The 144,179-nt window shown below is 43.3% G+C and overlaps 1 protein-coding gene across 3 annotated transcripts; it reads left to right on the forward strand.

Annotated features, from left to right (window-relative positions):
• Positions 1-8,131: 8,131 nt before the first annotated feature.
• Positions 8,132-68,353, forward strand: LOC115179195 (E3 ubiquitin-protein ligase Midline-1). Of its 3 annotated transcripts, none has more exons than XM_029740564.1 (10): positions 8,132-8,313; positions 37,580-38,354; positions 57,372-57,467; positions 60,313-60,420; positions 61,487-61,635; positions 61,783-61,910; positions 62,742-62,885; positions 65,561-65,722; positions 65,978-66,185; positions 66,468-68,353. In XM_029740564.1, the coding sequence occupies exons 2-10, from the start codon at positions 37,641-37,643 to the stop codon at positions 66,814-66,816; spliced, it is 2,058 nt and encodes a 685-aa protein (XP_029596424.1). In that variant the 5' UTR covers positions 8,132-8,313; positions 37,580-37,640; the 3' UTR covers positions 66,817-68,353. The 3 variants fall into 3 exon arrangements, with proteins under 3 accessions (XP_029596424.1, XP_029596423.1, XP_029596425.1); XM_029740563.1 differs by lacking the exon at positions 8,132-8,313 and adding an exon at positions 27,394-27,691; XM_029740565.1 differs by lacking the exon at positions 8,132-8,313 and adding an exon at positions 35,500-35,566.
• Positions 68,354-144,179: the final 75,826 nt, after the last annotated feature.

Below are 144,179 nucleotides of genomic sequence, written 5' to 3' on the forward strand. Positions count from 1 at the left end.
CCCTGGATTGCGGACCTCTGCCTGCCCTGACCCTGAGCCTGCCTGCCGTTCTGTACCTTACTGACTCTGCCTGCCCTTGACCTGTCTTTTGCCTGCCCCCTGTTTGGTCAATAAACATCTGTGATTCGAACTGTCTGCATCTGGGTCTTATCCTGAGTTGTGATACTATGTCTCCCCACTCTCTCTCCACCTCCCTCTCTCTCTCTCTCAGCAGAGAAACAACTGCGCATTCTATCTAGCATTAATCTCCCATTGAAAGGTCCTGGTTGCCCATCAGCATGCATGCTAACTTGAAGTTGACATTCCAAGACTTTAGTCCCAGGACATTGTCTGTCTGAGACGATTTGCCAACCAATGACCTTTCAAAGGTTAGAAACCACGAGCCAGTGGACTACAGATTAGCCTACAGTTAAGTAAATGTTCCCTCTGGAATCATCACCACGAAACACTGATATAAGACCACTGGGAGAGACACACTGACTATTATTAACTATATCCGTGTTGTTGTGACGAGTGTAGAAGCATTATCTCAGGTATGATGTTTATCCATAGTACGACAGTGGACAATGTGTGGTGCGGTAGTGGTCCGTCCATAGGCTGCAGATGTAGGATCTTAATTTGAGCCAGCTTGCTACAGCAGGAAAAAAATCCTTCAGCAACAGAAATTGTGAATTATTATGTGGATTATAATTCATGGACATTTTTGTAGGGGTTGATACATTTTTCGTAAGAGAAAAATCAAGTCTGCAATTTCAAATGGGAAATTACAAACTTCAGAATTATTTCTAAATGGTTGGTAGGCTAGTGGTTAGAGCGTTGGGCAAGTAACCAAAAGGTTGCTGGATCAAATCCCCGAGTTGACAAATTAAAAAGTTGTTCTGCTCCTGAGCAAGGCAGGGTGGCAAAGATGTGGATGTTGATTATGGCAGCCCCCTGCACCTCTCTAATTCAGCAGTGTTGGGTTAAATGTAAAAGACACATCTCAGTTGAAGGCATACAGGTAGGTATCCCGCTTTCCCTAAACCTCAAATGTGACTCACCACCTGGATTTGGTCTTATGTAGCAAAATGTGAAATGGTGTTTTTAACATTGGATAAAAGTAGAGACTCAGAGCTACAAAATGGTATATCATACACTACATTTGAGGAACAATGGGAAAGTAATTCTGCTTTGAAAGTTGATCAACTTGTAAACTCACTTTTGAGAAAATGGCCTTTGAATGTTTTGGTGTCTAGTGAAGAGCTCTTCTTTGTCTACACCCATTCAGCATCTTTCACACCCTCTTAAGCTTTAGTCCTACCCATCTCGGAGCACTCTCGGAGTGCACACTTGACGCTCTGGCAGATTATTTGTTTACTACTGGATAACATGAAAACAGCCTAACCAGCTCTGCTGGCAACAATTTCAGTATGCTTTTTTGCAGACATTTACTAACACCGGCCATATTCAACGGGTGTTGTACACACATCACGTAACGTTAACTTACAAGCCAGCCAGTTAACGTTAGCAAGTTAAAGAACAATGAACAAAGTGCAAACAATGCCACAGTGCTGGGAGGTAACCAACTAGGTTCAATGTTAAAAAGGTTCAATGTTAAAAGCAAACAGCCCTGTGAAATGAATAATAACGTCCACTAGGGAGCCAGCCAGCTAATGTTAGCTAGCTAGCTAACAGTACACTTTAGCTTAAGACATATAGCTAGCTAGCTAGCTAGGTAAACAACAAACTTAGCTAGGTAAACAATATTTAAGATCACACACATCACGTAATGTTAGCTAACGAGCCAGCCAGCTAACATTAGCTAGTTAAACAACAATGAACAAAGTGCCAACCAGGTTCAATGTTAGCTTGCTAACATTAGGCTCTAACTAGAAAAGCAAACATCTCTGGGAAACAAATAATAACGTCAGCTAGGGAGTCAGCCAGCTAACGTTAGCTAGCTGGCATACAGTACAGTTTAGCTTGAAATGAAACCACTTTCTGTCAAAATTAGAAGCATGTAATATCTGAAAATGTATCTAGCTTACACTGGACTATCTTACCTGTATACATCATCATGCATGATGGACGCGTCTCCCTCCCTGTCAGGAATGCCATACCACGGTTGCCCTTAGTTTGAAGATGTAATCTGGAGACAGGTGTTTTCTCTATCTCTTTAGCTGTCATACTCTTATTCCACTGATTTCAAAACTTGATCTCCCAGAAAGTGGGAGAGCAACACTTATGTAGCTCCACTACACAATACATTTTTTTAAAAGCCGCATTCGACAGGATTACTAACACAAACTGACAAGCTCAAATAGACAGAAGCCTTCAAAATGGCAGACCATTCCTCTCTCCTCTCTCGGCATGTCCAGCCCACTCATTATCCCAGCCAATCATGGATAGTGGAAAGGTTGCTCACTTTTTCTGTGGCTTAACCAACAAGGCTAGTAACTTAACAATTGTATTCGTATTTACAGATGGCATACAAGTTTGTTATTACGGCACATGAAAGTTCACATGTTCGAGAAGGCATTTCTGCCCCCAAAAAATGTTGATAAAAAAAAAAGTTTTACGTTCAATCGGCTCTCCTGTGAAGTCGTGACATGCGACATATGCCTAGTTTTCTGAATCGGGTCACAAATACACTACACATTTTAAATGTTTAAATGTTTTAAAAGTTCTCTTGCAACAGGATGATCAAATGAGGACCCCACATCTGTCCATGTGTGTCAGTAATCTGATGGACAGTCCTCCACCAGTCTACTACTCCAATCAGAGGTATAATAAAATATTGTTGCAAAGCGTGTAGTAGTGGTCCAAGCACACGCAGGGTGTGTTACAGTACAGTGACGTTACTACCGAGCTTGATGTGTAGTAGTGGTGTTACGGATGGCTCTGTGGTTGTGTGCGGCACACATGGGCCCAATAAAGACATGGAATTAGAAATTACACAAATCCTCTCCAGGGATGGAAAAGGAAGATCAGAGGGCCTGGATAGCACATCTCTTTAATGCACCATTGCCCTTAACCACACAGTTGTTTCCCAGTGTGTGTGTGTGTGTCCAAGTGTGTGTCCAAAATGTGAAATCCAAGTGTTATCCATTATTCCCAAAAAGTTGCACCTGTCAAATGTTGCAATTTGCAGTATAATATAAAATGACATAGCATACCATAGTTAAGTATTCTCGGTTCAATCTGTGTCCTCGCCATAATCGTCCCATAAATTAATTGGTATGATGGAAATATACAGTCATAACCTAGTTTTCACTAATGCCTGTAGCTACAATGGTTAACATACTTATTATATACGTTATCCCAAGGGTGGACTATTATCATGTTGCTCATATGAAGGTTACACAGCAGGGTCATGTTAATTAGACACCAAACAGAAGAAAAATGGATGGAAACAGGGACAGTCTACCTGAATGTGTCCAAAAAGTAACGTTTGTTTTCATGAATACAACCCAGTAGAATACAACCCATCCACATGTCTGATGGTTTCTCTTCTCCAGATTATTGCACTCGCTAGCTAATTAACCCCAATATGCAGTGAAGTGGCACATGGGAGACGGAGGCCATCTGCAATCTATTCAGTCAAAATATAATCCTGAGAAATCTAACTGCGTGGTGAGCTGTCTTGGAAGAGATACAGTATCATTAGCTATCACTATGACAGCATTTCAAGAAGTCCAAGAAGACCTTGGTGTTATTAACACTCAATCTCTTGCATACAAATTCCCATCGCACAGAGCTTAAACTTTACGAGTTTGTGAACTTGTGAAAGAGGTGTTTATTTTATACTTAGCAAATGAAAATTACAGTGGCGGATTTGAGTCCAAAAAAAAGAAAAGCTAATCCTTTTGGGCTTGGGGGAGTACTGAGCTAGCTGAACTGTGGAGGAACAAAGAGCAAAAGGAATCACTCATTAATTGTGTTGGTTTTGTTCTTGGCCTTCTGGAACAGGCAGTGAATGTAATTAAATTAACATGCCCCCCAAAGAAGCAAATAGCGAGAAATCGCTTGTAGAACACAGTGAGCGAGCGGTGGCTCCTAAACTGAATCCAAGTGAAACTATGCTCTGAGGACGCTTCAGGGTCCTGGAGGGTCTGCTTAATGCGTAGATAACATTTTAATATATACTTCTGTCTGGACCAACACAGCAAAGTTCAGAGCACAATCTGCAGCCATTGTGATATGTACAGTCGCCTTCTCCTGAGAGTCACTGCAGTACTTATTGGTTTAGTTCACTTCTTTTACGTGACACCCTGTTTGCATTCATTTAACTAGGCAAGTCAGTTAAGAACAAATTCTTATTTACAATGACGGCCTACACCGGCCAAACCCTAACCCGGTTTGATGGAGGCTATATGGCTAACACATCCATCCCATCCACCCCCCGCCATCCACACCCCACCCGGTCTCCCGCCCTCCGAACCCCTCAGGGGCAGCTGAGAAAAATGAATAATTTTTCCAGGTCACTTCCCATGGTTGCTCCTTGCATCACAGCTGACTTGGCCTACTTTAATTACAAAGTCGACTGGGGGTCAAGGGAATGGAAGGTTGCTGAGAGTCGCAGTGACATGAGGCGGTAAGTGGTCATGGCATGCTTCTTCCCCATCCTCGCCCACACACTGAAGCCTGGAGGCATCGCCTGGCGGGCTAGGAGGCTCGGAGGAGATGCAGTCCTACATACGATACTGGAGAGCCTGCAGCAAGGCATGCTGCACTGACTAAATGGGCAGAGACTGACGGAGTTCAACGCTGGCTTCCATCTTGGCACATGGCTCTGTTGGGATGTACTGTACAGTATCTCACTGTACAGTTCATGGCCACTGACATTGGTGACTGGGTCGTTGGTTAGCATTGTTCTACGATCTTGTGATGTATGTTGTATAAAAGGCATTGGTGTCTCCTCAATTCTCTCTCAATATTCAGCTAAATTGATAAGCATCTTTCCATTTAACTTGCAATACCGTAGTTAACGATCACACTAGCAGTTTTCTTTCTCCTGCTTCATAGCTCTAACAATCTAACACTCATTTAAGTGACAGACACAATACTCATGATGAAGAATATTCTTTCCAAGCCAACAAAATAATACAGTATATAATTCACCAATTTATGGTGTAAATGTATGTAGTCTCAGGGAAAATATTGTTTGGATTATTTCAAATCCCATTTCTTTGGTGCCCAGTTAATAAAGATACACCCTCAGGGACAGTATTTAGCTGGATGGATTGTGTATTGTCCTATACAAGCCATCTCCATCTTTGATTCTGACCCATATTACATAAGAGCCTCTTGGATTGAGGAGGATGGAGGGGAGGATGGTGAAGATGGTCCACAGTTATGAAGGCTTGTGTTGCTCCACATGCAGAAATCGTGTTATGTATACTGTGACACAAAGCATTAATGTCCTGAGCAGGCAGTATTTGTTCAATGGCTTGTAGGTAACAGCATTGCCCGTGGACACTTTTCCCCAACCATTCCTCTGACACAGACTTGACCCTGGGACTTGTGCTGGAGAGTCATGCTTTAAACTTGACCCCACCACAGACCTGTACCAAAGCAAGCTGTATTACAGTGAACCTGTCACATCCACTTGTATACAAACCACTGCAAATTCACTGGAGGGATGCTATTCTCTCTTTAGAGTTTAGACCTGCCTCTGTTACTTTTGCTCTGACTCTTGGCCCTGGATTTTGTGTTTTTGGCACCACTGTGTATTACTGATGTAGCTCTGAGGGACCATCATTCCTCTGCCCAGGAGAAGACTGCTGCACGGTGTCCATATTAGGACAGCCTCATTCTCAGCAGGACTACTTCTACTTCTGCTGTAATATAGATAAGAACAGCATGTTGTTGATACTAGCTTAAAAAGGCTTTGCAGATAAGGATTGACGACCTAAATGTTCCTTTGTCCCTGCCCACCACTCTAAGATTAGCGACCCCAGTATACGTGTACTATCTTGTCCTTTGCTGTTACTTCATTTAGGAACTTCATGAGAAGTTACTTAATTTAGGATTCAACTTTCACTGTTTCATGCCAGCAAATCCATAGGTGGTGAACCTCCATTCCCCCCAGTTTAACCATAACTGATCTATAGGTGGTGAACCTCCATTCCCCCCAGTTTAACCATAACTGATCTATAGGTGGTGAACCTCCATTCCCCCCAGTTTAACCATAACTGATCTATAGGTGGTGAACCTCCATTCCCCCCAGTTTAACCATAACTGATCTATAGGTGGTGAACCTCCATTCCCCCCAGTTTAACCATAACTGATCTATAGGTGGTGAACCTCCATTCCCCCCAGTTTAACCATAACTGATCTATAGGTGGTGAACCTTCATTCCCCACAGTTTAACCATAACTGATCTATAGGTGGTGAACCTCCATTCTCCCCAGTTTAACCATAACTGATCTATAGGTGGTGAACCTCCATTCCCCCCAGTTTAACCATAACTGATCTATAGGTGGTGAACCTTCATTCCCCCCAGTTTAACCATAACTGATCTATAGGTGGTGAACCTCCATTCCCCCCAGTTTAACCATAACTGATCTATAGGTGGTGAACCTCCATTCCCCCCAGTTTAACCATAACAGATCTATAGGTGGTGAACCTCCATTCCCCCCAGTTTAACCATAACTGATCTATAGGTGGTGAACCTCCATTCCCCCCAGTTTAACCATAACTGATCTTGGTTTTGTCTCTTTGAAGAGCTTTTGTCCAGCTATATTCAATGATCTCTTTTCTCTAACCAGAGCTCGCTTATGCTGCTTGTTTAGCATTAGAGCAATGCAATCACTGTCCCGATGGTAAACTTAGTGAGTCGTCTTTGTCTAGCTAGCCTCTAGAGTACTTCTCAACTGATCCAGCTATCAGATTCCATGTTGCATCCCTACTGTGTAAACCCTATTATGAAAATAACTGTTTTATGTTGGGTGGGCCTATTCTGTTAGCTTTGTTGGGATAAGATTAAACCAACTGTAATCTAACTGAACACATTGTTGGACTATCTCTCATGTGTCTGCACGTGTGGGTGGAGGGATACTAGCGAAATCAGGTCCATGTCCTGCCTAGCCTTTGGGGAAATTGGGCTGTCTAGTTGCAGCTTCACTATGTTCCTGAGCTTGTAAGAGGTTTGCACTGCTGGCACCGCTAAGGGTAACTCAAATCCCCAGCCTGTGTTATCAGGGGGTACAAAATATTATTGCTTTTCACAGATGTCTAAAGCGGTCATTTTGGATCTCGCTCCAGAACTACAGGACATTAAGCTGAAGCTCTGGTGGGTAATGTTGAACCCCGATTGTCAATCAAACTGCAGGCATGCTGGGGCGGAGCGCACCTCATACTTGTAATTCCTAAATCCTGCAATCTGCTGCAAAAATATTTTGGCCTAGTTTTACCCAGAGGCAATAGCATGTTTTCCAAGTCAGTGGGTGACGCTACAGAGAGCTTGATTATCATCAGGAACAATAAGGGAAAGAAAACCCCAGCTGATCCCTCTGCCTTCAAGGACTGTCTGGAATACCCCATGATACACACACTTCAAGTTGAGGGAGTTTACACTTTATATTCAGGTATAGTTAAGTTTACACTTTACAAAAACATATATTTTAAAAAGGTTTACTGTTTATTATAACAGTTCGCAGTTAAGAGTAGTTTTATAAGTAGGTTTATAAGAAGCACATGATAAATGTTCAGAGTTAACAAGTGTTTTAAAAAGGATCAAGCCCATGTAGGAAAGAGCTGGTGCACTGTGTCCACCATGTTTATAAGAAAGAGTGATATAGATAGCAGGACAAACCATTGGCGCTAAGTCTGCTAAGTGTCAAGACAATCAGTAGCATATCCCCCCTGAGGTTTCCCGCTCTTTTGTGTCCCAGTCTGAAGTCAACAAATGGGACAGTCGGAAGAGGGAAGGTGGGGGAGAGTAGTGGAGGAGCAGGCAGCTCAACTCTCAATGTTCCGCATAATGGGAATGAGAGGTCCAAACCACATGATAAAGCACTCAAAGCACTGGTCTCTCCAACCTGCTTCACGCTCTCCTGAGCAACTCGACAAGTGCGAGTCAGGGGGAAGGGGGAAGGGAGGAGGAGAAGGAGAGGAGGGGGAGAACAACAGAGAGAAAGAGTCACTGAGGAGGCTTGATCACTCATGTTGTGTTTTGAGTGCCCGTTGGATACGTGGCTCCGTCTCTCTCTCTCTCTTTCTCTCTCTCTCTCTCTCTTTCTCTCTCTATCGTGCCGTGCTTCATTGTTTTCCCAGGTTGGTCATCCTATGCTTGTCTGTTCTCGTTTGGAGGATCACGAAAGAGTCTTGAATGTAAGTACTTCTTCATTTGTTCAGGGCCATCCTTGTGGGCTATTGGAGTTTGTTTGGTCAAACACGGGGAGTTGTGTTTCGGGGGCTCCATGTGCTTGGGCATGGGAGGCGCCTGCACGTGTACGTTGTTGTTATTCTGTCTGTGGCTTCCATTCTTCGGGTCTGACATTGGCTGGGATAGACTTCTGGAGCACGGCATTGAGATGTACTTCAAATTGATTCAGATTCAGTAAGACAAAGTAAATAAAAGTGCAAATACTTTGATGTAACTATATGCAAATTTATGTCCAAAAACAACTTTGAAATTGACTGATTGGACTGTATACATTAGAGACTACAAATACCATAGATTCAATAATAAATAAACCTATTACTTTGCTGATTCATTTTGCAGTACAGTTATTGAGAACATTATAACACGTTCATTTCAATGGAAAATTTGATGTCCTACTATTGTGGCTGAAACAGGTAGGCAATTGCTTTGCATGTTGAAACAAACATCCAAGTGATGTTAGCTTTCATGCAGAGGACATTTTTCAGATTAATTCGTATTGGGACCATAATTCCAGTCTTGCCTGACTGATGTCTAATATAATGACCCAAGTCTTTGTTTCGTTGGGATAAGGCTTTGGCCTATTTGTATTCTCACAGGCAGCAGCCAGAAGGACTCTGAAAAGGGCAAATACTCTTGGAGCAATCATATATTGTGCCTTTTTCAAGAGATTTATCTTCAGAGGTTTGCCAGAATCAGGGTTTGTGTAAATACCACTTGAATGACATGCTCATTGCTGAATTGTATAACAATCTAATACAAGAATGTACAGCGCTCAAGGACAAATGGTTTTAATTTTGCACTCATCTGCAAGACCATGTTGTCAGGCTTTTTCTGAACCCCTGCAACTGAGCTGGGATAAATTTAGTCTTACATTTTTTGTTGGCGCGAAATACGAAAAACCTTAAAAATGCTATAATTTCAATTTCTCAAAAATATGACCATTTTACACCATTTGAAAGATAAGACTCTCCTTTATCTAACCACATTGTCCGATTTCAAAAAGGCTTTACAACGAAAGCAAAACATTAGATTATGTCAGGAGAGTACCCAGCCAGAAATAATCACACACCCATTTTTCAAGCTAGCATATATGTCACAAAAACCAAAACCACAGCTAAATGCAGCACTAACCTTTGATGATCTTCATCAGATGACACTCCTAGGACATTATGTTATACAATACATGCATGTTTTGTTCAATCAAGTTCATATTTATATCAAAAACCAGCTTTTTACATTAGCATGTTTTGTTCAGAACTAGCATACCCACCGAAAACTTCCGGTGAATTTACTAAATTACTCACGATAAACGTTGACAAAAAACATAACAATTATTTTAAGAATTATAGATACAGAACTCCTTTATGCAATCGCGGTGTCCGATTTTAAAATAGCTTTTCGGTGAAAGCACATTTTGCAATATTCTGAGTAGATAGCCCGGCCATCACGGCTAGCTAATTTGACACCCACCAAGTTTGGCAATCACCAAACTCAGATTTACTATAAGAAAACTTGGATTACCATTGCTGTTCTTCATCATAATGCACTCCCAGGAATTCTACTTCAACAACAAATGTTGTTTTGGTTCGAAATAATCCATAGTTATATCCAAATAGCTCCGTTTTGTTTGTGCGTTCAGGTAACTATCCGAAAGTTGACGCGCCGGCACGTTTCGTGACAAAAAAAATCAAAATATTCCATTACCGTACTTCGAAGCATGTCAAACGCTGTTTAAAATCAATTTTTATGGGATTTTTCTCGTAAAATAGCGATAATATTCCAACCGGGCGACGACGTATTCGTTCAAAGAGAGAAAGAAAAACATGGAGTCGTCACATGCACGCGCACACCAGAAGGACCACTTTCCAAAACCCCTGCTGTTTTTCACCCAGAGACTGCAGAGCTATCATTCCACTTTCTGGCGCCTTCCTAGAGCCAATGAAAGCCTTAGAAAATGTCACGTTACAGCAGAGATCCTGTATTTTTGATAAAGAGGCTAAAGAAGGACAAGAAATGGTCAGACAGGGCACTTCCCGTATAGAATCTTCTCAGGTTTTGGCCTGCCATATGAGTTCTGTTATACTCACAGACACCATTCAAACAGTTTTAGAAACTTTAGAATGTTTTCTATCCAAATCTACAAATTATATTCATATTCTAGTTTCTGGGCAGGAGTAGTAACCAGATTAAATCGGGTACGTTTTTTATCCGGCCGTGAAAATACTGCCCCCTATCCCAAACAGGTTAAGTCATTTAGCAGACAATCTTATCCAAAGCAACTTACTGTACAGGAGCAATTAAGGTTAAGTGCCTTGCTCAAGGGCACATCATCAGACTTTTCACCTATTTGGCTTGGGGATTCAAACCAGCGATCTTTTGGTTACTGGCCCAACGCTCTAAACCCCTAGGCTACCTAACAACAAAGGAACACAGAGACACACAATTCTGACCTAACTTCTGGTCTTTTTTGGTCAATTATAGATGAAAGATTTACCCATTTTGAATGTTATATTGTTTTTGTGCATCTCTGAGCGATGTACTATCAATTCCCGGGGTCATTTCATGTTTTCATGTGTATCTGAGTTTTTGGCGTTCAAGCAGGCAGAAATCCTGCCGGTATGACGTAGCACTGTGATAAAGTCGCTCTCACTAGACTGGAAGTGTCACGCACTGACCATAGAGAGCCCTTGGTTCTCTATGGTGTAGTAGGTCAGGGCGTGACTAGGGGGTGTTCTAGTTCAATATTTCTATGCTGGTGTTTTGTATGGTTCCCAATTAGAGGCAGCTGGTAATCGTTGCCTCTTATTGGGGATCATATTTAGGTAGCCATTTCTCCAACTTGTGTTTGTGGGATATTGTTTGGTTTTGTGCTTGCACCACGCAGTCACGTTTTGTTGCTTGTTATTTGTTTTGTTGAAGAAGTTTCACTTTAAATAAATATGTGGAACTCAACACACGCTGAGCCTTGGTCCGTCTCTTACAACAATCATGACAGAATATCCCACCAAAAGAGGACCAAGCAGCGTGTGCACGAGGTAAAGGAGTTTTGGACATGGGAAGAAGTCATGGGAGGACACGAGACCCTTCCTTGGTGGGAGTCGTAAAGAGGCATGGAAGGACAGCGACGACGCCGGGGACCGCGGCCACACAAGCCAAATATTTTTTTTTGGGGGGGGGGGCACATGAAGCTGGCGGCTGACCAGAGGGAAGAGCCAGAGACCGTCAGGGAGGCGATAGAGAAGTGGTCGGTCGACCCAAGGACAGAGCCAGAGCCCGCCTGGGAGTCGATGGAGCAATGTGAGGAGGGATATTGGAGAATGATGTTGGCGAGGAGTAGGCTGCAGTGCAGGCGTGCTGAAGAGCGTGTCATCAGTCCGGTGCCATCTGTGCCGGCTCCACGCACCAGGCCACCAGTGCGCCTCCCCAGCCCGGTATGTCCTGTGCTGGTTCCTCGCACTCACCCTGAAGAGCGGGTCATCAGTCCGGTGCCATCTGTGCCAGCTCTCCGCACTCGTCCTGAAGAGCCAGAGACCATCAGGGAGGCGATGGAGAAGTTGGGAGAGAGAGAGATGTTGTACAGGTGTGTTCTGCATAACATTCGACCTGAAGAACCTGTCAGCAGTCTGGTGAGTCCTGTGCCAGCTCCCCGCACCATCCCTGAAGTGCGTGTCAACAGTCCGGTGCCACCTGTGCCGGCTCCATGCATCAGGACTCCAGTGCGCCTTCCCAGTCCGGTACGTCCTGTGCCAGCTCCCCGCACCCACCCTGAAGTGTGTGTCACCAGTCCGGTGCCACGTGTGCCGGCTCCACGCACCAGGCTTCCAGAGCGCCTTCCCAGTCCGGTACGTCCTGTGCCAGCTCCCCGCACTTTCCCTGAAGTGCGTGTCACCAGTCCGGTGCCACCTGTACCGGCTCCACGCACTAGGCCTCCAGTGTGCCGCTCCGGCCTGGAGCTTCCAGTGACGGTCAACGGCCCGGAGCTTCCAGTGACGGTCAACGGTCCGGAGCTTCCAGTGACGGTCCACGGCCCGGAGCTTCCTGCGCCGGTGCCATGGCCGGAGCCTTCTTCTGCGCTGGTGCCCAGTCCAGGCACGGCGTCCAGTCCCGCTCCATGGCTGGAGCCTTCCTCTGCGCCGGTGCCCAGTCCAGGCACGGCGTCCAGTCCAGCTCCAAGGCCTGAGTCTTCCTCTGCGCCGGTGCCCAGTCCAGGCACGATGTCCAGTCCTGCTCCATGGCAGGAGACTTCCTCTGCGCCGGTGCCCAGTCCAGGCGCGGCCTCCAGTCCCGCTCCATGGCAGGAGCCTTCCTCTGCGCCGGTGCCCAGTCCAGGCACGGCGTCCAGTCCTGCTCCATGGCAGGAGCCTTCCTCTGCGCCGGTGCCCAGTCCAGGCACGGCGTCCAGTCCCACTCCAAGGCCGGAGCCTTCCTCTGCGCTGGTGCCCAGTCCAGGCACGGCGGCCAACCCAGCTCCATGGCCGGAGCCTTCCTCTGCGCCGGTGCCCAGTCCAGGCACGGCGTTCAACCCAGCTCCATGGCCGGAGCCCTCCTCTGTGCCAGTGCCCAGTCCAGGCACGGCACCCAGTACCGCTCCAAGGACGGAGCCTTCCTCTGCACCGATGCCCAGTCCAGGCACGCCGTTCAGCCCGGCGCCATGGCCGGATCCGGGGTCTGGGCATTGGCGGCAACCCGCACCGGAGCTGCCACCGACACTAGTCACCCCCCCTACCCTCCCTATTTGGTTTCAGGTTTTGCGGCCGGAGTCCGCACCTTTGGGGGGGGTACTTTAAAGTTTCACTTTAAATAAATATGTGGAACTCAACACACGCTGCGCCTTGGTCCGTCTCTTACAACAACCATGACAGGAAGTTAATAGGAATATGACTTTTAGACCGTGAAAACATCTATCATACATGTCAGATTTCAATACTGGCTGATGTCATAACTCGGGAGGATGTCTTCTCTCGAATGAGCCATTGATCATATTTTTGCGATATTCCCACATTGAGAAATGTGTAATTGAACAGGAGGCCCACATAATATCTCCTATTTGTCTGCCTCTTCAGTCCAGGGCGCATTGCATGGTTCTGTTGTGAATGTCAGACTCCATTCTGCGAGGCACATTTATCTGCAGGCTGAACATGGTGAGATTGTAGACTCTTAAATAGACAGCAGATTGTTTAAGTGGTTTTACAGCTAACTAGCTACTCACATAATGATATTAACTTTGGTATTATCGTATGTAGCTATGTTTGCAGTCCAGCCCATAGAGAGCGCATTGCATTGTGGGTTTTGTAGTCAACTTGAGCTGGGCCAAATTTCCACGATTTTCATGTTGCTACCAACTGTATTATGAAGAAAAAACGTGTTAGTGTTATTTAACACTATAAATTATAGGAATTAGTTGTTTGGGTGGATTTTTCCTTTAGGGCTGAAGCACTTTGAAACTCCCAGGATACTTTATTCATCAAGGCCTAATTGTAAATTCCACATAGAACTACAAATGAATCATAAATGTCACCTTGACCCTTTTCCACTTGGTTGTCATTATATGTAGGATGCTTTTATCGAGTATTTTGATTCAGTGCAACTCAATGACATTTGAAGTGAGTTTCAGTCAAGACAGCTGATGAGTAACCCACACAGTGTACATACATTTAAACAATAAGGCCCGGTGTATGGCAGGTGAGGTGTATGGCCAATATACCACGGCTAAGGGCTGTTCTTATGTGCGCCTGGATACAGCCCTTAGCCGTGGTATATTGGCCATATACCACAAACCCCAGAGATGCCTTATTGCTATTATAAACTGCTTACCAATGTAATTAGAGCAGGGCTAGTCCCACCCAGTTTATTAACATCAATAATACACATGCTTGGTAGGTATACAGAGTGCACATCAAATAAAGAGTCCGAATTGGTGGCTACAACCTCAGTTTTAATATTCAGTATTGGTGTTTTTCTGTGTGGCTGCTCTCTACTTTTCACACGGTTCTGCCCTGGGTCCATTGTTATAGCACGGCAGAATGTGTCCTAACATAAATATTGGATGACAAGATAAGTGTATTAGTGCAGGGGCCTGCTTCCTCCTTCCACCCCCTCATCTAAACATATAACACCATCAGCTAGTCCCAAGGGAGTGATAAGATACAATATGAAATATTTCTTAACACTTCGAGGTCAGGAAGGTAATATGCTCTTGGGAAACCGATGAAAGGTAGGATAGCTGTCTGGAACTCTTTATTTACTTGTGAAAAGATGTACTTTCTTATTCAGACTTCTCAGTTGACCTCGAGCTAATGTTTGTCCTCTGAGAGAAACTGTGAAATGGGACTGCTTGGGCTCAGACATATAGATGTAGTGTAACGGCCGTCAAAGGGAGTAGACCAAGGCGCAGCGGGTTGAGTGCTCATTTTAACGTTTATTTTAATAAACTTGAACACGTAACAAAAACAAGAAAACGAATGACAGCTGAACAGTTTTGCAGGCTAACCCTAGCAGTGCAAAACAACTTCCCACAAATCCCATGACAAAAACACCCCTCTTAAATAAGACCTTCAATTTGAAGCAATGAAGAGCAGCTGCTTCCAATTGAAGGTCAACCCCATCAACTAAACATAGAAATAGAAAGACTAGACCATAGAAATATACTAACTGAACATTAACCAAAACCCCGGAACACTCTAAACAAACACCCCTCTACATAAACACATATCCCAACAAACCCCGAACCACATAAAACAAACACCCCCAGCCACGTCCTGACCAAACTACAATAACAAATAACCCCTTTACTGGTCAGAACATGACAGTACCGCCCCCCCAAAGGTGCAGACCCTGGATGCACCTAAACAAAAAACACAAAAATACCCCCCCCCCCCAAAAAAATAATCCCAAACTAAAGGGAGGGTGGCCACCGTCACCGACGGTTCTTGTGCTACACCCCCCCTCCCCATCCCACCTACTATGGAGGTGGATCAGGCTCCGGCCTTTCTCCCCAACCTAACCTGTCCACCCCCGCTAAATACCCATTAAATATTACCCCTCCCGAAGTCTCTGGGCTATGGCACATCGCTGAAGACCTCCTCGGGCTGATGTGCATTGCTGGAGACCTCAGGCTGATGCGCGTCGCTGGAGACCTCGGGCTGAAGGGCGACTCTGGCTGCGCCGACTCCGGACTGTAGCGCGATTCTCGCTGCGCCGACTCCGGACTGTGGGCCATCTCTCTCGGCTCCGAACTGTGGGCCGTCTCTCTCGGCTCCGGACTGTGGGCCGTCTCTCTCGGCTCCGGACTGTGGGCCGTCTCTCTCGGCTCCGGACTGTGGGCCGTCTCTCTCGGCTCCGGACTGTGGGCCGTCTCTCTCGGCTCCGGACTGTGGGCCGTCTCTCTCGGCTCCGGACTGTGGGCCATCTCTCTCGGCTCCGGATTGTGGGCCGTCTCTCTCGGCTCCGGACTGTGGGCCGTCTCTCTCGGCTCCGGACTGTGGGCCGTCTCTCTCGGCTCGGGACTGTGGGCCGTCTCTGCTGGCTCCGAACTGTGGGCCGTCTCTGCTGGCTCCGAACTGTGGGCTGTCTCTGCTGGCTCCAAACTGTGGGCCGTCTCTCTACGGGGCACTGTCGCCGGAAGCTCTGGACGGGGCACTGTCGTTGGACGCTCTGGACGGGGCACTGTTGCCGGAAGTGCTGGACGAGGCACTGTCGTTGGAAGCTCTGGACGAGGCACTGTTGCCGGAAGCTCTAGACGGGGACTGCGCACTGAAGGCCTGATGCGTGGGGCTGGCTTAGGAAGCGCCAGCCTATTTACACTCACCACAGGGCTAGTGCGAGGAGCAGGACGAGCTGGACTGGGCTGACGCACTGGAGGCCTTGTGCGTGGGGCTGGTAGTGGAGGTACCAGACTGGTGACATGCACCCCAAGGCTAGTGCGAGGAGCGGGAACAGGACGTACTAGACTGGGCTGACGCACTGGAGGCCTGGTGCGTGGTGCTGGCTTTGGACATGCCAGACTGGAGACACGCACCTCAGGGCTAGTGCGAGGAGCGGGAACTGGATACACCAGGAGATGGGTAAGCACTGGAGGTCTGGAGCGCACCTCCTGCACAACCCATCCTGGCTGGATGGTAATAGCAGCCCTGCACAAGCGGAGTGCTGGCACAGGGCGAACTGGGCTGTGCAGAGGCCTGATGGTTGCCGTGCGTAGAGCAGGCGTAGGGTAGCCTGGGCCTAGGAGGCGCACCGGTGGCCAGATGAGCTGCGCAGGCATTCTCCTCCAGGCTGGATGCCCACTCTAGCACGGCACTTGCGAGGGGCAAGTGCCGTGCTAGAGTGGGCATCCAGCCTGGAGGAGAATGCCTGCGCAGCGCATCTGGCCACCGGTGCGCCTCCTAGGCCCAGGCTACCCTACGCCTGCTCTACGCACGGCAACCATCAGGACTGTGCGTGTGCATGGGCGAGATTGTGCGCACTTCCGCATACTCCGACTCCACTCTCCACTCCATATGCTCCCCATAATAAGCATGGGGAGTTAGCTTAGGGCTCACCCTTGGCCCAGCCAAACTACCCGTGTGCCCCCCCCAAAACATTTCTTGGGGGTGCCTCTTGTACTTGCCCCTCGGCGCGTATAATGCCTCATAGCATTGTCGCTCTGCCTTGGCTGCCTCTATTTCCTCCGGTGGACGACGGTATTCACCAGCCTGGTGCCATGGTCCAGCCCCGTCCAGAATTTCCTCCCATGTCCATGATTCCCCATAGTCCATATAGTTCCTCTGCTGCTCCTTCCCCCGCTGCTTGGTCCTTTGGTGGTGGGAAGTTCTGTAACGGTCGTCGTATGGAGTAGACCAAGGCGCAGCGGGTTGAGTGCTCATTTTAACGTTTATTTTAATAAACTTGAACACGTAACAAAAACAAGAAAACGAATGACAGCTAAACAGTTTTGCAGGCTAACCCTAGCAGTGCAAAACAACTTCCCACAAATCCCATGACAAAAACACCCCTCCTAAATAAGACCTTCAATTAGAAGCAATGAAGAGCAGCTGCTTCCAATTGAAGGTCAACCCCATCAACTAAACATAGAAATAGAAAGACTAGACTAGAACATAGAAATATACTAACTGAACATTAACCAAAACCCCGGAACACTCTAAACAAACACCCCTCTACATAAACACATATCCCAACAAACCCCGAACCACATAAAACAAACACCCCCTGCCACGTCCTGACCAAACTGCAATAACAAATAACCCCTTTACTGGTCAGAACGTGACATGTAGGACCTTAATTTGATTGCTGTTTTGTTGCTGAGAATTTCCTGCATAGCAGGAAATTCTAACTTGTAGTGTATTCAAGGTTTAAAAAGGCTTCTAAACTTTGCAATTTCCACTTTAAAATGTCAAACTTGATTTGCCCTAATGTATCAAATGTATCAACCCCTACAAAAACGTCCATTAATTATAATCTACATGATAATTCACATTTCCTGTTGCTGCAGGAATAATTTCCTACTGTAGCAAACTGACTCAAATTGAAATTCTACATTTGTATTTATAGATTTGAATAGCTTCAGTCTGCCCTTCGCTTCAGAAAATTCCTGATTCTAGTTGACACACAGAGTTGAGGCAGTCGTGACAAAGTCAGGGAGTGACAGTTCTGGACCTGAGGCATGGAACAGAGCTGTGGTTGATCACACTGCTGAGACCGTTAACATAGAAACACAGAGAAAGTGATGCTGTTATACAAAGGCTTTGTCTTTGTATACTTGACAAATAAATTCCATCAGCAAGTCATGGCCATCCCCCAAACAGTAAAAACAAAATGGAGAATGTATTCATATTACTTTGGTGGGATCAGTTTCAGTTCAAATGACAACATGGTCTCATTAAATGTCAAAATGGTGATATTTAACCTCTGTACCCAAGCTGACCTATTTGTAAAATAAATGATACAGATATTCCCTTACATACGACTGCTATATGTTGTTAGTCAAAGCCTACAAGGGAAGATGCCACACTGGTTCGCAGTTGTCAACAAGGCAAAGGCAAGTTCACATCGGACCACAGTAATTAGACTAAAGAGGGACTGTCCCTCTTTAGTCTAATTACTGTGGTCCGGTTTTAATAAACCAACTCCCTTGTTGCCATGGTAGAAACACCACCGTTTCCAAGCAAGGCCTTGGCATGGGCGACCAGCAGTGTCTCAGATCTATTCATGGCCAGCCAGTCTCCCAAATTCCTGCTGAAAATCTATCCTCTCCCCCTGCTGTGGCTTCCAGTGTCTGGCAGCCATTCTCTGGCTCCTCCACATCACACAGTTTCCCACTTGAGTAAAGAATGCTGGAGTTTTCAATAGAACTAAAAGTGGTTTGTTTGTGAGGGCCTTTCTCTTCTACACTGTGGGGTTACTGGACTGTGTGAAGGGTGGTTTGTGTTCCGCGTGACCAGACATGACACTAGAACGTACCTCTTGGCAAAGACAGACTAGAGAAAACCAAGCAAATCCAATTTACTGTGGTGGAGGGTGGATATTTAGTTCTATTCTTCCACCCGCACCTACTCATTAAAGTTTGTAGGCTTGGGAAAGATGCAGTGGCCACCCTTTTCCAGATCTATGCTGAGGACAGTAGCAGAGGACAGTCGTAGTATGTTTACCTCTGTGATGGCGTTGTGCAAAATTGTCTTTAGCTTCAATGTCATGGCTATTAAACCAGCTATGCTCCTGCCACAAACAAAATGGTCAGTGACTTTACCCTGAGGCCGGTTTCACATCACTATCTAATGAAAGTGCGATGTCAGTCTTTGGGTATACAGGGACATGATAGGAAGCTGCTGTGGAGGTTTGTTGACTAGAACACGTTTGACACCTTCAATATATAGCAGAAACAACCTGAGAGATCTTAGAGCAGAAACTGATAACTGCAAATATATTTTGGTGTGAACGTCTTTACTTAGACCCAGGGCAAATCATTGACCTCAGACAGTACCCGTATTAGCCTAATCAAAGTATCTGAGTTGACTTTACAAGGGCCTAACGCCATCATGTAGGGTTATTGTTTCTCAAGTGCACACTTGATTTGAACTGGTTGATTTTAGGCTTTGTGCCAACATGATTTTAGAAAATGTTGCATTGACAAAAGGCGCAGATGGAGTCTGTGTACACAGCTGTCGGCGTTAACTGGATATTCAATTGGATGATGTTTTCAGTCAATGGCGCTGCATTTATACAACAGAGCAATAGATTTTTTTTCAAGCTACAGTAGGCTAGACGATAGCCCAGGATAAAAGAGAGGAGAAGCGAGTACAGAAAGAACAGTATTGATTGTCTCCTAGCCTTTAGAAAACATATGTTTACTTAAAAGGAAAGAAGACAATCAATGTATTTCCCTATTTCATCTTGCCACTAGGGTGAAACTACAGCAAGGTTACACATTTATTCTTACCTGAACTCGAGCACTGAAACATCATCTTAGATAACCTTCTCCATGTTTTTTGCTGCTGACAATCTGCTGTGCTTTGTAATTATTCGTTGTGTTTGTGGACCCATTTGACCCAGTCTATGGAGGGAGACCATCACAGTACATTGAAATGCAAGGTGTGTGTACACACAGCTAAGCCGTGTTTAATCTCATTAATGCAGAGAGGCCACTATTGGTCCTGGGGAAATGTAATTTTGTTATCAATTTCCCCTAATCTCCACTGTGATAGAACAGGCTCAAGGGGACAATAATATTAAATGCAAGGGCTTTGGTGGGCAGTCCTGGCATATTAGATATATCATTTCCCTGAAGGGCCTAACACCCAAGTTAATTGTCAAATAAATGGTCAATTAGTAAACCATTTAGAATTCATATGGGACGGGTTACCTTAACAAGGTATATTTATGAAATTCAGCTAACACTATACATTAGGCTGCTCTTATACCCGTGTAGTAACACTGCAATTGCCCTAGTAACAACATTGCGGTAATGATGATCTTAACGCATACAGTATTTCAGCATTAGTACACCGATAGAAGATCCACTTATTGTTAAACGTCACAAGAGTGTCACAAGTGCAACTTAATGTAATGTGTTAACACACATCTAGTCCATGGAAGGGTGACACTGTGCTGACTTGATCATGCTTTCACGCCACTCGTTCCACACTATCGACTATGGACACACCCTGTTGTCTCCACAGCTCGATGCAGCAACCACTCAATGTTGTTTTCCATCCACACAATCCATTTGGACTAATTTGATATCCATCCTGTGCATGAACACACGCTGAGAGGAAGTGTCAAGGTTGCATTGCATGGCCACCAATCAGAAAGCATCTTTCTTCGTTAGCGGATAACAAGTTGTGAGACAACAAAGCCACGGTGTGCCAAGGGAAGTGATGTGAAATCAGTATGTGGCCTATGGTGAATTCTGTAACGTGTTTCAAGAACAAAACATCACATTCTGTCTTGATAGAGGCCTACAATGCAACGTTTGATGGACAAAGGCTATGCTATAGGTGGTTTATTGATTTAGTTTTTCGATGTAAAAAGAATACAGATAAAGTGCTTAGTTTGCCTTTAGTCTGAGTCCGAATCTGTTAAAGGCCCAGTGCAGTCAAAAATTTGATTTTTCTTCATTTTATATATATTTCCACACTATGAGGTTGGAGTAATACTGTGAAATTATGAACATTATGATAATGTCCTTTTAGTTTAAGAGCTGTTTGAAAAGACCACCTGAAATTTTAGCCTGTTTTGGTGGAATGGAGTTTTGGCCTGCCTGGCGACATCAACAGGTGGTAAATTAGTTTACACACTCTTAGAAAAAAGGGTTTTGAAAGGGTTCTTCAGCTGTCCCCATAGGAAAACCCTTTTTGGTTCCAGGTAGAACTCGTTTGGGTTCCATGTAGAACCCTCTGTGGAAAGGGTTGTACATGGAACTCAAAAGGATTCTACCTGGAACCAAAAAGGGTTATTCAAAGGGTTATCCTATGGGGACAGCCGAAAAACCTTAGGTTTTAGAGAATAGATCAATGAAAAGGGAGTTCCCCTCCCTACTCAGACCACACCTAGATAGTCCTAGCTAAGTTATTGCTTGAGTAATTGCTCTTTGCTAAGAGGCTTTTTTTTGTTTCTTTTTGACCATTTTAATGAGAAATATCATGTTAAGGTACTTAATTGTTACCCAGAAATGATTTGATATTGAGATAAAAACGGCTGCATTAGACCTTTCAGACTTAACTGTTCAGGGTTAAAACTATTTCAGGTGAAAGAAACCCATTGTTTGACTTCCCATTGAGATCCTTAGAACTTTTTGTTTAGTTTGGACCCTATTCAGAACTTTTGGAATGCAGAATTTAAGGAAAATTAGTCATTCGAGATTTTGATAGGATCCACGACTATAGCCTGGCTCGAGGGCGTATCAATGGATCACGCGACCTAATGGTCGCTCATCACCATTTTTAATTCCTCTGCCATAGCTACCCCATGTCCGCTCATGTAAAATGCATGACTCTGATGAATGTTCCTACGCCTTCATCTCTTAGCCCCATTATGCATTTCTCTGCCGTCTCTCCCATCTCTCTGTCTTTGATGCCTAAAGATGATACATAACTTTCGTATTAGTGAAGAGCGAAGTGAGATATTCCAGTTCTGAGCTAGCCGAGGGTATAGACCTCTTGTTCTCTGTTTTGAAGGAGAGATAAATCACGTCTATCCCTAACGGGCCGTCACATTACACACTGCATTACTTCTAGCTCCACTGTTAGGGGAACAGCGAGGTTAGAGTGACTGAGTTATTCATGACTTATTCATGAACTTGCATTTGTATACACCTGGATATTTTTGTGTGGGATGTTGCTTGCGAGGGCGTATGGTATAGGTGGTAGCCCGCCTGGGAACTTAGTCTTCTCCCATCCATATTCGTCCTCTTTGACTTATTCTTTGAAGTCATTATAACAATGTTCTAAATTATTATAAGACGTGTTATAACTGTCTTATAAACTGTGTTGTATCGTATACGTTCAGATTGGCTGAACAAACGCCCAGTGCTCACTCCTCCACACTGGATATGAGTGATGCGTTCATTAGATATCCTTTCTCTTTTTAATTATTTCATCTCTAATAACTTCAAGCGTCACAGCTTACATGGGCACTCGACAAATAGTGCCTACGTACGATGCGTGTTAAAAAAGGATTAGCTGGCTGTCGTAATGGGTTTGGCACATCACAGTTCTGCTGTAATCATAGTAAGTCATAGTAAATACATGAAACATATACAGTATTTATGTCACTAGATTGAGGATGCAGAGGATTATAGCACATCACACTATGACAGGGTCCAAAACCTTATTTCACTCAATATGTCCTTGCCGGAGTCTAGCTAGTGTCAGTGATGGCGAGAGCGGAGAGGACGTGTTTGACAGTTTGAGTTCTCTTTGTAATACTGTTCCTACTGTGAGCAAATGGTGATGCTGTGTGACATGCCAGTGTTGAAGTGTGTGTGTGTGTCTCTCTGTGTGTGTGTGTGTGTGTGTGTGTGTGTGTGTGTGTGTGTGTGTGTGTGTGTGTGTGTGTGTGTGTGCATGCATGCTTGTACCCATATGTGTGTGTGTCTGTGCACACGCATCTGTGTGTGTGTGTGTGAACTGGATTTCCCTTGTGTGACAGAGAACGACAGCTGAGTTCAGTGCCGGGCGAGGGGCGTGTGTGTGTGTGTGTGTGTGTGTGTGTGTGTGTGTGTGTGTGTGTGTGTGTTTGCCAACACTTCCAGCATCCCCGCAAACTATTTTCACTGTGCAATGCACTGTTCACCGCTGGATTTGATTTAGCATCAGGACGTCTACTGAACCATAAATTCATGATGCTAAAGATATTGATGTTGTATTTCCATTCATCTCTTGTAGGCTATCTCACTGGTTTGTATCCATTGGCAGAGAGGAGAATGCAGTCATCACTGGTTATAGTCATTATTGACCACTTAATTCATCCCTGAGCGGTCATTTCATTCAGTTTGTGTCCAATTATTGGTTATTGCCTAGCAACCACAGCCGACTCATAGGAAGTCCTTGAACAACATAACACAGCAAACAGAGAATGTCTGGTCCTTTCAGCTGATAAATGTTCTTTCTCTCTGTGTCTTCTTGAACCACACAGCCAGGCATATCTGTGGAACTTGGTGATTAGATCTAAAATATTGGGCCATCCCGGGAAGCATTTTCTAGGTGCCTGTGTTGAGATGCCAAATGCAAACACTGGCCGTATATCACTACAAAGAGTAAAAAATGCTCTTTAAAGGCCCATCTGAACTCAGTTAAAGGGGCGAAAGTCACCAAGTGAAGAAATGTGTTTGGGATTTGCCTTGAGGCCATGACGCCTTAGAGCGTGATTCCCCCGAGGCAGACGCGTAATTGTATTAAAGTGCCCTCCCCTTTCTGAGTGCTTTGTCAACAAAGCTATGCAGAGAGGTTTAGATTTCCACTCAGCTTTATTAAACTACCACTAACATGTGTAGGAGCTCCCCTGTCAGACCATACCAGTTCATTGCAGGAGGGAGTCGAGATAGATGTGAGTGGTAAAGATGTTATGACCAGGGAGGAAGATGAGAGATGTTGATAAGAAGGGAATGTGTGTGTGTGTGTTATCCATAGCGGCAGTGCCCTCTAAATAATCTGGTAACAGCCCTGGTCAGGTTTATCCGTTTAATGTGCTCACTTAGAGAAAAGAGGCCATCTCCTGAACATTCCAAGCATTCCACCATGTTAAAACCAAGGCTCCCAAAACACGTCCTAGACAGAAATGTAGAGAAACCCCAAACAGCAGCTTGTGCTAATCATGTTTGTCAGTTTCAACCAATATAATCGCCCACATCCGGATGAAAGAGCTGGCATTTGTACTTCGTACACTATGACTTTGCACTAAGGATTCCACAGTCATTGTGTAGGTTGACGATATTGCTTCCCTCTACTAATTCGATTGCAGTTCTTCCAGGAAGAACAGAGAAAAGAATAGAAACACAGCATCAATGAATAAAGTCCTTTACATTGGAGGACGCAAGGTGCAACCTTGTTATAAATGACCTTTTTGACTTGTATAAGAGTCTCTTGAACACTGAGGAGGCTGAAGAACGCTGAGCTCCGCCTGTGTGCTGAGTGGCGTGCATTGTGTTATTACAGCCGAGCCGGGGGCTTTCCAGCCAGGCTCTGTGACTGGAGGTCTATCGTGGGCTTAATTAAAGAAAGAGTCTCTACTGTGGGTATTCATGTGCTTTCTGAAGAGGCCTCTCCACCCAACAGCACATCCCAAAGCAGCAGCAGAAGCAGCAGCAGCAGCAGCTCTCCAAAGGTTGCAAAGAGAACTGGGTTTTTGTTTGATTTTCTTTTTACTCTAAGGGAAATGGAGGATATCATCTTACTCTGGAGATGGCCACTTATTTACTGAGGCTATTCTGGCGAAGTGTTTTTCCCAAAGTTAGAGAAACCTCTCTCCTGCTCAAACCTGCTACATAGTCTTTGTCTTAAAACGTACAATATATTTGTTTTTGCATTTGTGTAGACCATACATCATGTTTCATCAAATGTGCTTAGCTGATATACTGTAAAAGCACATTTTGTGATGATACAAGAACTGATCAGTCTATAATTTTAATGGTAGGTTAATTTGAACAGTGAGAGACAGAATAACAACAAAAAATCCAGAAAAACGCATGTCAAAAATGTTAGAAATTGATTTTCCTTTTAATGAGGGAAATAAGTATTTGATCCCCTCTCAATCAGAAAGATTTCTGGCTCCCAGGTGTCTTTTGTACAGGTAACGAGCTGAGATTAGGAGCACACTCTTAAAGGGAGTGCTCCTAATCTCAGCTTGTTACCTGTATAAAAGACACCTGTCCACAGAAGCAATCAATCAGTCAGCTTCCAAACTCTCCACCATGGCCAAGACCAAAGAGCTCTTCAAGGATGTCAGGGACAAGATTGTCGACCTACACAAGGCTGGAATGTGCTACAAGACCATTGCCAAGCAGCTTGGTGAGAAGGTGACAACAGTTGGTGCGATTATTCACAAATGGAAGAAACACAAGAGAACTGTCAATCTCCCTCAGCCTGGGGCTCCATGCAAGATCTCACCTCGTGGAGTTGCAATGATCATGAGAATGGTGAGGAATCAGCCCAGAACTACACGGGAGGATCTTGTCAATGATCTCAAGGCAGCTGGGACCATAGTCACCAAGAAAACAATTGGTAACACACTACGCCATGAAGGACTGAAATCCTGCAGCGCCCGCAAGGTCCCCCTGCTCAAGAAAGCACATATACATGCCCGTCTGAAGTTTGCCAATGAACATCTGAATGATTCAGAGGACAACTGGGTGAAAGTGTTGTGGTCAGATGAGACCAAAATGGAGCTCTTTGGCATCAACTCAACTCGCCGTGTTTGGAGGAGGAGGAATGCTGCCTATGACCCCAAGAACATCATCCCCACCGTCAAACATGGAGGTGGAAACATTATGCTTTGGTGGTGTTTTTCTGCTAAGGGGACAGGACAACTTCACCGCATCAAAGGGACAATGGACAGGGCCATGTACCGTCAAATCTTGGGTGAGAACCTCCTTCTCTCAGCCAGGGCATTGAAAATGGGTCGTGGATGGGTATTCCAGCATGACAATGACCCAAAACACATGGCCACGGCAACAAAGGAGTGGCTCAAGAAGAAGCACATTAAGGTCCTGGAGTGGCCTAGCCAGTCTCCAGACCTTAATCCCATAGAAAATCTGTGGAGGGAGCTGAAGGTTCGAGTTGCCAAACGTCAGCCTCGAAACCTTAAGGACTTGGAGAAGATCTGCAAAGAGGAGTGGGACAAAATCCCTCCTGAGATGTGTGCAAACCTGGTGGCCAACTACAAAAAATGTCTGACCTCTGTGATCGCCAACAAGGTTTTTGCCACCAAGTACTAAGTCATGTTTTGCCGAGGGGTCAAATACTTATTTCCCTCATTAAAATGCAAAAAAAAAATTTACATTTTTGACATGCGTTTTTCTGGATTTTTTTGTTGTTATTCTGTCTCTCACTGTTCAAATAAACCTACAATTAAAATTATAAACTGATAATTTCTTTGTAAGTGGGCAAATGTACAAAATCAGCAGGGGATCAAATACTTTTTTCCCTCACTGTAACCTTAGATGGAAATAGATTTTCTTGTCTTTCTCAAAAGTACATTTTTAAACTGTGCCTTACACATCCGGTTCCAACTCTAAAAATAAGTGCCAGAATCTATGCCACGGTCAGGGTGCTTAACTAGCCAAGCGCCCTGATTCATTCCATTCAGCCAAGGTCTTAAACTTCAACTCTTTCTGACTAATACAAGCATATTACATTCTTCTTCCAAACACGTTTGATTTGAAATGCACAGATTCTAGACGGGAGGTGGCAGATTTGAACTTTTCAAGTGACTATGGGGAATGTGACCCAAGATAAGGTCAGTGAGTCACTCAATATAATGTAGAAGTTGAGGGAGAAGGAACGCCCTACGTGTCTCCAGAAGTAAATGACTGGGGACAGAATCTTTAATCTAACCTTCTTTCATTTGGGGAGAGAAAACAGCATGCTACAATTAACTTTTGCTAGTGTGTGTGTGTATGAATGTGTGTGTGTGTGTTTGAGAGAGAGAGAGAGAGAGAGAGACAGAGAAAGAGAGAGAAAGAAAGAGAGCGAGAAAGAGAGAGAGCGAGATACCAAGAGAGATACCAAGAGAGAGACGAAGAGAGACAGAGAACTTTGGCAAGATTGCAACGAGCGTGAAAATTATAAGTGGGACAATACCAGGAAGGAGAGAAGATTATAAACCAGGATTGGTGATCGACACATTTTCATTTCAGATGCTATAATCCCACAACAGGCATACTGTACTGTACCAACTGACTGCACAGCATGGGCTGTCCCTGCTCTCGCTACAGTACCTCCCGATTGGCTCATCTAAAGCAGGGCCGCCCACTAAGCTATTTGAATACAGAGTGGAGGGGGAGGGGGAAGTGAGGGGGAGGCGGAGCGGTGAGCTAGATTCCCTCCTCCTGCCTGCGTGTTCTCACTGGGCTGGGGAGAGGAGCGGCTTTAGGGTGCGAGGAAATATGCCACGAGAGGCAATGTGACAGCCAGAGACAGACGCACACTGACACAAAGTTCCCGCAGTCGGACTGGAGTATAGCAGGTCTACTACTGCTGCAGCTGGTCTGTTGTAACGGAGAATGAAGGGCCTCTTCTGACCTGACGGTTCAGCAGCTCAGTTCAGCTCTCTCATTTCTTCTTCCTCTCTTATTTCACTTTGTTTATGGACAATGGGATTTTAACCATGTGGCAGGTAAGGTGGACTGTGATTGATTGTGTGGAAATGTTGTTGTGTGGTCCCTGAGGCTATGGGGTCTCTGGTTACTTAAAGCAGGGGTCATCAGAAGTTCTCTCCAAAGCTCTATACATTTAGTGATGATGATATCACAGAGAGAGCTGAGTTCTAATCATCACTAACTGGGATCACAGTTATAGAGCTGATGATAGTATGACCATGAGGTTAAATAGGCAACATTTCCAGATGGGACTACCACCATATACTTGTGAGAGGTAGTTACTTTAGTGAATATTCTACTGTATCAATATAACCTATTAATCATCAGAATTTGAGTATGATGCACTTTACTTCAGCATCTGTGTTCTTGTGTTTATGAGACTAGAATAGGTTTGCTGTTTGGGGTTATAACATAAGTAGTTGTTGTAGTGCTTTGCATATTCAGATGAGGGGACAGTGATATGTAAAATATTTTTAATAGCAGGAATACAGTGGGACTCCTGAGGGTGCGCGTCATGATTGGATCAGTGCAGGGAGCGATGCCTCTGTTCGCTCCCACAATCGTTTTCGTGTGACCTAATTTTGGGACGCTGACGAGCTTTTGTCCTCTTAGCAGACTTTATGTGAGTGGGTGAGAGATATCGGTGGGGTGTTCGCAAAGTTAGTGTGGTGTGAGAAACCTGAACTGTTGGGCTTTTTAAAAGAAATCATGGAAGAGAATTTCACACACTGACTATGCGGGCGGCATGGGTGGGGAGGCAATTGGGAGGATGGCATGTGTGCGTGTGTGCGTTTGTTTATGCCATGCATTTCGGAGTTCCTCCAAATCCTCTCAGCATACTGCCGTCAACATGGTGTGATACTGATCACACAGAGTAGGAGGGAAGCAGAGGTCACATCTGCCCATTCAGCGACATGTCCTTTCCAGCCAAACACGCGTTTGACAACGGTCTGCTGAGGACTCCTGAACCCTAAGCACAAACCTATCATGGTCACTTCCCTTCACTTACTGTATTGTGGGTCAAAGGCACAGAGATGCCCCTCTAACCTTCTCTCCCCTGGTTCCAGATCTATTTGTCCATGTTTGGCATGACAATGACCATATGAGTTGACAGACAGCACAAACATATCTTGGATCAGGCTTTGCATTTATTGTCTTTGATCATGAAGGGAGAGCTGTGATTTCAAGATATGGTTGATGCTTTGTCAACCTGTTATATAAAGCGGTCCACAGTCGACTTGGTCAGTGGAGACGACTGCTTGAGGACCATAGTCTGATAAGCTCTCGTGGGGCCACTTTGACCTGCCATAGGACATGACAGACTGTGGGAATGAGTCACTGTGACTTGCTCTGTTTGTCACTGGGCATAAATATAGCAACAACAGCATTGTCTGTTTGTCTCTGCTTTCCGTGTCTTTGATGTTCTTCTGGTCATGTTGAGTGTCTTGTTGATATAAGGTAATTAGATGGATGGTGACTTAGCTGTTATCTTTGAGTTAGTAGTGGCACATTTTCAGTTTATTACAGTTGTGCTGTTTGCTAATTGCAATCTGGGTATCTCCCAGCTGGAAAGGAACCACAGACAGTTTTTTTTCTTCTTTTCTGCACCTATGCTTATGCGTTGTTTGATTATTTGGTCCAATAGACGCATTAACAATATGTCCATGGTAACTTCTTCTGCAATGAGCCTTTGACAACGAGAGACTTGTTTGGGATTTTGGCTCTGCCTCTTCGATCAGGGAAGTTGTGTGGACAGGAACACAGTTTTTCAGTTTCCAGCGATCAGTCATAGTCATTCGGCACAGTGGAGCGAGAACAATTCAAATAGGAAAAGTGTGACTTTAGTTTGGTGGTTGCCATTTTGGGGGAAATGATGGAATGTGTAGTGATGAGAGTCGTCTCTCTCAAGATCCAGAGAAGCAGATGCTCAAATGTATAAGGATGTGTCCTTCTGCACGTCTGCATTGTTGCCACCAGAGAGCATTCTTTCTTGAAACGTTTTACAAAGTCACTTTGACGATCATTTTTGTGTATAAATTGAAGATATTTTTTAAATGTATATATATATTTTTTTATTATTATTATATATATATATTTTTTTAGGGGTGGTTCAGCTTAATATTGCAGAAAGATTGTTGTTTCCATCAATGTAATTGTCTGCACCATTTCCAATCCCCCATATCTTTTTTTGGTAAATATATATATCCATATATATACACGTACATACCCATACATATGCATATGCATAAGTAAACATTCATACATATACACATATATACATATATACATACATACATACATACATACATACATACATACATACATACATACATACATACATATACTTTTTGTGGAATATACCTTTATTATTCCCCGGAAACCCTACCAAATTGAAGATTTTGACAGTCCTCCCATTCATATCACAAGAATGGACAAACAACACTATTAAAACAGGCAAGAGAATAGACAGGCTTGTGCATTGTGCATGGTACATTGCCCAGAAAACCCTGAAGAAGAAGGCCCTGCATGCTGAAACATTGGTTGTTATACCCATTAAATGTTTGGGAGCATAATTAGTGTGCAACTTTCTTTCTTTTTATAGTTTACCCTCTGGGTATGTGTCAGCTTATGTCTTTTACTACAGAAAACTCAATAAAAGGTCTAGTATTTGAAGTGTGAATCATAAACAGATATCACTTACACATAGGCTGCTTAAACACCTCCCATAGTGGTTTCATAGAGCTTCTAACTTGATCCATGTGTAGGGTGTTATGTATGCTGTTATGACCTTATATGATTGTTTACCAGGTCAGTTCAAGCATGCCAAGAATAACCTGGGGTCAGCCTCTTGGAGTGTAACTGATGGAGCAACCAATGACCTGTAGTCTAACTGACATGTCAGGATGAGGGCCCCCAATCCCATGACTGTGTCTGCAGTCTATAGCGACACCTTCTGCTGGTAGAAAAGGGTATCAGTATGACTTGATGATGCGTGTCAGAGAGAAGATAACCACACACACACACACACACACACACCCACACCCACACCCACACCCACACCCACACCCACACACACACACACACACACACACACACACACACACACACACAGTTGCACACACACACAGTTCAAAACACACACACAGGCACACGCACACACAGGCGCACACACACACACACAGGCACACACACACACACACACACACACACACACACACACACACACACACACACACACACACACACACACACACACACACACACACACACACACACAGGTGTATGCACACACTCACACAAACGAGTGCACCCACACACACACCTTTATTACATTCCCACCTCTGACCTCTATGTCTGTTAAACTCAGTACCGTAAGCTTCCTAGCTCCATATAACATTCCATAGACGCCAGGTAAAGTTTTCCCACTCTCTCCGCCCGGCACTGGGTCTTTGACTCTGCCAGAACTGGCTGATGAGTGGAGAGGCATATGTCACCCCTGACCCCTCTCTCTTCCACTGTCACTGACTGACACTTAGCCATGTCTGTGGAAACTAAAGCTGGGTCTTGAACAGTATCACAGAATCACATCAACAGTCTCAGCTATTCTGAACGGGAGACAATCACACACATTTAATACACTGTCATGTAAACATGCACACATACTTGCATAGTCGCTTCATAAGACATCTCTCTCGTCATCTGTCTTGGGATGTAAGGGAGTGGAGCGAGGGAGAGGGGAACGATCCTATACAGTATGATACATTATGGATAAAGGATTTGTGTACTGTTTACATCACACAGGTCATATAAGATGTCTCCACCGTAAACTGGATAGACTCCCACTTTCTACACAAACTCATAACCTCACATATGTGACTCGTTTCAGGAAATGAGGCGTATGTCGTGGGTCACTACTTCACGGGAGAGCCATTTTTTATGCAGACTTGCTGTGCAAACATGCACTCACACTTAAGCATGCAGGCACGCAGGCTCGCGCACAGGCACACGCAACGCACACACACACACACACACACACACACACACACACACACACACACACACACACACACACACACACACACACACACATATGCTTGCTTGCTCGCACACACACGCATACAGTACACACATGCGTCATTGAAACTTTTCCATCTGGCCCTGTCAGCTTTATAAACACTATTATATAAACACATTCTTCCATTCTTCCCCAATCTGTCCCCAACACAAATGTAATTTTTAATAATTTTTTAATTTTTATTATTCCATATCTGGGTCAGTTAGGAAGGGGGAGCCAGATGAGGATCATAGCCAGAGAGACCCCCTGAGTCAGATGTGCCAATTTAGGGTTCCAGGTCCCCCCCAATCGCCCGGCTCGCACCCCAGCCTCAAACACAGCGTCCAATCCCATTAGTCGTGACTGACCCGATCTTCAACATGAAAGTCTCTGATTGGTCACAGACACACTGGCAGGAGCGGATTATGGATAAACAGGCAGGGTGTCTGGGGCCGAAACAAAGACAGGCAGGCCGAGAGTGAGGGGGGCAAGAGGCTAAATGCTAACGCTAATGAGTTTGACGGACGGTCTGGGGCGGTCATTAGAGGTGATTAGGGGGGCACTGCATGCGACGGTCATGGGGAGAAGGGGAGAGAGAGAGAGAGAGACACTGGGTAACAATACACTCTATAACTGGTGTCAGAACAGTGGAGGGACTGGGGCTGTGGAACTGTAGCTGTGACAAATCCGTTTTTATGCCAAGACCAGAGGGTCCAATTGCCATTTAGTAGTGGATATTTTCACACTCTCAACAATGACTTTGGAAATATGCCTACAGTATATATTGACAACAAAAGCAGACATCAGGGGCATGAAGACCAGGCACCAAATGTTATTCTATGGTTCAAAGGGTGGTGTCAATTTCATACTCAATAAAAAATCTACAACTTCAGGTAAATTGTATGGGGGGGTCAGCTCCTGAAAGAAACTTTAGGGTCAGGGGTTAATCTCAGATGCTCCAATTTTGTGGGTCTGAAAGAGAATGTTATTACTCTTCACATCCAATCCTCTAATCTGCCTTTAGGTTATTAAACGTGTTTCGAGAGAAGCAAAAAAAAATTCAAAAGTCCTAGGTAGCTACAACAATGTTTTGTTATTTTTGGCCCTGGTTAGGAAACTATAGATTATGTCCTGATATATGAGCTATGGACATGTGAGCGTTGATTCTTGTTAGATACTGTATAGGGATTATAAAACCATAATTATTCATTTGGATTTTTTTGTCCCTTTTTTCAACTCCAAAATAATGCAACCATTTTTTTTACCATGAACAATTGCAAAATAAAACTGATATTTGAAGTATGTATCTCACATCTAATCCCCAAAAATTACGCGAGATGTAGAAGAGACATGTTTGTATTTACGCTACCTATAAATGGTTCATACTTTTGCCCTAAAAGTATGAACCATCTCCTTTCGTGCATCTCCTCTCGTTTTTCACCCGTCTCAGTTCATTTGGAAATGAAAGTGCATATGCATACACACACTGATTATGTTAGGTAGGTCAATGCCTTTGACCTAGTTTGAGCGTTGCGCTCAGTGGGATGCCACAGTCGCTCACGTCAAGCCACCGGATAGACAATATTCCCCTCCATTTTGTTACAGCAGCTTTCTGCTGGTTAAATTTTTGAATTTAAATTTTATTTTAAGTTTCAGTTGTTCTGGGATAACAAGCGTGGGATTATAAAATGGTATCCACTGTATGGGATCTCCCTTTTTTGATAGTCCCATTGTACCGAACTGAAAGGGAATCTTGACCACATATTATTGAATAAGGGGTGTTTTGTTTGGCTACTCTAGCTACAAACATTCAGTAGGAGACTTAAACTTACTATGATAGCATAAGGGCTATTTTTATATCCAATTTCAATATACTGTAACTTGAAGGTGTTAACCAATCTCCAATTGAATACTTTTCCTTTTTGTCTCAGAGCATCTGATCTTTGCACCCTTATACATCATATTGTCTTGCCCTTTCATCTTTTCATCCACTCTTCATGAAGTGACTGTTTTTAGAAACTGGAGAGAAAAAGGATCTGTTTAAAATTTAACAGATCAAAGATAGTGAAAAAGCCACAACCTCTAGCAACTGAGTTGAATTAAAGATACAACCAGTGCCTCCACACACAGACAAGATATCCAGCGAGGCACAAGGGGATATGCATAGTGCTCTAAATCAGGGGTTCTTATACGTTTTTCAGCCTGGGACCCAAATGAGAAATTCAATGTTTTTCTGGGACCTAAGCTCATGAAAAGGGCCTTAACCGAGCAAAACATTTTAGTGTCCCCCCTCTTGAAGGCAGAGAGAAAATGTTTTGTTTTAAAGTTAATTTCCTGCAATTCTACACATTGTGCCATGGGCATAGAGAAAATGTTGCTGTTTCAAAGCAATTTTTATGCAAATATACACATTATGCCATGGGGCAGAAAGAATATGTTGCAATTTCATAACACATTTTGCCATGGGGAAGATATATATATATATATATATATACATATTTTTTTGCAGTTTTACAGCTAATTTCATGCAATTCTACACATTATGCCATGTTAATATGATATTAGAGTGAGGGGGAATATCAAAATCAAAGTGGGACCCGTGGAGTTCAGGGCCCCATGGGACCATGGCCTGCATCAGTATTTTGCCACGATAACAACTTTAGATAGCTGGCTAGACTAACTTACCAATCAAAAAATTGTTAGCTGATAAGGCGAATTGAGTGACTGACATAACAAGAGAAAAACTGCTGGTGCACAACCAAATTTAGAAATTGCACCATGTATTGTACTATTGTAACTCTCAACAGTAAGTTCACCCCCCCCCTCATACTTTAAAAAAGGCTACTCTAAATGTTACTTGGGACCATATAACTTACTCACAGTTCAGGCAAATTTAGCTGAAAGTGATAAAGTTTCCTTACCGGTAAATACATTTTTTTTGTCGTTAATGGTTAGGTTTCAACTTGGTATGAAGATTTGTGTAGCCTCGTCTTCATTGGCCATGTTTTAGTCTGGCTATGGCCTAGCTGGCTGTCAGTGTGAGTCTACATTCTTTGTACCTGTCCCCACCTGGCTTCAATTGCCAAGCCAGCAACATTTAACTTTCTAAACCAAACCTGCCTAAGGCACCATGTTAGTTACAACAGAAAGGGTTAATGCCATGACCGTTAGCAAATGGAAAATACTGTAATTCAACGTGCGACTCTCTCTCACTCTGCATATCAGCACACTAACATAACTCCACATAGTATTTGATTGATCTTAAAGGTTCAGACTCAGTTCAACTACTAACCCTGCCGATTTTAATTGGACCACAGCTATAAATGAGCAGAAGGGAGAGAGAAGAATACCCTCTCCCTCACCCCCTCTCTGCCCCTCTCTTCTCTTCTCTCCCTCCTTCCCTCCCACACCTCCACTGTGAGGTCCGACAGATTGCAGTGTCACTTTTTGTGTGTGAAGTGGGATTGTCCACAGAGCTAACCGCTCGAGTGAACCGCTCTCTCTCGCTAACTTTCCTGGAATTGTCGGGACAACTCTGTCCTTTCCTGTTGTGCTTCTGTGGCTCCTGTGAAACTCCTGTGAAACGCTGGTCGGCAGCTACACTAGACGACTTTGCGTATTCAGTGTGTGCGTGAGGAGGATAAGGGATAAGCAGGCAGCAGAGTGATGCCTGCTGTGGACCGGTGTTCCACCCCGCTGTGTCTCCATGCTCAGGGTTCTGTCCTCTGAGCTCCCTGCTGCCTGTGTTTCTGATTCGGGCTCTTCAGCTTCTGTAGCATCATCCTCCTCCTCAGTAGAGATGTCTGCAATGCTGAGTGCACGGGAGCGAGATCCATCGGTGGGTACTGAGTGGGTAGGCTAAGAGGGGATCCGTGTGCTAAAGAAGGGCAAAGACCATGGCAAAGTCTGACGGGGGCTCCACTTCAAATCACTTCAAATTTTATTGGTCACATACATGTGTTTAGCAGATGTTATTGCGGGTGTAGCGAAATGCTTGTGTTTCTAGCTCCAACAGTGCAGTAATATCTAACAGTAATATCTAACAATTTCACAACATATACCAATACACACAAATCTAAGTAGAGGAATGGAATTAAGAATATATAAATATATGGACGAGCAATATCAGAGCGGCATAGACTAAGATACAGTGGATAGTATAGAATACAGTATATACATATGAGATGAGTAATGCAAAATATGTAAACATTATTCAAGTGACTATTCTATTCCATTGTATTCTATTTATTCAAGTTATTACTTGCTTTGGACTTTTACCAGAGGAATCTATTCAGCTGTTGCATGGTATATCTGGTGTTATTAGGTTGAGAGCAGACACTTTGACATGCAGTCGCACACTTTAATGGTGTACACTGAAGTCAAGGGACCGTACACTGAAGTCAAGTGATTTTCTTCGCCGAGTTCAGCGAAACGATTGGGTCACTGCAGTTGTCTCTGATAGCCAAGTCATTGTTAGTACGGTGCGCGCTACATTGATTTATTCAGTTCGGTATCCGGTCAATTCATCTAGGCATGTTTGGTGTACGTGTTTTTAAAACGGATGACTTATTACACAATGTACGATCCTTAATAAGGAATGTGTGTTGTCACTACAGCGTCTGTCCGATGACCGATGGTTTAAGCATTCTGCAGTTGACATCCAGTGGACTCCATGTCCCCGATCAGAGGAATTCAGAGACCATTCAATGCTAAATAAGACGTGTTGTGTCTGTCACAGTTCCAGGGGGTAGGGGAGTGGCGTTGCTTAGCAGTCTATTCCTACTTGGAACTAGGTCAGAGAGATGTATAGTACTGTACATGCTGGACACACGAGTACAGAAAACAGTGACATCTGTTGAAAATACTACACTTGGGGACATCCCTGGAAAAACGGCTTTATTAGAGGAAGGATTATTCTTTGACTTTGAAGGATTATTCACTTATTGACAATAGACTTTGAAGAAGGGTTCAAATTGAACCGTTCGATTAAATCAGGTCAGCATTACCATGGTCACGTACAATCACGTAATGGTTCTGGGTAGCTGTAAAATCAGTATATTTCCAGGTAGACAGGTCCTGTTTCCTGTGCTCTGCTCAGCATCAGTTTATTGAAAATCATTTGCCCCTTGCTGTACTCGGCCAACCTGAAGTCTGAGGGTACATTTTCACTGCCGCAGGATTGAGAGAATGGCATGGCGTCGGGAGAGTATTGGCACACGCCACCTCAGACAATGGCATGAGTGTTTAGCTGACCTGTCTAGACAGCGTTATGGGTTTCAGTTCTCTGTTCTGATGAGTGATTATCTGCATTCAGCATCAATTGTGGATTAGATAACCCACCTGGAAGCCTACAAAAATGATATACACATGTATATTGCCAAATGTATTGTGTAATGTATTGAGTTGTGTAACCAGGTTTTCGATAGAAGTAAAAAACATCCCTCCTTATTGGTTTTGACAAGGGCTCTGAGTCACCATCAGTCAGTGTTTTACAACTTGCCATTACTGAGACAGATGTTTTAACATAAATTGTACTTCTGTCCTCTGTTTATTAACATTAGACAATTAAGACAAATAAATAAAGGAAACATAGAATAACAGAAGAGACTTTTGCTTTGTTATTTCTATGACCTCAACATTTTATTTAGCATAGCATCCACCCATATATTGTGGACATTTTAAACAATACAAGCTCTGATAGCTCAACACTCCACTTTTTGGATGAATTCATTTATCGCTTCATTTCCATTGAAGTACTACATCTGATGACAATGGAAATGATCAGCTAACTTTAGATAACCATTCACGTGTATTTATCTGAACGGTTAAGTCTTTCTGTCCACCTCTCCAGATAGCTGAGCAGTTAACCTGGATTTCGCTGACACGCCCGCGCCTGAGTTCCACCTGAGAGGATGGATGCGCTGGAGTCAGAGCTGACTTGCCCAATCTGCCTCGAGCTCTTTGAGGACCCACTGCTCCTGCCCTGTGCCCACAGCCTGTGCTTCGGCTGCGCCCATCGCATCCTGGTATCCCACTGCGCCTCCAACGAGCCCGTCCAGTCCATCGGAGCATTCCAGTGCCCCACCTGCCGCTATGTCATCTCTCTCAGTCCTCAGCGTGGCCTAGAAGGACTGAAACGCAACGTCACCCTCCAGAACATCATCGCCCGCGTCCAGAGGGCCACCTCCTCCGGCCCCCTGGCCCTGCTGCCCCAGAGCGGGCCCAACTCCCCTAGCGAGGACGCTGGGCGATTTGCCCTTGCCCTGGTCCCCGCCTCCACCGCCATGACCAGCCCCGGGACGCCGCCCAGCCACGTGCAGTGCCAGTTCTGCGAGCAGGACCCGCCGCAGAATGCTGTCAAGACGTGCGTGACGTGCGAGGTGTCATACTGTGACGAGTGCCTGCGCGCCACGCACCCCAACAAGAAGCCCTTCACGGGCCACCGTCTGATTGAGCCCATGCCAGACTGCCACCTGCGGGGGCTGCAGTGCCTGGAGCACGAGGAGGAAAAAGTGAACATGTATTGCGTCACCGACGAACAGCTCATCTGCTCGCTGTGCAAACTGGTGGGTAGACACCGAGACCACCAGGTGGCGGCCTTGAGCGACCGCTTCGAGAAACTCAAGGTAAGGGATGACTTTTTGAATGTATGCATGAACCTGGTCGCTATGCTCTGCTGGTGGACATGTTGTTTTGAGGAGGGGCGGCATCAGAACTGCTGTGGATAATGTGTGTGACGGGGTAAAGAATTAAAAGCGAGAAGTGAGGAGCTGTGGAAAGCTGTGTGTGAAGTGAAAAGAGTGAGAAAGTGAGATGCCCGATTGTGCACTCGCCATCGTAGGTGTGACTTTGTAAGTGTAATGTTGTGGTGAAGAAATACAGCTACTATATTTTGTTTTGAGTGCACTATAATCCTCACTAACTATGTAGCCTAGATTTCCAACAAAAAATGATGTTATCATATTTTGTTTCATCATTAGCGGAGCGTCTTAATCATACAATTAGTACAAGTACTGCACCGCCCCAAAATGCCAAGATGGTCTCTCTGCATCTCTCCTGTGCAGTCAGTGTGAAAATAGGGGCTCATAAGTGATGAGGAAGATGGCTGCATTCAGAAGGTTGAGGTTAAACAGTGGTAATCGCTCCATTTGGTGAGGGTTGGTTTAATTGAGTGTGACTGGTAGGTCGTGTTAGAGGCTGTTAGGGAGGGCCCACTGGGAGATGGCCTGTTATTACCCCCTCTCTCAGGGGGGAGCTGAAGCACACTCAGGGGGGCTGTCGGATGGGGGCCTGCTGCCATGTGAAGAAGGGTGTCTGTTAGGGCATTGTGGTCCCCAGAACTGTGGTGTTTGATGGATGTGTCCTATATGGATTCTGCAGAACAAATTAAGACCAGAGTTTGATTTGTGAGAAGGCCATGTGTGATCACTGATTTTCAGTTTGGCATCTTTTGCAATCTGGTCCATCTCTCCTGTGTATGTTAAGTGGTCTAGAAAAGTGTTCTGATTACAGAAGTAACACATGAAGTCCAAATATAACTATTATCAATGCTTAATTTGTAAATCGGGAGGTTCTCAAACAAAAAGTGAGCACGAGAGGGGGGTGACCTGTGAGGCTCTGAGGTACCGGAATGCATGATAAAAAACTGCTTTATAATAAAGCATTGCAAACATATCATCGTATTTGCCTAGTGGCATAGAGCAGTAGAGTAGAGGCACTTGCAGAAGTTGCACAAATGGCGACATCATTTGTTGCCTATGGTCTGGGAAGAATGTGTCCTTTTATAAAAGCATTTCATACAATTCTACGTCATTTTAAGTGACTGGTGACTTTAGCAGAATCTTTTTTAATACAGCACAAATTATAGAAATTACAGTCTACTTTGACACTGACAAACTGATAATCTGAGATCAATAAAAACGACCTTGTCTTGAATCCATCAATAGCCTAGGCATAGATGTGTGGAGACACGCAAAGGCTGCATTTATACAGGCAGCACAATTCTGATCTTTTTTTTCTTCTTCGCTAATTGGTCTTTGACCAATTAGATCAGCTCTGGAAAAGATCTGATGTGATTGGTCAAAAGACCAATTAGTGGAAAAAATATCAGAATTGGGCTGCCTGTCTAAACTGCCATTTTGTACAGTATGAGGAAGAAATTAAAATCCTAGAAAAGCTTTCCAGTTTCACTGACTCACCCAATGATCCACAGCTCACTCACCAGTCATGGACAATGCGCTGGTGTCAACAGCCTCTCTCTCTCTGTTTTACTTTGTAAAACAATGCTGTTCACTGAACAGGCCTATTTGGAAGTTGATCAAATATTTTGGTATCCTACAGACATATCAGAGTCTTCTCTTTTCAGCAGTAGCTATTTGCTTTCCAACCTATGTTTTCCTGTGATTGTATTTGAAATATTGCGAAAGGTCTGTTTTGGCCGCATGACATTCACTGGCAGATTTGCCGCACGTTCCTGAGGCCAATCCTTGTGTTATTTTAAATAAGCTATTGATCCTCTGTGGCTAAATTATAGACATATTCCTGGTGTAATATTCTGAATTATTTCATTTATTTCAGAACAGACAGCAGCAATTCTAATTTAGTGCAGCGCTGGAGAGGTGATAGTTGCAGGCTCATGTCTATCAGAGCAAGAGAGACGGGGAGATATAGATATAGATATAGACGTAGAAAATGAATATCATTCTAGTTCTGTGAGTGATTCAACGGCCTCCAGGCTACAATGTTGCGCGAACCATAAACCCGGGCCGGGTTTACCTTTTCACATTACCTTTTTTTAGGGGGCAGATCTCTTTGATTTGTATTTTTACATTGTAAACAGTGTAAATAATGTTTCATGCCAGGAGAGGTAGGCTACCGGATCCTGGCAAAACTTAAAGGTGCCGGATCCTATTCCGGCAGGATCTGGGCCAAATTAAACACTGACTATTATGTTCAGTGTGTATTACAAACAGTGAAAAAAAAATGTCATGCCACGAGAGGTAGGCTACCGGATCCTTGCAAAACTGAGTGGTGTTGGATTCTTTTTTCAGTTTTTCAGAGAGATGAACCATTGATGGAGCGTTTTTTTATTCTACACTACAGTGTCTTTCTGCCTCACTTCCATATTATGTATGCATTATTACAGACAGATGCATTCATATTAAGGTCAGTGGATCTCCCAATTAGTACACTGAATAATTTCATAGTGGTATACATGCATTTCTCATGGATCTTCTGCGCTTAAAAGGCATTGCACATTGCACAAATGAGCATACCAGAGGATACACAATCATGTAAGAATGCAAGGGCCGGTCCTTACCATTCTGCTGCCCCTAGGTGAGTCTAAAAAATGCTGCCCCTCTCAAAACTAGAATGGGTACCTAGGTGCATGACTACAGACTTGCTTTGGGGCTTTGGGGTTCTTGGTTATAAAATGGAGATAATTCCTGATGCAGTGACAACGCAATACCACGTGTGCACTGCAATTGCAAAATAAACACATTTCTACCTACTGTAGAGGAAGAACATGCTGATGTATGTCCAGTGAAGTGGATTTTTTTGGGGGGGTAATATTCTCAGTGTTGAGAATCCTTTACATTTTCCTATTTGTCTCCAGTAACAATTAAGCAACAGAATACAAACATTTGCTTCCATTTGGAGTCGAATGAACACAACCCAGGATTGGCTTACGATTGGTTAATACTCTCACTCTGTGACAGACCTGCATCAAAAGGCCTCGTGCTGTAGTCTAATCTCTCTCACTTCACCTTTTGAGGGATTTAAAGATGCGTAGCGTCATGAAAACACTCCTGTAAGGGTAGGCGAAGCTCGAATGTAGGTCACTACTACCAGAACCTTTTGCACCACACCATGTAAAATTCATGCAGTATTGATTTGACTTTTAATTACTCTTGAAAGAAAACGTTAAGGATCATTAAACGTGTACTCATATTAGGCGGAGCTACCGAACGATCGAAGGGAAATTACTGTCCTATGATTGCAGTATTTTCAGTGGTGGCAGTGGGCCTCTGTGAAGGGGCTAGGTCATTGTGGCTACACCCTTTCCTTTTGGGAGATAAAATTACCATTTCACGGAAACGTACAGAGAGAGGAAATGGTTCAAAATAGCATCAGAGGTCCATGGATCTGGGTCATAGAGGAAGCTCTGATCTAACAATGCAGAATCATGATAAACTTGTAGTAGCTAAGCAAAGACCTTTGACTGTCCTCTGTCTTCCTCCCCTCCCCAATGGCACAGCTCCTGGCTTGGCCATAACTCTTCACTTTACTCAGCCCCACTACAACTTCTTCCTCCACGCCCTGGAGTAATCGAGTCATACTGTTACACGGTCATGACCCTTTCTTTGCCTCTGATCTATGACCGGCCATGCAGATGACTTTGTGTCTCAAGGGTCTAGGCCAAGGGACGGACCACAGACAACACAAGCATTGACTGTTTCGGAAGTGTTATCATGTACAGTACGTTATGCAGCATTATGGCTTGCATTTTGCACAACTGGCAGAGTAGTGTCAGGAGAAACGTTACTTTTATCATGAACACTGCAAATAGATGGTAAATAGTGATATAAATGATTTGCATACATTTGATGTCAACAAAACGAATGGCACAAAATCACATGGAATTAATGCAGATGTACTTCATGGATGGATCCTGCAACTTTCCCACATGGTGTGCACATGAAGGAGTCCATTAAGGGACAGTAAATAGCTGAAAGCTGCTTGCCTTTCTTCGTAAACAAAATCACTGAGTTTATATCAGACAGAAACAGCTTGGGAAAATGAAACAGGAGAAATGGAGAACTGATGGAGATGAAGAGAAAGTTGACGCAGATAAAGTGTGGAGAACGTAATGGCACACAAACAAACAAACTAACACTGAGACAAGATACACAAGCAATACAAACACATTAAGAATAAAGCAAGATGTGAGAAGATGATGTACAGTACATCAGAGAAGTTGATATACAGTCTATGGCTGTTACAACATTATGTATCCTCTGCTCAACAACCAACAAGATCTTATGGTCTCACTTCAGTATTCAACGTTTGCACAGGGGGGACAAACATCAAAACTCAACAGCTGCGTTTAGGCATTAATTCCGACTGGTTAAGGTAAGGGTTAAGGTTTGGGATAGGGTTAAACCCTGTGAGACCCAAGCATAGGCCTGAACCTTACCGAAACATAGCATAGGCCTAAACCTGATTATGGTTTAGGGTTGGGTTTTTTTTATGGAAAAGTTGCAAAAATTCCCCATTGGTCATCAATGGTAGGAAGAATTTGTGTGAAGAAAACCTGGGGGTCCTGGGGGTATGATCTTTGACCCTCTGTAACCTTCTCACTCATCATTACTAATGATTCATTCAGGATGATCCGTAATCATGTTAGCGTCCACATTTATGTAGAATTGTTTAGAAACATGTTCTATTCTCATTTACAATGTGAGTGACTCCAAAATGACACAAAACATTAATTACCATATCATTCTATTGGGCATAAAATAATCAGAAACTCAACCAAAACGAACTGCAAATGCATCCGATACGTTTGTAGAGTCACACGCTTGATGTAGTCATTGCGTGCTAGGAATATGGGAGCAAATACTAAACTTTTGATTATTTTATTAATAAGAATCTTTAGGGGAGTCAATCATTTTGACACCTACCTTTTTGAGTAAAAAAAATACGACTTGTTAAACAAAATCTCTTTCTCTGAGCAATTGGTTTAGTATAAAATAATATAATTTCCCTTTCTTTTGCATACAGTTTAGCTCAGTATTTTTATTATTTATTTCATACAGTCATTATTGCTCATCTTTATCAAGGATGTTAATAATTTCGGGCACAGTACATCTAAAATGAAGTTATATTGTCTGAAATAGCAAAATGCATCAACTTGATGTAAGGCGTGTATATGAGAGGCGAAGTCAAGTGCAGGAGAGCGGAGTATAATAAACAGGCACACTTTAATACCGGTTAACATATGACAGCAACTAACACATACTAGTGCCAAAAACACGGTCTAAAACAAAAGTGAAGCGCCTGACAAATATCCACGTGTAACCGATGTGAAATGGCTAGTTAGTTAGCGGTGGTGCGCGCTAATAGCGTTTTAATCAGTGACGTCACTCGCTCTGAGACTTGAAGTAGGGTTTCCCCTTGCGTTGCAAGGGCCGCGGCTTTTGTGGCACGATGGGTAACGATGCTTCGTGGGGTGTCAGTTGTTGATGTGTGCAAGGGTCCCTGGTTCGAGCCCGGGTTGTGGCGAAGAGAGGGACGGAACCTACACTGTTACATTGATGCTGTTGACCCGGATCATTGGTTGCTGCGGAAAAGGTCAAAAGGGGGGTGAGTGTAACCGATGTGAAATGGCTAGTAAGTTAGCGGTGGTGCGCGCTAATAGCATTTCAATCAGTGACGTCACTTGCTCTGAGACTTGAAGAAGGGTTTCCCCTTGCCGCGTTGCAAGGGCCGCGGCTTTTGTGGCGCGATGGGTAACGATGCTTCGTGGGGTGTCAGTTGTTGATGTGTGCAAGGGTCCCTGGTTCGAGCCCGGGTTGGGGCGAAGAGAGGGACGGAACCTACACTGTTACACATGTAACAATAAACAATCACTCAAAAATACAACATGGGGAACAGAGGGTTAAATAATAAACAAGTAATTGGTTAAGTGAAGCCAGGTGTGATAAGACAAAGACAGAAATAATGGAAAATGAAAAGTGGATGGGCTGGCTAGAAAGCCGGTGACGTCGACCGCCGAACGCCGCCCAAACAAGGAGAGGGACTGACTTCGGCGGAAGTCATGACACTTGATCTATCTACAAAACTATTTTTGAAAGGATTGACTATTTTGTGGATTTTCTATGTATGAAGAACATCTAACTTACTTTAAATAATACTTGGTTGTCCTTTCTGCTTTAACTTGAAGAGTTAACCTCCTGTCTTACCTCTTTACCATAAAATAAATGATCATCAATGGCAGTTCTGACCTTACAAATTAATTTTTTTAAAGATGTACATTTTTATTATTTTGATATGTAAAGGCAACATCGAAGTTACTCTTATATGGTTGTCTATCTTTTACTTGTCTATCAACGTATGAAGAGTTTCATTCCAAAACACTATATATCATCTCATTCTCAGATAAAAAAGTAATACTGCTAGGCTTTGCACTGTCACATGTGGCACACATGCTGGAAGTTAGTCCCACAGTGCCCTCGGCAGGGAAATTCTGTAACATATTGTTTTTATAAAGAACTGTACGAAATATACATTTGTGACATCAATATTTATTATCCAGAGCAACTTACACTTAGTGCATTCATGTTGAGATACCTTGGTGAGACAACCATACACGACAGTCAAATACACACGATATGAACATTCCATTCCAGTTTAACAATGGATATATGCAATTGAAGTCGGAAATTTACATGCACCTTAGCCAAATACATTTAAACTCAGTTTTTCACAATTCCTGACATTTAATCCCTGTTTTAGGTCAGTTAGGATCACCACTTTATTTTAAGAATGTGAAATGTCAGAATAATAGTAGAGAGAATTATTTATTTCAGCTTTTATTTATTTCATCACATTCCCAGTGGGTCAGAAGTTTACATACACACAATTAGTATTTGGTAGCATTGCCTTTAAATTGTTTAACTTGGGTCAAACATTTCAGGTATTCTTCCACAAGCTCCCCACAATAAGTTGGGTGAATTTTGACCCATTCCTCTTGACAGAGCTGGTGTAACTGAGTCAGGTTTGTAGGCCTCCATGCTCGCACACGCTTTTTCAGTTCTACCCACAAATTGTCCATAGGATTGAGGTCAGGGCTTTGTGATGGCCACTCCAATACCTTGACTGTGTTGTCCTTAAGCTATTTTGCCACAACTTTGGAAGTATGCTTGGGGTCATTGTCCATTTGGAAGACCCATAACTTCCTGACTGATGTCTTGAGATGTTGCTTCAATAGATCCACATAATTGTCCTCCTCATGATGCCATCTATTTTGCGAAGTGCACCAGTCCCTCCTGCAGCAAAGCACCCCCACAACATGATGCTGCCACCCCGTGCTTCACGGTTGGGATGGTGTTCTTCGGTTTGAAAGCCTCTCCCTTTTTCCTCCAAACATATTGATGGTCATTAAGGACAAACAGTTCTATTTTGTTTCATCAGACCAGAGGACATTTCTCCAAAAGGTATGATCTTTGTCACCATGTGCAGTTGCAAACCGTAGTCTGCCGTTTTTATGGCAGTTTTGGAGCAGTGGCTTCTTCCTTGCTGAGCGGCCTTTCAGGTTTTGACGATAAAGGACTTGTTTTACTGTGGATATAGATACTTTTGTACCTGTTTCCTTCAGAATCTTCACAAGGACCTTTGCTGTTGTTCTGGGATTGATTTGCACTTTTTGCATCAAATTATGTTCATCTCTAGGAGACAGAACGCGTCTCCTTCCTGAGCAGTATGACGGCTGCGTGGTCCCATGGTGTTTATACCTGCATACTATTGTTTGTACAGATGAACGTGGTACATTCTGTAACGAGGGTCGTCTAATGGGGACCAAGACACGGCGTGTGACGTGCTCATATACTGCTCAAAAAAATAAAGGGAACACTTAAACAACACATCCTAGATCTGAATGAAATAAATAATCTTATTAACTACTTTTTTATTTACATAGTTGAATGTGCTGACAACAAAATCACACAAAAATAATCAATGGAAATCCAATTTATCAACCCATGGAGGTCTGGATTTGGAGTCACACTCAAAATTAAAGTGGAAAACCACACTACAGGCTGATCCAACTTTGATGTAATGTCCTTAAAACAAGTCAAAATGAGGCTCAGTAGTGTGTGTGGACTCCACGTGCCTGTATGACCTCCCTACAACGCCTGGGCATGCTCCTGATGAGGTGGCGGACAGTCTGTGGTGCAACGTGGCGTTGGTGGATGGAGCGAGACATGATGTCCCAGATGTGCTCAATTGGATTCAGGTCTGGGGAACGGGTGGGCCAGACCATAGCATCAATGCCTTCCTCTTGCAGGAACTGCTGACACAGTCCAGCCACATGAGGTCTAGCATTGTCTTGCATTAGGAGGAACCCAGGGCCAACTGCACCAGCATATGGTCTCATAAGGGGTCTGAGGATCTCATCTCGGTACCTAATAGCAGTCAGGCTACCTCTGGCGAGCACATGGAGGGCTGTGCGGCCCCCCAAAGAAATGCCACCCCACACCATGACTCACCCACCGCCAAACCGGTCATGCTGGAGGATGTTGCAGGCAGCAGAACATTCTCCACGGCGTCTCCAGACTCTGTCACGTCTGTCACGTGCTCAGTGTGAACCTGCTTTCATCTGTGAAGAGCACAGGGCGCCAGTGGCGAATTTGCCAATCTTGGTGTTCTCTGGCAAATGCCAAACGTCCTGCACGGTGTTGGGCTGTAAGCACAACCCCCACCTGTGGACGTCGGCCCTCATACCACCGTCATGGAGTCTGTTTCTGACCGTTTGAGCAGACACATGCACATTTGTGGCCTGCTGGAGGTCGTTTTGCAGGGCTCTGGCAGTGCTCCTCCTGCTCCTCCTTGCACAAAGGCGGAGGTAGCGGTCCTGCTGCTGGGTTGTTGCCCTCCTACGGCCTCCTCCACGTCTCCTGATGTACTGGCCTGTCTCCTGGTAGCGCCTCCATGCTCTGGACACTATGCTGACAGACACAGCAAACCTTCTTGCCACAGCTCGCATTGATGTGCCATCCTGGATTAGCTGCACTACCTGAGCAACTTGTGTGGGTTGTAGACTCTGTCTCATGCTACCACTAGAGTGAAAGCACCGCCAGCATTCAAAGTGACTAAAACATCAGCCAGGAAGCATAGGAACTGAGAAGTGGTCTGCGGTCCCCACCTGCAGAACCACTCCTTTATTGGGGGTGTCTTGCTAATTGCCTATAATTTCCACCTGTTGTCTATTCCATTTGCACAACAGCATGGGGGGCCAGTACGAGAAAGAAAAAAATGTTTTTATGAAATGTATGCATTCACTACTGTAAGTCGCTCTGGATAAGAGCGTCTGCTAAATGACTAAAATGTAAATGTAAATGTAATGTGAAATTTATTGTCAATCAGTGTTGCTTCCTAAGTGGACAGTTTGATTTCACAGAAGTGTGATTGACTTGGAGTTACATTGTGTTTTTTAAGTGTTCCCTTTATTTTTTTGAGCAGTGTATTTACTTTTATTTAACTCAAAATCAAACAAACAACAAAACGACCGTAAACAGTCCCGTCAGGTGCAACATACACAAAACAGGAAACAACCACCCACAAAACACAGGAAAAAACATCCCTACTAAATAGGACCTTTAATTAGAGGCAACGAGGAACAGCTGCCTTCAATTGAAGGTCAACCCAAGAAACTTAAACATAGAAATATACTAACATAGAAGATAAACCAAAAACCCGAAACACATAAAACAAACACCCCCTGCCACGCCCTGACCAAACTATAATAACAAATAACCCCCTTTACTGGTCAGGACGTGACACATTCAGGTGTTTGGAAATTGCTCCCAACAATGAACCAGGCTTGTGCAGGTCTACAATTTTTTTTCTGAGGTCTTGGCTGATTTCTTTTGATGTCAAGCAAAGAGGCACTGAGTTTGAAGGTAGGCCTTGAAATACATCCAATTGATTCAAATGATGTCAATTAGCTTATCAGAAGCATCATTTTCTGGAATTTTCCAAGCTGTTTAAAGTCACAGTCAACTTAGTGTATGTAAAGTTCTGACCCACTGTAATTGTGATACAGTGAATTATAAATAATCTGTCTCTAAACAATTGTTGGAAAAATTACTTGTGTCATGCACAAAGTAGATGTCCTAACTGACTTGCCAAAGCTATAGTTTGTTAATAAGAAATTTGTGGAGTGGTTGAAAAACGAGTTTTAATGAATCCAACCTAAGTGTATGTAAACTTCCGACTTCAACTGTAGCTTTTAGACATCTAAAATCTATGAATTAAACATCTGAGAACAGCAAAATGTTGCAGACATGAAGTGTCCCATAATTAACTAATCACTTATAATGATAACACACAAATGCAAGAAATATGTGTATATAGCGTTTTGGAACGAAACTCTTCATGTGAATGTGGCCCTTTGTCTCAGTTTTGCAACCCTTTAACCCCAATCATTTTTCCAACAATTACAAAACTTATTCGAGGTCTGGTTCAAAATTATTATATACATTACCAGTCAAAAGTTTGGACACACCTACTCATTCAAGTGTTTTTGTTTATTTTGTCGTGTCTGGACTATCATTAAATGTGAAGACTGTATATAATCAAATCAATTCTCTAGGTTTAATTATTATGTGATTAAACTAATCATGTAAACATTAATTAACTAGGAAGTTTGGGCACTACGGGAAAATGTAAGAGTTAGAGTTATAATTTCCCGAATTTAACTCTTCAGATATTTTAATATCTGATCCATTGGTCTTCTATTAATGATTTATTATTATTATCAGTTCTCATTCCAAACATTGTAAAATTCTTGGTTATCTGCACGAACCCTATTTTCCATAATGAATTAGAAATATACAAATTGGCTTAATTATTTATTTACTTTCTAACTAAATTATCACACAGAATGACATAATAAACAAACAGTAGATATTGGTTACTAACAATGATAGAACAGTCCCTAGTGGGCTAAGCCGATATGATGGCTTGGTAGACAAAGGAAAGGGGTGGGGACTGAGAAAGAGCTGGAAAGACAAAATGGATTCAATACTCACAGTGGATAATTGCTAATACTTTGCACATGAACGGCCGCTCATTCTGAAAGAAATTGTAATGTTGTTGTCTCTCTGTTGAAAACAGTCTATATTCCTGTAGAGTTCATAAGAGTCTCTGGTTAACTTTCCCAGATGTCACAATGTCTTTTGTGGTTGTAGATGGTTAGGATGGTTACTTCAGAGTACCATTTGGAAATGTTCTCATAGAATAGATGCTTCGGTAGTTGTCAGTATTCTCGTACTAGGTTTACGTAATTTCTAGCTGCAGACTCGTAGTTCGTGCCAACTTGAATTGCCTCCTTCTTCTGTAGTGATCAACAGTCTCAGAGTTTAACCATTTCCAGTAGTGTAGCCAAAACTACAGCTGTATGGTCTCCGTGGCTTATAGAATTGTAGCCATTCCAACGTGGGGGCGTCATCCTGGCATTCTCTGACTTAATGTATATTTTGTAGGATAGTGTTTTATTCTCTTGTGGAAGAAGGGGCAGTTCTATTACGCCTAATGTGATGTCTGGGCTCACGGGGGTGTGGCCACTGACTAGTTAATCCTTATATGAAAATCCATACTCTCATTTAGAAGGTTAACATCACATTACATCTTTTCACAAATAGTTTCATGTTTAATCACATATGTTTCAACATATTTAGATGTATACTTGACAGCTGGGAAATGTACACTTTAAGAGATACAGTTATGTGTGTTTCCTGTCATTCATGAGATTACCAAATGAAACACACTCGTCATGACTGTCCTTTAAGTGTCCACGGACCATTCCCACATTCTCAAAAGTAGAAATATTGTTTAGTTCTCCCATTTTGGAGATTAGGAGTTTTGAACTAAGATAATCTCTTTGTTCTGGTAGACTCTCTCCCTTAATAATGCAGGGCAGTTTCTACCAGGTATTTATGACCTGGCGGAATGTCATAAAACTTGTGGTGGGGAGAGTAAAAGAGGGGGGAGACACAATATACACCCCCAAAGGGCCACATTGTGACAATTTTTACTATTTTCTACATTGTAGAATAATAGTGAAGACATTACAACTATGAAATAACACATACAGTATCATGTAGTAACCAAAAAACTGTTAAACAAATATTTAAATGTTTTATTCTTCAAAGTAGCCACCCTTTGCATTGATGACAGTTTTGCACACTCTTGGCATTCTGTCATCCAACTCATCCAAAACCATTTCAAATGGGTTGAGGTCTGGTGATGCACCACTCCATCACTCTCCTTCTTGGTCAAATAGCCCTTACACCGCCTGGAATTGTGTTCTGGGTCATTGTCCTGTTGAAAAACAAATGATAGTCCCATTAAGTGCAAACCAGATGGGATGGCATATCGCTGCAGAATGCTGTGGTAGCCATGCTGGTAAAGTGTGCCTTGAATTCTAAATAAATCACAGACAATGTCACCAGCAAAGCACCCCCACACCATCACACCTCTTCCTCCATGCTTCACGGTGGGAACCACACATGCGGAGATCATCCGTTCACCTACACTGTGTCTTACAAAGACATGGCAGTTGGAACCAAAAATCTCAAATTTGTACTCATCAGACTAAAGGACACATTTCGACCGGTCTAATGTCCATTGCTCGTGTTTCTTGGCCCAAGCAAGTCTCTTCTAATTATTGGTGTCCTTTAGTACTGGTTTCTTTGCAGCAATTCAACCATGAAGGACTGATTTACGCAGTCTCCTCTGAACAGTTGATGTTGAGATGTGTCTGTTACTTGAACTCTGTGAAGTATTTAATTGGGCTGCAATCTGAGGTGCAGTTAACTCCAATTAACTTTTCTCTGCAGCAGAGGTAACTCTGGGTCTTCCTTTCCTGTGGCGGTCCTCATGAGCTCCAGTTTCATTATAGTGCTTGATGGTTTTAGCTACTGCACTTGCAGAACCTTTCAAAGTTGATATTTTTCTGATCGACTGACCTTCATTGTCACGGCTGTCGAAAGGAGCAGACCAAAGTGCAGCGTGGTTGTAGTTCCACATTTTATTAAATCCGTTAAACTTTGCAAAACATAAATAACTGAATTGACAAAAACAACAAACCGTGACGCAGAGAGAAACAAAAACTACTCAAAATATAATAACCCACAAAAACCCAGGAAGAAAAACCCCTACCTCTGGGGTATGTTTCGTCCCACCTACGTAACAGCCACTTCAATCCAGTGGCGCGATTTTTGAATCGTTAGAAATGCTATAACTTCAATTTCTCAAACATATGACTATTTCACAGCTATTTAAAGACAAGAATCTCGTTAATCTAACCCCACTGTCCGATTTCAAAAAGGCTTTACAACAAAAGCAAAACATTAGATTATGTTAGCAGAGTACCCAGCCAGAAAAAATCTGACACCCATTTTTCAAGCTAGCATATCATGTCACATAAACCCAAACCACAGCTAAATGCAGCACTAACCTTTTATAATCTTCATCAGATGACACACCTAGGACATTGTGTTATACAATACATGCATGTCTGTTCAATCAAGTTCATATTTATATCAAAAACCAGCTTTTTACATTAGCATGTGACGTTCAGAAAAAGCATAACCACCGCAAACTTCCGGTGAATTTACTAACAGTTTGCTAAATTACTCACGATAAACGTTCACAAAAAGCATAACAATTATTTTAAGAATTATAGATACATTACCCCTCTATGCACTCGATATGTCCGATTTTAAAATAGCTTTTCGGATGAAGCACATTTTGCAATAATCTAAGTACATAGCCCGGCATTACAGGGCTAGCTATTTAGATACCCACCCAGTTCAGCCTCCACCAAAATCACATTTCCTATAAGAAAAATGTTCTTACCTTGCTTGTTCTTCATCAGAATACACTGCCAGGACTTCTACTTCAATAACAAATGTTGGTTTGGTCCCAAATAATCCATCGTTATATTCCAACAGCGACGTTTTGTTCGTGAGTTCTAGACACTATCAGAATGCTTCCTCACGGTCCCGCGCATGGCGCGTTGGCTTGTCAAAAATGTCTAAATATTCCATTACCGTACTTCGAAGCATGTCAACCGCTGTTTAAAACAAATTTTTATGCCATTTATGTCGTAGAGAAGTGATAATATTCCGACCGGGAGTATGCATTGAGCCTAAACAGCCAAATAAAATTTCTCCTCAGAAGCGACTCATGCACGCGCATCATTGAAAGGTCCTCCGAGCATCCACTTACAAAAGGCGATAATATGTTTCAACCTGAGGTTCCCTCGTAAACCTTCAGTTATTTCGCGGGCTCTGAGAGCCTATTGGAGCCCTGGGAATTGTCACGTTACAGCTAAGATCCTTACTTTTCAATAAAAAGAGGTAAGACGCACGACTCCTTGTCAGACAGGGTACTTCCTGCTTGAAGCCTTGTCAGGTTTTTGCCTGCCATAGGAGTTCTGTTATACTCACAGACACCATTCAAACAGTTTTAGAAAATTCAGAGTGTTTTCTATCCAAACCTGAACAATAATATGCATATTCTAGCTTCTGAGTTGGTGTAGGAGGCAGTTAAAAATGGGAACATATTTTTTCCAAAATTCTCAATACTGCCCCCTATACCAAACAGGTTAAATATGATCTCCAATCAGAGGTAACAAGTACCAGCTGCCTCCAATTGGAGATCAACCCAAACAACCCCAACATAGAAATAGAAAAACTAGAACTTAAACATAGAAATAGAAAACATAGAAAAACACAAAACACCCCCTGTCACGCCCTGACCTACTCTACTATAGAAAATGACATCTTACTAGGGTCAGGACGTGACATTCATGTCTTAAAGTAATGAAGGACTGTCATTTCTCTTTGCTTATTTGAGCTGTTCTTTCCATATTTTGGACTTGGTCTTTTACCAAAAAGGGTTATCTTCTGTATACCACCCTACCTTGTCACAAGACAACTGATTGGCTCAAAAGCACTACAAAGGAAAGAAATTATACAAACTAACTTTTAACAAGGCACACCTGTGAATTGAAATGCATTCCAGGTGACTACCTCATGAAGCTGGTTGAGAGAATGCCATGAGTGTGCAAAGCTTTCATCAAGGCAAAGGGTGACTACTTTGAAGAATCTGAAATATAAAATATATTTTGATTTGTTTAACACTTTTTTGGTTAATACATGATTCCATACGTGTAATTTCATAGTGTTGATGTGTTCACTATGATTCTACAATGTAGAAAATATAAAAAATTAAGAAAAACCCTTGAATGAGTAGGTGTTCTAAAACTTTTGACTGGTTGTGTAGGCTTCCAAACTCTGTTTTAGACAATGCTGACTTTATGACCAACATTATTCTATTTACACTTTGTAGTAGGTGTGTCCAAACTTTTGACTGGTACTGTATATATATTTTTACATAATCACTACATCTTAGACAAGACAGCAAAAAATCCTCAAATCATGTACTTGCATCGATGGCTACCAACATATGCTTTTGTAGGGGGACCATTGTAGTCTCAGTTGAGTGGACAGGTTTCTAATGTTTCAGAGGCTACTAATGCCAAAGTAATCATACTGACACACAACAAATACTACTAAGAGATAAATATGGTTCTAAGGAAATGCATACAGTGTTTGAAATATTTTTTTAGTTTAGGACCTGTATATGATGCAATATAGGTAGCGTTGCATTTTTGCAACTGTGGTTCTCAAAGTGGATCTGGTGTGACCTGGTTGCAACAACAGCGCTAGAGGGAGTAGTGACATGTGATGACCCGGTAGACATTTTTCAGAGCATCAGACTGCTTGTTCAGAGACACCCGGACACAGAATGAGCAGGAAAACAACGTCCCACCTGCCTATGTGAAAGAGACAGTGGTGTAGCAACAGTATAGGATAATCGGTCTACTCCCATGACATCACTGCCTGAGGCTAACTATGTCTAACATCACTGCATGTCAGTCAATACCACACACAGTGAGTTAAAACAGGGATAAAACATGTTTCTTGTTGTTATTCCGAACAGGAACCTGTTGCTCAGAGACATTTTGTATTGTGTTATGTAATTGGGGAATGGGCACTGACATGATAGGACATGTAGTTCCCTGTCTGCTAGCTTTTGTTCTTTTTTCAAATCAGTGTCTGACCAGCGAATCCAGGTATGCGCTTGCATGTAATTAAATGCCAGGCAAAGCACGAAAACCAGCCTAGTTGCCCTGATGTAGAGGATGCAGAAGAAGTTATGTCACATGCCATGTTTTATCAGTGACCTTGTTTACAGTATAAAGGTACAGGACCTGACGCACCATAGCAATGATTCATTTATTTTACTCAGGGGTGTGAAGAGTGTAGGCCTCCTAGGACTCACGCATCTTTCGTGGGACACTCACTTCAGAGTATGGGAGAAGGAGAAAAGGGCAAAGTCGTACTCCTGAGTCACGCCGTTCATAAAGGCAAACAACGGAGTAGAAATTGACATCCAAAAAGGTTCATACTTACAAATGTATAACAATTTTGGTATTTATAAGCCACACATACATTATAGGTTGACTTTTGCATTAAGATAAAAACAGCCTTGCCAGTCCTCAGCTCTCTTTATGTGTCACGCCCTGACCTTAGAGATCCTTGTTATTCTCTATGTTTAGTATCTGTGCCTGACAGAACTGTGCGCTTTCGTTTTGTTGCTTTGGTATTTTGTTGAAGTGTTTTGTGAATAAAAGTATCATGAACACTTACCACGCTGCGCCTTGGTCCACTTCTCCCACCAACGAGAGCCGCTACATTATGCTGTGATCGTGTCACATGAATCGTTTTTTAGATGCCCTTGGTGTTTCCTCCAATATAGATATTATCAGATATTTAATAGTAAACATTTTTCCCTCATAGTAAAAGGGTTCTTACAGGGATCTTAGAAGGTCAAGTAGCAAGAAGCCATTAAAAGTGTGGTGAGTGGTAGCTTTCTTTTGATTAGATACAGATGCTGAAGGAACGATGTTAGAATGTATTTCCTTCGTAGAACTCGCTGCAACTGCCGTCAATGTCAGCTGACCACACTCAGGAGCAGCTCACTTTTTTTTATAGAACTGTATTTAAATCTCAAAAGTTTCCATATACCATTCCACTAATGACCAGGGATTTCTCCCATTTTGAAATGTTAACTGCAGAAATGTGGCTAGTGATATTTTGCAATGAAGAGAACTAGTGTATTTGGTAAATGGATACAGTAGGCTGTTATTTCATACACTACATTATCTCCCGCTGAGAGAACATTCAAAATAGAAACTGACTATAAGGATTTAGGTATTCTATCCGCTTTAGTGGCATGTTGGTTTTAAAAACGAACACTTTGAAATATCTATAAATAGGACAATTGCATTGAGTTTGAGTTCAACCATGTGCCTCCTGCTTAATATGAGTCTTACCATCATTGACCTTTCTTTACTCCATATAGCCAAAGGTCTTTCAACAGAGATCTTATCCACATGATTTATCTCTCAGTGTGTCTTATTTACGCAACACGTTTACAGACAACAGGCTTGGATCACCCCAACATTGTCATACGTGATTTATTGTCCAACAGTTTCAAGATATGTAACAGATGCTTCTTTCACATTTCCTCTGACACTCTGATTTATTCTGAGCTCTTACTAGGTGAATAAGAAGAAAATACTTCATAAATATCCTCAACCCAGAGCGTGTGTCCACTTTAAACTCAGTGAATTGAGAATATTGGCTATAAATACATGCGATCAAGAGTAATTTCTCCTGACCCTAATACAAATTTACAACAGGGACATTTGAATGAATCTTCTCAGGACCGTGGGGGACAAATTCCATTGTATTAATGTCAATTTCAGTCGGACATTAGATTGAACATGCTGAGGAGACCATAATGGAGGGAGTCACATGGGGCATGTGTTGGTTGGTGACTGAACTACGGTTTTGGTTTCCAGTGATACCTATTCAATATGTCCGATCAAGCAAGAAGTCATGCTAGTAGTCCTTGTAGTATTGCTGTTCTCCTGCATGGGTTCAGTTATTTTTACACCCCCGTTGATCATGCCATCCCCTACGGTCCTTAATGTGTTTTTTTTTGTATGTCATCGTCGTATTAAGGCCATCCATTAGATTGGTAAACCCCCCCCAACCGTATTCTTCTGCCTGGCTCGTCTGTTGTTTACGTTGTTTACCCATGGGGCAACTCCATTTAATCCCTACTGAACATCACATTGTGGCTTAATATGGTCGGTTGGGCAATAATATGATAGAATGTTGAAATAAAGAAGACAGGCAGGCAGAATAGGAAGGGGAAAAGGGGGGAAAAAAACGTCAGAAAGAACAGCTCACATAAAGACTCTGATAGGTAGATGGGCTGTCAGAGGAGCTTTTGACGCTTCATTTGCCGGTCGGGGGGGTTTATGCATGAGTTTTTTTTGCCGGAGTGGCTCAGGCTCTGGCTCAGGCTCTGCCAGTAGTGTTCGGCTGTGAGTCCAGCTCCAGACTGAGTGACCGGGATGAGGCGGTATCGGGACGAGGGACAGGGGCAGCGCCCGGAGGTTAGTGTCCAAATTGTCCAAAAGGAAATGTGACAACCGTGGATGAGATTTTGGAAGGGGAATAGGGGAGGTGGAGGAGGAGGAGAGGGAGGAAGAGGGGGAGGAGGAGGAGGAAGCTTCTCTGTTTTGGCTTCATGATTTTGCTCTCTCTAAAACAGAAATGTAGGACCTCTAACACCTTTTGATCAGCTTGGTTTTGTGTTTATTTTCTCTTGAAAGTATGGTAGGTTGCTTTTCAGGCTTGTTCATAAGAAAAACAAGGACAATAATTGTTGTTTTCTCTTCTGTCTTCAATAGTAATTTTCTCTTTCTTTTGCAGCAAGCGTTGGATTCCAACCTGAGTCATTTGGTCAAGAGGAACAATGAGTTGGAGGGGTTGATGGGAAAGTTGATCCAAACCTGTCAACATGTAGAGGTGAGCGCTCTATGTCACTGACCATCCTATTAGTTCAGAGATGCGTGCACGTGCAAGGGGCATGCTGTATTTCGTTAGTGTCGTGCATGTGATGCAAGCCCAATTCACTGTATGCTGTTCACCTCAGAGAAAACTTTGTTCATTTTTGTTTTGATGTCAAATTTCAAATGAAGAATGATGATTTCCCTGACATGCTTATGCCCATGTTCTCATGTCATCAGGAAGTAGTTTATGTGGCCACAGATGCTCCTGTCTCTGCTTGCGTTTGCATATAGAATCTTGTTCTACAATTTCAAAATGCACAATTTTTTCCTGATATGTAGGCTACTTATCATTGAGTTGTCAAGCAACACATTATAAACATTGATTATATTATATACGTGTCCAATTTAAATATGCGCATGTGCAATACAATCAGATTATACTGATGTATCTACACGGACACAAAAGATTGGTTGTGCCACTTCTTTAATGAAGGTTCTTCTGGATTAAGCCTTTCTGACCATAGCCACTTGTTCTTGATCTGTGATGATTCAAATTAGAAGTGCCTAAGAGGAAAGAGTCACAGCCCCATGGTGGAAGAGTGGGCTAGGAAATGACATGTCCTGAATCTTTATGACTTATACTCTAAGCAGAGATCGTATTATGTTTCCATGGCCACTGTGACCAGTACACTAAAACGTTTGAGGACAGGCCGCAGGTCCACTTTGGTCATTTCATTTAGCCTTTTAAAATCCACAAACCTGGTCCTTTCAAAACGGATGTATTTAAATAATGCATCAGAGAAAAAGAGGGGAAATATCTGACCTCGTTTTCATGGTGGATGTAGGTCGGAACGAATGTGTACATGGTTTTTAAACACATTAAATAATGAGTGTATAGGCTAACTCTTGAGCTTTTCTGTTTTTGTGTGTGTGTGTGTGTGTGTGTGTGTGTGTGTGTGTGTGTGTGTGTGTGTGTGTGTGTGTGTGTGTGTGTGTGTGTGTGTGTGTGTGTGTGTGTGTGTGTGTGTGTGTGTGTGTGTGTGTGTGTGTGTGCGCGCGTATGTGCAGCTTGTGCTCAGTGAATCAACTTTGCAAAAGTAATCCGTGTGAATAATTGAGGAATGTGGAATGACTTGCGTACTTATTGTGCAACTCATGAAACAACTTCATTAAATCTGTAGATTTTAATTTGCTATATCCACCCCAAGGATTACAGTTAGAGTTATTTTTAGTATAGTCATCATCACTGTGCCTAAATGTGCAAGGAGTGGAAAGACACCCTTTCTCAGCACTTAAAGAGAGTACACAGGATGCGTGTGTACTTTTTGGAGAGACCGCTAAATATTTTAAAGCCTTCTAAAGAAAATCAGCCTCTCTTCCACCTTCTGTTAAAAGTTTGAGCTCTTTTGACGTGCAAATTCCCCAGAAACGCATTTACTTCGGGTTAAATGAATCACTTATGCTCCTGCCAAAGACTCTGTCATGTCCGTCACACCCCCTTGCCATGGCCAAAGGCTGAGCCCACAGTGTGTCAGCCACGTGTACTCATGACGCTGTCATGGCAACATGGCCACAGCATGTGTGTGTGTGCTTGCTTGTCTGTTTTTGTAGGTATATAGGGGGAGAGAGAGAAAGAGACAGAAATGCGGGGCTAATTAATAAGTATTCATCTAATCTAATTAATCTAAGATTTCAAGAGATGCTAGAATGATTTAAGAGAAATACAGTATGTCCTCACTGAACATCCATCTCCTACTGTAATACAAAGATGGTTCATAAGACCTAAAATCCACAAATATTGCATAGTAGATCAGAGGGAGAGATAGTGGCACTCACCCATGACCTCCTCTAAACCCTGTGAACGCACAGTAGAGAAACCCACTCACAGGGCAAAGGAACCTAATTACTGGCGTTGGAAAAAACGGATCTGTGTGCGTTTCAATGAGTCCCTTTCATATCATAAACAGCCTGTCCACACCAGGGAGTGACCATAACACACCTCGTTGGCTTGGCAACGCTCAAACAATCCCCTCTTTCACGACTCCCCTCTCTGCCTTTCGCTTCGCTTCGGTTGAAACTTGTCCAGGTGGTGAAATCTGTGTTTCACCAGGACATAACAACGGGCACCGAAGAGGCATCTATTTCAAAGGCCTGTGGCTAGTAAAGTGGATCTGAGTGTGCATGCACAAACCTTCAAGATCTGTAGACTGATCCAAATGCTACATAGAATTGAGCACTGTTAGACTCAGCAAAACACAGGCGCAGGCAGTCCTTATCTTCTGTTGGAGCCAGAAACAAACACACATTAAGGTACTGTGGTTCAATATTGATTCATTCACCTGGAGGTTATTATTTGCAATGCAAAACCAACGGACATCTGAATTATCATTAGTTGAACTACAGCAAGATTCTGACAATATTTTTCTACTTTTTTCTAAATCACGGCCCTGAGACAGGTCGGACATTTTGATAACTACAAACCATTAATGGGATACTGTGAGATCCGTCTTTCGACAAAGCCAGAGTCAGATGAACTTGTGGCTACCATTTGTATATCTCTGCATGCAGTATGAAAGAAGTTAGAGGTAGTTTTGCAAGCCAGTGCTGAGCCACTGCCTACTAGCGTTAGCGCAAACCATACGCTAGCGTTCCTGTAGACTTCCAGTCATTGTGCTGACGCTAGATATCGTTGGCCCTTGAAACTACCTCTAACTTCCTTCATAATGCACACAGACATAAAAATGGTATCCATGAGTTCGTCTAAGTCTGGGTAAGTAGAACAATAAATGGTTTGTACTTACAGTTTACTTAAGGCTATGAATTATCAGACAGATGAATTATGTTTCATTTGTGTTTTTCAGGTCAATGCATCACGGCAGGAGGGAAAGCTGATGGAAGAATGCGACCTCCTGATTGATATCATCCAGCAAAGGAGACAGATCATTGGGACCAAAATCAAGGAGGGAAAGGTAAGTTCCAGGAGTGGCCATGGGTCTGAAAGGAGAATCCCATCCAACACACACACACAATCCTCTGCACATTCACTGAGCTGCAGTCTGAACTGTAAGGCCTGGGAGGGAATGTAATAGTAAAACAACAGAAGGGTAAATGTCTCTCGCCTTCTGTTCGGGGTCTGCATTGGATCTGTTGGAAAGTCCACCGTCTGTTCACTCAATTTGTTCATTTATGATGCAAAGCGAACATTTGAACAAGGTCACCAGGGGAATTGGACCATGCTTAATTATCAAAATGTCCGACCTACAGGGCATGTCTCAATTATTTTTACTGACTGACTGAGTTGGAATTCACTCAAAGCTAACTATTTGTAGTCAGAGAGGAAATGAAAAGGACTTCACACTTTGTGTTACTTTTACTTGCTTCAGTTCCCTTGCTGTATTTCTGTTGGCGTTGGAATTACCAATAGCAGTCCAGGGTTAGTCAGAAACCAGGTTCCTGCAGTTTCTCTAAAGGCCGGGACTTCCTTCCTTCCTGGTCTCGTGTCAGGACTTGAGTCAGGAGCGGGGCTTTAAAGTAGAAGTACCAATATCAGGGGCCATAGAGGCAGTTTAGCTCTGGCCTTTCGGCTGGAAATGAAAACCTGCCTAAATGGAAATCCTTTATGGTGGGCGGTTGCCGCTGAGATGATAGAGAGACAATTTGGTATTTTTTCCTGCTCCTACCCCTCTGGCATTGTCCAGATATAGGATGCGGGTGACAAGTTGTTTCATATAAATACCAGAAAATTGCAACAGAAATATACACATACGAATGAAACCAAATATTAGTTGTTTAGTTGAGTGGGTCAGAACATGTTGATGAGGGTAGTGTCTCTGACCTAAATACAACATCCAACCAACCACATTTCACAGCCCTCAATCACTCTCTCTAAACCTCTCATTAGGTTAAGAGAAAGCAACAAGCAAAAAACATCTGGATACGATCCCAAACGCCCCATCTGGGCTAAATCTCTACCATCCCTGATGTGGGATTCAGTTAATCACCTTCAACCCATTCTAACTCCTATCTGCTCTATAGGCAGTCCGGATCAGGAAGCTAGCCCAGCAGATCTCCAACTGTAAGCAGTGCATCGAGAGGTCCTCTGCCCTCATCACCCAGGCCGATCAGACCCTGAAGGAGACGGACCACGCCCGATTCCTCCAGACCGCCAAGAGTATCACCGAAAGGTGAGCCAGGCCAGCAAGGAGAGTGTGGTAGAAATTCACTACGAACACTGGGTCTCTGACTATCCATTGGCCATTCACTGTCAATCCAATGTGCAACGTAGTGGGATAGTTGTGAACTAAACCCTCTGGGATATGCGTTTGCGTTAGGGTTTCCATGGCGACCGCCTCCTCTCAGGTCCTGATTCCAGAGATCAACCTGACGGACACGTTTGACACGTTCGCTCTGGACTTCACCAAGGAGAAGAAGCTGCTGGAGAGCCTGGACTACCTCACAGGTATAGAGTACAATCAGCTCTGGTTACTAGTAGTGGTGGGCGCCAAAAGGGATAGTTCAATACAATGTATAATTTGGCAATATCGTGATATACTGTAATATTGTTGCCTATATCATGATATTGCTTTATATCATGATATCTACTATATAAAAGCACTGACAATATATGTGGCTATAATCAATTGTTAAGAGCATGAGTTGGCATCTCTCTCTACAACCATAACCTAAAAATGTGGTTGAATGCACTTAACCTTACTGTGGTCCAAAGTTCCACATCTACATAATGTCAAAATTGTCTTTGTTATTGTCAATGTTATTGCATGTTATTGCAGTACACATATGAATAGGTTTCTATGAGATCGTGGAAGGGGTTGTTGTTAGGTCTTTGCGATGGCAGAGGTTTTCGCTTGAGGGCTGGCTCACTAAGTGAATTAGTCTGAGTCATCGATGTGTAATCACTGGCGGAGGGTGAGAGCGAGAGAGGTTGAGAGCGAGAGTGGGAGAAAGAGAGAGAGGGAGAGAGGGAGAGAGGAGAGAGAGAGATGAGATGAGAGATGAGAGAGCGGAGGGTTAGGGAGGGGAGGAGAGTGAAATATGTCATCAGCCAAATCACACTGTCAACCTCTGAAATATCATCTGGCTATAAATGATCATTAGCAAACAAAAGCATTGCAATCAATATAAGTCACTAGCCTTCAGTCCTCCTTTAAGAGCCACAGTAATTTGTTTGAGGTCAAACGACATGCTCAAAGGTGAACTACTGGTATTCCATTGTTATGGCATAACATTTTCCATTCTTATCCTTCTCTAATTTCACATTACCCTTATCTAGCACCAAGTCCTCCGGGCATAAGAGAAGAGCTCTGCACTGCATCGTACGACACCATCACCGTCCATTGGACCTCAGACGACGAGTTCACAGTGCTTTCCTATGAGCTTCAGTATGCTATCTTCACAGGGCAAGCCAACGTTGTCAGTAAGTATCTGGGTGTAGGCAGAAATGCAGTCACACATACCAGAAACACCTCCAAGCACACAACTATCTTCATAGGTCAAGCCAATGTTGTCAGTATGTATCAGGGTGTAAGTTAAACTACCCTCTGGCATACCAGACACACCACCAGACACACAATGGTATCTTCACATGGCAAGCCAATGGTGCTAGTAAGTGCACAGAACGCCTTGAGAGAACACTTTGTGCTCACAATTCTCTCCTGATGATACATTTTGTATTTTCCAACTCAAAGCCCCGCAATAAATCAAGTGCAAAGCCAAACAGCTGGAGGACTTAAGAATCAAAACCGAATCATGCGTTTCTTCTCACCGAGCCGGTCGACTAGGGCCAATGGGGTGAGCTCAAATCTCAGGATCTCAGCTTGAGTTATTACAGTGTCAAAGGGGACAGAGTGGGAAGGAGAGAGGGAGACAAGCTGACTCGGAGCGAATTACAGTCATAACACGAATCAGTGCTCAGAGCCCTCCTCCCCCACGGATCACGCCTGAACGCCACACTCACGCATACTTCGCTGGGCAAGCAATATAAAATGAGGTCATGGGATGGGAAATATAGCTTCTTAGATGAAGAGAACAGAGGGGGAAGTGTGGTTCGATGAAAGCGGACGGCTAACAAGGTTATAGGATGTCATGAGAATAAATAGGATATGATGTCTCGTATTGTGAGCATCTAACTTCACTTCAAACAATAGCATTTTAGCAACAGCTAAAAAAAAAGAGAACCCTGAAAACTACCAGAACTATAGCTTTAATATTGCAATACATCCCCAGCGTTGCTGCAATTTGGAACAAGAGCCGCTGGCTTTTTCCATGCTTTAATCATGTTGAAAACTCCAGTGTCCCCAAGTTGAATGCCTTTTTGAACGTCTTTCGATACCGGTATACAAAATGAATGAACATAAATGTATAATAGAAGTCTCCGATGTTCACCCTTGAATGATAATTGAACATAACAATTGTGTCAGATGCTGTCTTTGGAACTCCATTGAGCAGAAGACTCTCTAAGGGCCTTTTTTTTTTTTAAGTCTACCAACATCAGCACTTTTCATGAGGGGTGGCGTAAACCCAATGTGACACCAGTTTTTTTCCACTTCCTCCTCTCCTCATCCTCTGCACACGCTATGTTCTCCTCCCGCTCTAGTTTCACATCCGATCACCAGGTCTAAGCTCTGGGCTGAGGCTGAGGTGTTGTCACAATGTCACATCTTAGAAATGTCTCCGAAAACACGGCAGAGGAAAACGGGTGACAGCAAACACTGGTCCCATAGGGTCTCACTCAGGGTCATTTAATTGCAGGGCAATTTAATAACTCACTGTGTTTTCTCTCACCAATGTAAATGATGTGTGACAGACACTCCGTTCCAAAATGGCTGCCATGTGTGAGGTGAGAATGGCGCGTTTCCATTTAAAATATTGGCAAACGTGCGGTACATTCACAGTGCACTATACATTTACAGCAGGGCAGCCTTCAGAACACACGTTAGACGTGATGACGGGGTAGGATGGGACATGGTAGCCTATAGGGATGGACGAAAAGGTGTAATGGGTTCGCACTCAAGAAGATGTCACGTGGAGCATTCGGAGACTACACTGTGCACTCAGCACGATGGCCGCTCTGTCAGAGAATTAAGCCTACGGGCATCAATGTGGCACAGCACAGCTTAGTATAGGCCTATCAATGTACAGCACAGCCAGTCCCATGGAACAGCACAGCCATTGAGAGGTGACTGACCTCCCCCCTCCTAACACCCACAGAAACCACATGAAACAGCAGAGTAGAGTGAATGGCAATAGAAAGGGAATGTGTTGGATCCTAATAAATGAATCACTGCTAATGGCATAATGCTGCGTTGCATTCTGGCTGACTGTCTTTTTGAACATCACCGGCATTTGTCATAATGACTTGACTTTGAATGATAAATTACCCCTTAATTCCACATGTCTACTACACCCACCGACACCAAAGTCCTTTTGGACAAGAATCATTGTCTGAACACACTGATCATGCATCCTTCCCCTCTCACTTGGGTATGATTAAAAGGCCATAGAATTGATTGAGGAAATGACTGATAGTGGAATTTGGACCACTCCTCTCTATCCTATAGCTATGGTCTCCTAGGACCACATTAATCAACTTCCTCCCCTCCTAACACAAACAAACTCAAACCTACACCTCTCTCACACTATAGATAAGACTTCCCTAACTAAAGAATTCAAAAATACAATATGTTGGGGGAAATATGGACTTAATTAGGTGAATGTTGATATTTGGTCCAAGTATGATACTTACCTTGGCTGAGGATTGGCTGTCTCTGAGGCAGGCAAAGTAAATAATTTCCTCATTATATGACAATGAACTTTGCTTATGTCCTGGAATTCAGCAGTTTACGAGTGACCTTATTAATTGAAAATCTTTGCTTTTCAACGTTTATCAAGGCCACAATACTTCAACAACAAAGTATGTGTACTGTACATGTGTAGTCTGTGTTGTGGGTCTGTTATAGCCACTCTGTGTTTGTTTATGTGACTACATGTGTGCAAACGGAGACATATGTGTGTTCACTCATACGCACCAATGCATAGCTGAGTGTGTATGCATGACAACACTGTAACTGTGTGTCTGTGTCTCCCTCCCAGGCCTGTGTAACTCAGCAGACAGCTGGATGATTGTGCCTAACATCAAGCAGAACCACTACACCGTCCACGGCCTGCAGAGTGGCACCAAGTACATCTTCATCGTCAAAGCCATCAACCAGGCAGGTGCCCGCAGCAGTGAGCCAGGGACACTCAAAACCAACAGTAAGGGCGCCATACATTACGATATAAGGAAACTTGGCATAATGACATGCAGTTTTAGAGAAGCATCTTGTGATTCTTACCTAATATGGTCACAAGATTATGTATCAATACAGTGTCCATATTAGGACAGCATCACATGTCGGGGATGGTGTCCTAATATGGACACCATACATACAGCTGCTGCCTTCATAGCCTATCCTATCATAGCCCCTTGCTAACTTAACCATGTTGTCTCTCTCCGTCCTCTTCGTCCAGGCCAACCATTCAAGCTGGACCCCAAGTCCGCCCACAAGAAGCTGAAGGTCTCCCATGACAACCTGACGGTGGAGCGTGACGAGACGACATCGAAGAAGGGACACGGCCAGGAACGCTTCACCAGCCAGAGTAGCTACGGAGTCGTCGGTAACGTTTACATCGACAGCGGACGCCACTACTGGGAGGCCCTGATTGGAGGAAGCACATGGTGAGTTAGACCTGGGAGACTTGATGGACCAATGTCTTGCTCTGAGCCACATGGTGTTTGGCCTGATGGATCTGGCTGGGTAGAATGACAGAGATAGAGGGGCGGTTATGTTACGCCACTTTCTAAGTCACTTTAAGGCACATTTATACAATGTAGACAGAGAAAGATTCAATGCACATTTAATAAGTACGAGTTTTTAACACTTGATAAGTGTTCAAAAGTGTTGAAGTGTTTGGGTTTTAGAGGCTGGTTAACAGTGTCTTCTTACTTCTTTCTCTGCAGGTATGCGGTGGGCATCGCCTACAAGTCGGCCCCCAAGCACGAGTGGATCGGCAAGAACTCGGCCTCCTGGGTCCTGTGCCGCTGCAACAACTCGTGGGTGGTGCGTCACAACAGCAAGGAGCTGGCCATCGAGCCTTCACCCCACCTGCGCCGCGTGGGTGTCCTGCTGGACTACGACGCCGGCTCGCTTACCTTCTACGACGCCGTGGGCTCGCAGCACCTGCACACGTTCCACGTGTCCTTCGCCCAGCCCGTGTGCCCCGTCTTCAACGTGTGGAACAAGTGTCTGACTGTCCTCACGGGTCTGCCTATCCCTGAACACCTAGAAGGGTTGGAAACCCAGGACTGAGACCCCTTGGGAACTAGAGTTCCCCCTGGCCAAACCAGACTAAGATGGTTTGGGTTAAGTTAGGTTAAGCCACCTTCAAGGCACTTTGGGCCTCTATGACCTAGCAAAGGCCGTCTTCAATCTTGAATCATCCCAGAAAACGTCATGCTACCACCATTTAATTTTAGGCACTTTGGACCACCCCTTGGGCCAACGTCAATCGCACAGACCACCCTCGATTCAACCACAGACCGCTGTTTGCAGTGGGAAAGAAGGAAAGAGCTACGTAGCTGTACAGTTGTGAATTATAGCATTGTCCCACTCCCACCTTCATGATTATGGTACCAAAGTAGCCATGAATTTAAATGATTTTACTACCATTTTCCTGTGCTTATATGATAGATATTCATTATTGAAGTGTAAGAAAATAGCCTAGATAAATTCCAATATGTACATTTTCCCTTATGTTTACACATTGTTCATACATTATTTATGGTCCGTTTACCAGGGATAGGAGACATTTATAAATCTAGGGAAATTATTTTGATGCAATTTATCGATGTTACTGTCTAATCTAGGAAAAGTATTGTGTCCTAATACATTAATGTGTAAATTATACATATTTTGTGACAACATAATTTCTTTCTTCCTTACAGTACCTTAAACCCCCAAGCGTAAAAGTACTGTTGCATTTCAGACAAGCAGGGAAACACAACAAATTGCGTCTTTAATTTTTGTTATGTTTTGTCCTCTTTGCAATGGGATAGGTCCTTTGTAGTTCAGCCATGCATGTTATTGAGAATCTCTCAGGTCTATTCCAAATCCTATTTTCCTCCATGAAAATAATGCAAACTACTTTGTCCTCTCCTGAGTGAATACTAACTTCCTACTGTCCTTAGCAGTTGTCACAAACCCGAACTGAAAAACAACTTCCACTTTGTTGTTAGGTACAGTGAGGACAAGACTATTACAATCATTTCTCTATTCAGGTCCAGTGACCGCTGGGAGGTAAATTTCAGTGACAACAACCATGCCTCTGGGCATTTGTCATCCATATGTCACACAGGGAAGCACCGCACTTACAAACTCAGTCATTATTTCACCAAGGTTGATGCCACCACTAGCCACAGCTTGACCTCAGCTTGACCACTGTATGACCCAGTGACCATGAACTTCAATGTTGTAGGATACGTCTCGCCACCACACACAGGCACTCCATGATGTACATAATATATTATGTTCTCTTTTACTCTGTCTTCTTTCAAAAGAAGGACCATCTAGATATTTTACAGACCATCTTTAAGTTCTTAAAGGAACAAAATGGATTGGTTCACTCATTAATATGTGTCTTAGGTGTGGTTTGGGATTATCTGTTTCCTTGTATTGGACGCAGCGATTATCTACTCTTCAATGTTACCACAAAAACGGTTTAAATTCAGTTGTGTGTTTGGACACTATTTTAGGAAAGAGGATCAGAATGCTTGTGTCACTGTACAAATATGAAGTAGCATTTGTCGATTGTCAAAGGTTCAATAAAGAAAGATACATTTTAACTTGTTTACTGCCTCCTGTACTGTATATTTTATACACACACCGACACACACACACACACACACACACACACACACACACACACACACACACACACACTTTGTCGTAAACATCACTTTAGCAATAGTTACCGACCACCAACGTAGCCTAGTATATTGTTTTTTCTCTTTCTAGACCCTTGCCTTCCCACCATAAACCAACCCAACCAGCCACCTATGTCTAAGTTTAGCCTACAAGCTGGTGAATTTATCCTGAGAACTTCCTGTGGACAACAGGGCCTCTTCCTGGTCTGCTAGAGGCTTTTGTCTCTGGTTCACAGGGGCAACGGTGTGACCGGGCAATATGGGCCTTACCCAAAACAATATGGGCCTCAGACAAAACAACATGGGCCTCAGACAAAACAACAAAGACCTGAATACAACTGACTGGGGTCCTTCCTCTTACAACTAACATACATGTTTGACAACAGTGTTTGGGAAGGTGTGTGTGTGTGTGTGTGTATGGTACTCCACTGAGTGTCTCAGGGTTGCCATCCCACTGGGCAAAAACTGTGATGATGTGGAAAACTGATTGGACTTGCAAAAAGTAATCAATGTAATTTAGCATTTTTTAAGCTGAATTCAATGACAGGGTGAAATCTTTGATTGATTTCACACTTGCATCATTTAGCAGACGCTCTTATCCAGAGCAACTAGGGTTAAGTGCCTTGATCAATGACCGATTTTTTTTTTTATCTTCACCTAGTCAACTTGGGGATTCAAACAAGCAAACTTTCGGTTACTGGCCCAATGCTCTTAACCGCCAGGTTACCTGCCATCAACATATCACATTGCATTCACGTTAGTTGACAACTCAAACAAATGTAAATCAAAAATAGATGTTGAACTGACATCTGTGCCCAGTTGGACGGTACAGTGATTGTCAAGAGGCAGCTCTTGCACCAGCCCAGGAAACTGTTAGGATGACATGATTTTCAATGACATCTCTTTTGGTCCACCGGTAGAAAAGCTTTAGGGATTTGCTGTGTGTTTGGTGTGTGTGTGATGGCATATGTACGTTGTGCATGAGTGAATGTATATGTGTGCATGCATGCATGCTTGTGCGTGCATGCGTGTGCGTGTGTGCATACATGTGTGCATGCATATGTGACTGTGTGCGTGCATGTGTGTTGTTCATGAACTTACAGTGACCCTGCACATCAATTACTGGTCAGTGGAGGTCATGACTGAGCAGGAGCCCTGTGACATTTCCCTCATGGCTGGATGTTTGGCCAACACATCAGGAATCTTAGCTACCCGTGAGAGAACTGCCCAGAATCACAATCTACAGACACAGGACGTGAAGGATAGCTGATAAGAGGGAAATAGGAAAAATAACAAAAACAAATGTCTATATCAACTGCCTTCATTCAATTTGATAAACATTGTCTGGTTTCATGTGGCTATTTCGTTGTATAACAAGCATCTACACACATTTCAATAGGGCACCCATGTTGCTGGTCACGTATTAAAAGGAAAAGAAACCCGAAAAAGTTGTCCATATAATTATACTTTACATTATGGCACATGATACTCTTTTCTTTCAGCAAAAAGTATTACATCAACTGTGGATGCCGAGTCGAGTCAACTCCATGAATGGCCAGCAGAGGCCAGTATAATGTGAAAAGAAAGTACTTCATCCATAATCCATAACATCATTTGGGAAAATGATAGAAAGTCTTGTGCCAATGTCTAACGGTCAGGGTAGTGATATTAATATGATTCATTACAATAGGACCACACATGCCCAGTTGAATCTGTGTAGTCTGGCTCTTCGTATGGGTTATGGTGAGGGTTAATATCTCTGATACAGGCGTCCAGCTATCAACAATGATCTGACAGTACTGATTGTACTTTATCAAAACAACATCTGTGAATTTGGAATACTATAACACAAACAAAGAAAACAAATAAGGGAAAGATGCTATTAATTCACTGACTACAGCTGTTCCATTAATCAACGTTGGATCCTAATCAAAAGCTTACTAATTCCTCTTTGACAATGTTTTGCTTCCTGCCATGTGTAATAAATTGCCGTTTGATTCGCTGTGTGCCACCGATCGATCATATGAAGGCTGGGAAGCAATTCCATTTGATTATTTAAGTCCTACTGCAATGGGCACAGTTTTTCTAAAGTTATCTATCTGGATTTTGCCTAAATGCATGGGAATAGAATGGGAGTCCCCATTCAAGTAAACTATTTGTCAGTTCTATTCATTCTATGTCTACGCATTTAATCCTATCCGGTAGGCAATATCCAGATGGACAATTTTTGAAAAACTGGGCCCTGGGATTACAGGATTATTAGGATAGATAAATGAGAAGGGAGGAGTTTTGGAGTCAGTTGTAAACAAGCATCATTCTTGCTTCCTTCTTTCCTGGTCTGATCAGACATGATCGGATGGCCTAAATGTTCACAATACGTGAGTACAATGCACAACAAATGGCATAGCGTGACAACCCTGACTTGCACATGACACATAATGCACCCATAATTCACTGTGTAAAAACACATGGAGACTTTTCATCAGATCGATATGGTTTGTACCAGCATAGTCAGACAGAGCATGCTCTGTATCCAGTTACACCAGTACTCACCGACAAAAAAGTTAAGCGAACATATCAAAGAGGAAAGAATGTCAAAGAAGATAGAATTTCATACACTTTCTTGACATCATCATGTCTCAAGTGAAGATGGGAAGGTCGGTAATCACAACTATTAGTGTATAAATATGATATCCTCCTATGTTCCCTCCATGAAGCCTAATCAGAACTGCAAAGGTATCAGGTCTGTAATCTAACATCATAATAGTTCTGATGTTCTTTCATCAGACCTAATCATAACTGAGAATAGCGGAGGAGCTCTTTGAGAGCTGGGTCAGAATGACAAATGATGCGGTCGTTTCATCTTAAATCACATTTTCCTCCAGCCCTCTCTCTCCATTTGGTTGAGGCAGCTCTGATAGCTCCTGTATCTGTCTGCACCACTCTCTTACATCCACACTGGGCAAGTTCAATTAAGAGGCAGCTCACAAATACACTCAATGCAAAGTTATGGACTCTGTCTCACCTCACCTCTTTCTTTCTCTCGCTTTCCTCTGTCTGTCTAGCTGTTTCTCTCTCTCTCTTTCTTCTCTGTATGTCTTGCTCTCTCTCTCTCTCTCTCTCTTCTCTGACTGCCTTGCTCTCTCTCTCTCTCTTCTCTGTCTGTCTTGCTGTTTCTCTCTCTCTCTTCTCTGTCTGTATTACTATTTCTCTCCCTCTCTTTCTTCTCTCTCTCTCTCTTTGTCTTTCTTGCTATTTTTCTCTCTCTCTCTCTTCTCTGTCTGTCTTACTGTTTCTCTCTCTCTCTCTCTCTTTCTCTCTCTCTTTCTTCTCTGTCTGTCTTGCTCTTTCTCTCTCTCTCTCTTTGTCTGTCTTGCTGTTTTTCTCTCTCTCTCTCTTCTCTGTCTGTCTTGCTGTTTTTCTCTTTCTCTCTCTCTCTCTCTTTCATCTCTGTCTGTCCTGTTCTCTCTCTCTTTCTGATTTGTCTGTCTTGCTGTTTCTCTCTCTCTCTTTCTTCTCTGTCTGTCTTCCTGTTTCTCTCTCTCTATCTTCTCTGTCTGTCTTGCTGTTTCTCTCTCTTTCTTTTCTGTCTGTCTTGCTCTCTCTCTCTCTTTCTTCTCGGTCTGTCTTGCTTGCTCTCTCTCTCTCTCTCTTCTCTGACTGCCTTGCTCTCTCTCTCTCTCTTCTCTGTCTGTCTTGCTGTTTCTCTCTCTCTCTTCTCTGTCTGTCTTACTATTTCTCTCTCTCTCTTCTGTATCTGTCTTGCTCTCTCTCTCTGTCTTTCTTGCTAATTTTCTCTCTCTCTCTTCTCTGTCTGTCTTACTGGTTTTTTTTCTCTCTCTCTCTCTCTCTCTCTCTTTCTTCTGTCGGTCTTGCTGGTTCTCTCTATATATCTTCTGTCTGTCTCTCTCTCTCTCTTCTCTGTCTGTCTTGCTGTTTCTCTCTCTCTCTTTCTTCTCTCTGTCTTGTTCTCACTCTCTCTCTCTTATTTGTTGTCTGTCTTGCTGTTTCTCTCTCTCTGTGTCTGTCTGTCTTTCTGTCTTGCTCTCTCTCTCTCTTTCTCTTTCCCACATTTAGTCAGTCTGCCAGTGAGTCAGTCTCTCCATCCTTTCACAATAGTCAGCAATTTTATCCTGACAGCCAAGAGAATCCAATTATTTTGCACCCCTCAAATCCTAAAATCTTCACTGAGGGTGAAACAAACTTGGACAGGCCCCCGTTTTACCACTGCACCAGCTAATTAAGTGATGTTAATTTATTGCACTCCACATTTGCGAGGGCTTCTGTGCTTTCAAGTCATTGAAAAAAATGCAGCTTGAGTAGCCGAGCGGCTGAAAACGATAAAGCCATAAATTGAAAGGTCAACGCATCAGCGCTAACGTGTTACCTAGGTGTTCCAGTCTTCTCCCTGATCTTTCCTTTCCACTAATCTACAAAGTAAGAGCAGATCCAATGGGAATAGAGATGGTGAGGGCAGCCGAGCAACAATGAACAGTGAGGTCACTCAAGGACGTGCGCAGCCAGTTTTCATCCGACCGTTAACATTCTGAAGAGAAGCTCTAGCTTACACTGACTCCCAGACACAGGACATGTACAGCCTCCTGGCTGGGTAAAATAGATGCTGACGCTCCAATGGCAATGGCTCACCACAGTTTAGCCCTCCCCCCTCAAGGTCTGAGCAGTTTAACAGCACATTTTCTGTAATTCATTTGTTTTTTTTGCCATGGCTATGACGTGTTCATATGCTATCTGGAGGGGGCACACTAGTATCCAATAGTGAAAAAGCAGAGAGCCTCACTTATGTCACGCCAGGTTGAAACGGCGCTGCCATTAAAAAAAATGAAGATAGCAGAGAGATGATGTGAGACGCTGTGACTCAGTAGGTTGAACAAACAAGCGGAGGTTTGTTTGCACAGGGGGGCGGGATATGACGGGGCGCATCGCAAGGCTAATTGCTTATGGATTACCTGTGCAGAGTCCCCTTGGAGACAGATTTGGTGGTGGCGCTCTCCCAGGAGACACTTAAATGGCATGTTGCTGCCCCTGTTGTGTTGAAGGAAAGACAGTTTAGTATTAGATGAATCTGTGTGTGTGAAGGGGGTTGGGGGGTTAGTGTGGGTGTGTGCTTGTATGTGAGGGGTGAGGGGGTCTGTCTGTCTGTCTGTCTGTCTGTCTGTCTGTCTGTCTGTCTGTCTGTCTGTCTGTGCACTTAAAAACGTACTGAAACAAATACGCTTCACTCATAGCGTCTCCTACAGCACCACACAGACCTCCTTCCCATAGACGTCACAGATAGTAATCTGATTTGACGCCTGACCATGACCAAATGTGCAAGCAGCCACCCAGCATGTATCATTGAATAACTAATGATAGAGTGAGGATTAAGACAAAAAAATAGAAGAAAATCAAAGTTATCGGGCCTTATTGCTTAAATAATGGTGTGTATATGAACAGGAAAGGTGTGTACAGCAGTAGTTATATAGGATGAGCCTTGACTAGAATACAGTATATACATATGAAGTGGGTAAAACAGTATGTAAACATTATTAAAGTGACCATTGTTCAATGACTCCATATATATATATATATATATAGTGCAGAAGTCTCTAAGGTGCAAGGTAGAGTACTGGGTGGTAACAGGCTGGTAACAGTGACTGAGGTTCAGGGCAGCGTACTGGTGGAGGCACCTGTACTGTCTCCTACTTCTAGATGGTAGCAGGGAAAACCATCCGTGGCTGAGGTGGCTGAGGTCATTGATGATCTTCCTGGCCTTCCTGTGACACCGGGCGCTGAAGATGTCCTGGAGGGCAGGCAGTGTGGCCCCCAACGATGTGTGAAAGCAATATCTTTAAATACATCTGGACATTATGCAAATGTTACCCTTTTTCCAGACATATACATGACAAAGGTTGTCATATTTGCCTTTGATTTTGACATCAAGAAGATTATCGCTCTTCAAAGCTCCCCTGGAGTTTGCCATTCAGGACGAATGACCTGCATAAAGATCTCTCATCAGGGGACGAAAAATGTACATTTTCTAAATGAAAAAACAAACCCAGCATATTGATTCGCTTTGATATAACATCCCTTAACTCCTCTTGATGATAGGCAAAATGAAAATAAATGTTCTTACCAGGTGAGTTGTGAGTAGAATGGGAATGATCCAGTTTCTACATCTGAACACCAGAGGGTGCTGTGGACACATGAATGAACCCAAGTGGATGCTTAGTGGCCTGGGAAAACCTGGCTTGGAGCCTCATGGTGCCTCATTTCTACCTCTGCAACACTGTCGTGCAGAGAGCTAACACCGAACAGAGGCGGCAGAGACAACGCTCATGCAAGACAATGCAAAACAAGACTTTATTCTCATTTGGTTGGTCACGTATGCTTTCCATGTCGCCCATTCTTACGCCAAACCGAGACCTAGCCCCTCCGGTGTGGATTTTTGTCAGAAAATAGATTTCCACCATGTTTTTACTCTAAGCCTCCCTCAACCCGTTCCATATTCACGACCCTCCATGTTTGCTACTTCCTGGGGGCAGCCGGCGAAATCATGTCTTTTAGGAGATGAATGTCCACATTCACTCGCGGCAGTTAGTGTGCTGAATGCATGCCAGAGTGATACAAACAACCTGGGGATGTTGGTTAAGTTTAATATCCATTTGGCGTTGCGATTTTATGGGTCAGCACGGCTCCAGTGAGACGAGCGTCAGTCGAGAGTCTCTCCATTGCACACCTTGAATTATAAATCTGATGCATATACTGTAGCAATGCAATCCAGCTCCATTCGCTACAGATGACTGCAACCAAAGAGCATTGATACTGTCTATACATTGTATCATTGGGGTGTACACTAACTGGATTAACTGCTCTGCAGATACTGAGCAGTAGATAGACACAACTGGACTACATCTCTAAACGTTAACTCAATCCTTTGGAGTCATAGAGGTGCAGTAAAAGGTTGTCCATTAAATAAGAATGACTAATGAACAAAGGAAAGATTCTACCTTCTGGTGGTGCAAACTGATTATAACACAAGTGTAAAAATAAACAAGTGTGTGTGTGTGTATATATGTGCACAAACTCAGTGTGTGTGTGTGTTTCTCTGAGTTTGTGTGTGCATGTCTGCACATGCCTGTGTGCGTGTGCTTCTGTCTGTGTGCATGTGTGTGTTTCTCTGAGAGTGTGCATGTGTGTATGTGTGTGTGTGTGTGTGTGTGTGTGTGTGTGTGTGTGATTATGCATGATTTACCATAGTCTCTGATATTCTTCTCACCACGTCTGACCTGTAGATTGACAGGGATCTCCAGGGGTACTGAGGAGGATACTTTAAAGCACTTTGTAGGAATAGTCAGCCAGCAACACAACAGGGGATTCAAGGCATCACTCCTTCAATCAACCTGTAGAATTGGAGTGAGCTGCTCAACAGCGGCCCACTCACACTCCAGAGCACAGAGAGGGGATTTCAGAGCCTCACAGGTAGCCCTTTGTAGGCCTGCCAAATCTACGGGAGGGGGGTGGAAGCCCATTTCCACCCCGAGTCCATCTCTCCGCCCCTCTGCCTGGACGAGTTTGAAGACTTTTAACCTCAGCCTTCTTTCTTAGGGGTGGGGATAATTCATGGGGATCTAAAGCTGAGATCTTGTGAAATGCCATTGGGATTCGACTTCCTCTTACTGTATATGCTCACTATAGGTGTATAGTTCTGTCTACAGCTGAATGATATTTTGAATTAATATAAAAGGTATCGAAACAGATGAAAGCGCTTATCACTAATTCATGGGGATCTAAAGCTGAGATCCTGTGAAATGCCAGTGGGATTCGACTTCCTCTTACAGTATATTCTCACTATAGGTGTATAGTTCTGTCTACAGTTGAATTATATTTTGAATGAATATAAAAGGTATCAAAACAGATGAAAGCACTTATCACAACAGTGCCATGAATCGACAGTATGCAGATGGGGTATTACGGATCAATAGTTTGTTAGTCTCCGCTGTTAGACGCTCTGTCAAAGGTAAGTGAATGTGCCCATGGACTCTTTGTAAAATGCAAACCTAATGGTTGGATCAAAGGTCGAGCGGCGGAGACCAGCAGTTCAAAATCGATGGCCGGATTAATCTCGTTCCACTGTGCAGCTATTACAGCGGGGGAGTGATCACTAGACCATGGCAAAGGCCAGCATTCGTCTCTGTAATGATCAAATGTGTCGGATGACAAAAGTTCCACTTCTAGGAACCACTGCAACATAGACATGGACTCTCCACCTTTTCAGCCTTGACAAAGATGCACTTCGATTGAGACGTATGCCAAACACTGTGAGGCATTATTCTCCCTGACATGCTACTGTGCACCTCTCTTTCCAACACCTTATCCATACCATTAAGTGATGAGCAGTATGATTCCATGGAAAGAAAGGGGGGTGGAAGGATACCGTGAGTAATCTTAAACCCCTACATCTGGAATTGTAAGCTTAACTGGCTATTTATAGTCCTTTAGTCTCAACCCTAGCATCCAATAAAACCCCTCATTCTCCTCCCTGACCAACTTTTTTATATAAGCAGATTGGCATGGGAGGAAGCAGAATTGAATGGAAACTATTCAAATTGAGACTTTGCTGTATTATTTTCCACCAGAATCCCCTGACAACCAGAGCTGGCCTTTTATATTAACCCTGGCTCCCTCTTCCTCCCCCTCTTCCTCCCGAACCTCCAGCACCAACCAACCACCAGCCTCCAAGGGATCAATTGAACTACAAATTCAATGAATTCTTTGGCAGCTCCTGTATTTCCTTGGAGAAACCACTCCTCTAGCTATCAGTCGAGGGGGAAAAAAAGAGAGCAAAAAAAGAGGAGAAAAAGCGTCAGTTTGCTATGGGATGTTTAGCGCGTGGCTCTGACTGGTCTTGGCAAAGGAGTTGCTGCGTTCCCTCCCAGCAAGGCTAAATACAATGCTGTAAGAGGAAATGAAAGAGGGCCAAAGGATAAGATCAGGAAATACAATAAGGAGCTGTCTTGTAAACAACACCTTGATGGCAAAAACAGATAATACAAGGAAGTGTATTGAACAGCCATTACATTTTTTTCTGACAGGGGGTGTATCTTTGCAGTTTTTTCAGGGTGTGTTTGCGGTTTTTCAGTTTTTTTAAACAATTGCTTGTTTAAATCACCCTATTTCTCGTTCCAGTCACGATACATAATGCACTTTCACCACATTCAGCATGCTCATAAATAGCATACATAAGCAAAGATTTGGCATTATCATTGATTTTATTCATACATTAATAGGCCACCCTCGAAGATAATGAACTTAGCTGGTGTACGCATTATTCACTCAATAGGACAAAATAATAATATTAGATATGAATATTTGTTTTCGGCGCATGGGTGATTAGTTGTGGGTGTGTGAGAACCTGTTTAGAAAATATGATGAGTGTGAAGACCCCGGTGGGAGGATCAACTTTACAGGGCAGAACAAGTGAACCGTTCCACCAGCGTATAAGACATACCCGAAAGGATGCTGTGACACATTTACTTCCTCAGGCCTCATCTCACCAAGTGGTTGTGGCACACTAATGGAAGAATATTTATAAAAGTTATCTTCCAGCATAATATATAATATAATACATGCCATTTAGCAGATGCTTTTATCTAAAGCGACTTACGGTCATGCGTCCATACATGAAAGATAACTACTTCATTTAATGGATGTAAAGTGCCTGTAGGTCGAAACATGGAATAGCTAGTTCCATCTCTCACATTATGGCGTCCTGAAAAAGGCATCTCTTTCGCCTTCTTTCGATTGCAAATGAGAGTGCAGCCCAACAATAACAACAACAGCAGCAGCAGCTGTATGTCTGTCGAGGAGGAAGTCTGTGTTCTTCTACAATAGCTGACAGAGCGGTGTTTGTCCACGTCAGCAGTTTATGTGACAGCCTGAGGAAGTCTTAAAGTACTGATCTCCAGGATTGGATGGAGTCGTTTGATCACCACAACACTGTACTTCTTCCAGTACTTTCAGGACTCTCAGTCCCTCTCCTCTTGAAGGTTGGAGGAGCTTCTACCTACATACCATTGTTGTCTGGGGGAGTGGTGCTGATGGTCGGAAGACTATTGTGTTCTAATAGCCTGACCGCCCACACGCACACGGTGGTTGAGTGACACTTTATCAGTGGAAATGTCCCCATAATTATAAGTTAACTGCACCCACACAACTTGTGCGGGCACTTTGAAGATTCATAATGAAGACTGAGAACGTTTCTGCATGAGGGGAATAAAAATAAAAATGTACTTTTCTTAATGTTGATTAGTGACCCTTCATCTGGTATTGTTATTTGATATGATCTGTTGGAAAATATATTTGTACTGTACATGGTGTGCCGTACATTCCATGCAAAAAGTTGAGTTTTTCCACGTCATAGCAGCAAAATGTATAAGATGCTGGGGATAAGTTAGTGGGGATAAGTTAGTTATCACGTCACTTGATTTCATCATAACAGTTTACAACACAGTTATAAGAGCCATCCTAGATTATTAGGACATACTCCAGGCCAAGTGGAGGCTGCTGAGGGGAGGACGGCTCGTAATTATGCCTGGAATGGAGCAAATGGAATGGTATCAATCACGTGTTGGATACCATTCCATGGACTCCATTCCAGCCAGTATTATGAGCCGTCCTCCCCTCAGCAGCATCCACCGCCCAGGCCAGGTCCTCATTTTATCTGATGAGCAAGGATGGCCACGCCGTCGCCATTCCTCGCAGCTGGTAAAGATCAAGAGCGACAACACACACACACAAGCCTCTCCCAATCTCCCAACACCCGTGGATGTGTACTGCATAAGTCTCTATGAGTGAGAGGTGAACTCCCGATTAAACACAACTCGCCGCCACGATTATCCTTCCTCCCTCCGTGACATAAGTCCAGGCATTTAGATCACTTAGCTCTTTCTGAATCACTGTCTCTCTCTGGAGCTCACAGTAGCCTCCTCCCCGGCAGCCAAAGACATGGGGAGGAGGATAAGGGTTCATCAGACAAGAAATAACCCATCAGGGTGAAAATATTCCTCCGTCCTCACCTACACCCTTGACTTTGTATCTTCATTCCTGCTCTCTTCAAATGTCTTTGAATGTTGTTCACTTATTTGCAATTTGCAATGCTCTCTCTTTAACGTCGAATGACAACACGCTCTTCTGAACATGTACATGTACAAATTACCTTGACTAACCTGTACCCCCGCATATTGACTCGGTACCCACCTTGATAAAGCCTCGTTATTGTTATTTCATTGTGTTACTTTTTATAATTTTTTTTACTTTAGTTTATTTACTAAATATTTTCTTAACTCCATTTCTTGAACTGCATTGTTGGTTAAAGACTTGTAAGTAAGCATTTCACGTTAAGGTCTACACCTGTTGTATTCGGCGCATGTGACAAAAACAATTTGATTTTAACCTTCTGGAATAGAAAAGACTGGACTTCCATGCATTTTTTTAATTCCCCCATGACTGGTAGACTACAACTCATTTGTTAGATAACTTTGTTCTGGCCCACTGCGCCTGAATTTTGTTTTAAATTAAGTTCCCAAGGTGATTATAAATATTGTCAGTCCTGGTAATAGGTCAATTTAAAATGTTGCGACTCTTGAGACCCGGGGCAGATTTCTCCTCCTCCACTCTTTGCGTGAGCTTGTCAACACCCCAAAGTCACTTTCGCTGTCTTTCTTCACAACGGAGTTAGCGAAAATTGATTCTACCTCATTGCCTAAGCGACCTCTGAAACCGACTTCTGTGTCAGGCCAACCTGTGCTGACAACCCCCCACTGGAGTAAAAAGTCGGCACATGGGCGCCAGCTCCCCGCTCTATACACCACACCGCTGTCTCCATGCCCCAGGATCCTCTCTGTTCCAATCCTGATTGACTTCCCTCCTGCTCAAAGCCTGCCAGCTCTGTAGGTCATTCAGCTAGTAGAAAAGAGACAAAAAAATTGAAAGAGAAACAGGGGAGTGAGTGAGAAAATGTAACAAAGAACCCACATTGGCTCTCACAGTGTGGTGCTGGTATATCTCAGTCTCTGTAGACTGTGGAGCATGGCAGAGTCTGTCCATCTGTCCATTTGTCTGTGGCATGGTGAAATTCACTTATTTTATGTCTGGTATGACCTGAAAGGGAGAAGCATTTGCTTGGGGAGAAAGTTAAAAGCATCAAGGAAAGTCTAATATGAAATTGAAAGTATAGTTTGTGGTTGTGCATTTTCAAGCGGTGTATTAAAATGACCTGAAATGAGGAAGTGCAACCGCTACCCAGGGACTGTAATGCTATATTGTTTTTGTCATGACTGTTTCTATGCACTTTCAACAGTATTCACGTTCTATGCAATTATAGGCACAAATGGGTTTTAAATGGGCAACACTGAGTAAAATAACTACGGCACTCAGTCTCCGTAGCAAAGTGTCTTAAATTGGAGTTGAACATGTGGGTACTCGACGTCACATGTCCTCCTCCTCACCAGCTAATTGGTATTCATTAGCAGGCAAACGTCAACAGAACTTGGCACTAACGGAACATCCTGTTCTTCTCTGTTTAACCATGGGAGAGTCGGGGGGAGCATTAGCTGTAGTAGTCTTTGAAAAGAAGCTGTTTGGAAATGATGTGAGTGTTAATTGGGCTGAGGACGTGCTCACTTTTTCTGTCTTCTGGGGACTGCCTATGTAGTACCAAAACCTAGCCAATCAGCAATGTACAGTTGCTCCGTTTTCCTGTCAGAACAGCTTGTTCTGACACAACACACCTCTCAAGAGTTCAGAGCTTCCATTTGCTTTGTAGGTATTTTATTTGGGACTTTTTTCTCTTGAGACATTTTTAAATTTGGCACGCACTTCAGAGTCAAATAGGACTACCGAATTCAAAAGAAAAATGTAAATAGCAAAGTGGGATTCGGGTCCTTTTAAAAATGTAACGTTAATTCTCATTACAAAATGAACATCGTTGGAGAATAATCCTTGGCAGTTAAAGCAGGGAATGTGCTAATATTTCCACAAGACTAAATACGTCAAGCATGACTGGAGGGAACCGGGAAGTAGGCCGCCCGCGGAGGGAAGGGAAGTCGACGTGAGAAGATCACTGTGTAGGTGTGAAGGGAGACTGGGGTATCTGACGCAGGCAAGAGAGGATGGGCTGTGTGTGTATGTAAGTATGTGTGTATGTGTGTGTGTGTGTGTGTGTGTGTTTGTGCATGTTTGCGCGTGGCAAAGGAACACCGGCACAATTTGTAAAATGCAAATATGACCCAGTCAAACACGCAGAAGAGGGAGAAGAGTGAGACAGAGTGTAAGACAGAAATAGAAATTAGATTCTACGATAGAAATAGAGAAAGAAAGTGAGATAGAGGGATATGGAGAGAGAATGTAGGAAGAAGTAAGGGAGGGAGGGCCCAAAATGAAGGTGTTGAGCAACTTTCAGATGAATTATGAATTATAAACAACCTAGGGAGAGAAACCCGCTATGGATTCGAGACGCTGTACTGATGTGTAACTGTGGTAAAAGCAAGAGATTCTTCATACGGTTACTCTTCAGGACTTTGTGGACTAGTGGAGAATTACTTTACTCTGTTGAAGCAGGTGATGACACATAATCAGGAAACATAATGACTGTATTCTAGGATCAGTTTGGCCTTTTAGATAATAATGAATTAAATTATATAGATTCTTTGTGAAAAGGGGCCTTGAACATTGATAATCGGCAGTCAGGCTTTTGTGGTGCTGTCCGTGGTTCTGAACCTCCTCCGTCCCTCCACCGTCTTTGTCATTTGTTATCGTTAGATACACGGTGAGATGATTTGCAGTTCCTCAGTAATTGGAATGACCAGATTGTTGCCGGTGCGTGGGCAAAGACAGAATAAAGAACACATCCACCTTTGAAAAGCAGTCAAAACAGAAGGGGTACCAGAAGAGACACACACACACACTGTAGACACACACATTAGCACAAACACACAACATGCATGAGCGCACACACACACACACACACACACACACACACGTGTTTGAACATGGAAAGATTCTGCACAGTTTATTTGGAAGATTCTCTCATTTATTTGTGACTCGCTTTCTCCTCAACCAGGCAAAAAATGTCCTTGTGACGAGCCCTCATTACAGTATCTCTTCTCAAACACACACACAAACACGTCTGGAACTGGGCATCAAAGTTAACAGAGCTCCTTTAATATGTGGGTCTGAGCAGCAGGGAGAGAGTGGACCCTGCGGCACAACCAGGGCTGATTTCAGTGACCCGGGCCACTCTGTGAGATCTGTGAACTGTGTGTGTGATGTATGCGCAGTGGAACCTCTGAGGAAAGAGTTCACTATTTGAAGTGGAGCAAAGATGAATCAGCTCCACTTCCCAGGCCTGGCGCCCTTCAGATCTCAGATCTGTATTTGACAGTGGTGGAAAAAGTACCCAATTGTCATACTTGAGTAAAAGTAGAGATACCTTAATAGACAATTACTGAAGTAAAAGTGAAAGTCAGCCAGTAAAATACTACTTGAGTAAAAGTGTAAAAATATTTGTTTTTAAATATACTTAAGTATCAAAGTATATGTAATTGCTAAAATATACTTAAGTATCAAAAGTAAAAAGTATAAATAATTTCACATTCCTTATATTAAGCAAACCAGACAGCATTTTTTTTTGTAATTTAAGGACAGCCAGTAGCACACTCCAACACTCAGACATAATTTACAAACTAAGCATTTGTGTTTAGTGACTCTGCCAGATCAGAGGCAGTAGGGATGACCAGGGATGTTCTCTTGATGTGCGTGAATTTAACTTTTTCCTGTCCTGCTGTCATGTTCTCGCATGTAGGTGGCAGGGAAGTCAGGCGCAGGAGAAACCAAGTTGGTTAACATGGAGTATTTAATAACAAAACCAACTCCAAAACAATTTACAAAATAAATGGGTAAAATTACCCGTTGCACCCCGATACACAAACCCACGTAACATCAAAAACAATCACCGACAAGGACATGAGGGGAAACAGAGGGTTAAATACACAACATGATTAATTGGATTGGAAACAGGTGTGTAGGAAGACAAGACAAAACCAATGGAAAATTAAAAACTGATCGATGATGGCTAGAAGACCGGTGACGTCGACCGCCGAGCACCACCCGAGCAAGGAGGGGCATTGACTTCGTCAGAAGTCGTGACACCTGCTAAGCATTCGAAATCTAACAAGTAGTTTTGGGTGTCAGGGAAAATGTATGGAGTAAAAAGTACATAATTTTCTTTAGGAATGTTGTGAAGTAAAAATAAAAGTTGTATAATAAATATACATAATATAAATATAAATAGTAAAGTACAGATACCCATAAAAAACTACTTAAGTAGTGCTTTAAAGTATTTTTACTATTTAAGTACTTTAACCCACTGGTATTTGACATGGCTGATCAAACCATTTCCTTCAGACAATGCATTTTATTTCAAAGTAAGCCTCTCACTGTGTGTATGCTGTTTTTTTGGGCAAGGTGGGTGGAGAAGTTTAGCTGTCTACAAGTCAGTAGATAAAATTGAATTTAGAAGAGAACAGACAGTGGAATTATAAAGCTACTTCAGTTGTGTTTACCAATGAGCCAGATTGAGATATGAGACCACATGTTTATGTACACATTTTAACATACAATTTTAATAAGACATTACAGGAAACATTTCTCTACTTTTAGTTGTGCACAAGTTCCGTCACTCATATTGTATATATACAGTATTTATCAGATTATTACATAAATTATATTTATCTGCAGGACAGTGGCAGTATTCCAGTCCTTCCAGTCTATAGCGAAAGGTTGTGTTGTTTTCAGCTTTTGACAGGCAGCATAAGAGCTGAGGCTTAAATGACTGCTATAAGTGCATCTGGCTGAAATAAAGTAATTGGGAGTAATTTCCTACCGAAGCCATTACATCCATTGCTTCAAATGAGAAATTCAGCTTGACATTTTGAAAAACGCCAAACCTTTCAGACATAACTTTCTTTCCACTGCTCCCTTCACTCTCTTTCTATCAAATATAACCCCTTTCTCAAAATCCCCTGCACTTTCTGCAGATGAGCCCTCCCAAAAGTAGCTGCAATTACATTCGAAGCCCAGGGCAAGGGATAGGAGTGGAGGCAGGCTGAGAGGGGAGAGAGAAGGGGGATGGGGGGGGGTTAGCTGTGTGCGATTGGTCATGCTTACCCTCTCTACTGAACCTCAAAGAGACCGAGAGATGAGAGAAATGGGATTGGCTATTCTCTTCCCCCGGATGAGAGAAATAGACTGGGGGCCTGGGTCTTTGGTCACCGCACCCCGTGGCCCAAATGATGACTCATGGCTTTAATCTTGTTTGCTCGGAATTGATGCTTCTGTAGCCTGAGTTCCTACACTAGCTGCCATAGCCACTCCATACTGCAGACGGCGCAAAGGCCTACCACATAACAGGAAGAGGAAGAAAGAGGTGTGCAGCTAATGGAGGACAAAAGACGGTCAGAAGAGTCAGTGTTTCTGTAAAAGATGAGAGGGCTGTTTCAAACAGGAAGTGATGATGTAGCCTTTCCTGTCATGGACTCTTGGCAGGACGTTGCTTTCAGCATTACACCTTAACAGAGATGCTGCAAATCGGAACCTTTCTCCACAGATCCCCTTTAGAAATCCTTTCATTTCGTTTTCCTGCTGGACTTGCTGCAACATATCATCCCAAACCAGGACAATTAGAAATAAGTGCAAATAGCTCACAGTCATTCTGCCTTCCAGAAAAGACTCATTTCATCTCCTTTACTTCGAGGAAATATCACCAATTCACAACGCTCATATATGAATAGGCTTCACAGACACAATTTCACAACTGCCCAATTTAGGACAAAAAACGAATGAGTTCTGTTTGCCAGACTTTTGAGGGGCTTTGTGTTATTTTCTCTTTGTATTAGTATTATAAATATGTCTGGACATCATCGTTATTGAGCACCACTTGGACTGTCTACTTTAAGAATTTAGGACAGTTTCCAGTGAGTACTTTGGGCTGTTATCGTAAGTGCGTGAGATTGGGTTATAGTAAATATGGAGGCCTTTTATGGCCACATACATAACTCTTGATTTCTAAGGACAAGGGCTCAGGAAGAGTTGCCACTGCTCTGTTTATAGAATGACATTAAACCCCTGGGATACTCCTGAAAAATAATCAACCCACACCAATAAAAAACAAAAGCAGCTTAATGAGAAAAAGGCTTTCACAAACCCATTATCAGAGGGCTGGAAAGACAAAGGCATCACACAATTACAAGGCCCTACACTTATCTTGTCGCGGCAGATTCCTGTGGAGGGGAGAAATAAAGTGTCCAGTAAGATTATAATTACTGAGGCTTCTGGTATGCCAAGGGAGAGGCAGGACAATGATTTGCTGATTCTCAGGACTTACTGTCATGCCAGGTGAGATATACAGTGAGGGAAAAAAGTATTTGATCCCCTGCTGATTTTGTACGTTTGTCCACTGACAAAGAAATGATCAGTCTATTATTTTAATGGTAGGTTTATTTGAACAGTGAGAGACAGAATAACAACAAAAAAATCCAGAAAAACGCATGTCAAAAATGTTATAAATTGATTTGCATTTTAATGAGGGAAATAAGTATTTGACCCCTCTGCAAAACATGACTTAGTACTTGGTGGCAAAACCCTTGTTGGCAATCAGAGGTCAGACGTTTCTTGTAGTTGGCCACCAGGTTTGCACACATCTCAGGAGGGATTTTGTCCCACTCCTCTTTGCAGATCTTCTCCAAGTCATTGAGGTTTCGAGGCTGACGTTTGGCAACTCGAACCTTCAGCTCCCTCCACAGATTTTCTATAGGATTAACCTCTTAGAACGCCTCGCCAATATCCAATGGTAGCGCCTGGTGCGAAATACGAAAAACCTTAAAAATACTATAATTTCAATTTCTCAAACATATGACTATTTTACACCATTTGAAAGATAAGACTCTCCTTTATCTAACCACATTGTCCGATTTCAAAAAGGTTTTACAGCGAAAGCAAAACATTAGATTATGTCAGGAGAGTACACAGCCAGAAATAATCACACACCCATTTTTCAAGCTAGCATATATGTCACCAAAACCAAAACCACAGCTAAATGCAGCACTAACCTTTGAAGATCTTCATCAGATGACACTCCTAGGAAATTATGTTATACAATACATGCATGTTTTGTTCAATCAAGTTCATATTAATATCAAAAAACAGCTTTTTACATTAGCATGTTTTGTTCAGAACTAGCATACCCCCCGAAAACTTCCGGTGAATTTACTAAATTACTCACGATAAACGTTGACAAAAAACATAACAATTATTTTAAGAATTATAGATACAGAACTCATTTATGTTGTTTTCTATCCAAATCTACTAATTATATGCATATTCTAGTATCTGGGCAAGAGTAATAACCAGATTAAATCGGGTACGTTTTTTATCCGGCCGTGAAAATACTGCCCCCTATCCCAAACAGGTTAAGGTCTGGAGACCACTCCAGGACCTTAATGTGCTTCTTCTTGAGCCACTCCTTTGTTGCCTTGGCTGTGTGTTTTGGGTCATTGTCATGCTGGCATACCCATCCACGACCCATTTTCAATGCCCTGGCTGAGGGAAGGAGGTTCGCACCCAAGATTTGACGGTACATGGTCCCGTCCATCGTCCCTTTGATGCGGTGAAGTTGTCCTGCAGAAAAACACCCCCAAAGCATAATGTTTCCACCTCCATGTTTGACGGTGGGGATGGTGATCTTAGGGTCATAGGCAGCATTCCTCTTCACCGTTCTCATGATCATTGCAACTCCACGAGGTGAGATCTTGCATGGAGCCCCAGGCCGAGGGAGATTGACAGTTCTTTTGTGTTTCTTCCATTTGCAAATAATTGCACCAACTGTTGTCACCTTCTCACCAAGCTGCTTGGCGATGGTCTTGTAGCCCATTCCAGCCTTGTGTAGGTCTACAATCCTGTCCCTGACATCCTTGGAGAGCTCTTTGGTCTTGGCCATGGTGGAGAGTTTGGAATCTGATTGATTGATTGCTTCTGTGGACAGGTGTCTTTTATACAGGTAACAAGCTTAGATTAGGAGTACTCCCTTTAACCTCTATGGGACCGGCGGGACGAATTCATCCCACCTACGTAACAGCCAGTTGAATCCTGTGGCGCGATTTTTAAAACGTTTGAAATGCTATTACTTCAATTTCTCAAACATATGACTATTTTACAGCTATTTAAAGACAAGACTCTCGTTAATCTAACCACACTGTCCGATTTCAAAAAGGCTTTCGAACGAAAGCAAAACATTAGATTATGTCAGCAGTGTACCCAGCCAGAAATAATCAGACACCCATTTTTCAAGCTAGCATATAATGTCACAAAAACCCAAACCACAGCTAAATGCAGCACTAACCTTTGATGATCTTCATCAGATGACACACCTAGGACATTATGTTATACAATACATGCATGTCTGTTCAATCAAGTTCATATTTATATCAAAAACCAGCTTTTTACATTAGCATGTGACGTTCAGAAAAAGCATACCCCCCGCAAACTTCCGGGGAATTTACTAACAATTTACTAAATTACTCACGATAAACGTTCACAAAAAGCATAACAATTATTTTAAGAATTATAGATACATTACTCCTCTATGCACTCGATATGTCCGATTTTAAAATAGCTTTTCGGATGAAGCACATTTTGCAATATTCTAAGTACATAGCCCAGCCATCACGGGCTAGCTATTTCGACACCCACCCAGTTTAGCCTTCACCAAAATCACATTTCCTATAAGAAAAATGTTCTTACCTTGCTTGTTCTTCGTCAGAATGCACTCCCAGGACTTCTACTTCAATAACAAATGTAGGTTTGGTCCCAAATAATCGATCGTTATGTTCCATCAGCGACGTTTTGTTCGTGCGTTCTAGACACTATCAGAATGGTAAATCACGGTCGTGCGCATGGCGTAGAACGTGACAAAATATTTCTAAATATTCCATTACCGTACTTCGAAGCATGTCAACCGCTGTTTAAAATCAATTTTTATGCCATTATTCTCGTAAAAAAACGATAATATTCCGACCGGGAATCTGCAATTAGCTAAACAGCCGAAGGAAAATACTGCACGGGTCGAATCGGGCACGCGCCTAATTCCATTGTCCTCTGATGGGCCACTTGGAAAAGGGGATTCTGTGTTTCAGCCTGAGGCTGCCTCGTCATCGTTCAGGTTTTTCCCGGGTTCTGAGAGCCTATTGGAGCCCTAGGAATTGTCACGTTACAGCTAAGATCCTGACTCTTCAATAAACAGAAGCAAGAACAACAACACCTTGTCAGACAGGGTACTTCCTGCATGATACCTTCTCAGGTTTTTGCCTGCCATAGGAGTTCTGTTATACTCACAGACACCATTCAAACAGTTTTAGAAACTTTAAGGTGTTTTCTATCCAAACCTGAACAATAATATGCATATTCTAGTTGGTGTAGGAGGCAGTTAAAAATGGGCACATATTTTTTCCAAAATTCTCAATACTGCCCCCTAGCCCGTAGAGGTTAAGAGTGTGCTCCTAATCTCAGCTCGTTACCTGCATAAAAGAGACCTGGGAGCCAGAAATGTTTCTGATTGAGAGGGGGTCAAATACTTATTTCCCTCATTAAAATGCTAATCAATTTATAACATTTTTGACATGCCTTTTTCTGGATGTTTTTTGTTGTTATTCTGTCTCTCACCATTAAAATTATAGACTGATCATTTCATTGTCAGTGGGCAAACGTACAATATCAGCAGGGGATCAAATACTTTTTTCCCTCACTGTATCACACTTTATATGATTTATAATTCTGTCACTCCGTGTTAACCATTATGTATCACAAAATATGTCATGTTACGATGATTTGCGGTTTGTCCGTATAGTGCTTATTGCTACAGATTCATATTTTTTCCCGGTGGTTTTAACTTTATCTCTGGAATGGATCCGTCCACCTGCTTGACACCACTTTGCAGCTAACGGATCAATTAGTGAACAGTTAGCATGAGAGTAGATGAATTGGAGAAGGTGTGCAGTGTGTCTGGAAAAACACTGACTCATAGTGCTCTCGGTCCCGCTGGTGAGTCACTTAATGTGGCCCATTTCATTCTAATTGATCTCAATGTAGGACTATACCGCAGCAGTCTTTTTACCAGTTTCGAATTAGACACTGAAAAAGTTCTACCAAACGGAACAAAAGATCATACTGCCAATAAATACACTTTAAATCACAGTAAGGCCAATATTGTTGGCTAGTCACAATTCAATGAAGGCCTGTACCTCAGGAGTCTTTTCACATGCTTTGAACTGCTGACTGGAAGAGTTCTACCAAACTGCACACAACATCATACTGTTAAAGAATACACTTTTTGGAGCATTGACTACAGAACAAACAGACCCTAACAAAAGGCTTGCAGAGAGACTCCAGAAAAATCTCAAAGTGTGTTCAGTCAAAATAGTATCAAGGCTTCATTGCTGAGAAGGACAGCTTCCGAACATCCAAACTGACCCAGTGATTATGTAATTGACCTTGCATCTAGGATTTTAACTGTCACCCGTCGATGGATGTTGGATTGAACTGCAAAATCCCAATGCTTGACCGACCTGTATAAAGTGAGGCCAAATTGCCGTTATCATGGTTTGTCACCTTGGCAACCACAGTTTATCCAATGAAATGCAGTTGCATCAGTGCATTCTGTAAATGCCCTAGGCATACAGAACAACACGGTCATTAACGTCATGCATTATTTTCTTATAAAGTACTTGCTCCAACTTCAAATAAATGCATGACTCACTGTGTCGGAGGTACTTGTACTGCCCTCACGTCATCCCACTATTAAATAGGCCAGGGTTTAGTCAGTCCAAATAATCAAAGCTTGATGGGGAGTTGGTTTGGGAAACCCTGAAATGAGAAAAGCTGCATAACGCCCACTGGTTGCACTGACAGGCCAGGGTCAATGTAGACTTGAACTGGGTACAAACCATGGTAACAATTCAACCACAGAATTACAAAATTGGTTTTTTATTTCATGGTCATTACAATGTTATTACAGTTTCAATAAAAAAAGTAGCATTGCTTGAGGGGTTCACAAAATCTAGTAGACGTATTGAATTTAAGTTGCGTGGGTTAGATTCATGGCAAATTTAAATAGGTATAGCACAGAACACGGTAGAGTTCTAGCAAATACACAGCACTAAGGTAAGGTTCAGTTGATACACCGCATACTAGCACAACAAACGCGAGGAAGAAACGCAAAAGTTGCAAAGCTAAATCACAACAAGTACAACTACTAAACAGTAAGACTAGACAAATCTAAACTGTAGCCTTCCATTTTAAGAGTACACAGCAGGAAATACAATAAAAACACAACATTTGCTTCACCTGGATGGTCTCCAAGTTGCCAAGCAACAACCATTACTCTTTACCCTAATATCACTAACAACGAAGCTCAATAACAATACATATATATATATATATATATATATATATCCTCTTGGCGTTCCCCTAGGATAGGGGGCGCTACAGCGATTTTTGAAAAAAAATCGTGCCCATTTTAAACGGCCTCCTACTCAAACTCAGAAGCTAGGATATGCATATAATTAATACTTGTGGATAGAAAACACCCTAAAGTTTCTAAAACTGTTTGAATGGTGTCTGTGAGTATAACAGAACTCATATGGCAGTGAAAACCCCGAGACCGATCGTAACAGGATGTGGAATTCTGAATTGTCGACTCAACTTCACATCTTTGCCTGTAATTCACACAGTGAGCAATGGTTCATTGAGCACTTCCTATTGCTTCCACTAGATGTCCCCAGTCTTTACAAAGTGGTTTGAGTCTCCTACTGTTAAAACTGAATGAATGAGACGCTGTTGAAATTGGTCACATGAGGAGGGCCATCACCATTATGACGCCGGCGGCCCTGGCTTCCCTCCCCTTTCGAAACGTTTTGAAACACAATGCAATCGTCTCCCTCGAATCTTATTGGCTCTCTTGTTGAAAAGGGCCCTGAAGATTTATGTTATACAACGTTTGACATGTTTGAACGAACCTAAATGGAAAAAAAATGCATTTTCTCGAAATAGCTGTCCAGCGGCCGACGGAGCATTTGGATCAGCCTTCAGACGCGCTAACAAGAACAAGCTCTTGGAACATAAAGGAGTAATTTTTTCGAACGAAAATACATTTGTTGTGGACCTGGGATTCCTGGAAGTGCTTTCTGATGAAGACAACCAAAGGTAAGGGATTATTGACAATAGTATACAAGACTAGATGTGATATGCGATTGTTCCAAGATGGCGCAGACCTATATTTACTAGGTAATTTTCTGAGTATCGCATCCCCTTTAATCGCAAAGTGTGATTACCCAGTAAAGTTATTTTTAAATCTGACATTACAGGTGCTTTCAAGAGATATTCATCTATAAATCTTAGAATGACAATATTACATTTTAAAAATGTTTTCGAATAGTAATTTAGTAAATTGTAGCACTGTTTCACCGGATGCATTTGAGGGAAAATAGTTAGTCAACGTTACGTGCCGATGTAAAATGCTGTTTTTATATATAAATATGAACTTTATCGAACAAAAGAATGCATGCATTGTGTAACATGATGTCCTAGGTGTGTCATCTGATGAAGTTTGTAAAAGGTTAGTGCTGCATTTAGCTGTTTTTTGGTTATTTGTGATGCATGTGGTTGGTCGGAAAATGGCTATGTGGCTACTTTTACGATATACTCCTCTAACATAATCTAATGTTTTGCTTTTGCTGTAAAGCCTTTTTGAAATCGGACAACGTGGTTCGATTCACGAGAGGTGTATCTGTAAAACGATATGATACAGTCCTATATTTGAAAAAATATATATATTACATTTCGTTATGCTAATGTCAATAGGAGTTTTTCGCTGGATGTCCATCCCGCTTACGGGACGAGACCGTCAAGAGTTAAATACAGTTGAAGTCGGAAGTTTACATACACTTTAGCCAAATACATACACTTTAGCCAAAAACTCAGTTTTACACAATTCCTGACATTTAATCCTAGTAAAAATTCCCTTTCTTAGCTCAGTTAGGGTCACCACTTTATTTTAAGAACGAGAAATGTCAGAATAATAGCAAAGAGAATGATTAATTTCAGCTTTTATTTCTTTCATCACATTCCCAGTGGGTCAGAAGTTTACATACACTCAATGTTTATACACTCAATGTTTAACTGGGTCAAACGTTTCGGGTGGCCTTCCACAAGGTAGCTTTGAGCTAAGACAGGGAATTTTAACTAGGATTAAATGTCAGGAATTGTGAAAAACTGAGTTTAAATGTATTTGGCTAAGATGTATGTCAACTTCCGACTTCAACTGTAAATCTAAACATCCAAAATGAATACAATCTGAACAACATAATAGAATATTGCACCATATCAACATCAAAAAATATAACAATTTGCAAAACTGCAGCATCCCACAAATTTAAATAAATGTAAAAAAGAAGGATGCTATTATAGATGTGCATTTAAAGAATAACTTTTTTAATGTATATAAACAAAGTGCATATAAATGTAACAATTCAAAACAAACATATTAATAGAATATTGCACCATATCAAAGAAAAATAAATAAACTGCAGCATTTCCACTTAAAACATTAAACTGGTCCCTCTTTTCTCTCTCTTCTTTATTGCCATGTTATACCCAGCAGCACACAGCAATGCTGACCATATTTTGCATTTATGAGAGATTTTCATTCAGAAATGCAAGCTGCCTCACTTTCGAGGGGCTGACGTGTTTTTTTTTCTCTCAGTAATTATTTTTCCCGTTTTCGAGAAGACCTTCTCAGAGGGAACGGATGTGGCCACTATGCAGAGTCTCCCTGTCATGACTTTAGTAAGCCGTGGGTAGACAGAGGCCTTGTTCTTCCACCAGGTCAGAGGATCTGCAGATCTTTGGAGGAGGGGCTACTCCAAATAGGAGCTCCATTATGGCATCTGCTGAGGGATTCCTTCGTGCTGCATCTCCAGTTGCTCTCTCGTCAAACAGCATCCAAACAGCAGATGTTTGTGGCACTACTGCTGGTGCTTCTGCTCCATCTGCTCCCTCTTCTTCCTGTTGCCCTGGTGCCTGAGCCAGCTGACTGCTGGGGCTGTCCCTCCCTGCTGCTGTGGTTATTCTTTGAAGAGCCTCATCAATCGGTCTGGCATCACTGAAGGCTAACTTCTTAAACCTGGGGTCAAGTGCAGCAGTTTCTGATAGCACATGATTATATTCCATTCTGTGGAACTTTCTGTCCATTGATGAACATAGGGTGTCCATCAACTCTGCCACATGTCCTGTGGTTACATTTGCTTCTCTCTGGCGGCTGGCTGTGATTCGCTGCAGACCCTTACACAGGAGTATCATTTTTGAGGCTGTGACATAGCTGAAAAGAGAGAACAGTATCTTATTAGTTCAGGTTCATGTTTTGTCTACTGATACTACATTCTCAGCTACTGGTCATATACATATATAATACTGGATTAAATAATGATGTAGTAATAACTGCTTACTGTACCTCTCTCCACTGATCTCCACAGTGACCTGCTCAAAGGGTTCCAGGACTCTGCACACCTCCTCCAACACCTCCCATTCCTCTTGGGTCAGAGCATCAACAGGTGCATTGACAATGGCCAGGGTAGAGATGATGGCATTCTTTGACTCAAGGAACCGCTTCAACATATAAAATGTTGAATTCCACCTTGTAGTGCAGTCTTGTTAAGCCTCAGCTCAGGCATCCCCATCTGGCGTTGTGTAGAGTAAGTAGTTTAGTAGTTGTGTAGTTTTTCAGCACCTACGTGCTCCTGTGTAAGTATTCCACAGCTGCTTTCACTTTGTCCACAGTGGGCTTAATCACCTTCAGAGCATCTCTTTCAATCAGGTTGATTGTGTGGGCAAGACATGGATGATGGGTCCATTTGAACATTTATGTTAGCTGCATTGTCACTAACACAACAGCTCACTTTTCCATCTATTTGCCATTCTCTGGCCACTCAACAGTTCCTCTGCCAAGTTCTCCAAGGTGTGTCTGTTGCTGAACTTAAAGCAGTCCAGAAGACAGCTAGACATCAAAAAATCTTCAATGAAGTGACATGTAACCGATATGGAAGAAGTGGTTACCCTTAATGTCCAGCAGTCAGTGGTAAAGCAAACTGCAGTAGCTTTTTGGACTCTTTCCCGCACTGAAGCCTGTGTGCTCTCATACAGTTGTGGAATAGGTGATTTTGAAAGGGTTTTCATGCTTGGAATTGTGTACATTGGATTTAGACTATTGTTATAATTTCTAAAACCTCTGTCCTCCACGATCAAAAATGGCTGGAAATCGGTGGCAATCATTTCAGCCAAGCAATATCAATTTGGCCTTGTTTTGCTACCGACATAGACTTTGGCATAAACTGGTCCATAGAAGACTGTTGCTGTGGGTCGCAGAGTAGGACAACTTGACTGAGTGGATACATCTCCACTGGTGGAGGTGCTGGCACCACCACTATCACTAGCAGGCCCGATGGTTTCTCGAAGCTCCGGTACAGCTAGCTTCACAGTTGGGTGCACAGTTTGCATATGCTGGTGTAGGTTGTGTATAGAACCGGCTTTATATGAGATTTTGTTTTGGCAAATTCTACACTGTGCTCTAACATTGGCTACATTACTAAAATGCATCCAAATGCTACTGTGCTTCCAACTCATTTTCCAGCTGTGTTTTCACAGCTGTCCTTCCTCTCTCTCCTCGGCTGCTAAATGTGTGACTGTGAGTGAGTTGGCTCGGCCTTCCCTCACGCAACTTTGATTCATTGGTTGACACTGCGTGTGACTGACAGGAACAACAGGTGAGGCTGTTAGTCTGAGCAGACAGTCAGAACGAATGTGTGCACTTGAGCATTTAGGCCTATATTTTATTTATTTTTTAGTTCTTTGAATTAGTTAATTATATTCATTTAAATCTTTTGATTATTCATGTCTCAATTTTTTTATATTTTTATAAATAGATTTGGTCTTCTGATATGTTCGTGAACGACCCATCACTACCATGTTCTCCTCTTTTAAGGAGGGGCACTGGTGTGCTCAATCACCTCGTTAACCTGTAAGCAGGAAGACAAGAGCAGCTCACAGATCACTGCACCTGTACATAGCCCATCTATAGTTTAGCCCAAACTACTACCTCTTCCCCTACTGTATTTATTTATTTAATTTATTATTTTGCTCCTTTGCACCATATTATTTATATTTTAACTTTGAACTTTCTTCAAATTATAAATCTACCATTCCAGTGTTTTACTTGCTATACTTTATTTACTTTGCCACCATGGCCTTTTTTAAATTTTTTGAAAAAAAGTAAAATTAAAAAAAAAAATGTTTTTTCCTTTACCTCCCTTATCTCACATAATTTGCTCACATTGTATATAGTCTTATATAGTCACATTGTATATAGTCTACTGTATCATTGATTGTATGTTGTTTTACTCCATGTGTAACTCTGTGTTTTTGTATGTTGTCGAACTGCTTTGCTTTATCTTGACCAGGTCGCAATTGTAAATGAGAACTTGTTCTTAACTTGCCTACCTGGTTAAATAAAGGTGAAATAAAAATAAATAAAATAAACGTAATGAATAACAGAGCACATTCAACACAAATGCAACTAATCCCTTTGAAAATGTGGCATCGATATGTATCAGAAACATTTATTCTAGTGTCAAAATTGACTACAAAGTGTAAATATAATAATTTTGGTCATAAAGTCAGTATCATTTGGAACCTAAGCGTTTGGAACCTAAGTGTGTCACAACAAGTAAATGAAGGTTGGGATTGCAATTATGTCAACAAATCATACACTCTATGCTAAGCTCCACCTGCAAATTGTGTCTCCTCTCACTTCATTGTTTTTTTGCATTCGTTTTCAAACCGGATTGCCTTCCGGGCATGAGCTTGGTGCCCCGTTCAAAGCCCATGGCGAAGTCGGCTCAATACAAAAGTCACATAATTAGCACGTGGAGTAATGAGTAGGATTCTGTGTTATAACATGCAAAAGTGATTGCTTTTGTTAAAAAAAACACTATCTGCCTTCCCAATGAAAACGAATTTGAAAAGTCAAGCATATATTTTATGGAAAAGTTTTCTGGACGATGCACCATGCTGCCTTGTTGACAACAAGACCAAGCGAGCAGATTACTGTTCCATTTGAGAAGGGCGGTTCTCCCTGACTTCTTTTCCTCATTCATGACACGGGCCATAGACCACTGTCTCGCGGCTCAGCATAATCGAATCCGCCCATTGAGTAGTGTTCCGGTGTGCAATGACAAGTCATGGTAAGTATAACCAGAGATACTGGAATATAATGACCTCTCAGGTATAACTTAGCTAACAATGTTAGATATAATTATTGCTGGTTATCTAGGTAGTCATCTTTTGATAAAGCAAGGCAGCTAACGTTAGTGTAGCTAGATAGGTAGCTAGCTAGCTACCTCGTTACAACTTAGTTAGGTCGTAGCACATACAAGTTCATTGTGTATAGTCTAGATTCTGCTGGTTATGTAACTTTATAATTTGATAATACTAGAGAAGCAGGTTAGCCTCTTGCGTGTATCCTACCACTGGGGGCGCCACAGCGCATTTTGGAAAAAATTCGTTCCCATTTTCAACGGCCTACTAATCAAACTCAGAAGCTAGGACATGCATATACTTATTTTATATGGATAGAAAATACCCTAAAGTTTCTAAAACTGTTTGAATGGTGTCTGTGAGTATAACAGAACTCGTATGGCAGTCAAAACCCCGAGACCGATTGAACCAGGAAGTGGGATTCTGAATTGTGGACTTGACTTCACAGCCTTCCCTGTAATTCACAACGTGAAAAAATTATAATTGAGCACTTTCCAGTGCTTCCACTAGATGTCCCCAGTCTTTACAAAGTGTTTTGAGGCTTCTGCTGTCGAAACTCAGTGTAGGAGACGATGTGGCAATTGGTCACAGTAGGAGGGCCATCAGCATTGTGACGTCGGCGGCCGTGTCTGCCCCCACCTTTGGAAACGTTTTGAAACACAATGAAATCGTCCCACTCGAATCTTATTGGCTAGGTAGGCTAGATAGGTCTAGAAGGATGAGAGCAGAGGAGAGAGAGTTAGCTTTAGCAGTGCGGAGAGCCTCCATGACACAGAGAAAAGCAGTCTCAGTTGAATGCCCAGTCTTGAAACCTGACTGATTAGGATCAAGATGGTCATTCTGAGAGAGATAGCAGGAGAGCTGGCCAAGGACGGCACGTTCAAGAGTTTTGGAGAGAAAAGAAAGAAGGGATACTGGTCTGTAGTTGTTGACATCGGAGGGATCGAGTGTAGGTTTTTTCAGAAGGGGTGCAACTCGCTCTCTTGAAGACGGAAGGGACATAGCCAGCGGTCAAGGATGAGTTGATGAGCGAGGTGAGGTAGGGGAGAAGGTCTCCGGAAATGGTCTGGAGAAGAGAGGAGGAGATAGGGTCAAGTGGGCAGGTTGTTGGGCGGCCGGCCGTCACAAGACGCGAGATTTCATCTGGAGAGAGAGGGGAGAAAGAGGTCAAAGCACAGGGTAGGGCAGTGTGAGCAGGACCAGCGGTGTCGTTTGACTTAGCAAACGAGGATCGGATATCGTCAACCTTCTTTTCAAAATGGTTGACGAAGTCATCCGCAGAGAGGAAGGAGGGGGGGGAGGGGGAGGAGGATTCAGGAGGGAGGAGAAGGTAGCAAAGAGCTTCCTAGGGTTAGAGGCAGATGCTTGGAATTTAGAGTGGTAGAAAGTGGCTTTAGCAGCAGAGACAGAAGAGGAGAATGTAGAGAGGAGGGAGTGAAAGGATGCCAGGTCCGCAGGGAGGCGAGTTTTCCTCCATTTCCGCTCGGCTGCCCGGAGCCCTGTTCTGTGAGCTCGCAGTGAGTCGTCGAGCCACGGAGCAGGAGGGGAGGACCGAGCCGGCCTGGAGGATAGGGGACAGAGAAAATCAAAGGATGCAGAAAGGGAGGAGAGGAGGGTTGAGGAGGCAGAATCAGGAGATAGGTTGGAGAAGGTTTGAGCAGAGGGAAGAGATGATAGGATGGAAGAGGAGAGAGTAGCGGGAGGGAGAGAGCGAAGGTTGGGACGGCGCAATACCATCCGAGTAGGGGCAGAGTGAGAAGTGTTGGATGAGAGCGAGAGGGAAAAGGATACAAGGTAGTGGTCGGAGATTTGGAGGGGAGTTGCAATGAGATTAGTGGAAGAACAGCATCTAGTGAAGATGAGGTCAAGCGTATTGCCTGCCTTGTGAGTAGGGGGGGAAGGTGAGAGGGTGAGGTCAAAAGAGGAGAGGAGTGGAAAGAAATAGGCAGAGAGGAATGAGTCAAAGGTAGACGTGGGGAGGTTAAAGTCACCCAGAACTGTGAGAGGTGAGCCATCCTCAGGAAAGGAACTTATCAAGGCGTCAAGCTCATTGATGAACTCTCCAAGGGAACCTGGAGGGCGATAAATGATAAGGATGTTAAGCTTGAAAGGGCTGGTAACTGTGACAGCATGGAATTCAAATGAGGAGATAGACAGATGGGTCAGGGGAGAAAGAGAGAATGTCCACTTGGGAGAGATGAGGATTCCAGTGCCACCACCCCGCTGGCTCGATGCTCTAGGGGTATGCGAGAACACGTGGGCAGACGAGGAGAGAGCAGTAGGAGTAGCAGTGTTATCTGTGGTAATCCATGTTTCCGTCAGCGCCAGGAAGTCTAGGGACTGGAGGGTAGCATAGGCTGAGATGAACTCAGCCTTGTTGGCCGCAGACCGGCAGTTCCAGAGGCTGCCGGAGACCTGGAACTCCACGTGGGTCGTGCGCGCTGGGACCACCAGGTTAGAGTGGCAGCGGCCACGCGGTGTGAAGCGTTTGTATGGCCTGTGCAGAGGGGAGAGAACAGGGATAGACAGACACATAGTTGACAAGCTACAGAAGAGGCTACGCTAATGCAAAGGAGATTGGAATGACAAGTGGACTACACGTCTCGAATGTTTAGAAAGTTAAGCTTACGTTGCAAAAATCTTATTGACTATAATGACGAAAATGATACAGTACTGCTGGCTGGCGGAGTAGGCTAGCTAGCAGTGGCTGCGTTGTTGACTTTGTTAGAACGTGTAGCTGGCTAGGTAGCCTCGATAGTTTCAGTACTACACCTTGTCATGATAGCTAGCTACAAAGTTGCTTTTGTAACATAACACTAATCAAGACGTTCCTTTGTAATGTATTTAGTTTCTACAGTGCTGCTCGTCGGTAATAGTTGGCTACTTTTGGAAAAATGGCGTCGCGGGGGATGGAAATAGCTGGCTAGCTAACCTCGATAATTACTAAACTACACAATTATCAAGCTATGACAAAGACAACTATGTAGCTAGCTAGCTAACACTGCACTAGTCAAATCGTTCCATTGTAATGTATTAGTATCTACAGCGCTGCTAGTCGGTAACGGTTGGCTAGCTAGCAGTGGGTTTGATGACTAGGTGTGTTGACTAAGTCTGGAGTCTGGACAAGGCGTCGCGTCGGGCTAGCTAACCTCGATACTTACTCTAAACTACACAATTATCTTAGATACAAAGACAGCAAAGACAACTATGTAGCTAGCTAACTAACACTAACGCTACACTAATCAAGTCGTTCCGTTGTAATGTAATAGTTTCTACAGTGCTGCTAGTCGGTAGAAGTTAGCTAGTTGGCTAGCTAGCAGTGTTGACCGACTAGCTAGCTAGCAGTGTTGACTACGTTAGGACGAAAATAGCTAACCTCGATAATACTCTAATTACTCTAAACTACACAATTATCTTTGATACAAAGACGGCTATGTAGCTAGCTAAGAAAAATTGCTCAGATCAAACAAATCAAACTGTTGTAATGTAATAAAGTGTAATATTACCTGTGGAGCGACGCAAAGTGCGACTGCTCGCTCCAAACCGAAAGCAATATTATCAAAAGATAATCACCCCCAAAACCCAGGAAGAAAAACCCCTACTTAAATATGATCTCCAATCAGAGGTAACGAGGACCAGCTGCCTCCAATTGGAGATCAACCAAAAAAAACAACAACATAGAAACAGAAAAACTAGAACTTAAACATAGAAAGAGAAAACATAGAAAAACACAAAACACCCCCTGTCACGCCCTGACCTACTCTACCATAGAAAATCACATCTTACTATGGTCAGGGTGTGACAGGTACGGCCTTGATGACACAGACGGTTTGATCAACAACGGTAATGTATATTATGTGAAAATTGTATACAAAAATACCTGCTTTGATAACTAGTTGGTTAATTACAAGCAGATACATGTGTTGGTCACTTTGGATGTGAATTGCATCATCAAAGAGCTTTGTCCTTTCTTTATAACAAAATAAAAAACTGAAAAGTGGTGCGGGCATATGTATTCACCCCCTTTGCCATGAAGCTCCTAAATAAGACCTGGTGCAACCAATTACCTTCAGAAGTCACATAATCAGTTAAATAAAGTCCACCTGTGTGCAATCTAAGTGTCACATGATCTGTCACATGATCTCAGTAAATATACACCTGTTCTGAAAGGCCCCAGAGTCTGCAACACCACTAAGCAAAAGGCACCACCAACGAGATCTCCAAACAGGTCAGGGACAAAGTTGTGGAGAAGTACAGATCATGGTTGGGTTATAAAAAAATATCAGAAACTTTGAACATCCCATGGAGCACCATTAAATCCATTATAAAAAAAGTGAAAGAATATGGCACCACAACAAACCTGCCAAGAGAGGGCCGCCCACCAACACTCACAGACCAGGCAAGGAGGGCATTAACCTGTCTGGGCTAGGGGGCAGTATTTTCACGGCCGGATAAAAAAGTACCCGATTTAAACTGGTTACTACTCTTTCCCAGAAACGAGAATATGCATATTATTAGGACATTTGGATAGAAAACACTCTGAAGTTTCTAAAACTGTTTGCATGGTGTCTGTGAGTATAACAGAACTCATATGGCAGGCAAAAACCTGAGAAAATTCCAAGCAGGAAGTGGCCTGTCTGCGATTTTGTAGTTCTCCCTTTGCTTCTCTATCAAAACTACAGTGCCCGTGGGGTTATGTAGCACTTTCTAAGGCTTCCATTGGCTCTCTAAAGCGTTCAGAAAGCAGATTGACGCGTCTCCTGTTTCTGGGCAGATAACAGTAGCACAGTTTGTCAGTGGACTGCCTGGTGGCTAAGAGATGGGAAATGCGTGTTCACGAGACCTCGCCATTTGGCATTGTCCGGTTGGAATGTTATTTCTATTTTATGAGAAAAATAGCATAAAAATTGATTTTAAACAGCGTTTGACATGCTTCTAAGTATGGTAAAGGAACATTTTGAATTTTTTTGTCTCAAAATGTGCTCGCGTGTTACCCTTTGGATAGTGACCTGAACGCACAAACAAAACAGGGATATTTGCACATAACTATGGATTATTTGGAACAAAAACAACATTTGTTGTGGAAGTAGCAGCCCTGGGAGTGCATTCTGACGAAGAACAGCAAAGGTAATCCAATTTTTCTAATAGTAATTCTGAGTTTAGGTTGCCCCAAACTTGGCGGGTGTCAAATTAGTTAGCCATGATGGCTGAGCTATGTACTCAGAATATTGCAAAATGTGCTTTCGCCGAAAAGCTATTTTAAAATCTGACATAGCGATTGCATAAAGGAGTTCTGTATCTATAATTCTTAAAATAATTCTTATGTATTTTGTCAACGTTTATCATGAGTAATTTAGTAAATTCACCGGAAGTTTTGGGTGGGAATGCTAGTTCTGAACATCACACGCCAATGTAAAAAGCTGTTTTTTGATATAAATATGAACTTGATTGAACAAAACATGCATGTATTGTATAACATAATGTCCTAGGAGTGTCATCTGATGAAGATCATCAAAGGTTAGTGCCCCATTTAGCTGTGTTTTGGGTTTTTGTGACATATATGCTTGCTTGAAAAATGGCTGTGTGGTTATTTGTGGCTATGTATTCTCCTAACATAATCTAATGTTTTGCTTTCGCTATAAAGCCTTTTTGAAATCTGACAATGTGGTTAGATTAATGAGAGTCTTATCTTTCAAATGGTGTAAAATAGTCGTATGTTTGAAATATTGAAATTATTGCATTTTTTAGGTATTTGTATTTCGCGCCACGCGATTCCACTGGCTGTTGAATAGAGTGGGACGCTAACGTCCCACCTAGCCCATAGAGGTTAATCAGAGAGGCAACAAAGAGACCAAAGATAACCCTGAAGGAGCTGCAAAGTGTCACAGCAGAGATTGGAGTATCTGTCCATCGGACCACTTTAAGCCATACACTCCAAATAGCTGGGCTTTATGGAAGAGTGGACAGAAAAAAGCCATTGCTTAAAGAAAATAAATAAGCAAACACGTTTGGTGTTCGCCAAAAGGCAGGTGGGAGACTCCCCAAACATATGGAAGAAGTTACTCTGATCAGATGAGAAAAAAATGTTGCTTTTTGGCCATCAAGGAAAATGCTATGTTTGGCACAAACCCAACACCTCTCATCACCCGAGAACCCCATCCCTACAGTGAAGCATGGTGGTGGCAGCATCATGCTGTGGGGATGTTTTTCAGCAGCAGAGACTCGGAAACTGGTCAGAATTGAAGGAATGATGGATGGCGCTAAATACAGGGAAATTCTTGAGGGAAACCTATTTCAGTCTTCCAGAGATTTGAGACTGGGACGGAGGTTCACCTTCCAGCAGGACAATGACCCTAAGCATACTGCTAAAGCAACACTTGAGTGGTATAAGGGGAAACATTTAAATGTATTGGAATGGCCTAGTCAAAGCCCAGACCACAATCCAATTGAGAATCTGTGGTATGACTTGAAGATTGCTGTACACCAGAGGAACCCGTCCAACTAGAAGGAGCTGGAGCAGTTTTGCCTTGAAGAATGGGCAAAAATCGAAGTGGCTAGATGTGTCAAGCTTATCGAGACATACCCCAAGAGACTTGCAGCTGTAATTGCTGCAAAAGGTGGCTCTACAAAGTATTGACTTTGGGGGGTGAATAGTTATCCATGCTCAAGTTCTTTTTTTTGGTCTTATTTCTTGTTTGTTTCACAATAAAAAATATTTTGCCTCTTCAAAGTGGTAGGCATGTTGTAAATCAAATGATACAACCCCCCCCCCCGCCCCCCCAAAAAACAATTTTAATTCCAGGTTGTAAGGCAACAAAATAGGAAAAAAGCCAAGGGGGTGAATACTTTCTGAAACCACTGTAGGTCCCTAGTGGGGTTATTCCCCTGCGAGATCTGTAAGAGGGACAAAAGTCCCAGCCGCAGTGGCCGTGAGGCAGTAGAGTGTGTGTGGATGGATATATTGTCATGCATGTGTACTAGTACGCTAGGTTGTAGAGAATTAGTCCATGTAGAAGGACCAAAAAAAGGGAATGTGGATAGTTATACGTTCTGGAGGAGAGCCACATTCATGGTTAGAAAAGCAAGAAAAAAATGTAATGTTGTTTGAACGTGATTTGTGTGTATTAGCAGTAGCAATAAATAGAGCGGTTGGTTCAGGCCCTATTGGGGCGGGGAACCGTGACAGATTATGTGGAAGCAGGAAGACAACTGTGAATAATTCTGGTTATGTGTGTTGTCAACAGCAGTGATATTTGATGTGTGTCACTGGTAGAAGACATTTGTTCTCCCGTATTCTCCAGTTATAAATTGGCAGATGCTTTAGTTTTGGTTCTAATACAAGGTATCAGGTCCAGTGACCAAATTATTAGGCACCTATACCATTACTACTCTCCGGGAAGTGATTGTCACTAACTGAAAAATAGTAACAATTGGCGTGTATTAGAGCCGTGGGTGAGGAGAAACACCCTGGTTGCCATAAATAATTACTATTTATGGTGACCGACGGCCACGATTCTCCCTTTTAAAGAGGGGCAGAAAGACAAGTTTAATAAAGCCATAGAGGCTCTGAAAGAGGCGCACAAGCAATCTACTAATTCGGCTCAAATATGGAAACATTTTAGCAAACTGGATATAATTGGTCAGCATTTCCCTGCTGATGGAAAATTCATAACAAATAAAGAACTCAGAGATGCTGTTGTGGTATGGCACAATGAAAATTAATGAGAAATCGCAAGCTCAATATTCAAGCGTTTTGATGTTTACGTTTTATCAACAGAAGAGTATAACCGATAATACTCAAATTAAAGATATGCAGGGTCATCTTGTCTAGGTGACTAACAAGTATGAGGCAACTAATAAAACATTTGAAATATCAGAACTAGGACCTCGCAAGGGCTCTGAAAAAGAATCAAATAAAGTCCAACAACTTAAGGCTGCCCTCCAGCAGCATCAGAACACCTGTGGGGGGTATATAGTCTCGCCACATTCCCACCGTTCGCCCCGGGATATCAAACTATCGTACTCCTGCCTGGTCGTCCTCTGGTGAGGCATGTGACCCAGTAACTTCTCAGTCACAAATTGAAATATACAAAGGGAGCTCCGAAATTGAAATATTTGTGACAGCTATTGAGGTAAATATGACAACAAATACATTCGGCAGCGACAAGCCACCAAACCTCGTCACCAATGCGGCGCATTTGGCCATTGGGTTAGAGACTGCACGGTGGTGCCTGAGCCCTCTGTACCGTATTATTTCGGGGTAAATGTGGCTGTACAGACATTTTCTTCACTGACTAGTGAGCAGCAGCAAGCACTCATGAAAGCGGCCGGAGTTGGGAATAACACATAGGTGTATTTTGCCTCTGTGCGGTTGTTAAATAGGCCAAATTTACGACAGGGAACATTATTACATTCAGCAGAGTAACAGGGGCAGAATCGAAAGCGATATGACTTCTTGCAAGCTCAGAAAACCTTGGGGGGGGTTTAATTTCATGAGACATTTTATTTTGTCTTATTCTGAAATAGATTTCTAGAATTGACGAAAGGCAGGAGGGCTCAAGATAAGTTAGAGTCGAGTTAATATGGTGAGTAATTGTTAGTAGAGTTTTTTTAAAAGCAATTCTGTCAAGTGATTGGAGTTACCAAACCTAAAATGATCTTTTAAAATGTTGTTCATGAACATGGTTACATAAAATCTAGGGGGAAAAGTGAGACCAGTCATATACAGGAGTAAATCGTTAGACTCGGTGGCGAGATAAATGTCGCCGAGTCTAAGGATAGTACAAGCTAAATAAAGTGTACATAAATGTTGGGATGGATTAAAACAATTAATGATTGGAGGGAGGACAGCAGACTTCTCATTATTTTGTTTTGTTTGTAATTAAAACTTTTGTGTTGCTGATTAATAAGTAGTTAATAGTGAATACTACAGAAATGTACACTTTCCCTTCCAGGAGAGGATGGGGTGTCCTTATCTCTCTCTTTGAAATGTTTCCCGATACTGTTGTCTTGGGAGAGCAGTTAGTGCATTTCTGCAGTTTTATAAAGTATAAAGGTATCCGATCCGGCTGTAAAGGGAGATCCAAGATAAGTAAGGCCTGGCTGTTTGTTTTTGCCCTATGTTTTACCACACACACCAGCAAACACATACACAACCCGCAGGTTATGAATATTTGTTAGTGGTGTCAAGACCGTTTTTGATTTATTGTGTGGTGTATTTTTAATTTGGTTGTAAACTGGGTACGCAGAATGATGGAAATGTTTTTAAATGGTTTCTGAAGTACAGGGAAAGAAAAGAGAAAGAAAATAATGAATGGCGTTGAATGACCTTTGTCCTGATTTTCTGGTGAGGCCTGATCAACCTCACTAGAAATGATAGCGACACTGGGTCAGATTTAGGTATAATATGAAGAGGTATATTGCTGTTGTTGTTTTTTGGTTGTTCTTGTTATTGTTTTTGTTTCGATACAAATCTCACCAGATTGCGTCTGCTGTATGGTCTAACTCCCTGACCCGATAATTCTGCGGTGAGGTTGCCAGTATGATAAGGGAGTATAAGCCAATTTGGAAAATGGTTTCAACACTGTGTTGGTATGCTCTTTGACATTTGTCTTAGGAATTTTGTATTAAGAAAATTGGGAAGGTAATAATTTGTCATACGGTAAATAGTTGTTTGGATTTTCTGAATCAGAAATGACTTAAACTGTTATGGCGATAGTGGCTACTGATGGTATCTATATGCATGGAAGGAATAATACGACGAGAACAGTGTGAGCTTCAATCCTCCTAACTGCCTGAAGTAATGGCGTTCACTACGGCCCTGTCCTGCACCTCTTCTTCTGAGACCTGTGTCCAAGCCAGCAACCTGTGTATGAGCGGCAGGAGTGCGGCATGGGTCCTGAGAATGTGCATGTGGAGTGAGCATGCAGAGGCATCATGTTCAAACTCCTCTCATGCTGCTGGTGCAATGGTGGGAAAACAAAATGGTGGTGGCGGCTTAGGTGAGAGATTCGTGTGCTTGGGAAAATATGATTAATTCCCCAGATATTCAAATTGGGACATTATCAAGGGCCATCAACTTTGACAGGGATGAGTTGGGAAGATGAACTGTAACGCTATCTGAAGAAGAAAATGAAGATAAGCCAGAAGATGAGTGCGGGGGGGGGGGGGGGGGGGTCAACTGTGCCTGTAAATTGATTTAGGCTTGCCCTAAACTGTTTATTTGGGGTATCAGGTTGATTGTGGAGGTCTACACACTGGGAAATGTATGGTAATTTAGGTAAAAAAATGCATTGAGATATCAATCTGTCATTAACATGCCACTCGCAACAGTAAAACAGGGACATACAGGGGCTGTGAAGAGAAAAATGAATCCTGGTAATATAAGTAGTGCATACTGTCTATATATTTTCACTGTCTGTAAATGTACATACAAACAGTGATAGACTCAACGTGAAGCACTAAGGACTGTCATTCTAAATTTGGGTTGATAATGTATCAAGTCTCTGGGGAATGATACCACCCCTATGTATATAGTGATATCAGTTCCTCTCTAGGTTTCTTGCCTTTCTAGGGAGTTTTTCCTAGCCACTGTGCTTCTACATCTGCATTGCTTGCTGTTTGGGGTTTTAGGCTAGGTTTCTGTATAGCACTTTGTGACATCGGCTGATGTAAAAAGGGCTTTATAAATAAATGTGATTGATTGATTGATCAGGGGATGGCTCGTAGGAGAGGAAGGACAGCTAACTGTGCGCAATATAGAGACTACTATGAAGTTAAATTGAATCTCACACATACCCTGAACCTGGTGAGAGTAGCAGAGATAGTGTTGTCATTTCATACACTATTGTCAACTTTCAGTGTGGGGTTTGTCAAAGAAAATATAACTCTTCAAAGAATAGCCACAGATCCCTGTATACAGGAGGCCACATCACCGGAAGGGAAGTAGTAGCATCACATCTCTTGCAGTGTGATTAAGAAACATGTGACTCATAGCTGGAGCTAGACCATGCTAGGCCCTTTCTCCCGGCTAGCTAAAGAGAACCATCAGCCACTCCTGGGCTACAATACCCGGACCCCTTCTACTGGCGTTATGGGGCATGGAACCCCGCCGATCCTTCATGACTGGACTACGACGTAATCTGCTTGAGGGGATACTCAACTGGCCTCTACATCACGACGTCCCCTGACTGACCATCTGCTAGCCGTGGCCTGCTAGCTGCTAGCCGCGGCCCGCTAGCTGTCTAGAGCATATTGGACTGTTAGCTGTATAAATCCATCAGCCAATTTCTTGGGCCACTATACAGTGAGGGAAAAAAGTATTTGATCCCCTGCTGATTTTGTACGTTTGCCCACTGACAAAGAAATTATCAGTCTATAATTTTAATGGTAGGTTTATTTGAACAGTGAGAGATAGAATAACAACAACAAAAAATCCAGAAAAACGCATGTCAAAAATGTTTTAAATTGATTTTCATTTTAATGAGGGAAATAAGTATTTGACCCCCTCTCAATCAGAAAGATTTCTGGCTCCCAGGTGTCTTTTATACAGGAAACGAGCTGAGATTAGGAGCACACTCTTAAAGGGAGTGCTCCTAATCTCAGGATGTTACCAGTATAAAAGACACCGGTTCACAGAAACAATCAATCAATCAGATTCCAAACTCTCCACCATGGCCAAGACCAAAGAGCTCTCCAAGGATGTCAGGGACAAGATTGTAGACCTACACAAGGCTGGAATGGGCCACAAGACCATCGCCAAGCAGCTTGGTGAGAAGGGGACAACAGTTGGTGCGATTATTCGCAAATGGAAGAAACACAAAAGAACTGTCAATCTCACTCGGCCTGGGGCTCCATGCAAGATCTTACCTCGTGGAGTTGCAATGATCATGAGAACGGAGAGGAATCAGCCCAGAACTACACGATAGGATCTTGTCAAGGCAGCTGGGACCATAGTCACCAAGAAAGCAATTGGTAACACACTACACCGTGAAGGACTGAAATCCTGCAGCGCCAGCAAGGTCCCCCTGCTCAAGAAAGCACATATACATGCTCGTCTGAAGTTTACCAATGAACACCTGAATGATTCAGAGGACAACTGGTGAAAGTGTTGTGGTCAAATGAGACCAAAATGGAACTCTTTGGCATCAACTCATCTCGCCATGTTTGAAGGAGGAGGAATGCTGCCTATGACCCCAAGAACATCATCCCCACCGTCAAACATGGAGGTGGAAACATTATGCTTTGGGGGTGTTTTTCTGCTAAGGGGACAGGACAACTTCACCGCATCAAAGGGACGATGGACGGGGCCATGTACCGTCAAATCTTGGGTGAGAACCTCCTTCCCTCAGCCAGGGCATTGAAAATGGGTCGTGGACGGGTATTCCAGCATGACAATGACCCAAAACACACGGCCAAGGTAACAAAGGAGTGGCTCAAGAAGAAGCACATTAACCTGTCTGGGCTAGGGGGCAATATTTTCACGGCCGGATGAAAAACGCACCCAATGTAAATTGGTTACTAATCTGGCCCAGAAACTAGAATATGCATTAGTAGATTTGGATAGAAAACACTCTGAAGTTTCTAAAACTGTTTGAATGGTGTCTGTGAGTATAACAGAACTCATATGGCAGGCAAAAACCTGAGAAAGTTACAAGCAGGAAGTGGCCTGTCTGCGATTTTGTAGTTCTCCCTTTTCCTTCTCTATCATAACTACAGTGCTCGTGGGGTTATGTAGCACTTTCTAAGGCTTCCATTGGCTCTCTAAAGCCTTCAGAAAGTGATTTGAGCATTCTCCTTTCACTGGGCAGGTAATAGGAGCTCAGTTACTGAGTGGACTGCCTGGCAACAAAGGGATTGGATATGCTCGACCCCGCGAGCGCGCTGTTACTTCTTTTTCTCCTTGAATGAATAAGCTATTGTTTGGTTGGAATATTATCGCAATTGTACGTTAAAAATACCAGAAAGATTGATTTTAAACAGCGTTTGACATGCTTCTAAGTAAGGTAATGGAACATTTTGACTTTTCGTCTCTGGTACCACGCTCATGCGTTATGCCTTTCGATAGTGCTCTGAACGCACAAACAAAACGGAGGTATTTGGACATAAATATGGATTATTTCGAACAAAAATGTGGAAGTAGAAGTCCTGGGAGTGCATTCTGATGAAGATCAGCAAAGGTAAGAGAATATTTCTAATACTAATTCTGAGTTTAGGTGGCCCCGAACTTGGTGGGTGTCTGTATAGCTTGCTGTGATAGCTGAGCTATGTACTAAGAATATTGAAAAATGTGCTTTCTCCGTAAAGCTATTTTAAAATCTGACACAGCGGTTGCATCCAGGAGTAGTCTATCTATAATTCTTTAAATAATTGTTATATATTTTGTCAACGTTTATGATGAGTATTTTTGTAAATTGATGTGCACATTCACCGGCAGTTTTGGTGGGAATACACTTTCTGAACATCACGCGCCAATGTAAAATGCTGTTTTTGGATATGAATATGACCTTTATCGAACAAAACATACATGTATTGTGTAACATAATGTCCTAGGAGTGTCATCTGATGAAGATCGTCAAAGGTTAGTGCTTCATTTAGCTGTGTTTTGGGTTTTATTGACACATGTCCTTGCTTGAAAAATGGCTGTGTGATTATTTCTGTCTATGTACTCTCCTAACATAATCTGTTTTGCTTTCGCTGTAAAGCCTTTTTGAAATCGGACAATGTGGTTACATCAAGGAGTAGTGTATGTTTGAGAAAGTTGAATTATGACATTTTGTTGTTTTGCCGCTCTGATATTTCACTGGCTGTGTCCCGCAGGTGGGACGCGTCCCACGTAGCCCATAGAAGTTAAACCTGTTGGGGCTAGGGGGCAGTATTGAGAATTTTGAAAAAAATATGTGCCCATTTTTAACTGCCTCCTACACCAACTCATAAGCTAGAATATGCATATTATTGTTCAGGTTTGGATAGACAACACTCTGAATTTTCTAAAACTGTTTGAATGGTGTCTGTAAGTATAACAGAACTCACATGGCAGTCAAAACCCTGAGACAAATTCTGACAGGAAGTGGATACCTGATGTTTTGAATTACCTTTAAGCCTATGCCATTGAAACACACAGGGGCTTATTAATCGTTGAGTACTTCCTATGGCTTCCACTAGATGTCACCAGTCTTTACAAAGTGGTTTGAATCTGCTACTGTGAGATCTGACCGAACAAGAGCCTTGGAACGGTGGTGGCCGATAAGACTCTGGTGCGCGAATTCATTTTGGGTACTCTCGTTCCAATACGTTTTAAAAGAGAATGCAATCGTCCGCCTTGAATATTATTCATGTTCTGGTTGAAAAAGGCACTAATGATTTATGCTATACAACGTTTGACATGTTTGAACGAACGTAAATATTTTTTTCCCCCTCGTTCATGAAGACAAGTCCGGCGGGCATAGATCATGTGCTAACAACACGGAGCTTTTTGGACATAAATTATGAGCTTTTTCGAACAAAACTACATTTGTTATGGACCTGGGATACCTGGAAGTGACATCTGATGAAGAGAATCAAAGGTAATGGATTATTTACATAGTATTTTCGATTTTAGATCTCTCCAACATGGCGGTTAGTCTGTATCGCAAAGCGTATTTTTCTGGGCGCAGTGCTCAGATTATTGCAAAGTGTGATTTCCCAGTAAGGTTATTTTTAAATCTGGCAATCCGGTTGCGTTCAAGAGATGTAAATCTATAATTCTTTGAATGACAATATAATATTTTACCAATGTTTTCGAATAGTAATTATTTAATTTGTTGTGCTGATTTGACTGGCGGTATTGGAGGGAAAAGATTTCCTCAACATCAACGCCATAGTAAAACGCTGTTTTTGGATATAAATATGAACTTGATAGAACAAAAAATGCATGTATTGTCTAACATAATGTCCTAGGAGTGTCATCTGATGGAGATTGTCAAAGGTTAGTGCATAATTTTAGCTGGTTTTCTGCTTTTGGTGACGCGTGTCTTTGCATTGACAAAACATTACACACAGCTATTTTCAATGTACTGTCCTAACATAATCTAACTTTATGCTTTCACCGTAAAGCCTTTTTGAAATCGGACAACGTGGTTAGATTAAGGAGATGTTTATCTTTCAAAGGGTGTAAGATAGTTGTATGTTTGAGAAATTTGAATTATGACATTTAATTGTTTTCAAATTTGGCGCTCTTGATATTTCACCTGTTGTTGATAGGGTGTACCAGGGGTGGGACGCTTGCGTCCCACATAGCCCATAGAGGTTAAACAACTTGGAAAATTCCAGAAAATTATGTCATGGCTTTAGAAGCTTCTGATAGGCTAATTGACATCATTTGAGTCAATTGGAGGTTTACCTGTGGATGTATTTCAAGGCCTACTTTCAAACTCAGTGCCTCTTTGCTTGACATCATGGGAAAATCAAAGAAATCAGCCAAGACCTCAGAAAAGAAATTGTAGACCTACACAAGTCTGGTTCATCCTTGAGAGCAATTTCCAAATGCCTGAAGGTACCACGTTCATCTGTACAAACAATAGTAGTCAAGTATAAACACCATGGGACCACGCAGCCATCATACCGCTCAGGAAGGAGACGCATTCTGTCTCCTTGAGATGAACGTACTTTGGTGCGAAAAGTGCAAATCAATCCCAGAACAACAGCAAAGGACCTTGTGAAGATGCTGGAGGAAACAGGTACAAAGTATCTATATACACAGTAAAATGAGTCCTATATCAACAAATGTTGAGAAACCCTAGACCCACTCCAATTTACATACCACCCAAACAGATCCACAGATGATGCAATCTCTATTGCACTCAACACTGCCCTTTCCCACCTGGACAAAAGGAACACTTATGTGAGAATGCTATTCATTGACTACAGGTCAGCGTTCAACACCATAGTACCCTAAAAGCTGGGACTAAACACCTCCCTCTGCAACTGGATCCTGGACTTCCTGACGGGCCGCCCCCAGGTGGTGAGGGTAGGTAGCAACACATCTGCCACGCTGATCCTCAACACTGGAGCTCCCCAGGGGTGCGTGCTCAGTCCCCTCCTGTACTCCCTGTTCACCCATGACTGCATGGCCAGGCACAACTCCAACACCATCATTAAGTTTGCAGATGACACAACAGTGGTAGGCCTGATCACCGACAACGACGAGACAGCCTATAGGGAGGAGGTCGGAGACCTGGCCGGGTGGTGCCAGAATAACAACCTATCCCTCAACGTAACCAAGACTAAGGAGATGATTGTGGACTACAGGAAAAGGAGGATCGAGCACGCCCCCATTCTCATTGACGGGGCTGTAGTGGAGCAGGTTGAGAGCTTCAAGTTCCTTGGTGTCCACATCAACAACAAACTAGAATGGTCCAAACACACCAAGACAGTCGTGAAGAGGGCATGACAAAGCCTATTCCCCTCAGGAAACTGAAAGGATTTGGCATGGGTCTTCAAAAGGTTCTACAGCTGCAACATCGAGAGAATCCTGACTGGTTGCACCACTGCCTGGTACGGCAATTGCTCGGCCTCTGACCGCAAGGCACTACAGAGGGTAGTGCGTACGGCCCAGTACATCACTGGGGCTAGGCTGCCTGCCACCCAGGACCTCTTCACCAGGCGGTGTCAGAGAAAGGACCTAAAAATTGTCAAAGACCCCAGCCACCCCAGTCATAGACTTTTCTCTCTAATACTGCATGGCAAGTGGTACCGGAGTGCCAAGTCTAGGAAAAAAAGGTTCTCAACAGACTCCTGAACAGGTAATCAAATGGCTACCCAAACTATTTGCATTGTGTGCCCCCCCCACCCCACAACCCCTCTTTTTACGCTCCTGCTACTCTCTGTTTATCATATATGCATAGCCACTTTAACTGTACATTCATGTACACACTACCTCAATTGGGCCGACCAACCAGTGCTCCTGCACATTGGCTAACCGGGCTATCTGCATTGTGTCCCACCACCTGCCAACCCACTCTTTTACACTACTGCAACTCTCTGTTCATCATATTTGCATAGTTACTTTAACCATATCTACATGTACATACTACCTCAATCAGCCTGACTAACCGGTGTCTGTATGTAGCCTCGCTACTTTTATAGCCTCGCTACTCTATATAGCCTGTCTTTTTGCTGTTGTTTTTTTTCTTTACCTACCTATTGTTCACCTAATACCATTTTTGCACTATTGGTTAGAGCCTGTAAGTAAGCATTTCACTGTAAGGTCACCTGTTGTATTCGGCGCACGTGACAAATAAACTTTGATTTGATTTAACCTGAAAGGCCGCTCAGCAAGGAGGAAGCCACTGCTCCAAAACTGCCATAAAAAAGCCAGACTACGGTTTACAACTGCACATGGGGCAAAGATCGTACGTTTTGGAGAAATGTCCTCTGGTCTGATGAAACAAAAATGGAACTGTTTGGCCATAATGACCATTGTTATGTTTGGAGGAAAAAGGTGGAGGCTTGCAAGCCGAAGAATGCCATCCCAACCGTGAAGCACGGGGGTGGCAGCATCATGTTGTGGGGGTGCTTTGCTGCATTAGGGACTGGTGCGCTTCACAAAATAGATGGCATCGTGAGGGAGGAAAATTATGTGGATATATTGAAGCAACAAGCCACCAATCAGGAAGTTAAAGCTTGGTCGCAAATGGGTATTTCAAATGGACAATGACCCCAAGAATACTTCCAAAGTTGTGGCAAAATGGCTTGAGGACAACAAAGTCAAGGTATTGGAGTGGCCATCACAAAGCCCTGATCTCAGTCCCATAGAACATTTGTGGGCAGAACTGAAAAAGTGTGTGCGAGCAAGGAGGCCTACAAACCTGACTCAGTTACACCAGCTCTGTCAGGAGGAAAGGACCAAAATTCACAAAACTTATTGTGGGAAGCTTGTGGAAGGCTACCCGAAACATTTGACCCAAGTTAAACAATTAAAAGGCAATGCTACCAAATACTAATTGAGTGTATGTAAACTTCTGACCCACTGGGAATGTGATGAAAGAAATAAAAGCTGAAATAAATCATTCTCTCTACTATTATTCTGACATTTCACATTCTTAAAGTAAAGTGGTGATCCTAACTGACCTACAACAGGGAATTTTTACTAGGATTAAATGTCAGGAATTGTTAAAAACTGAGTTTAAATGTATTTGGCTAAGGTGTATGTGAACTTCCGACTTCAACTGTATGTGTTCACAGATTCATCTATGGAGCCAGCACTTGGAGGCTTGCAAGATGATGTAATGGAGTCCTGACTGACAGACAGGCTTGATATTGATATCTCTGAATGGAGAGAGATCTGGCACTTAGCGTAAACATTTTACTACACACAACTTTCACTTGTGTTGTCTTTTTTTATTATTGAAGTGAATGGTGTCAGTCAATATGGGGAGGGAGAAACCCTGTGTATTCTGCACCAATATCAGGGAACTCCTGTTGTATACGGGACACCACACATGACAGTTTGACCACTCAGACGTGTTTGCCAAGGTAGCCCCATTACAACCAGACAAAATGCAGATAAGCATCAGTATCGGTATCAACTGAGAATGACAATGAAAGGTGAAAGGTGGACATTGTTATATTAGCAGAACACTTCTTCTATGGTATTATGTAAAGATTGTTTCATGTACATGGACTTGTTACAGCTGCTTCTAATAAAGTATCCCGCCTCTCTTCTGAAAAGATGCTGACCTTCCACTAAGTGCCCAATTTCATCAATTGAGAGTGATTTAAGTTTTGGAAGACTGAATTGTGTTGGAGATGCTTTGCTAGAGATGAGTCGTTTGTTTGTTTTGAATTGTACCGAATTACCTTCCAAACGTCTAGACCACTTTCCAACAATGGCACCCACTTAGCTTTTCATCTCCAACGTTTAGAAGATAATCTATGTTCCTGTACCGTGTCGTCTCTCTGAGCAGTGTGGCATCCATCCTAACATCGCCCCAAACCTTAATTTCCTGTAGCTCAATACGGCTTACATTGGAGATTGACATGAAGAATACATACAAATCAACCCAAGTTAGTATGCCAGGGCTACTTGAGGATTTCCCGTTCATGGCTTTCTATCCAGCAGACCAGTTGGAAGATAGGGATTTGATATGCTGTCACTTAAAAACGCATCTTCGCCAGTTTATAGGAAAATGGTGGGGCGTTTTTTTAAGCTACGGGAAGGCTCATGTAAATCATCCAGAAATTGACATTTTAAGGTTTACAAGCTTTTCCCTCTGAGAGAAAGCCAATTAGTAGAAATATAAGAAAATATGGGACAGCGATGGGGAAATTAATTAAAGTCTATAGCTATTGATTTTCATGTAGATTCTAATGGAGCAGCTCTTGGTCACCGATTCTTTCAAGTCCAAAGCTAAAAGTATGACAGTTAAATGGATCCTATTTGAGCTGTTTCCTCCGATTCTCCTCTGCTTCACAGTTTTCCCTTTCTCTTTCTCTACATTTCCATGGCAAGTCTCGCCAACAAATCAAATGGAGTTGGCGTACTCCGGCGGGCCTGGTGTCCAACTCACGTGCAGCGACGCCAAGTTCCACGACTCGACAGAAAGCACTTGGCAGCGAACGCGACGAGCGCACACCAAACCAATTAGCTTGGCCACCAGGAGTCATTTGGAGAATTTCAGTCTATGGACATTCTCATGTCTAATGAGGGGTATTTATGTCAAGGGTCAGCAACTGACACTTCATTTAAAGTTTCTGAATGCAGAACAGATTATAAAGTACTCAGGAGGAAAACAAAGGAATGTAGGGGATGTCCAGGCATGTCCAAACACTTGGAGGAAAAGCTGTCTGCCCTCGATTGTCACAGAAAAATAACCTCATCACACACTCCTCATTGTTCGAGCATGGAGGGATGTGTGATGTTTGATACACACGGCAGCCCTTTGAAATGCTCCTGGACACCTGGACAGCTAGTTGACATGAACGGTACATTTTACAGAATAACCGATAACACCTGCTGTTAACTTGGCAGTGGGGGATCTCGGGGTCTGATTGACGTCTTCCATTACTAATTTGCGTTAGTCCAGTTTTATGGGCATTATTGATAGACCCCATGCTTGTAATCTATATTTATTGAGTGGACCGTTAATGTCCTTACAGGCCCAGTTGACATTACAATACACTTTACATACTGTATAGGTGATGGTCTGGACTCTAAAGCAGTAGTCAAAAGTAAGTAAGTAAAGGGGAATTGGATATATATATATATAATATGATGTTTTGATCAAAGAACATGGGGCAATTAAAGTTACTTGATTTACAGTGCATTCGGAAAGTATTCAGACCCCTTTCCTTTTCCACATTTTGTTATGTTACCTCCTTATTCTAAAATTGATTCAATTACTGTTTTCCTCGTCAATCTACACAGTATTCAGACCCTTTGCTATGAGACTTGAAATTGAGCTCAGTTGCATCCTGTTTCAATTGATCGTCCTTGAAATGTTTCTACAACTTTCCTGTGGTAAATTCAATTGATTGGACATGATTTGGAAAAGCACACACCTGTCTATATAAGGTCCCACAGTTGACAGTGCATGTCAGAGCAAAAACCAAGCCATGAGGTTGAAGGAATTGTCCGTAGAGGTCCAAGACAGAATTGTGGCGAGGCACAGATTTGGAGGAGGGTACCAAAACATGTCTGCAACATTGAAGGTCCCCAAGAGCACAGTGGCCTCCATCATTCTTAAATGGAAAAAGTTTGGAACCACCAAGACTCTTCCTAGAGGTGAAAAAGGGCCTCTGTGGAGATGGGAGAACCTTCCAGAAGGACAACCATGTCTGCAGCACTCCACCAACAAGGCCTTTATGGTAGAGTGGCCAGACGGAAGCCACTCCTCAGTAAAAGGCACATGACAGCCTGCTTGGAGTTTAAACCAAGATTAAACTCTTTGGCCTGAATGCAAAGTGTCACATCTGGAAGAAACCAAGCACCATCCCTACGGTGAAGCATGGTGGTGGCAGCATCATGTTGTGGGGATGTTTTTCAATGGCAGGAATGGGAAACTAGTCAGGATCAAGGGAAAGATGAACGGAGCTAAGTACAGAGAGATCCTTGATGAAAACCTGCTCCAGAGTGCTCAGGACCTCAGACCGGGATGAATGTTCCAACACAACAACGATCCTAAGCACACAGCCAAGACAACGCAGGAGTGGCTTCGGGACAAGTCTCTGAATGTCCTCCAGTGGGCCAGCCAGAGCCCGGACTTTAACCCGATCTAAAATCTCTGGAGAGACCTGAAAATAGCTGTGCCTTCCCTGTGGCTCAGTTGGTGAGCATGGTGTTTGCAACGCCAGGGTTGTGGGTTCGATTCCCATGGGGGGCCAGTATGAATTTTTTTTACTACTGTAAGTCGCTCTGGATACGAGCGTCTGCTAAATTACTAAAATGTAAAATGTCTGTGCAGCGACACTCCCCATCCAACCTGACAGAGCTTGAGAGGATCTGCAGAGAAGAACGGGAGAAACTTCCCAAATACAGGTGTGCAAAGCTTGTAGCATCATACCCAAGAAGACTTGAGTCTGTAATCGCTGCCAAAGATGCTTCAACAAAGTACTGAGTAAATGGTCTGAAAACGTATGTAAATGTGATATTTCAGTTTTTTATATGTAATACATTTGCAAACATTTCTAAAAACCTGTTTTTGCTTTGTCATTATGGGGTATTGTGTGTATATTGATGAGGAGGGAAAACTATTTAATCCATTTCAGAAAAAGGCTGTAACGTAACAAAATTCCAAATGCACTGAATAGGCGTGGTGGACTTCTAGAGGCAGTGATATACTTTGATTTATGATTGGCGCGATATTGTGAGAAGCTTGAGACCCCCTGTTACCGATGTCAGTCAATACTTGAGGTCTTCCACTGCATTTGAAGCTGCCGTCATAACTTAAGTCCCCGAATGTCAAGGAAAATTGGGTGCATGTATGTTCACTCTATTTACAGCTTCCTGTTGATTTTGTTGATTCGTTTTTTTGTCATTCCCAAGGTGGGGTGAAATTGATCCACCTTTTATCCAGACAGGTAGAGCGAGGGATAGAGAGGGAGAGAGTGATGGGGGAGAGAGTGAGAAAGGGAGGAGAGAGAAAGATGGAGAGAGAGATTGAGTTAGAGAGAGAAAGCGAAAGCAAAAGAGCGAGAGGCCTGCCTGTCATAAACATACCTGTCAGCCAGCTCTCCTCCGTCAGTCAGACGTGATGACAACTCCCTTCCTGTCTCTGACTCAATCATGTATTGGACCAGATACTGTCACCCTGCGCTGCACATCAACGGGTACCCTGCATGAGGAAACGCACATCAGACCAAAGATGGAGCCATCATTTTGTGAAACGTCGTAAATCTGTTTTAGACTGAAACACCCAGGACTTTGGCTTGACGACTGGGCTGAAATACAAATACATGGATAACTTGGGCTGCAAAATCATCTCTTTCCAACACAAGTTGAAATACGTTCACTATATACAGTACTAGCATAATATATATTTATCAAACGTGCTCAATTTACCCGAGAGACAAACCAAGCTGTTAGAGGCCAATGTGTATAATGTAACATATTGTACATGTCTTTGGTTGAGCATGCCACCCAAACCAACAAGCTGCTGCATAAGCATTCCATCTTATTTCCCTCCAACCACACCAGGCAAATACTACTGACCCATGCAAATCCTGTGTTTGGATAGAACTGCCTTTTGTCTTCTGGTTGGAGGTCGGTGCCTTTTATGAAAACAATCGATTTATTAATTAACCTCTGCTGTATCCTCTAAAAGGGGAAACATCAGAGGGGGGAGGGGGGGGGGTCTGAGGATAGGATATGATAGCAATGTTTCTGACCTTTCATTTGACCCAATTTAGGATGATTAATTTGCTGCTGTGTTTTAGCCCGGGGTTAGATGCGAACAGAAGAGAAACTTTAATAATTGCTTTTCCGGGACAGTGCGGAGAAAGGGCATAGGAAACTTAATGTTGTGTGCTCCCATCAAGTTCAAACAAACATAACTTCTTTAAGTCAAAGCACACCGCCGTGTTAGAATACTCCTGCAATTAAAGGAGATCCGTTTTGGTGATGGGGACTTTTTAAAGGGGCGGGGGGTGGGATGAGGGGGTGTGGGTGGACAACAATAGTCCCAATTAAAGGACATGTATCCCCATCCCCATCTCAGCATTTTTAGCATTCTCCCTCTGCTCTCCTCGCTCTGCAATCCCCCCCCTTCATTTGCATTTTAATTCCTGTGCTTGGGCTCGTCGCTGGAGCTAATCCTCTGCTAACCTAAATGAGCCCTGTGTTCTGAGCAGCCAGAATATTCCAAGGCCTCTCTCAAAGCCGTGTTCCTGTCAGAGACATTCTCACCAGCGCTGTTTTACTTTGATGTTTACTCATCAGTCGCACCGCTACTGAGACTCTCTCATCATATGCCCTCTGTGACAACCCAGACTCATTAATTCAAAAGTCCTCACACCTTGTTGGTATAGGGAAAATTATTACGCTTTTTTTGGCGGGGGGGGGGTTGACAAATATTCACCGGCAGCCATGCAGACGGTTGTCTCACCTAACGGTAAAGAGTTTTAATGCAAAGGGGATTAGGCCTATCTCATCACTATCCGACAAGAGGGCTTTATTGGATGTGTAATCGCATATTTGTTTGGAACCCTCTCGACACAAGTGCTGACAAGCTATAGCCAAGTGGAGAACAATTCCATTCTTGGCGAGCACAACCTGATTCTGCTGTGATAGTGATGAACTGAGAAAGGTGGGGAAGGGAAAGGAGGGTGTGTGTGTGTGCGTGTGCGTGTGTGTAGAGGCGTGCAAGGGTGGGCAGATGGAGGGTCGGTGAGAATCTGAAACAAAAATATGTTTAATTAAAGCCTCACAATCTGGAAAGTGTCCTCCCCAGGTACCAAACTATGCATTTTTGGAATACCAACTTTTAAATTAAGAATAAAAAAGGACCACATCTGAACAAACATCCATGATGGGGGCAACACAACAGCTGAGCTGCTAGCTGAACTGATTCTCTGGTCCTCTGTGATTCCCTTGGCTAGGTACCAGAGGGAGGGGGAATAGAGGTCTCTTGTTGCTGGCTGAATAAAGTCGGAGTCAGTTTGGAAGCATCAACAGACACATACACACACACACACACACACACACACACACACACACACTGGGACTCACACACACATACACTGGGCCCCTAGCTCAGTTTGAGCGAGCGTTCCTCACTCATCATTATTAACACTGCTTAGTGAAGAGGCTGTGGCGATGCCTCATTTGCCCACCCTCTTGTAACCCTATTTAACTCACCACCCACCAGCACTTGCAACACATACACATACATCCTTCTCCTCTCCACATACACACACACACACACACACACACACACACACACACACACACACACACACACACACACACCATAGGCACGGAAACACACTGTGTATTGAACAGGCAGTAGGTGGAACACGTCAGTGATTGTAGAGCGGCCCATTTAACATTCCACTCACCCTCACTCTCAAGACCAACCGCTTCAGGGACATCACAATGTGCTAGTGTGTTAACATTCTACAGGCAACTCTACAGAGAGAGAGAGAGAGAGAGAGAGAGAGACAGACAGAAAGACAGAGGTAGAGAGCGAGGGAGGAGAGGCACAGAAGACCTTGTAGACAAGGTGAGAGAGAGTAGAGAAAGAAAGGGAGAGAAAGAAAGAGAGCAAGAGAAAGGTGGATATGGTGAGTGAAAGACAGAGAAAGGGAGGCGTGGGGGAAGGAAGGAAGGAAGGAAGAGAGAGAGAGAGAGCACGCTGACACATCATGCTTTTCCTAAACACTGCTACGCTTTAGAAAACAAACAGCTCTCCTCTTACAGAGGTAATCCTTGTGCTGTTACTGTATGCAAAGGTCTGAGGAAGCTTTTCCTGTAGCTCTCTTGCTCGCTTTCCCTCTCATTGCCTCTCTCTCCTTTCTCTTTTACTCACTCTCTGCCTGTATCTGTTTTCTCCCTCTCTCTTCACCCCCGCCCTCTCTCTCTGTTTCTCTCTCTCTCTCTCTCCCTCTCTCTCTTCACCCCCCCACTCTCTCTATTTATCCCCCCCTCTCTCTGATTCACCTCACCAGCATCCCATTGAAACGCAGATTGAGCTCAGTGCGGTTGGTCGATAATGGGGGCGACCGCGTAGGTGCCACGCTTTAAATAACAGTTAATTACTCAGCACTAGAGATGAAAGCCCTCGTTTGTGATGTCTCCTTGTTGGGAATAATGAAACCCGCCTCACCACAAAAGGACGGAGGGGGGAGGGGAGGTGTGGATAACTCAAAGACAACAACTAGCAAGGGCTGAATCAATGCATAGAAACAGAGAAATAGTCCAAAATTAAAGAGAAACGTTGGAAATGAAGTGTGAATTGTGAGGACATGATATCTTGTTTATCTGTGAAAATGACACAGGGTTTATTTATAGAAAGGCTCTGGTCTAAAAGTATTCTGCTAGCTGTCCATAAATAATGGATGTGCATTCATTATGGTTATCGCCTCGTTCTCTCTTCCTCGTTGCATAGCCAAAACAGACACATAACGTCTCCATTTGCTGATATCTGTTTGACTGATGTGTGATCTCACCAGTGGGGAGAGGGCTGGAATAAGGTGGGAGGGGGATGCTGTCGGACTGTCTGGTCGAAAGTCTTCAGCTCAGAACTTGCGGACTCAGTCGATGGACTAAAATGAATGGACTCTCTTTACATAGCCCATCATGGGCGTTCATTACTATTGGATTCAGGGAAAATATGTAAGGTCATTATTCATTACCCAAAGGTTGAATTATTTTGGGGGTAAAATAATCTATGCTTGCCTGCTGTCATTCTGTTTTTCACAAACTCAAACCCGAACCTCCCTCCCCCCAACACACACCCCACACCCCCCCACCCACATACTCACACTGGCTGGCCTGTCCCATTGCATCCCAAGCAGGGATTACTAAGGGATTACTATTACTGATAATATACTAATAATGTTACTAAGCCTATTAGTACCCATCAGTCAACAGTCTGGGGGTTCTCTGGTGGAAAGAGCTGGAGGAAAGGACCTCCTTCAGCAGGTCACCAACAGGCAGGCAGCACAATAATGTCACGTACAATGTGCCTGTGTTTGCATGTGATAACGGAGAGACCTTTTAAAGGTCCAAGTCCCTAGCAAAGCAGAAGGAGAGCTCGAGAGAGCGAGAGAATGTGTGTGTGAGATAGACACACACAGAGAGAGAGAGAGAAGTCTAACAGACACTGAGGCGTAAATATGTCAACAGAGCCACCTATTTTTCACCTACCAACCAACAGACTGCCCTGCAGTCTGAACAATTCTTTCACTCCTGTGTGGTTTGTTTTGTATTTTAGTCATTTAGCAGACGCTCTTATCCAGAGCAACTTACTGTAGCGAGTGCCTACATTTTCATACAGGCATGAATCACAGGGGAGAGGGCACTGCACGCATGCCAATTCTGTCGTGTGTAGAGAAGAAGGGGGAGGCAGAAAAAGGGGGAGAGTTGTGTTTTGTGAGAGGAGAAGTGATTTGAGAGATCCTGTTGTGTAGGGAGGATGATGGAGGGAGGGATGGAGGGGTGCGACACTAGATGGCACTCTTGGGGTGGCACACTTTCTCCTGCTCTCAATCTATCCTCCTCTATCTCAATTTCTCTCCCTTCCCCTCTCTGTTTCTCTTTCTCTCTCAGGCACATTTTGTACAAGAGTCCCTGTGCCTTTCTACAGCAGGGGAATCAAAAATTCCGTTTCCTGAATCGATGGCAAGGTGCTTGAAAAATGCAATGTTTTTTGGAGCACACTGTGCCTGTTTGTTTAATTCCTACATCCTCCCTTTCCTGTGCTCTTGTTCGTTCTGTTTTGTCTCCTCTGCTCTCTTCCCCACCTTGATAGAGACGACCTCAAAGGTGTTGATATAGGCACACCAAAAGAAATAGCTGTGGTAGTTAGTGAGTTCTGCAGAGAGAGAGAGAGAGAGAGAGAGAGAGAGAGAGAGAGAGAGAGAGAGAGAGAGAGAGAGAGAGAGAGAGAGAGAGAGAGAGAGAGAGAGAGAGAGAGAGAGAGAGAGAGAGAGAGAGAGAGAGAGAGAGAGAGAGAGAGAGAGAGAGAGAGAGAGAGAGAGAGAGAGAGAGAGAGAGAGAGAGAGAGAGAGAGAGAGAGAGAGAGAGAGAGAGAGAGAGAGAGAGAGAGAGAGAGAGAGAGAGACTTACTACAAGAGGTTGTTTGTTGTTGCCCAAAGGTGGTGCCAGTTTGGGGGGTTGTTTCTACATCAACGAAATACAAGACATAATTAGGAGCTTCTCCGTTGCCTAGAAAGAGTAATCACTCTTCCATCTTTTTAGACAAAGTTTCTCAAAGTTTCATCCTAGATCTGCTGTTGTGGATTTGCAAAATCTTTGTGATGAGAACTAGATTCCATGCACACATCTGCAAGCTGGCAACAAGGCAATTCCATGTAAACATTATTTTTTATTTATTTTTTATTTAACCTTTATTTAACTAGGCAAGTCAGTTAAGAACAAATTCTTATTTATAATGACAGCCTACCGGGAATAGTGGGCTAACTTCCTTGTTCAGGAGCAGAACAACAGATTTGTCAGCTCAGGGATTTGGTTACTGGCCCAACACTCTTAAACACTAGGCTACCTGCTGCCTCAAATTAATAATTATGCTTTGACTCCAATTTTTCACTTTAAAATGTATGCCAAACGAAAACCACTGATTTCAAAACTGAATGAACCATACAACTCTATGCACAAGGACTACTTTTAACAATTTACACAGAAAATTTCACAAAAACACAATTACCGGAACAACTGTGCAAATTTCCCTCCATCTGTTATGCGACCACATTTTCCAAAAACTCTATTCAATAAATAACAGCTCCAAATTAAGATTCAAAGATGTCTGCAGAAAAAATGGGGTATCAGCTATGACATGACACCTTGAATTTGAAAACATTTATTTTGGTTATTTAACTGCAGTAAGTGAAGTGGATTTAAATACAGAATTGCAGTAATGGAATTACATCATGGGTCTCTGATCTGTACTTTACAAAAATACATAGTTAAGGATATGAATATATATATATATATATATATATCATTCTCTTCATGGTGATGTATCCTGGCCATCCTACAATCTAAGCTAGAAGCCCTCTATCTCACACAAATCATCAAGGAACCTACCAGGTACAACCCTAAATCCATAACCATGGGCAACTGCTTAGATATCATCCTGACCAACCTGCCCTCTAAATACACCTCTTTTGTTTTCTACCAGGATCTCAGCAATCACTGCCTCATTGCCTGCGTGTGTACTGGGTCCGCAGTCAAACGACCACCCCTCATCACTGTCAAATGCTCCCTAAAACACTTCAGCGAGCAGGCCTTTCTAATTAACCTCATCCCGTAAGTAGAGGATGCCTGGTTGCTCTTCAAAAGTGCTTCCCTCTCCATCTTAAATAAGCTTGCCCATTTAAAAAATGTAGAGCTAAGAACAGATATAGCCCTTGGTTCACCCCAGACTTGACTGCCTTTGACCAGCACAAAAACATCCTGTGGCGTTCTGCATTAGCATCGAATAGCCCCCGCGATATGCAACTTTTCAGGGAAGTCAGGAACCAATATACTCAGTCAGTTAGGAAAGGCTAGCTTTTTCAAACAGAAATTTGCTTCCTGTAGCACTAATTCCAAAAGGTTTTGGGACACTATAAAGTCCATGGAGAATAAGAGCACCTCCTCCCAGCTGCCCACTGCACTGAGGATAGGAAACACTGTCACCACCGATAAATCTACGCTAAAAAATTATTTCAATAAGCATTTTACCACGGCTGGCCATGCGTTCCACCTGGCTACCCCTACTCTGGCCAACATCTCAGCGCCCCCTGCAGCAACCCCCCCCCCCACTTCTTCACCCAAATCCAGATAGCTGATGTTCTGAAAGAGCTGCAAAATCTGGAGCCCTACAAATCAGCCGGGCTAGACAATCTGGACCCTCTCTTTCTAAAATTATCTGCCGAAATTGTTGCAACCCCTATTACTAACCTATTCAACCTCTCTTTCGTATCTTCTGAGATCCCCAAAGATTGGAAAGCTGCTGTGGTCATCCCCCTCTTCAAAGGGGGAGACACTCTAGACCCAAACTGTTATAGGCCTATATCCATCCTGCCCTGCCTTTCTAAAATCTTCGAAAACCAAGTTAATAAACAGATCACCGACCATTTCGAATCACACCGTACCTTCTATAACTATGCAATCTGGTTTCCGAGCTGGTCATGGGTGCACCTCAGTCATGCTCAACGTCATAAACGATATCATAACCACCATCGATAAAAGACAGTACTGTGCAGCCGTCTTCATCAACCCAGCCAAAATTTTCAACTCTGTCAATCACTGCATTCTTATCGGCAGACTCAATAGCCTTGGCTTCTCAAATGACTGCCTCGCCTGGTTCAACAACTACTTCTCAGATAGAGTTCAGTGTGTCAAATCGGAGGGCCTGTTGTCCGGAACTCTGGCAGTCTATGGAGGTGCCACAGGGTTCAATTCTCGGGCGACTCTTTCTCTGTATATATCAATGATGTCGCTCTTGCTGCTTGCTCTGATCCACCTCTACGCAGACGACACCATACTGTATACTTCTGGCCCTTCTTTGGACACTGTGCTAACAATCCTCCAGACGAGCTTCAACGCCCTACAACACTCCTTCCGTGGCCTCCAACTGCTTTTAAATGCTAGTAAAACTAAGTGCATGCTCTTCAACCGATTGCTGCCCGCACCCTCCCGCCTGACTAGCATCACTACTCTGGACGGTTCTGACCTAGAATATGTGGACAACTACAAATACCTAGGAGTCTGGTTAGACTGTAAGCTCTCCTTCCAGACTCACATTAAGCATCTCCAATCCAAAATTAAATCTAGAATCGGCATCCTATTTCGCAACGAAGCCTCCTTCACTCATGCTGCCAAACATACCCTCGTAAAACTGACTATCCTACCGATCCTTGACTTCGGCGATGTCTTAACAAAATAGCCCCCAACCCTCTACTCAGCAAACTGTCGTCTGTCACAGTGCCATCTGTTTTATCACCAAAGCCCCATATACTATCCACCACTGCGACCTGTACGCTCTCGTTGGCTGGCCCTCACTACATATCAGCTCAGCTATTCCCATTGAGACCGTGTCTTTGCCTTGACCTAGGTTGGGCAAAACTAACCATGGCAGTGTTTTCCTTAGCAATCTCACTGGAATAAAGACCTCCTCCATTCCGGCCATTATTGAAAGAGATTGTGATACCTCACATCTCAAAATAGGGCTACTTAATGTTAGATCCCTCACTTCCAAGGCAGTTATAGTCAATGAACTAATCACTGATCATAATCTTGATGTGATTGGCCTGACTGAAACATGGCTTAAGCCTGATGAATTTACTGTGTTAAATGAGGCCTCACCTCCTGGTTACACTAGTGACCAGATCCCCTGTGTGTCCCGCAAAGGCGGAGGTGTTGCTAACATTTCTGATAGCAAATTTCAATTTACAAAAAACCCCCAATGTTTTCGTCTTTTGAGCTTCTAGTCATGAAATCGATGCAGTCTACTCAATCACTTTTTATAGCTACTGTTTACAGGCCTCCTGGGCCATATACAGCGTTCCTCACTGAGTTCTCTGAATTCCTATCAGAACTTGTAGTCATGGCAGATAATATTCACATTTTTGGTGACTTTAATATTCACATGGAAAAGTCCACAGACCCACTCCAAAAGGCTTTCGGAGCCATCATCGACTCAGCGGGTTTTGTCCAACATGTCTCCGGACCTACTCACTGCCACAGTCATACTCTGGACCTAGTTGTGGCTCTTAATGTTTTTCCTCATAATCCTGGACTATCAGACCACCATTTTATTATGTTTGCAATCACAACAAATAATCTGCTCAGACCCCAAACAAGGATCATCAAAAGTCGTGCTATAAATTCTCGGACAACCCAAAGATTCCTAGATGTCCTTCCAGACTCCCTCCGCCTACCCAAGGACAAAAATCAGTTAACCACTTAACTGATGAACTCAATTTAACCTTGCACAATACTCTAGAAGCAGTCACACCCCTAAAAACAAAAAACATTTGTCATAAAAAACTAGCTCCCTGGCTCCCTACAGAAAATACCCGAGCTCTGAAGCAAGCTTCCACAAAATTGGAATGGAAACGGCACTACACCAAACTGTAAGTCTTCCGACTAGCTTGGAAAGACAGTACCGTGCAGTATCGAAGAGCTCTCACTGCTGCTCAATCATCTTATTTTTCCAACTTAATTGAGGAAAATAAGAACAATCCAACATTTATTTTTGATACTGTCGCAAAGCTAACTATAAAGTAAAGCATCATTCCCCAAAAGAGGATGGCTTTCACTTCAGCAGTGATGAATTCATTAACTTCTTTGAGGAAAAGATCATGATCATTAGAATGCAAATTACGGACTCCTCTTTAAATTGCAAATTCTTCCAAAGCTCAGTTGTCCTGAGTCTGCATAACTCTGCCAGGACCTAGGATCAAGGGAGACACTCAAGTTTTTTAATACTATATCTCTTGACACATTGATGAAAATAATCATGGCCTCTAAACCTTCAAGCTGCATACTGGACCCTATTCCAACTAAACTACTGAAAGAGCTGCTTTCTGTGCTTGGCCCTCCTATGTTGAACTTAATAAACGGCTCTTTATCCACCGGATGTGTACCAAACCCCCTAAAAGTGGCAGTAATAAAGCCTCTCTTGAAAAAGCCAAACCTTGACCTAGAAAATATAAAAAACTATTGGCCTATATTGAATCTCCCATTACTCTCAAAAATGTTAGAAAAAGCTGTTGCGCAGCAACTCACTGCCTTCCTGAAGACAAACAATGTATACGAAACGCTTCAGTCTGGTTTTAGACCCCATCATAGCACTGAGACTGCACTTGTGAAGGTGGTAAATTACATTTTAATGGCTTCAGACCGAGGCTTTGCATCTGTCCTCGTGCTCCTAGACCTTAGTGCTGCTTTTGATACCATTGATCACCAGATTGGAAACCCAAATTGGTCTACACAGACTTCTGGCCTGGTTTAGATCTTATCTGTCGAAAAATATCATTTTGTCTGTATGGATGGTTTGTCCTCTGAAAAATTAACTGTAAATTTTGGTGTTCCTCAAGGTTCCGTTTTAGGACCACTATTGTTTTCACTATATATTTTACCTCTTGGTGATGTCATTTGGAAACATAATGTTAACTTTCACTGCTATGCGGATGGCACACAGCTGAACATTTCAATGAAACATGGTGAAGCCCCAAAATTGCCCTCCCTGGAAGCCTGTGTTTCAGACATAAGGAACTGGATGGCTGCAAATGTTCTACTTTTAAACTCTAGGTCCCAAGAAACAAAGAGATCTTCTGTTGAATCAGACAATTAAACTTGAGGGTTGTACAGTTGTCTCCAATAAAACTGTGAAGGACCTTGGCGTTACTCTGGACCCTGATCTCTCTTTTGACGAACGTATCAAGACTGTTTCAAGGACAGCTTTTTTCCATCTACGTAACATTGCGAAAATCAAAAACTTTTGGTCCAAAAATGATGCAGAAAAATGTATCCATGCTTTTGTCACTTCTAGGTCAGACTACTGCAATGCTCTACTTTCCGGCTACCCGGATAAAGGACTAAATAAACTTCAGTTAGTGCTAAACACGGCTGCTACAATCTTGACTAGAACCCAAAAATGTGATCATATTACTCCAGTGCTAGCCTCTCTACACTGGCTTCCTGTTAAGGCAAGGGCTGATTTCACGATTTTACTGCTAACCTACAAAGCATTACATGGGCTTGCTCCTACCTATCTTTCCGATTTTGTCCTGCCGTACATACCTACACGTACGCTACGGTCACAAGACACAGGCCTCCTTACTGAACCTAGAATTTCTAAGCAAACAGCTGGAGGTAGGGCTTTCTCCTATAGAGCTCCATTTTTATGGAATGGTCTGCCTATCCATGTGAGACTCGGTCTCAACCTTTAAGTCTTTATTGAAGACTCATCTCTTCAGTAGGTCCTATGATTGAGTGTAGTCTGGCCCAGGAGTGTGAAGGTGAACGGAAAGGCACTGGAGCAACGAACCACTCTTGCTGTCTCTGCCTGGCCGGTTCCCCTCTCTCCACTGGGATTATCTGCCTCTAACGCTATTACAGGGGCTGAGTCACTGGCTTACTGGTGCTCTTCCATGTCGTCCCTAGGAGTGGTGCGTCACTTGAGTGGGTTGAGTCACTGACGTGATCTTCCTGTCCGGGTTGCCTCATTGCCTGCATCCGTAATGGGTCAGTGGTCAAACGACCTCCACTCAAGAAACCAATATACACAGGCAGTTAGGAAAGCCAAGGCTAGCTTTTTCAAGCAGAAATTTGCTTCCTGTAACACAAACTCAAAAAAGTTATTGGACACTGTAAAGTCCATGGAGAATAAGAACACCTCCTCCCAGCTGCCCACTGCACTGAGGATAGGAAACTCTGTCACCTCTGATAAATCCACTATAATTGAGAATTTCAATAAGCATTTTTCTACGGCTGGCCATGCTTTCCACCTGGCTACCACTACCGCGGTCAACAGCACTGTACCCCCCACAGCTACTCGCCCAAGCCTTCCCCATTTCTCCTTCTCCCAAATCCAGTCAGCTGATGTTCTGAAAGAGCTGCAAAATCTGGGACCCTACAAATCAGCCGGGCTAGACAATCTGGACCCTTTCTTTCTAATATTATCTGCCGAAATTGATGCAACCCCTATTACTAGCCTGTTCAACCTCTCATTCGTGTCGTCTGAGATTCCCAAAGATTGTAAAGCAGCTGCTGTCATCCCCCTCTTCAAAGGAGGGGACACTCTAGACCCAAACTGCTACAGACCTATATCTATCCTACCCTGCCTTTCTAAGGTCTTCAAAAGCCAAGTCAACAAACAGATTACTGATCATTTCGAATCCCACCGCACCTTCTCCACTATACAATCTGGTTTCAGAGCTGGTCATGGGTGCACCTCAGCCACGCTCAAGGTCCTAAACGATATCGTAATCACCATCGATAAGAAACAATACTGTGCTGCCGTATTCATTGACCTGGCCAAAGCGTTTGACACTGTCAATCACCACATCCTCATCGGCAGACTCAATAGCCTTGGTTTCTCAAATGATTGCCTCGCCTGGTTCACCAACTACTTCTCTGATAGAGTTCAATGTGTCAAATCGGATGGCCTGTTGTCCAGGCCTCTAGTAGTCTCTATGGGGGTGCCACAGGCTTTAATTCTTGGGCCAACTCTTTTCTCTGTGTACATCAATGATGTCGCTCTTGCTGCTGGTGAGTCTCTGATCCACCTCTACGCTCACCATTCTGTATACTTCTGGCCCTTCTTTGGACACTGTGTTAACATCCCTCCAGACGAGCTTCAAAGCCATACAACTATCCTTCTGTGGCCTCCAACTGCTCTTAAATACAAGTAAAACTAAATGCATGCTCTTCAACCGATCGCTACCTGCCCGCAAGTCCAGCATCACTACTCTGGACGGTTCTGACTTAGAATATGTGGACAACTACAAATACCTAGATGTCTGGTTGGACTGTTAGCTCTCCTTCCAGACTCACATCAAACATCTCCAATCCAAAGTTAAATCTAGAATTGGCTTCCTATTTTGCAACAAAGCATCCTTCACTCATGCTGCCAAACATACCCTCGTAAAACTGACCATCCTACTGATCCTTGACTTCGGCGATGTCATTTACAAAATAGCCTCCAATACCCTACTCAATAAACTGGATGCAGTCTATCACAGTGCCATCCGTTTTGTCACCAAAGCCCCATATACTACCCACCACTGCGACCTGTACGCTCTCGTTGGCTGGCCCTCGCTTCATACTCGTCGCCAAACCCACTGGCTCCAGGTCATCTACAAGAACCTGCTAGGTAAAGTCCCCCCTTATCTCTGCTCACTGGTCACCATAGCAGCTCCCACCTGTAGCACGCGCTCCAGCAGATATATCTCTCTGGTCTCCCCCAAAGCCAATTTCTCCTTTGGCCGTCTCTCCTTCCAGTTCTCTGCTGCCAATGACTGGAACGGACTACAAACATCTCTGAAAATGGAAACACTTATCTCCCTCACTAGCTTTAAGCACCAGCTGTCAGAGCAGCTCACAGATCACTGCACCTGTACATAGCCCATCTATTATTTAGCCCAAACAACTACCTCTACCCCTACTGTATTTATTTAATTTGCTCCTTTGCACCCCATTATTTCTATTTCTACTTTGCACTTTCTTCCACTACAAATCTACCATTCCAGTGTTTTACTTGCTATATTTCACCATGGCCTTTTTTGCCTTTACCTCCCTTATCTCACCTCATTTGCTCACATTGTATATAGACTTATTTTTCTACTGTATTATTGACTGTATGTTTGTTTTACTCCATGTGTAAAAAAAAAAAAAGAGCCAGTTTCGTCATGGCACTTGATGGTTTTTGCAACTGAACTTGAAGAAACTTTCAGTCCTTGAAATTTTCTGGATTGACTGACTTTTATGTCTTAAAGTAATGATGGACTGTCATTTCTCTTTGAGCTGTTCTTGCCATAATATGGACTTGGTCTTTTACCAAATAGGGCTATATACTGTATACTGCCCCTACCTTGTCACAACACAACTGATTGGCTCAAACACATTCAGAAGGAAAGAAATTCCACAAATTACATTTTTACAAGGCACACCTGTTAATTGAAATGCATTCCAGGTGACTACCTCATGAAGCTAGTTGAGAGAATGCCAACAGTGCGCAAAGCTGTCATCAAGGCAAAGGGTGGCTACTTTGAAGTATCTCAAATATAAAATATATTTGGATGTGTTTAACAATTCTTTGGTTACTACATGATTCCATAAGTGTTATTTCCTAGTTTTGATGTCTTTACTATTAATCTACAATGAAAACAATAGTTAAAAACCCTGGAATGAGTAGGTGTATCCAACCTTTTGACTGTAGGTGTGACTAGCACTGTAGGTGTGAAGTTCCCTATGGCACTGAGCAATAGAGTCAGGCTGAGGTGGGGGAAGAAAGCCTACCTCATCAGTAAAAGGCTCTTCCAGAGCCAGAGAGAGGGTTAACTAGAGAGGGTCTTAAACACTAGCCTTTGTCTGTTCCTAATATTTGGTTGAAAAATGTATAGCTGCATTACTAAAAAGAAAAAAAATGGACTCTTTGCTTTCACTTGACACTCAACTTGACATGCTCCTATGAATGTCACATGTTGGTGCTCATGGGTCCTTTTTAGATGGGAAATGCCCAACACCAAAACCAATATCTATCTCTTTATATGCAGCTGTGAAAGAAAAAAATCCATCTCCCATTGTGAAGAGTCTCTCACAACACCATTGACCACGAGAAACATATGTGTTGCATACTATGACATCATTCTCATCATTCCCTTCTAATGATTTCTCTTCCAGGACCTCGTTTCTCTTGGTTTGTGATTGCATGAAGTGCTTTCCTCATTCAACACAATCACCTGCAATCAGTTCACAGGCAAATCATCATGTGCCCATCACCATCATTCTATACCAGTCACAGGTGCTAAAGAAGGGGATGACTGGCATCCGAGCTTGATCCTACGATAAATGAGATGATAACCATTGGAAATTGTTCCTTAAGTAGACATTTGTGATTCATCTTAGGCGTGTCATATATATTATAGCTTGGACGAAAAGGAGACTGTCTCAGTTGTATCTTTCACTTCAGTTGTGTTGGTCTGTGGTAAAGAACTCCAATGTACAATTCGCTTACCCTCTGGTCATTGAATAACTAAATTGCCCTTCTGTTGCTTTAACACATTGCAACTGTACTCAACCAGACTGATTGACCATTCCGGTACCAAGGGAGGCCGGGGTTCAATGCAAGATGAGTTATAGCACAACACACTAGACAGCCGACAATAGGCCTTTTAAGGGCATTTTTCGACTTTCTCGGAGATCAGATTCATTGTAAACACTGTGCATGTCGGTCAAAGTGTAAATAATCTTTAAAAGTCTGTTATAGTGAGCCTGTCACGTCCTGACCAGCAGAGGGAGTAATTGTATTAGCTTTGGTCAGGACGTGGCAGAGGGTTTGTGTTTTGTATGTATTTCTACGTTCTGTCTAGTTTAGTTTTTCTATGTTTAGGTTTGGGTGTTGGACTCTCAATTGGAGGCAGGTGTTTCTAGTTGCCTCTGATTGAGAGTCCTATATATAGGTGTGTGTTTGGTTTGGGTTTTTGTGGGTAGTTGTATTTGCACTGCTGTTTGTCTAGCCTGCAAATCTGTTAGCTGTCGTTCTGTTTCTTGTTTTTTCCCCATTACCCACTTTAAAAAATAAATTAAAGTATGAGTATTCCGGTACCCGCTGCGCCTTGGTCTCATCTCTTCGACACTTGTGACAGAGCCGCGGCATAACAAGCCTTGCATTGAATCCCTGCCTTAAACTAGACACAGTCTGGCATCTAACCTTACAGTTGAGGTTCAATGCCACCTTACATCTTCACCTATACGAAAGAAATGTCACATTTTTTCACACTGATTCCTCACACTCAATCTACCTGCTTTGAGTCCACCAAAAGACACATTCCATATTGGAGTATATTTGTCGCCAAAAAGGTATCCCAAATTCTGCCTCCCAATTACAGCATTCATAGGATCAGAGATGGAACAGAAAAACTTGAGGAAAATATCACTGTCCTTTGAGGTTGTTTGTCTTCTGTAATTCTGAGCTAACCGTGGTCCAAGTTGGAATTACCATCACAGAGGACTCAGACGTTAATTAGAGAATGCAAATTGCGTGTTTCTGGTCCAAGGCTGACACAGAAGGCCCTGTACACAGACTCCTTTGTACTCTGTCCTTTTTCCTCTCCTTTGTAGTGCATGACGCAGAACAGGACAAGAATGTGTATGCAGTAAACACACACGCACACACATGAACACACACACCACTTTAGGAATAAGGTCAACGCCAACTAGGGTTGTTTAATTTCCCTTTCAAACACTTGGCAGTTGGGGAGGAAGTGCAAACTTCCAAAAAGTTCATAAAAATAGAAAAGAACACAGACAGACAGAAAGACACCCCACACACACACACACACATACAGAGAGACGCGACTCCCACTCACAAACGCAAGTTGATGGTTGAGGGCGAATTATGCTTACTTATGCATAAATAATTCACAATACAAATACAGTGTACCAGATAGCAGCGGGGGGATCCTCCCGGCTCCTACTTGCCTCGTCGCACCACCTCCTGTGACTGTGCATTTACACCATGTCAACATCACAGTGGATGCACACTCCAACGCACACATTACCGGCGTGCCATGCTACTGGAATGAAACAGGGACAGGGGACAGAAAGTAGTTCCACTTTTCTTTTTTGGCACAGGGTGGCGGGGCAGGTGTCAGGCAGCGGGGGCGCGCTACCGTTCAAGGTGTCCCATGGGAGCTGTCAGAGTCAGACCTCTTTGTGCCCTGATGCACGCATTAACACTTGGCAACACTTCCCTGTGGCACACGGCAAAGAAAAATGTTAGTTTTGCGCTACGCATTAGTGTCACCGGTGTAATAACTTTCAGCAGGTGTACCACACTCTATATCCTCCCCCATTTAGGATGGCTTTCAAGCATACACTTTGCCCAGGCAGACGCTGCTTGCGATGTCAACTGGAGAGAAAAAAGTGAAGAACGAGATAAATACGAGATAAATACTTGGCAAGTTTATTACAATTTCTCTTTTTTTTTTTTTTTTAAATGTACTCAGAGCTTCGGGCTTCATATATTTTGTTTGGAACATGGTGAAATATTGCTGAGTTCCACGGAGTGCATCAGGCCGTAATTTTTGATGTGCATACAATTTTGGAGATGTTGGAGCAAACTTTGCAGACTCTTTGGAGAAATACTTTCATTATGATTGTATAATGTGTAAAAATACATTTCCTGACCTAGTCTCTCTGTTCAAAGTATGACATCAATCAAACAAACACACACACACAAACACACTTGGTGCACGCATGGGCGCGCAATGCACACACACACAAACAGTACTAATTCAGTAATGAAATAAAACAAATTACCCATCAATTTTGACAAGTTAATATTTTCTCGTTCTCAGCCTCATGCCCTCTAGCCTACAGTGCCATGTGTTCATTTCTCTATTCCAGAAATGTTTCCCTTTCAAAACAGGCTCTGCAAAACCCAGACAACAAATCAAGCACCATAAGCACCATTGTTTCAATCCGTTGAACAAGGCTAACTGCCACATCTCTCAGCACGTGAAATGACCTGATACATACTAGGAATGACAGCAGGCATATTTAATAGTCTGTGAAGACAACGTCCTGGGACTTTATGACCCATGGCCCCTCAACACCTCTCGATGCCTCTCAGCTGCCCAGCAGTGGTGCATTGTGGGGCTCTTCGGGGAAGCGGGAAGGGGTTAATGACTCTCGTCTCTCTGGTTTGGCGAAGTCGACGCAGGCCCAGCCCGCTGCTTATTAATCTTCATTCTCACTGTGTCTTTAATCCTCCCCTGCTTAATTATAAATCTGCCCAACTGTCGTGGGTGACTTGCAAACCCAAGAGCCTCGCTTAATATTTCATGCAGCGTCCTCTCGGCGATGCAGGCAACCAACAATTAGCCCTCCTACAGGGACCCGTCCAGGCTAGATAGCCTCTCTCTCCATGTGTGTTAAGACTGGAGCCATTTACCAAAAGAGAGAGGGTCGTTGTAGTTGTATTCCTCCATCTCTCATAGTATCCAAGCAGAGGACCTATAGGAATTAAACATTGCTTAGGTTTGATGTTTTATGCTTCAGTCTCGCGTCACTGATTTATGGCCGCCGCATTAACCAAATTGTCCTTTGACCTTGACCACTGCTGCAAGAAAAAAAGAGACTGATCTGAAGCCATGGTTGTTGTTTAGATTAGAAAGTAATTTTCACCTCAAAAAGGGCAATAAATGTAATCGGGCCTGTGTTTAGCTGGTGTAAAGAGTCAGGCGCAGGACATCAGATATGAGTAATCAACGTATTTACTCAAGTATTAACAAATACAACACAATATTCTGAGCCCACAATAACGGACCGTATACAAGACAAACAATCACTCACAAACTACCATGTGGGACCTCGAGGACGACCCGGAGGACAAGGCACAGGGCGATCCGGGTGGAGACGGTGGAACTCCTGCAGCAACGAAGGGTCCAAGACGTTCTCCACCGGCACCCAACATCTCTCCTCCGGACCATACCCCTCCCACTCCACAAGGTACTGAAGGCACCTCGCCCGACGCCTCGAGTCCAGTATGGCTCGAACAGCATACGCCGGGGCCCCCTCGATGTCCAGAGGGGGCAGAGGAACCTCCCGCACCTCAGACTCCTGGAATGGACCAGCCACCACTGGCCTGAGGAGAGACACATGGAATGAGGGATTAATACGGTAATCTGGGGGAAGTTTTAACCTGTAGCATACCTCGTTCAGCTTCCGGCAGGGCAGGTGGAGGGGCAGGTTTTGGGTCGAGAGCCAGACCCGCTCCCCCGGTGCAAACACCGGGGCCTCACTGCGGTGGCGGTCGGCGCTCGCCTTCTGCCGCCTCACGGCCTGTTGCAGGTGCACATGAGCGGCATCCCAGGTCTCCTCCGAGCGCTCAACCTGTTTGGGATAGGGGGCAGTATTTTCACTGCCGGATAAAAAACGTACCCGATTTAATATCGTTATAACTCCTGCCCAGAAACTAGAATATGCATATATGCATATATATTGGTAGATTTGGATAGAAAACACCATAAAGGTTCTAAAACTGTTTGAATGGTGTTTGTGAGTATAACAGAACTCATATGGCAGGCCAAAACCTGAGAAGATTCTATATGGGAAGTGCCCTGTCTGACCCTTTCTTGGCCTTCTGTAGCCTCTTTATCGAAAATACAGGATCTCTGCTGTAACGTGACATTTTCTAAGGCTTTCATTGGCTCTCAGAAGGCTCCAGAACTTGGAATGATAACTCTGCAGTCTCTGGGCGAAAAACAGTAGGGGTTTTGGAGAGTGGTACTTCTGAGAACAATGGCACTGGTGTGCGCGTGCATGTGATGACTCCATTTTCTTCTTTCAGTGTTTGAACGGATACTCTCCCGGTTGGAATATTATCGCTATTTTACGAGACAAAACGCATAAAAATTGATTTTAAACAGCGTTTGACATGCTTCGAAGTACGGTAATGGAATATTTAGAAATGTTTTGTCACGAAACACGCCGGAGTGTCACCCTTCGGATAGTGATTTGAATGCACGAACAAAACGGAGCTATTTGGATATAACTATGGATTATTTGGAACCAAAACAACATTGGGTGTTGAAGTAGAAGTCCTGGGAAGGCATTCTGACGAAGAACAGCAAAGGTAATCCAATTTTTCTTATAGTAAATCTGAGTTTGGTGAGTGCCAAACTTGGTGGGTGTCAAAATAGATAGCCATGATGGCCGGGCTATCTACGCAGAATATTGCAAAATGTGCTTTCACCGAAAAGCTATTTTAAAATCGGACACCGCGATTGCATAAAGGAGTTCTGTATCTATAATTCTTAAAATAATTGTTATATTTATTGGCAACGTTTATCGTGAGTAATTTAGTAAATTCACCGGAAGTTTTCGGTGGGTATGCTAGTTCTGAACAAAACATGCTAATGTAAAAAGCTGTTTTTTGATATAAATATATGATTGAACAAAACATGCATGTATTGTATAACAAAATGTCCTAGGAGTGTCATCTGATGAAGATCATCAAAGGTTAGTGCTGCATTTAGCTGTGGTTTTGGTTTTTGTGACATATATGCTAGCTTGAAAAATGGGTGTGTGATTATTTCTGGCTGGGTACTCTCCTGACATAATCTGTTTTGCTTTCGTTGTAAAGCCTTTTTGAAATCGGACAATGTGGTTAGATAAAGGAGAGTCTTGTCTTTAAAATGGTGTAAAATAGTCATATGTTTGAAAAATTGAAGTTTTTGCATTTTTGAGGTATTTGTAATTCGCGCCACTCTATACCATTGGATATTGGTGAGGCGTTCCGCTAGCGGAACGTCTGTCCCTAACAGGTTTTAAACCATTCGTCCACCTCAGGAGCTTCGATCTGGCTCTGATGCCACAGTGCCAGAACCGGCTGATACCACAGGACGCACTGGAAGGGGGAGAGGTTAGTGGCGGAGTGAGTTTTGGGCCATCTCTGCCCAGGGGATGAACGCCGCCCACTCCCCCAGCCGGTCCTGGCAATATGACCGCAGAAACCTACCCACATCCTGGTTTACTCTCTCCACCTGCCTGTTACTCTCGGGGTCAAAACCTGAGGTGAGGCTTACCGAGACCCCCAGACGTTCCATGAATGCCCTCCATACCCTGGAACTGGGGACCCCGATCAGAGACTATGTCCTCAGGCACCCTGTAGTACCGGAAGACGTGAGTGAACAGGGCCTCCACAGTCCATAGGGCTGTAGGGAGACTGGGCAAAGGGAGGAGACGGCAGGACTTAGAAAACCGATCCACAACAACCAGGATCGTGGTGTTGCCCTGTGAGGGAGGAATATTCGTCAGGAGGTCCATCGACAGGTGTGACCTCGGCCATTGTGGAATGGGTAGGGGTTGTAACTTCCCTCTGGGCAGGTGCCTGGGAGCCTTGCACTGGGGCACACCAAGCAGGAGGAAACATAAACCCTCACTGAGGTGGTACTAAATGCCGTCTTCCACTTGTCCCCCTCTCGGATACGCACCAGGTTGTAAGCGCTCCTGAGATCCAATTTGGTGAAGAAGCATGCCTCGTGCATGGACTCGATCGCACTGGCGATGAGAGGCAGCGGGTAGCTGTACCTCACAGTGATCTGATTGATACCCCGATAGTCAATACACGGGCGCAGACCTCCATCCTTCTTCTTCACAAAAAAGAAACTCGAGGAGGCAGGTAAAGTGGAGGGCCGAATGTATCCCTGCCCCAGGGATTCGGTGACATAGCCGCCGTCTCCTCCTGTGACAGAATCCTGGGAAGTGCTGCGTCTACCAGGAGATTTATCGCACAATTCCCCCCGTCGATGGGGTGGTAATTAAGTCACCTTCTTACAGAAGGTGAGAGCGAAATCGGCATATCCCGAGGGGATGCGCACGGTGGAGTCCTGATCTGGACTTTCTACCGTAGTTGCACCGATGGGCGTCGGAGCGGAGGTGCTGGGGGATGGAACTGACAGGCCCCGATCTGGAAATCTGCGAGTAGCCAGCAGGTTGTCCAGCCGGATGGACAGGTCCACCAGCTGGTTTAACTTGAGGGTGGTGTCTCGGCAGGCCAACTCCCGACAGACGTCCTCGCGCAGACTGCACCAGTAGTGATCGATCAGGGTCCTGTTGTTCCATCCCGCGCTGGCGGCCAGGGTCCGGAAGTCCAATGCGAAATCTTGCACGCACCTCGTCCCCTGCCTCAGGTGGAACAGACGTTCACCCTCAGGCGGGTGGTCGAAAACTGCCCGAAAGCGGCGGGTCAACTCTGCGTAATGGTCTCCTTCATTCCATACGGCGTTGGCCCATTCCAGGGCTTTGCCTGAGAGGCAGGAGACGAGGGCGGACACGCTCTCACATCCCGAAGGAGCCGGGTGGACGGTCGCCAGGTAGAGTTCCAGCTGGAGTAGGAACCCCTGGCATCCGGCAGCTGTCCCATCATACTCCCTTGGGAGCGTGAGTCGAATCCCACTGGGACCGGGTGAAGGATTTGTGGACAGTGGGGCCTGCTGTAGTGGGGCTGGTGGAGGCGATGGACGACCTCCTCCTCTCTCCCAAAGATCCATCATCTGCAGCACGTGATCCATGGCGGTGCCCAGATGTTGCAACATGGTCGCATGCTGCTGGACGCGCTCCTCTACCGCCACACGGAGGGCGTCTCCTCCTGCTGACTCCATTTGAAGGGCGAGTGATTCTGTAATAGGGCCTGTGTTTAGCTGGTGTAGAGAGTCAGGCGCAGGGCAGCAGATATGAGTAATCAACGTATTTACTCAAGTATTCACAAATACAATACAATATTCCGAGCACACAATAACGGACCGTATACAAGAGAAACAATCACTCACAAACAACCATGGGGGAACAGAGGGTTAAATAATGAACAAGTAATTGGGGGATTGAAACCAGGTGTGTACAACAAAGACAAAACAAATGGAAAATGAAAAGTGGATCGGCGATGGCTAGAAAGTGACTGCAAAACACCACCCAAACAAGGAGAGGGACCGACTTCGGCAGAAGTCGTGACAATAAAGGGATTATTTTGGTTGGGATCCGTTTCCATGGTCATCATGAACTGCCCCCCTGATTCCAGGTTTTAGTGGAAATACGTACATTTTTATCAACAAGCTCTCACAGTCTCACGTCAGAATTAAACGTTCATCCAGGTTTCTCAAATGTAAAATGTCTAAGTTGTTCCAAGGTTAAGTTTAAGCATTAACTTTTAATGGTTAAGGGTTAAGGTTTGGGATACGCTTTAAACAAAAATCTCAAAAACAACATTTTATCTCTGGATTTGAACATGCAATCTTTGGCACCAGAGAGATGCTTACACCATTCCACCATCCAAATCCGCTATCCCCGTCCACAACACCCTATCAATATCGAAACCTATTTGAAGGTAGCAGCGCTCACTGTTGCCCCTAGTGGCCTTTTCCACGTCATCTCCTGACAACCTCCGACATGGATGGACTTTGAATACTGATTTGTATCACAGGTGACCTGGCTGATTTGTATGCACATCTAATTCATCCCCCACCACATTCACAGCAGCATCTGGTGGTTTAATCAAACACAGAGGGAGGGAGTCAAGGAGCGAGGGAGTGTGAGAGAGGTGGATGGATGGATTGAGAGGAAGGAAAAGTCCTAAACTTCCAAAGGTGTCTTCAAGTGTACCATTCAAATCAGTAACCACTGTTATTGGAGAGAAATAAAGAGAACAACCATATCATGCATCCTCCATATGTGCTTAGTAAGCAGAGATAATCCTCATATGCTCTATGCAAAAATACAATATGGGCAATTCCATGGTCACTGTCATGCCTGCTCCCGCTCTCCCTCTCTGGCGCTCGAGGGCACCAGGCTGCCCTTCATTAACCACACCTGTCACCATCATTACACGCAGCTGCACAATTTTGGACTCACCTGGACTCCATTAATTTGTTGATTACAACCTCCATAGCTGTCTGCCCCTCACTTTGTTCCCTGTGTCAGCATTGATGTTGTTATTTTTCCCCTGTCCAGAAGCTGGTCCTGTTCTGTTTCATGTTCGTTGTTCGTTGTTTATTAAATGATCACTCCCTGTACCTGCTTCTCGTCTCCAGCGTCGATCTTCACATAATGCCGACACCACTGAAGGAAGCATCGGGGAGATTTTGGTTTTTGTTTTGGTTGGTGACGTCGGGTCCAGGTGCCGTAACTGATGGAACCGGGGGTGCCTCAGCTAGCTCGTCGGGCTTCCACACCTTAGCTGGCTCGAGAGGTCTTCTTGCCTCTGTGGGCTCGGCAGGTGCCCACCCCACGCCATGCTTCAGCGGGCCCATCAGGCTTTCATGCTTCAGCCGGATTGTCAGGCTCCCACGCCTCAACCGGGTCGCCAGGCTCCCACGCCTCTGCCGGCTTGTCGAGCTTCTATGCCTCAGCCAGCTTGTCCAGCGCCCATGCCTCGGCCGGCCCGCAGGCTAGCCCAGGTGGGACACCGGGTGGCGCCCCTAGAGGGGGGTACTGTCACGCCTGCTCCCTCTCTGGCGCTCGAGGGATGCCCTTCATTATGCACACCTGTCACCATCATTACGCACAGTTGCGCAATTTTGGACTCACCTGGGCTCCATTACTTTGTTGATTACCCCCTCTAAATCTGTCTGCTCCTCACTTTGTTACCTGTGTCAGCATTGATGTCGTTATTTTCCCTGTCCAGACGCTGTTCCTGTTCCATTTCATATCCGTCGTTTATTAAATACCTGTACCTGTACCTGCTTCTCGTCTCCAGCGTCGATCCTCAGTCACAGAATAACGATGAGACTCTGATTTCTCACTTTAAAAGAATGCCAAACAAAAAACATTGATTGCAATGTAAAAAAACACAACTCTTTACCCAAGGTGAGAATCTTGATTATATACTCCTCGCGTCCTCTCTCTTCGCCTCCTTCTCAAAACCCATTGGATGAGAAACCCAAATGTCCTTCCCCTCTGACCTACTTTTTCTTTAATGTACTGTACTGTGCTCTACTGTACTATACTGTACTGTTTTTTACAAACTTGTGAAACAGACGTCTATAATTGGTTCAGATCTTGGCTGACCAAATTTCAACTACTTTTCAATGTCCATGGAAGTCCGTGTTCGGTTGGTGCTCAGTGGGTGACGTTGCTGATTACAGTAAATGGAAAGAGAGGTGGCACATGGGTAGGTGTCAGTAAGAGCTGAGAGGTAACATTAACTGGAGAGAGCAAGCTGAGAGACAGTGAGAAAGAGAGGGAGGGGTTGTCCAGACTGTTTTAACACTCTTGCTTTGACCACAGTTAAGTAGGAGGTGACTCAACTGTGGATTGTGACTACTATAAATTCCCATTTTAGCCAATTCAATTGCAGTCATTCTGTTACAGATTTTTGGGTGATTCTGTCACTGATCTGGTAACAGAATGATGCGTTTTAATAGGGATATGCGTCCCGTCAACGGGACAGTTGTAAATCATGCAGCGCCTTGTGTCACGATCGCAGATTTTAGAGAAACAACAAATGTCGGTATATATATATGTCGTATTTCGGCTGAAAGATTCAATTCTTGTTAATATAACTGCACTGTCCAATTTACAGTAGCTATTACTGTGAAAAAGTGCCATGCTATTGTTTGAGGAGAGCTCCTAACAACAAAACACTTTTGTCACCGCGATTGGTTTGAAAAATTCCCCTCTGAAGGTAAAATGTGTACTTAAATTCTGAAATCTTGCTATGATTTATCATCCAACGGGTCCCAGAGATAACATGACGTGTCGTTTTGTTAGATAAAATCCTTTTTCATATCCTAAAAAGATCCATATAGCCTGCACGATCAATTTTGCATTTCCACTCATTCAATTTGAAAAGAAAGGAATCTGTGAAAATCTAACCCTAAACGTTGTTTCAACCAGTCAAATCACGTTTG

Source organism: Salmo trutta, chromosome 39, assembly GCF_901001165.1.
Source record: "Salmo trutta chromosome 39, fSalTru1.1, whole genome shotgun sequence".
Taxonomy (NCBI): Eukaryota; Metazoa; Chordata; class Actinopteri; order Salmoniformes; family Salmonidae; genus Salmo; species Salmo trutta.

Bases quoted from the DNA above. Each gene is read 5' to 3' on its own strand.
- LOC115179195 (XM_029740564.1), top strand. From the start codon at position 37,641: ATGGATGCGCTGGAGTCAGAGCTGACTTGCCCAATCTGCCTCGAGCTC. The intron at 60,421-61,486 runs GTAAGTTCCAGG...TCTGCTCTATAG, and splicing joins CCAAAATCAAGGAGGGAAAG to GCAGTCCGGATCAGGAAGCT. The intron at 65,723-65,977 runs GTAAGGGCGCCA...CTCTTCGTCCAG, and splicing joins AGGGACACTCAAAACCAACA to GCCAACCATTCAAGCTGGAC.